Source organism: Dasypus novemcinctus, chromosome 11 (assembly GCF_030445035.2).
Source record: "Dasypus novemcinctus isolate mDasNov1 chromosome 11, mDasNov1.1.hap2, whole genome shotgun sequence".
Classification (NCBI taxonomy): domain Eukaryota; kingdom Metazoa; phylum Chordata; class Mammalia; order Cingulata; family Dasypodidae; genus Dasypus; species Dasypus novemcinctus.
The window spans coordinates 64,734,671-64,878,849 of record NC_080683.1 but is presented as its reverse complement, the minus strand read 5'-3'; positions in this window follow the sequence as shown (position 1 = coordinate 64,878,849).

The following is a 144,179-nucleotide window of genomic DNA, read 5'->3' as shown; positions in this document are numbered from 1 at the left end:
GTGAAACAACTCTGGGGTTCCAGAATTAGATGGAAATTTGAGCACATGTAATGGAGGAGGTGGGGAGGTTGTGGCAGAAGAGAATAGAACCTGTTCATGCTCAGACTGCAAAGAAGAGCGACTCTTGTGCTACAGGCAAGAGGGATCTAGTGGAGGTATGCCTACAGTAAGTAAATTAATTGTTTTCAGGTCTAAATTAATTCACAATCATACAGGTATGGGGTATGGTGCAAGGAAATGTAGCTTGCTTTATTTTTTTAATTATCCATTCTAGGCATGACAGAAAAAGGAGAATAAAAACTTGCCAGTTAAAGGTAATTTGTTTTTTTCTGGCTTAAAAAAAAAAAGCTGTACATTTGAATTGACTCAAAGTTTAAAGGTTAAACCCCCTATCAGGGCTAATCCCTCCTTTTAGGGAACTCTTCTCTGCATCCTTCTTTTTGAGTTTTTCTCTAGTTACAGAATATTATGCGTTTTCGAGGAGCCAAGAAGATAGGCCTCTAGGCAGCACGCTTTCTTCTGAGTCCTTGCCAGCCTTCCATGAGATGTCTGTATGGATGTTCATTAAACTGTGGCTTCTCCCTCTTGGTCTCTTGGGGTACCATGTTCATGGCCTTCTCATCTTAACCCCATACTGCATCTAATTTATTTGTGGCCTCAGAGTTCCCACACACACCCCGCTGGGACAGGTGGAAACTTCTTGGGCTCCTGCTGTCACACTCTGGCTGTGGGCAACTGGGAGGACTATTGTGGTCCATTTATCTAGACACCTTCCTCCACCATCACTGCTGATAATTTTGGACAGGCATTTTCTCCAAGACACTTTGCTGTCTCCCCTGGCCATAAATAGGCAAGCAAGCCACTAGTCCCAGCTTTCACTGATTCCTCAAAACCCATCTGGGTTGTTCTAAATTTCCTCCAGCCCAGGAGTTGCAACTATGATGTAGGAGCGTGGACACTCACACCTCAACCTTGCCCTTCTCTTTCCCTCTCCAGGTTGCTCCTTCCAGCACAGGCAGTGATATGAAAATGCCGTCAATCTGCCTGTGTCAGAAGTTGGCTTATCTTCTTCTTTTTCCCAGTGAAACAAAATGCATAACTAGTCATTTAAGTTAATTATGGGGCTTGATTAAGAGTAAAACAGCCATCTGTGCCTACAGTCGGGTAAAATTCTATGATGTCCTTGGGTCTCGCTGAACAAAATTAAGAAGGCAAAAGTCAAATATAAAAGGATATTTCTGTAATCTAGAAAAACCTTTCTACTCTCAAAAAAGGTACTCTTTCAAAACCAAAATTCACTTTATAGATGAAAAAGTGATGTAAGAGCTCATAATACTTTACTAATTACAGGAAGATACTAGGAAGTGGGCAGGCCAGAGAGGAAGTAGTAACATTAGAAGTGGGTTGCTAATAAAGCATGCAAGAGATACAGGCCCAAACTAAGAGGTGCACAGCAAAATTGAGGAAAGAGAAAAAATTAGAGCAATATTCAAAGGTACGATTGACAGGATTGGTGACCAACTGAATGAAGAAAGGTAGGGCAAAAGAAAGCATGAGGATCCGTTGAAGGTTTCTATCTTGGATAAGATCCCGTGTAGCAATACCATCAGTTTTGATAAGAGATAGAGAACCGAGGGATGGGTTTGGGAAACAGAAAACATTTAAATTCAGTTCGGGGCAGTTACAATTGGGGCTCTAATAGTTCATATATACACACACACACACACACACACACATATGTGAACAAATATATTATGGGAATGCAAAAATGCATAAACAGTCAATACAACAGTTTTGGAAGTTAGTTTCTCTTTCTTCTCAGAGTAAAACAGAATGCAAAACTATTCATTTAGTGAATTATGGGCCTAGCCTAATAGTGAAACAACAGTCTGTGTCTACAAAAGAAAAGCAATGGAAATGATGTGATGCTAATATTTCCAAAAGTTCAAACATGGACTATTAAATGCAAATTACATTGCCTTTTCTATCGAGTCCTAACATTTACTCAAGAAATGCTTCATAGAGAGTTAACAAAAATAAAACTAAATGATAGACTTTCTTTTCCTCTCTCCTTCATATTAACAATTCACCCAAAGGCATAAAAACCCAAATGATGATAATTTAAACCATTTCATTATAACCTTCCAGTGAACTTAAAATAAGAACCTGAACCTAAAAATGAAAGTGGGAATGAGTTAAAACTAAATAGGAAACCAAAATAAATTAACATTAGGTTTTTTATTTATTCCTTTGTTGAAAATACTGGGCCAATATGACAGGGACCTGAAGCAGGAGAGCTAAGATGAAAGTAGTACTACCACATAGGGGAAAAAGCCAGTTTAGTCCCATCATTCATTTCATATCCCCAGGACTCATTAGTAAATGAAATGGAGATACTCAAAGGATACAGTGAAATTCTTCAACAGAAATTAAATAGAGAAAATGACTAACAGGTTATAGAACACACAATCTTTCCAGTAGTACGTTAGGCTTCTTGGTGTTACACTGAGCAGCCAGCTTTGTAGTTTTTAAAAAATGCTTTAAGAAAGTCATTGGTTAAAAGTCAGTTTTTGGACTATATTTTTAATTCTTCTATACTTATCATTTACCAGAAATAAGTAAAGGTTACATGTAACTGTTTTATTTTCACAAAATTATGAATCAAAGAATCTATATTTGGTTTAGAATTTATCCAGATGTCCATCATAGCTTTAAAAAATGTGGCTCTTTTAAAAGATAGCTAGTTTGTAGTTTGTGTCTCAGACAACTTGGGAGAGGGACATTAGAATCACATGTCTCTGAGTAAGAACAAGGGTCCACCTGGCACAAGAAAAAGGGGTTACACAGGCTGCTGACCAATAAGCCAGAGAGAGGGATGTTTATCGGGGAGAAAAGGCAGAGCTGAGAGAAAAAAACTTGGAAGACCAAAGATCCACTGTGATGATTACAACTCAGAGTCAGCAAATTTTCGTCAAATTATCACCCTCCCATGTAAACACCAGAACTTCCATTTCAAACCCATTCTGGAAGCAAATAAGTACACATTAATTAGACCCTGAGACTTATGCTGCTTCGAGCCAGATGAAATGGTGCAGAGACCTAAAACACTGGGGGAAAGAGGTCATAGCCGTTTACATTGAATGGGTGCACAATTTTCCAGGCAGAGTTTGGATTTGATAAATTTCTCTGTTTGGTATAATTTGGTTAATTTCTTTATGCTAATAAATAAATTAACTGATTTTGGAATTATAATTGAATGTTCCATTATTATTAATAAACACATATACTACTTTCCCAGTAATTATTAGTTTTCATTTCTAAAGCTTTCAAATCTCCATTATTCTGTGTGGTGTCTTCTGGCTCTAAAAATCAATAGCTAAAAGTTCTTATACATAAAGGAGAATTTCAGAAAGGAAACATGCCAGATCCTGTTGCAAATCCTCAATCATGCTAGACTATCATATTGCGTATTTAACTTGAGATTTCTACCTACCTGAGTTTGATATTTCTTATAATCATAAAAGCTTATAGGAGATTTGATCATTCAACCAATATTTTTTGAGTACCTTTTTTCTGTTAAACCAAGTTCTAGGGACCAGGGATCTATCAGTGACCATGGCAAATAAAGTACCTGTGCTCAAAGTGTTTACTATCTAAACATAGAATAAATTTGCAAACAAGTGGATAAATAGCTAATTTTAGATGTTATAAAGGAAATATGACAGGGTAATGGAAAAGAGAATGTAATGTGAGGTGAAGTTTGGAGGCTTGTATTATATGAGCAGAGAAGTAATGGTGCAAAGATCTGGAGGAGTGCACTCCAGACAAAGAGCTTAAGTGCAGGGTCCTATATTGAGAGAGAGCTCATGGCTGTGTAGCATATTCCCACAGAGAAGGCTAAAGGGTGGCATCAAGGTCAAGGAGAACAATCTAGTCAGAAGTGAAAATGAAACTGGCCTCACAGAGGATCAAGGTTGGCAGCATGAACTCCAAGAGAAAGAAAGAGGCACACTGGTCCAGAGGCTCACCCAGCATAGAATAAATCAAACTGATTTTAAAAACTAAAATGACTCATGGCTGCAGGTCCAGCAAGTATTGATCATGTCATGTAACTCCCTGGGAGGAGCTGCTTCTAGGAGTCCAGCTAAGCTTCTATAACAAAGAGTCCCCACATAACAATGGACTAAATGGACTCTTTCTGATGTAACAGTCCAGAGGTGAACATTTCAGGATAAGTATGGGAATTCTACCATCCGTAGAACAGTCTTCCATCTTTGGATGAGAGGTGGAATCTCCAGTTGTCTCTATTTTCCAGATTACAAGAAGTAAAAAAAGAGAAAGGAAACAGTTTCTTTTCTAAGGGCATGACACAGGAGTAAGAACAAACTTCTCTCCTATCCTATTGTCCAAAAAGTAGTTGCATAATCACATCTAGATGTAAGAGCCTAAGTAATGTCATTTCTGGCTAGCTTTTTGTCCATGGAAGGATGGAAATTGGAGGGTGATTAGCAATCTTTGACACAAATTGGGACGCAAATTTGAAAAAGAGACTATAGACACGGCTAGGGGTAGAGACATAGGTGAGCTGTCTGAAAGGCACCATTGCAGTCCCAAGCAATAGCTGTTTCACCTAAGTGATGGAAATGGTGAGAATGAGAACACTGTTAAGCAATGACTGCTAAGTGCACTACAGTGGATCACTGTGATAACCCTGGGATAGTCAATTACTGACAGTGAAGTGGGAGCACTGGCCCATATAAGATTGGAAGGAAGGAGGAGCTGTAAGCCAGCCACCTATCCATGCCATTTCCAAGCCCCCCCATCCCTGAACTCAGGAGAGCTGTGATTCCAAGCATCTACCCCTGATGCTAAGCCAAAGACTATCTGTGGCTATTATTTGATTAACTACGCTACCCTTCAGACTGATATGTACTGGGGAACATCATTGATATTAATTAATTAAAATTGCTACAATGCATATTTAAAAATCTCTTTCTATATATGAATATATTAAGTTCCTAAATATAGATCACTAGAGTTTGGATTTGATTTCATACAGAGAGGGGTGCTGAATAAGCCAGATCTATTTGTTACTGAATTTTAGATAGGGAGAGATAAGATAGCAAGGAATACCTATAATTATTATAGAATGCCATATTATGAGTTCTAATGCTTCCCTATTTGATCATTTTTTCATAATGAAAATTTCTTTTTGTTTATATAATTTTTATTTTATTTCCCATTTTATATGTTTCTAGTAACTTTTTCTAGTTAACTTCCACTGCTCCATCCATCTACTGTGTTCATGCATTGCTCTAAATGGTCAAGAAAATACTCAATTATCTGCAATTTCATTGACTCATTCACAAGACATATAAACTAGTTAAGGATAATCTACACATCCATCTTTTTCTCTTTATAATTACACCAAGTATTTATAAAGCCCTGCTTTATGATGTTTGCATGCATTTTCTGAATGGTGGGACTTTACCTGAAAAATATATCACCCCCTAAACCACTTGATGATATTAGTAGAAAAGACTGAAAAAGGTACACAGTCAACCACTTTCCCGCACCCCTCCCCCCAGCACCTTAATGATTAGCCCCAGAAAGACATAAGGCAGGTGAGGTGAGAGAGCAGGGACCAGCTTATAACAAATTTTGTTCAGATCATAATTCTTACTAGGTTCTGAATTTACTGAGTGTACTAATATAAGACTTAGATGAGACTTTAATCTAAATTAATAGTAACATACTAAAGACTTGAAATTACACTCTAAATTAGTTCTCAAGGTTTCAAGGTGTAGAATGACCTTAATGTAGAGATGTAGAAGATGGTTGCGATGCAGAAGGAGGAGGCCTGTCCTTGGCTGCACCAACCTCTCTCTCTTCCCCCTCTCCTTCTCCAACTTCTCCTTGTACCTCTGGTTCCCCAACAGATAAAGCAGGATTTTGCCTAACCCTGAGTTAATCTTGACTTAAGTAAGCTATATTTACTTAAGTTGCTCTACCTAAATTATTTGTAGATGCATTTAGAATTCTGTATCCCATATTTATTTATTTTAATATTACACAGTGAGCATTCACCAAGCACGAGCCTATTTTCAAGGCACTTAAGCTTTCAGCAATTAAAAGGCAGGCAAGGTGTCTGCTACAATGGAATTTACATTTTAGTGGTTTAGCTCTTTCTACAGCCTTACCCTGGAGGACTGAACTTTGGATTCTCACATTCATTCCCAAATGATAGTTCATATTTTTCTCCTCCGTATCTGGAACTCATTTTGTTAACAGGACCTACAACTTTGAGTTCCCAAGTCAAGACTCATTGTTCATAAGACAATCCCTTAGTTTCTATCTCCATTCTGAGGTTCTAGTCTAATAAATTTATATTCTAGCCCTTTCTTAAGGCTGCAATCCCACTCAGTTCTTGTCTGTTTTCCAAATTAAAGCCCAAAGGCATTTTATAAGCTCTAAATAATCCAAAACTTGGGACTAGATTCCCACCAATGGTGGACTGACCTTGTATTTGAATAGCACATCTCTGGGCCTACACTTTTATACTGCAGTCACCAGTTGGGACCCATTGATAACCTTGTATAGAATGTGTGAATGCTGACTATTTTCCTGCTGTCACCAGAGATTTCTAAGCCATCATGGACTCTAAGACTTGCCTACTTGGAGGAACATCCTCTTTCCCCTCCCACATTTGCGACAAACATTTCTTTCCTCATTCTAGTGTCTATGGGTAATACATACACATCTATGCTATCAAAAAGAAAACTTTTGTCAAAACTATATTCTGTTGTCCCACCGACCTCCCCAAGGTGATAGACTTTGCGCTATTTGTAAACTTTCATCCCAGGTTTGTCACTGCACAATATGATACAAATCTTTTCAATTATGACTGATAAATGACATGGATTTTTCTGAAACTTGGCTCTGCTATAGCTGCAGTCCCCCCTGGAAATACCATACCCAAATGAATGTGCTGCTACATTGGTCCAAAAGTCATTAAAAGGAGCAGTTGGTCATGAGCTAGCATTTCATTCAAAGCCAACATGTTGGAAAACACTACACATCAAAAAAAATTTAACTTTAAAATAAAAATTTTAATTTAGATTATATTATTCCTTGCTCTCCATTTTCATCTGGAATTTCATTGCTAACTGATGCTATAACTTATTTCAGCTCTTGCCTTAAAGTGTAGCATATTCATCATGCTGAAACACTTAAGTTACAGGCAGTTTACTCACATTAGATTTCATTAGCAATTATACTAGTGTTCAGAATACATTACCTCATTTGTCTTATAGCCATACAGTTTTTTACATAATGAATTAGACCAATTAGTCTCACTTGACAAAAGGAAATCTTAAATAAAACTGTCTTTACTTTAAGACAAGCTTGACTGAAGTGCAATGAAAGAAACTATAAAGTTGATTTGTATTGTAAAATGGACAGCAAAAAGAGTTAAAAAGCCAAACTTCAAACTAAATATCTGTGGTTGGACATAGGAGAAAAGAAAAGTGGCAAAAGGAATGATGATACTTCACTCAGTTTGTTTGTTTGGGTATTTTTTTTTTTTTCTGACATAAATTCATTATTTGCATAGCTAAAGAGCCATGTTCAAATGGCCAAACTAACTTGCTTATAGACTTTTCAATTGAGACCATTATTGTCCTTTGGGAAAAACCTTGCTGATTATAATCAGTCAATAAATACACTGATCAATAGCTAGAGATTTTTGGAAGCACAAAGCCAGCCTTCTATCAACATGTTTATTTTGCCAAAACAAGTTGTTTCTTAGTGTGCCTTAAACTCCCTTCGATGACTCCAACACCGAATCCAATTTCCTGTCCACTGTCAGACTCTCTATCTTCAAACCTGAGATGGAATCATAAAACACACAAGGTTGATAGGTGTTACCTAACCAAGGTACAATTTAGCCTGAGGAGGCCTAGCCTAAAGGTACTCTCAGCACTCCATCTATGCACTTCATGACCCTATCAGTGCTCTGTGCCTTGTTACCCATCAGTACAGCAATTATCTGTCTCCTTTGTACATCATAGTTACTTTCCTCATTGTTCTATCAAGGACTGTTGTTGCAATGAAATGACTGTGGGCTGTTTAACTAACTCCAAATACACCCAATCTTCCAATTATTGACATAATAAATTGTCATCTAAGGAGTCAATAGAAGATACAAATCTGATAGCAAAATAGTTCCTAAAAAATATGCTCAAGGTTTGAGAGGCAAAATTTGACCCAATCATTCTTCTTTAATCAAGGTGACTCTTAATGTGTCTTTATGTCATAATAGTTAAAATTAATTTCACACTGAAGAGAGAAGTGAAATAAGGACTCTGGGTCAATAACAAAAGAGGTTTTCAGAAAACTCTCACATTAGGAGAATGAATTTTTTTTCTTTTCCTTCCAAACCAAGCATCTTTGTCAAAGAAAATGTACATTAGAGAAAATGAATCCCCAAGACAGTAAAATTAGCATTCTTTGAACATGCCTGAAAAGCTCGTTTTCCTCTTCCTACCATTTTCTTCTGCTTTTACGAAAATATTTCATATACAAAAGTTATCTACCAGACTTCACTAAAGCATGTGCCTTATGTTCAAATTGCATCTTTTAAACTGGCAGAGGTTTTGTTTTTTTTTAATCAGGGTTTTGAAAATGCTTATTGCTGGCAGTTTGGAAAATATTGACTCCAGTATTTGCTATTCAAATTTGAACTTAGTGAGTCAGGAACTTTCCACGTTAATTTTCTCTTTCTCAACTCCCACAGTTTCACATAAGTTCTCTTTACACCCTGTGGGCAACTCAAGGAATCTTTTGTCCTGGAGTTAAGACAAAAAATAAATGCAAATTCTGAATTTTTATCCTTAAGAGACTTCCAATGTTGCCTTAAAAGCTCAAAAATGACCCAATTTTATCAAATGAAAAATACAGTATGTCCTCTATACAGGTGGAAAGTAATTTCAATTAGTCTTTATTAATAAACTCATGGTATTTACCCCTTTGCTAGTCAAGTTTGGAGGTACATAGAATTAAATGAAATAGCCCCCATCAAAGATTTTGAAGTCTACTTAGGGGGCAGTTTATGCACTCAAAGCAAATTTTAAAAATTGAATCAGAGATTATAACCTAAGGTGACAGCTTACAAATTCGGGGGAGGAAAGATCAAATTGGGACACAGAAACAGGAGAGATAGCACTAAGTATCCTCAAATCTAGGAAGGATTTGGCAACTTGGATATAATTCAGGGATCCCATATGCTGAAAAACTCTCAGGAGAATTCTTAACTTGCCTAACTGATCTCCAAGTAGAACTCAGTCCTTCTCATGTTGAAGAGTTTCCCAATGTAAAGTGACCTGTGCTGCCATATGCCCTTAGTGTGGTCCAAAGTTACATGAGGGGGTTGCCTAGAAGAAGCAGAGGCTGCTTTCTGTCTGTCAAGACCCAATGGTCATTAGAAGCAGTAGATCTGAATAATGGCTCTCAAATTTTTCAAATATTCATCCTATTTTTAAAACTTATAAAGTCCCACTGAGTTCCTGCTTTCTTTAGTGGCCATCAAAAGGAAAGCAAAGCAGGGGAAAACCAGCAAGATGGCAGTGAGCAAGGAGCTCCTAGAGTCAGCTCCTCCTACAGGGCAGTTAGTAAACAACCAGAGCTACCTGGAGCTAGCTGAAGCACCTATTTAGGGGCTCCAGGAGACCAGAAGAGCAACCTGCAGCATACTTGAAGGAATGGAAGGAGGAGACTGCCCATCTGTAGAGAAGATTCATAAGTAGAATGTTCCACACCACAGAGGCTGGAGCCCATTCTCCACTGGAGGCACAAACCTCCTTGGGAGCTGTTCCACGGCTGGAATTGAAAGTTCCACTTCCCAAAAATGGGGGAGGAAGAAACGGTTGGGCCCCAACTTCAGCTATTGGTGAGTAAATTCAGTGGACTAAAGTATAATCCTGGGAACAACTAAAGTTTGAGCCTGTCCAAGTCAGAAAGAGTCCGGGAGCCACCATCTTAACTCCATGTCTGGCACTAGGGGAAGTAGGGGGACTGAAAATCACAGTGTTGATGGGGACCAGCTTCTTTCCATACAGGTCAGATTGCAGCTCTAGCATAAGCCCCAACCCACCTCCACCAAGGAGGAAGCTGGGGGACCTGCACCAGCCTCTCTGGGAAATTACCAGCCAAGCCATTGAGGCTGGTGATCATCCTACTTTGGCAGCACAAGCTGCCCCAGGAACTATTCTGTGGCTAGAATTGAAAGCTCCATTTCCCAAAAAGAGGGGAGAAGGAGATGGTTGGCCAATGATTTCAGCTACTGACTGTTGGATTTGGCTGGCTAGAGTAAACCCTATCTAAGTACAGCTAAAGTTTTAACTTGTCCAGGTCAGAAAGAGGCTGGTATCAGCCATTTTGACTCTGCCTCCAGCATGAGGGGAAGCGAGGCTGAATGAAAGTCACAGTGACAGTAGGAACCAGTTTCTTTCTTTCACCCAGATCCGGCTGCAGGCCCAGCCTAGGTGTCAGCCCCACCTCTGGCAGGGAAGAGGATGGTGGGCCCTGCATCGGCTTATCCAGGTAATTGCAAGTACATTTGGCTGGCACAGACTGAATAATTGGAAGTCTACTGGGGCAACTGGAGTCATCTTGGACCTACACCATATAGATTGCTGCCCAAACATGCAGGTCCATCCCCACCTCAGGCAGGAAAGAAAGGGGTGTGATGTTTCATCAGTCTCTCTGTGCAACTAGAATCTAGACCTGCATGACTTGAATTATTCCACACAGCTGTCACTCTGCCCCTACCCCTGGCAAAGGAGAAAGTTAGGAGAAGCTTCATCAGTCTCTGGGGTAATGAGGGCTGCTTGAGCCTCCACAGCTTACAGAACCAAGTACATCCTTGGTTCCTATTGCATAACCAGCAAGGAAGAAATGGCAGGAAGCCCTAAACTAAAGAGAAAAACTACACCCAGAATAAATTCTCTAGTAAGCCAGGTGCCAGTACACCAACAAAAAATTACAATCCACACCAAGAAACAGGAAGGTATGGTCCAGCTAAAGGAACAAGATAAGTCTCCAGATTACATAAAGGAATTGAGACAACTAATCATAGATGTTCAAACGAATCTCCTTAATAAATTCAATGAGATGGCTAAAGAAATTCAGGATATTAAGAAGACATTGGATGAGCACAAAGAAGAATTTGAAAGCAAACATAGAAAAATAGAAGATCTTATGGGAATGAAAAGTGCAATCAATGAAATTTAAAAAACATTCTAATAAAAAAATAGCAGATTTGAAGAGGCAGAAGAAAGGATTGGTGAACTTGAAGAAATGGCCTCTAAAAGTGAACATACAAAAGAACAGATGAAGAAAAGAAATGGAAAAAGTTGAACAAGTTCTCAGGGAACTAAATGACAGGAAAAGACATGCAAACATATGTGTCATAGGTGTCCCAGAAGGAGAAGAGAAGGGAAAAGGGGCAGAAGGAATATTTGAAGAAATAATGGTAGAAAATTTCCCAACCCTATTGAAGGATGTAGATATCCATGTCCAAGAAGCACAATATACTCCCATCCAAAAAAATCTGAATAGGCCAACTCCAAGACACATACTAACCAGAATGTCAAATGCCAAAGACAAAAAGAGAATTCTGGGACTAGCAAGAGAAAAGCAATGCATAACATATAAGGGATACCCAATAAAATTAAGTGCTGGTTTCTCACTAGAAACCATGAATGCAAGAAGACAGCGGTGTGATATATCTAAGATACTATAAGAGAAAAACTTTCAGCCAAGAATCTTATATCCAGCAAGATTGTCTTTCAAAAATGAGGGTGAGTTTAGGATATTCACAGAAAAACAGAAACTGAGAGAATTTCTAAGCAAGAGACCAGATTTTCAAGAAATTCTGAAGGGTGTGCTAGAGCATGAAAAGAAAAGAAAGGAGAAAGAGGTCTAGAAGAGAGTCTAGAAATGAAGAGTATATCAATAAAAGTAATTAAAAGTGTCAAAAGAGTGGTGAAAATAAAATATGACAGCTAAAATACAGATAGTCAGGAATAAACTTAAAGAACAATGTAAAACACTTGTATTCAGAAAACTGCAACTCAATGTTAAATTTTAAAAGGCCTAAATAACTGGAAGAACATTCCATGCTCATGGATTGGAAGACTAAATATCATTAAAATGTCAATTCCACTCAAATTGATAGAGAGATTCAATGCAATCCCAATAAAATATCAACCAGCACTCTTTTTTAATTGAAAACATGATTATCAAATTTATTTTGAAGGGTAAGTGGTCCTGAATAGCCAGAAACATCTTAAAAGTAAAAGTGAACTCTCCTCTCTAGACTTTAAATTATATTACCTAGCTACAGTGGTAAAAACAGCATGGTAATGGCATAAAGACAGACACATAGACCAATGGAACCAAACTGATGGTTCAGAAACAGACCCTCACACATCTGGTTAAGTGATTTTTGACTAACCTGTCAAACCTATCCAGCTCAGGCAGAACGGTCCATTCAACAAACAGTGCTGAAAGAACTGGGTATCCATAGCCAAGAGAAAGAAAGAAGACCCCTATCTCACACCTTTTCCAAAAATTAGCTCAAAATGGATCAAAAACCTGAAAATAAAAGCAAAAACCATAAAGCTTCTAGAAGAAATTGTAGGAAAATTTCTTCAAGACCTGGTGGTAGGTGGTGGATTCTTAAAGGAGATAAGAGTAGGATTGAGATGGACTATGGATGTTTAATGCATGTAGCAGTTTTAATTAGTTTTACTGTAAAAGTGTGGAAATGTATAGAGTGGATGGTAACACATATTAACAGCTATTTTTAACTGGGGATGTGGCTGAATGGTAGTCTGGGTATGTAAATGCCAATTGACAAAATGCTAGAGAATAATCTAGGAACTGAATAGCATGGTAAATCCAGAGGTGGATGAAAATCGTGGTTGATGGTACAGATGCAAGAGTGTCCTTTGTTAGCTAGAGCAAATGTACATCACTATTGCAGGGTGGTGGGAATGTGGAGAAGCATGGGAAAAATACAGCTGAAGTGACCTATTGACTGTGGTTAGCAGTAATAATATAATATTCTTGCATCTATGCCAAAGATGTACTGTGTTGACAATGGGGCAGTATGGAGAGTGTGTGCCAAATGTACACTATGGACGTGGTAACAATCAAATGATATCATCTTATCTGTAGCAAATGTTCCACCACAGCATGGTGTGTTAATAGAGAAGGGGATTGTTTGGGAATTCTGCACATGTGCATGATTGTTTTATAAGTTTACAAAAAAATATTTTAAAAATAATAATAGGGTGGGTTGGGGGGGGGAAATACACCAAATATAAGATAAGGACTATAGTTAGTAGTAAGATTTTGATAAAATTCTTTCATAATTTGTAACAAACATCTCACAACAATGCAAGGTGTTGGTGGAGGGTTGATGTTTGGGACCCCTGCATGATGTTATTCATGTTTGCTTTGTAAGTTCACAACTTTTACTATACACTTATTGTTTATGTATGTTCATATATAAATGATATAAAGATAATAATAATGGGGGATCAGGAGAAAATACTTAGATTAGTAGTAATATTTTGACAATGCTTTTAATCATTAGTTAAAAAGGTTTAACAACAATGTTATATATGTTTGTTTTGTAAGTTTGCAACTATTACTGTACACTTATTGTTTACGTATGCTTATGTATGAGTGATATACTTCAATAAATTTTTTAATTAAAAAAAAAAAGCAAAGCAGACAAATCTCTGCTGAACTTTGCTCACATATGTGGCCTCCCTGTGCAGTTTCTCAGCATCACCTTGTATGCTTGGACAGTACAGGTCAAAGAAATTCTTTTTTATTTCTCCCATGTATTAAGATTCTGACAGTGTAAAAACCTTCTCCTGTCATTTCCAAGCCCAGCGGATTTGCAATGATAGATCTATGCCATTTGGGTTTCATTCTCATGAGTCTAAGTATTCCACAAAGAAACCTTCCTCAATATTTCCCAGGCTTTAATCATTCAATTCTCTAGTCCCACATATGCATCCTGTACCCCGAGAGAGCCCGCAGCTCTAACCTAACCTAGGCAGGAATAACGGCAATAATAATAATGAACATTTATTGCACAATTATTATATGCCAGTCACTGCACCATGAAACTTACATATAATTACTTATTCAATTCTTGCAACCATGTTGCAAATTATTATATGTCTATTGTGTGGATAAGACTCTCAGAGTTTAAATGTTATCTACAAATAGGGAAAGGATAGTGGTGATGGTAGCACATTGCTAATGTCATTAACAGCACTGAAATATATATATATATATGAAGGGAGTTAAAAGGGGAAGTGTTAGGTTGCATATGTAGTAACAGAATACTTTTTTAAATCCACGATCTGCACTAACCTAAACAGTGTACCCAATGTTAATGGTACAATTATAAAAAATGTCCTTTCATCAATTGTAACAAATATACCACACACGTGCTGGGAGTTGATAATAGGGTGGTATTTGGAAATCCTGCATTTTGTGCATGGTTGTTCTATAAATTCTCCATTTATCTAATAAAAAAAAGTTTTAAAATAACCTACCCAAGGCCACTTAAAGTGGTTACATCAGAGGGTTCTAATCCAGTTCCATATCTGGGGTTTGCATCACTGTCGAATATCATCTGAGTAATGAAACCAAGTCCCTCTTGTTCATTCTTTCCCAGGAGAATGACTTCCTCATTTTTCACCTGCCATGAGAGCCCCATAAGAAACTTAGGGGAGAATTTGTCTCTGTTTCATATATTCTGGAGGCTGTGGGAAAGGCTCCTACAAAACCATAAAATCTTCAATATGAAAGTAACCTTAAAGAACAACCAGTCCATAACCCTTTGTTTTTTAAAATATCCTTAGCATCAAGTAGTTCTTCATCAGCAAAGCAGGAATCAGATGCTTTAATATAATCTCAAATCTAGATGGTTATTGTTTTCTTGTTACCTCCCACAGCTGCCACATGATTCGCATAGCTTTCTTCCTGAATTATGTAGAGTACAAAGGTTACATGAGTTTCTTTGGCAAATAAATTCCAAAAGTTCATGGGACCAACATATTCACCATTCATATATCAGTCCAATATGGGTACTTCTGGAAAGCAGGTGACTTTTCTCCACAGGGTGATTGAAGAGCTAAAGCAGTGTGTATCCCATAGTTTCATCTTCTGGACTCTCAGCATCTTCTGCTTCAAGCTGGTAGAGGGGGAAATTACATGGACAAAGCATTCCAGACTCTTCAAAACACCAACCTCAAAGTAACGCCCATTTCTGCTCACATTCCATTGGTAATACCTAGTCATATGGAGGTACCTGGATGCAAAAGGCATTGGGAAATGCATACCTTATCAAGGAACTGTTCCACATCAAAAACACCACACCCTGGAAGGGAGAGCATACATTTTTTGTGAACATCTAGCCATGTCTGCCATATAACTTCTAAATAACAAACCACAGTTTGTTAGTTGAAACCACAGTTTCAAATGTCCACTGGTTAATTAGAAGACTTCTGAACTGTCTTAAACTTCAAAACCTGAACATAGATGATCAGATTACTTTTCCTGACTTTTCATTCCTTTCCTTAACAGAATTGTGCATCCATGCCTTTTGCCATGAGGCTGTGAAGTGCCTACCTCTATGGGCAGAGAACACTTCCCCAACCCAATGATATGTTTGAACAGGTGAATTACTTTGATCAGCAAATGTGTGTGAAAGATTGTGCCAAAACTGAAATAAATCTTTAAAAGACATTATGTTTATCTGCTCATCCTCTTATTTCTCTGCCATCCACCATGAGAAAAACATGTCACAGATAGTTATTGATCTCAGAACAAGTAAGTAGACCTGAACCCAACCTACAGCCTGGTAACAAGCTCAGTTAATCTCAGTCAAGCAAAGCGAGAAAAATAATGCTTGTCACTAGAAACAATTAAGATTTGAGAACTTCTTTGTTTTGCAGAATTACATCAACAATAGTTGACTAACACAATGGAATCTGATCATTTAATGAGTCTATGTAACTAACAGTTGACTTTCTAGGAAAGAATATGTAGGCAAAATAACCAGCTGGGACTTCAAAAAGACAGAAAAAAAACCCCACTATGTTTCTGATTGATGTACCTAAGTTCCAGGAAAAAAAAATATTTACCCTCCTTTATTATTAGGGAGGGTAGTTCCTCCCTGACAGAAATAAGCCTAAGAATCCATGAAGATAAGGAAAGGACACCATTAGCAGAGTCCACTTTTTAGGCTATGGTGAAAAGGCAGACATTGCTTAAGTCAGTATAGGGGATTACTATAGGGAAATAAAATTTCTCAAGATTTTTTAATATGCCTATCAAAGCCCTGGCTTCTTAAGCCATAGAAATATATAAATGATAAAAAGAGAGACTGTTTGCTTTCACTACTAGAAATATTTTCATATATAATAAAGATTCCATGGGTAGTCATTTGTTTCCCTAATTGCTCTGAATCAAGAGGATAATAAAATTCTTATCTCACCCAAAGTCTAGCAGCTACATCCAAAATAGGCACCTCAGTGAGCCCTAAAGATAGGAAGCCTGAAGTACTTTCTTCCCAGATACTTACATGTCAAAAGAAATGAAGGCCAGAACTTGGAGACTATTCTAGACTTGAGGCTATCTGATTCCAGGAGAGATTTTATTTACATATCAACAGATATGTGAGTGAATTTGAGAGTGGCTCCTCCAGCTCCTGTCAAGCTTTCAGATGACTATAGCTGTGGTCTACAGCTTCTGCAGCAACCTTATGAGAGACTCAAGCTAGAACCACCCGGCTAGGTCACTCCTGAACTCCTAACACTCAGGGAAAAAAGTTCTAAAACATAGCTGTTTAAATGCGCATATTATGACACACAGTTTCTGATGGTATTCACATCACTGTGAAACTACAGAATAAATACCACCCTTCAATGTGGAATTACCTGACTGCTGATTTATTCTGTAGCAACAATGTAAGCCATAAGAGAGTAGATTTGTGTTTCTCTTATGTCCACCCAGAATTCTATGCCCATTGAAAATATCTTTCAGAAAAGGCGGCAAAGTTAAGGCATTTACAGACTTACAAAAAACTAAGAGAGTAAACTACCAGCTCATCTCAACTAAAGGAAATTCCAAATTTCTAGGTAAAAGGAAAATGAGCTCAGATGCAGTTCTGAGAAGCAAGAAGGAATGAAGTGGGGGGAAAAATGTAATATTTATGAAGCAAAGTAATTCCAAAAAAATAATGTCTTCAGTGGATAAAAGAGAATTAAAATGTTAAAATATATAACAACAGGAGTATATAAATCAGTAAGCGATAAATGAAATTAAAGTATTCTAGATTGCTTTGTTTTATCTACAATTAAATCTGTTTAGGAAGTTAAGAATCTATGCTTTCATTTCTAGAATAATCAATTAAAGAAAAGACTATTATTCTAAGACATGGAAACTAAAGAACAATTCAAAAGAATGCAAAAAAGAAGACAAAATAAAACATTCAACAAGTGAGGCAAAAGAACACAAAATAAGAAGTTGGATATACACTCCAATATATAAAGCATTAAACAAACTACAAATTAAATAAATATTCCAGTTTAAAGAGTTCTTTTCACACTAGGAAAACACACACAATCCAATTGTATGTTCTTTACAAGAGATATTAAAATATACATATATAAAAATCATTATAAAAACAAAGTTTGAAAGTTTGAAAGTAAAACAATGGAAAAAGTTATAGACTGTAAATACAACTCAAAAAGAAAGCCAATATAGCTACTTGATTATTTTTAAAATATACATTAAGATCAAGGGTTTTATTAAAGATAGAGAGGATCATTTCATATGACTAAAACAATTTATTCATCAGGAAGATACAATAATTTTTAATTTATGTGTACCTAATAACATATTTATCCAAATACATAAATAAATTTTTAAAAGATGGACTCAAAGAGAAACAAATTCACATTCATAGTAATGGATTGGTACTGATAGAATAGACAGAAAAATTTAACATAATGGACATATATAGAACATTGTACTCAACAACTGCATTGTGCACATCCTTTTGAAGAATACAGGGGTCATTTGCAAATATTGAGCATATATGGGATGATAGGGCAATTCCCAACAGCTTTCAAAATATGGAAATTGCAACATATTCTCTGATAAAACAGGAATTATGCTAGTATTTTTTTTAAAACTTACCCATATATGTGAAACTATGTTGACATAAATACATTTCTAAATATCCCATAGTGCAAAGATAAAATCATGAAGGAATTTAGAAAGTATTTTAAACTAAATGATAATATATTACATATCAAATCTGTGGTATGCCATTAAAGCAGTACTTAGAAGAAATAATGTCCTAAATTTGTTTATTTTTTAAAAGCTTCAAAATTAATGTACTAAACATTCATATAAAAAGTTATAAATTTAAAAAGAAATCTAACAAATGTAGAATGAAGGGGGATAAAGAAGAAAAGATGAGTAAAAATTATAAAATTGGTATATAAATATTCAACAGGTAGGCTCTACAAGCTTAAAAGTTGGTTTTTGAAAATCTTTTTTAAGAAATCAACAAATCCCTGTTTATGAAATTTATGAAGACACATATAACCTTTATCAAAAATTTAAAAAAAAGATACTACTTTGTATCTCAAATATTTTTAAAAGATGCTAATATGAAAAACTTTATTCCAATAAATTTGAAAAATGTAGGTGAAATGGACAGTTATCTAGAGAAAAATAAATATACTGAAATAGACTTTAAAAAAAAATTAAAACCTCAATAATGCTTTAACTATCAAAGAAATGGAATTACTATTTCAAAAATCTTTTTCAGAGAACTCTCCAGACCATGATGACTTCCCTGGCAATTTTTACCTAATATTCAAAAAGCAATAATTTCAATGCTACCCAAACTCATCCAGAATAGATGGGGTAGGGGAATGAAACACCTTCCAAGTTTGTTTAATGAGGCCAGAATAACCCTGATAATAAAATGGATATGGACAGTGCAAGAAAGAACTTTACAGGTCAGTCTCACACATGAACACCAATCAAAAAATCCTAAACACAGTAATAGCAAATTAAATCCAGCACTAGACACACTAGATAATACCTTGTGAGCATGTGGGATTTCTACAAGGCTAAACTAACATTTGAAAATCAATCAAAGTAATTCATCACTTTAACAGATTAAAGGAAAAAAATCATATAATATGATCATCTTATCAGATGTTGGAAAAGCATCTGATAAAATAAATTTTTTAAAAGATTTACAATTAGATAAAAATAGGAAGTGACTTGGAATCAATCTAACAGAGATGTGAGAATCACTGAGAAAAAAGATTGGACTTTATTGAAATGTATCAAGAAAGATATCATCATTGCAGGTTGGAAATAATATTATAAAATGTTCATTCTCATAAAATCAAATCCCAGCAAATTTCTTTGCAGAAAAGAAAATATGGCTATTAAAATTAATATGCCAAAAAGGCCCTAGAAAAGCCAAGATGACATTGAATAAGAAAAACAAATTTGGAAGACTTATCCAACCAGGTACCAAGATTTATTATAAAGTTTCAGTAATTAAAATAGTAAAATACATTGGTGCAAAGAACAAAACAGGTAAATGAAAAAAGATGGAAAATCCAGATACAGACCACATATGTATGGACACTTGCCTTATGACAGGAGGGTCAGTGTGGATACAAACTCTTAAACAAATTACACTGGGACAATTTGATACAACCAAATTGGGGGGGGGGTGGCGATAAATAAACTGGACCATGTTTTCAAGCCACACATACAAATCATTTCCAAGTGGACTAAAAATCTAAATGCTAAAGACAAGACTATAAAGGTTTTGTATGCTGATAGAGGAGAATATATGCACGACTTCAGGGTAGAGGAAGGTTACTTAACCAAGTCACAAAAAGCACTAACAGACAAGATTGATAAATTTAACTACATTAAACCAAGAATTTCTGTTCATGAGTGCGAAGAGAGTGAAAAAGAGTATTCATGGAGAATATACAACAAAGGGTTTATATTCCAAATACATACACAATACACAATTTAAAAATGAGTAAAAACTGGGAAGCGGACTTGGCCCAACAGATAGGGCGTCTGCCTACCACACGAGAGGTCCGAGGTTCAAACCCGGGGCCTCCTTGACCCTTGTGGAGCTGCCCCATGCTCAGTGCTGATGTGTGCAAGGAGTGCTGTGTCATGCCAGGGTGTCTCCCATGTAGGGGAGACCCACACGCAAGGAGTGCGCCCCGTAAGGAGAGCCGCCCAGCGCGAAAGAAAGTGCAGCCTGTCTAAGAATGGTACCACACACACACAGAGCTGATACAACAAGACGACACAACAAAAAGAAACAGATTCCTGGTGCCCTGATAAGGATAGAAGTGGTCACAGAAGAGTACACAGAGAGCAGACAAGGGAGAGGGAGGGAGATAAATAAATAAAAATAAATAAATAAATTTTGAAAATGGGCAAAAACACAAAAAGATTCTGAAAAGAAGAAATCCAAAATGGCTAATAAATATGTAAAAAGGTACTTGACCTCACTGGTAGCTTAGGGAATACAAATTAAAACAACCACAATAAGATGACATTATACACCCACAGATTCCTAGGTATCTACTCTAGAGAAACTCTAACACATATCCCAAAATGTTCATAGTAATATGTTCTTAGAAGTGCCAAATTGAAAATAACTAAATACACATGAGCAGTAGAGTGGATAAATAATTATAGTGCACTGGAATATGGTGCTAGCCAGTACTGCAAAGCAATGATCATGAATAAACTATGGCTACATACAACATAGCTCTCATAAATAGAACATTGAGTAATGGAGGAAGACCCAGAATAATTCATATTCTGAGGTTTAATTTAATAATGTTCAAAAATATACAGAAGCAAACTACATTGTACAGACGTGTAGGTAAGTTATAAAAATGTGAAGCAAAGTATAGAAATGGTTATCACACAAGTCACTACCTTTAAGGGAGAGTCCAAGTTATAATAATGTGGGAATGCACAGGGAATATTTCATGTCATGGCAATGTTATATTTCTTGACCTATGTCATGGAAACATGTATATTCAGCTTCTGTTATTTAATAGTTATGCATTTATTCTGGTTTATACACTTCTCTGTATATATGATTTATTTCACCAGAAAATGTTTTGAAAACTTGGATGAAAAATACCATCCTATGCTCATTTTTTATCTTCAGGGGTTCAATCCTAAAAGCCATGCTATTATTTTCTTTAAAATTTCTATATGTGATGGCTGTGTACATAACATATAACATGCCCATGAATTTCTTATAGAGATAAGGAAGGAGATTAAAGTAATGATTGTATCAACAGATTCACCCAGGCACTAAAAATGTATTTGTAAAACCCCATATACTCTTTGGATAAGTAATCATGATGTTGCAGCATTTTAAGTTTCCTCTGAGGTAGTTCAGGGATGTGGAACTGAGTCATTAGCTACTTCTTCAATGTGTAACTTCTCTTACCTGTGAAGAGAGGCAGAAAATGAAACGCTTGGAGTAGAACAGAAAATTCTCGTTAACTGAATGCTGAGAGAATGGCACAAGTGGCTATTTTTGAGATTCAAATATCTCCCAAAGATATCCCAAGGGATGTAGCAGTCCCTCTTTCTCACAAAGTTGATGACTATTACCTAGAGATATTTGTAAGCACAGCTGGTGGGCTAATGGGACATAGAAGTGTAAAGAGGCACATAGATAATTCCAAGAACAGATATACTTAAGGAAGTCCCTCTCTCTCCTGTTTGAAATCATCTTTCCCCATACTTACACCTACCTTATCTGTTCACAAGTACTGACACAAGATCACTGATCTTTCATTCATCTGTCCCTTTGGCAGTCAAAATGATGATGAACTGAGAAGTGATATCAGGAGGTTTCAGCCAACGATTTTTGATTCTGGCAAAGATGAAGTAACAAAGACATTTACCCTGCCACATTAAACAGCTAGAACACAGGGTAAAATATAGGAAGCAATGGTTTCACACACTGGAGTACAGGCAACACAAGATTGTGATCCCTGAGAGAAGGAAAACAAATAAGGTGAGTCCTTCAATGGAGAGTTTCCAGGCCACTGCGCAGAAAGGAGGAACCCAAGCAGAAAGCAGTTGTTCAACTGAATTGAAGAGATGGAGATTATAGTTTGCAAAGGCAAAGCTGCTGGAATGAGTAGGGCTAAATATCAGAGAAGAGGATGCTGTACAGAGAGAGGGTTCTGTGAACCTGCAGAAGGGTTACTTCAAGGCGTCAGCTGAACACTGCTCTCAGAAACTACCTGAAAGGTAGGAAAGAACCACCAGAATGAAGTAGTCAAAACAATACATAGAGCATGCACAGTATTGGCAATAGTTTGTGTTCCACCAGCCAGAGTGATGAGACCATAGGGTATTGGGTAGAATCCTTAGAAAGTATCACCTTACTAGTGGGCTAAAGTATCACTAGAGTAAACACTTCTTTGTACCTGTCCCATAAAAGCTTAAAAGGAAGTCTCAAAAGTATCCAAATGTTTCCACATAATTTATCTGCACCTCTGAACAAACTCTAGCTCTATTTAAAGAAATACAGTAAAATCCAGCAACCCCTAGGTAGCCCTTACCCCTTCCACCTTCTTTTATTGGTTTTGGGGGGAAAAGGTCACTCAAAGCCAATGTCCTCAAAATTGGGAAAGAAACCCGAGAGTACATGGGTGGAGCACTGTATCAGTCAGGGTTCTTCCAACCCAGCTGAAATGACACATGAAATTAGCCATCACAGTCACCAACTGTGTCTGCTACTGTGTTCTTTAAGCTAAACTGAGAAGGACAAAGATTTTTTAGAAAAACATGCCATTCACAAAAACTAATAGAAATAATCAATAAACCTAGCAAAATATTTTGAACCCTCACAAGTCACCCAAGAAATACAAGTTAAAACAATAAGGAAAAAGTACATTATGCTTAACCAATGGGCAAAATTTTAAGACCGATGATACTCTGGGGGGAGAGATCTTCTTGCATACTAGGAAGAAAATAGGTTGAGGTAAATTTAGAGCAGGGTAATCTGGATATAGGCACAAAAACACCTTAAATGATTTAGCCTTTTAAGCTGGTAATTACACTTCTGAGATCCTGTCCTAAAGAAATAATTAAATATGTGCACAAAGACATGTGTGGAGTATGCCAAGAAAAACATTATAATGGGTATGAATAGTAAAGAATCTAAGTATTTCCATTTAGTAACCTGTTTAAAAAATTATAGTAAACCTATACAATAAGCAATGTAATCACTAAAATGATGGCAAGGATTGTTAAAAAATGGCATTAACACACTGCATTAACATGCACAAAAAATGGCACTAACACAACTCACACTGAATTACTTCTGGAATGGGCTCAACTATATTGCATCTAGTGTAGGACTATAATCTTGGCAGTTCTCTAAGTAAATCTTTGAGGGAATGGGTCACTTTACTTAATTATGAGATAATTTGAAATTCAGAATTAGGTGATATAGGCGGTGGACTTGGCCCAGTGGTTAGGGCGTCCATCTACCACATGTGACGTCCATGGTTCAAACCCGGGGCCTACTTGACCCGTGTGGAGCTGACCCATGCGCGGTGCTGATGCACGCAAGGAGTGCCGTGCCACGCAGGGGTGTCCCCCAGCATAGGGGAGCCCCATGTGCAAGGAGTGCGCCCCATAAGGAGAGCCGCCCAGCGCAAAAGAAAGTGCAGCCTGCGCAGGAATGGTGCCGCACACATGGAGAGCTGACACAAGGTGATGCAACAAAAGGAAACACAGATTCCCATGCCACTGACAACAGAAGCAGACAAAGAAGATGCAGCAAACAGACACAGAGAACAGACAACTGGGGTTGGGGGAGAAGGTGAGAGAAATAAATAAATAAATCTTTTTTAAAAAAAGAATTAGGTGATATAAATTAAATTTTTACTAATGTAAGAAGTTCAGAACATCATTGAAATAAATAGTGTCTTAGTGAAATTATTTCTTGGTAACTCCAAAATTTTTCTTCCTGCTCCACTGGAAGTCAAGATTCTCCTGCAATTTTTTCATTTTTCTCCTGATTTTGATTGATTCTTTGAATCCAAGGCTGTCACACTGAGTAGAAAGCATATAATAGCAGAAAGCAAATGGACTATCCTAGGAGAGAAGTAGATTGCTTTCTGATCCAATCTGGAGACACTGTCCAATCTTGTGAACTGGGGCATAGTGGAAACAAACCAACAGAACGTATTACACTTGCTCTGCCCTAAATTAATCATCCATTTAGTCTCTTCAAGCACCATTCTTATGACCTACTAGCTACCAGCATATGAAATACCCAGGTTATCAAAGCCCCTTCTAAAATGAAACACAAGCTGCACTGAGCATGGCTGGGCACAGGTGGTACTTGAGTCTCCTTGGCCAGGAAATCCTACCTCTGTTAATACAGTCCAAAGTGTAAGAATTCTTAGAACAACAGTGTTCCTGTTGACTCATTTTGAATTCATTATTATGTAAAATTATGAGGTGTTTTTATACAACTAGTGTCAAGTCAAATCTAACCTAATACCTTACAGAACAGGATTTAAATGTTTATCACCTATTAAATTGCATTTGTTTTTTCCTTAACCTATTGTCCTACCCTATCAGTATAATTTTAATTCTTAATTCTATACTTCAACTTATGCACTATTAGGCTATTTGTAATCACAAATTTCATAAAGGAACATTCTTTATCTTTCTCTTAGTATGGTATGTAGTGTAGATTAATAAATGTTGGGACAAGGAATAACCAAGGACAGAGCACTTAGTCAAAAGGTACTAATAAGGAGAGGAGTTCCAGGAAGATAGTATCAGAGTAGACAAGCAGGGCTCGACTTTTTCACAAAAACAACAAAAAAATATCCAAAAGTGGCCTAAGGGGATAGCTTGGGGGTTCAGCAGACCAGAAAACTGCAGTGCAACTCTCAGGGGAATGAGGGACAGAGAGATGAAGTACCCAAATCAACAAATATGAGTCCTAAATCCCCCTGGTGGATGGGTAGGGCCCCATTCCCCATCCTCAAGGTATTAAACCTGGATAAAATCCCTAGCTCACTGCAGTCAACTCAGAGGGGAATAGACCTCTTCTTCCCTGTCAGCTTTTACAAGGGAAGAGGAAGGGGGCATCTGAAGACAGAGAGTGGTTTCTCTTCAGTAAATTTGGACAGCAGAGACTACTTTGAATATCACCTCTGGTCAGACCAGACAAAGGAAGGCAGAGTTGAAAGAAACACCTCCTTAGAATGTATTGCTGAATGAGCACCATCTGCTAGCTTGCCAGGAAATTGCAAAGAATAAAACTGCTTTTAAATCTCTCCTGAGCTGTAATTTCAGGGAGAAAATCTGTACCCCATTTTTTTTTTATCCCTGGAACAATTTTGAAAACTTAAGCTGGGCAATTTTAAAGATTCAGAACAAGTTGAACCAAAAATCAAAGAAGAGCTGTGAAAAAAACACTAGGCAAAAGAGAGAAATGGACCATCAGAGTAAATTCACCAACACTTTCAGATGCCTAGACATCAGCAAAATATTACAAGCCATACCAAGAAAGAGGAAGAGATGGCCAAGTCAAAGGAACACACCAAATATCCTGACAAGATACAGGATTTTAAAAAATGAATCAAAGTTAATCACACAAATCTCCAAAATCAATTCAAAGAATTGAAGGAAAATATAACTAAAGAGATATAGGATATTAAGAAGACACAGTGTGAGCATAAATAACAATTCAAAAGTTGCAAAGAAAAGTAATGGAGTTTATGGGAATGAAAGACACAATGGATGAGACTATGCTTGTGAGCCTGTGCACCTGAAATAAGAACTAGGTCTAGAGCTACAGGGTGCCTAAGAGTTACCTCCTGAGAGCCTCCATGTTGCTCAAATGTGGCCAGTCTCAAAGCCAAACTCAGCATGAAAATACATTACATTCCCCCCAGTGTGGGACATGACTCCTGGGGATGACCTCCCTGATGCTGAGAGATTACTACCAAGTAGAGCTGATGATGTAACTAGAAAACGACCTTGAATAAAAGGATCAACTCAGACCAGCAGAATATCTCAGCCAACACGTAATATCAGGTGTCAAAAATGCTTTTTGACCTTGAATAAAAAGGGGAAATGGAAAGGACAAATGAGTTTATATGACTATGAATACCAAAAAAGAGTCAGGAGGTCATCAGAGGGGTCGCTCTTATGCATGCCTCAGCAGGGTCCCATAGACAGCCAAAGTAGATACAAGCCCAGGTATTGGTTTTTCTGAGGGCTACAGAGACCCACAGGTTCTATGGTCACAACAGATGGACTTCAGTGCCATGTCAGTTGGCCCTACTTTGGAGTTTGTGTTCCTGAGTTTATGGAGTTGAACTCAGATGTGATCTTTGTTCATAAGACTCTCCTGTTACTTTTACTGGATATGTGGTTGGCGCTGGGGTTTGGTGTATGCTCAGGAGACCTGAATCTCTGGACTGTCCATGTGATAGCGAGGCCCTGAGCCTCCACAGACCTGCAACTCCTACCCGCTGGTTTAATGAAATTACTCCAGCCAGCTAACAGGGAGGTGAAGAAGGTCAATCACCACACCAGGGAGCCAAGAGTGCCTACTACTGCAAGCAGGAGAATTGCATCCATCATCCATGTGAAATCTAAGCCCCCTCTTGCTATAGAGGTGGAGTGGACATAACCATCCCAGGGTTCACAGGATGGAGAAATAGAGTGTGAATTAGAGTGGACTTACTGATATTCTATTCTGGAACTATTGTGATTATTAATGGAAGAAAATGTAGCATTAATGCGGAGAAAGTGACCATGGTAGCTGCTGAAGGTAGGGAGAGGGAAGAAGAGACATGATGTGGGGGCATTTCGGGACTTGGAGCTGTCCTGGGTGGTACTGCAGGGACAGTTACCAGACATATATGTCCTCCCATGGCCCACTGGGTGGACTGGGTGAGAGTGTAAACTACAATATAAACCACTATCCCTGTGGTGCAGGAGTGCTCCAAAATGTATTCACCAAATGCAATGAATGTGCCACAATGATGAAAGAGGTTGTTGATGTGGGAGGAATGGAGTGAGGGGGGTAGAGGCTATATGGGAACCTCATATTTTTTTAATGTAACATTAAAAATAAATAAATAAATAAATACATTAGAGGGAGCAGATATTGCTCAAGCACTTGAGCTCCTGCTACCCACAAGGGAGATCCCAGGTTCATTTCCTGGTGCCTCTTAAATAAAAGCAAACAACAAGCAAAACAAACAACAACAACAAAAAAAAAAAACAGGGGAGCAGATATGGATCAGTGATTGAGCACCAGCTTCCCACATACTTGGTCCTGGATTCAATTCCCAGCCCCTGGAACCCCCACTCCCAAAAAGAAAAGACATTAAAGGCACATAGTAACAGATTTAAATTGCTCAAAGGCAGAATTATTGATTTCAAGGACAGAACATTTGAACTGGAAAAGACAGAAGAACAGAAAGAGAAAAAAATGGAACAGTTTCTGGGAATCAAATGACAACGCAAAATACACACACATGTGTAAACGATGTCACAGAAGAAAAAGAAAATGGAAAAGGGGCAGAAAGAATATTTGAGGAAATAATGACTGAAACTTCTCAACCCTTATGAAAGACATAAATATCAATTCCAAGAAGGACAACTCACCCCAAAGAGAATAAATCCAAATAAACCTACCCCAAGACACCTACTATTCAGAATGACAAATATCAGAGATAAAGAGGGAATTCTGAAAGCAGCAAGAGAAAAGCAAGGTATCACATACAAGGGAACCTCAATAAGATAAAGTGTTGACCTCTCATCAGAAATCATGGTGGCAAAAAGAAAGATGTATGATGTATTGATGGCACTGAAAAAGAAAAACTGCCAGCCAAGAATTCTGTATCCAGGAAAACTGTTGTTCAAAAATGAGGGTGAGTTTAAAGTCTTTAAAGACAAACAAAAACTGATGGACTATCTTAAAAAAAGACCAGAATTATAAGAGATAATAAAGGGAGTGCTGCAACATGAAAGGAAAAAGCAATGATGAGGTACTTGGACAAGAGTATAGAAATGAAGGCTATTAGGAAGGGTAAATTAAAGGGTAAAAAGACAGGCAATAGTAAGATATGACATCAGAAAGCCAAAGGACAAAATATGATGAAAGTAATGCCTTTACAGTAGTAACATTAAATGTTATTGCTTGAACTCCCCAATCAAAAGACATAGGCTGATAGAATTGATTAAAAAAAAATACAAGGTATCTCTATGTTGTCTACAAGAGATTCACACCAGATATAAAGACACAACCAGGTTAAAAGTGATAGGTTGGAAAAAGATATTCCATGTGTGGCAGTTTGAGATTATGGATAAATTCTGACAAGAGAGATTATATTTGGAAACTGGCTTTTCCTCCAAGCATGTTATCCTTTGATTATACTAGATACAAAGGCTTTATGTTTACTTGAGTAACTCAAGATTAGGGCTTTGATTCAACCATGTCAGTAAGGTGTGACTCAGAGTAGAGTCACCACACCTTTGATGGGCTGATAAAAACAGACATTCACTCAAGAAGACCCACAGAAGAAGATATAGAAGAGGAGAGAACTTGGTCATTTTTGGTCCTGCCATGTGACAGAAAGGAAAAGGTTCAAACAACTAAAGCTCCAGGAAGAGAGACAAACCCTATGCCAGCCTACAGCTGAGATTGGAAGAAGCTGAGCCCATGGAGCCTTAAGAGGAGAAAGGAAGGAGAGACCAGACAAAGGTCACCAGCCATCTTGCTTCAACATGTGCCATATGACTTTGGTGATAAAGTACCTCTTATGTTGCCTTCAGTTGGACTTTTTAGGGCCTTGTAACTGTAAGCATTTACCTCAAATAAATTCTCTTTATAAAAACCAACAGATTCCTGGTACTTTGCATCAGTACCCCTTTGGATGACTAATACATTATGAAAATAGTAACCCAAAAAGAGCAGGCATAGTGATACTAATATCAAACAAAAGAGATTTAATGCAAAACTGTTATAAGGGATGAAGAAGGTCATTATTTATTAATAAAAGGCCCAATTCACCCAGAAGGAATAACTATAATTAATATTTATGCATCTAACTTGCATGCCCCAAGATCCTTGAGGTACACAATGGCAAAACTGACTTCAACACACCACTTTCAGTATTGAATTGAACATATGGACAGAGGATAAATAAAGAAAGAGAACTTGAATAATATGATAAATGACCTAGACCTAACATATTTATAGAGCATTAACACCCCAAAACAGCAGGAAATACATTCTTTCAAGCGCTCATGGATCCTCCTCCAGAATAGACCATATGTTGGGTCACAAATCAGGTCTCAATAAATATAAAAAGATTGGAATTATACAAAAACTTTCTCTGATCATAATGGAATGAAGATGGAAATCAATAAGGATGGAACAAGTGAAAATTCATAAATATATGGAGATTAAACAACACACAAATAATCTGTGGATCAAAGAAGAAACTGCAAAAGAATTCAGTAAATATCTTGAGACTAATGGAAATGAGAACACAACATATCAAAATCTAGGAGACACCACAAAGGCAGTGCTGACAGGGAAATTTATAACCCTTGATGCTTACATTAAAAAAGGAGGAAGAGAGAACTAGCAAGATGGTGGAGGAGTAAGGAACTCCTAGAGTCAGCTCCTGCTACAGTGCAGTTAGCAAACACCCAGAGCTCTCTGGAGCTAGCTGAAGCACCTGTTTGGGGGCTCCAGGAGACCAGAAGAGCATCCTGCAATATCCTTGAGGAATAGGAGGAGAAGACTGCCCATCTGCAGAGAAGACTCATAAGTAGAGCACTCCATGCCATGGAGGCTGGTGCCCATCCTCCACTGGAGGCATAAGCCACTTTGCCCATTCCACGGCTGGAATTTAAAGCTCCACTTTCCCCAAACGGGGGAGGAAGAGGTGGTTGGGCATCAATTTCAGCTATTGATGAGGAAATTCAGCAGACTACAGTATAATTCTGAGAAGAGTTAAAGTTTGAGCCTGTCCAAGTCAGAAAGAGCCTGGGAGCTGCCAGCTTAACTCCGTGCCTGGCACAAGGGGAAGCGGGGTGGGCTGAGAATCCCAGTGCTGGTGGGGACCGCGTCTTTCCATCCAGATCATATTGCAGGTCTAGTCTAGGCCCCAGTGCCACCTCCACCAGGGAGGAAGCTGCAGGGACCTGCTCCAGCCTCTCTGGGAAATTACCAGCCAAGCCACAGAGGCCAGTGATTATCCTACTCTGGTAGCACAAGCCACTGCAGGAGCTGTTCTGTGACAGAAATTGGAAACTCCATTTCCCAAAAACAAAGGAGGAGGAGACAGTTGACTGCCAGTTTCGGCTCCTGATGGGTAGAATTGGCTGGCTAAGAGATAACCATGGGAACAGCTGGAGTAAGAACCAGCCCAAGTCAAAAAGAGGCCAGCAGCCACCATTCTGCCCCCAGCCCAAAGGGAAGCTGGGCTGACTGAAACTCTCAGTGTCAGCAGGAACTAGTTTCTTTCACACAGATCAGCCTGCAGCCCGCCTAAGTTTCAGCCCCACCTCTGGCGAGGAGGAGGCTGAGGAGCCCTGCACCAGCCTATACAGGTAACTGCAGGTAACTTTGGCTGGCAAAGAATGAAAATCAGAAATCTACCAGGGCAACTGCAGTGATTTTGGACCCCCACTGCATAGATTGCTGCCCACACCTGCAGCTCCATCCCTTCCCTAGTCAGGGGAGAAAAGGATGTGAAGCTTCATCAGTTTCTCTGGGCAACTACAGACTAGGCCTGCACATGGATTATTCCACACAGCTGTGACTCTGTCCCTACCCATGGCAAAGAAGAAAGTTGGAAGAAGCTTCATTAGTCCCTGGTGCATTGAGGGCAGCTTGAGCCTCCACAGCTTACAGCACCAACTACATGCTTGGCTTTTACTGCACAACCAGCAAGGGAAAAACGATAGGAAGCTCTAAACTTAAGAGAAAAATTGTACCCAGAAAAAATACTCTAGTAAGCCAGATGCAAAGACACCAAAAAAAAAATTATAATCCACACCAAGAAACAGGAAGCTATGGCCCTGTTCAAGGAACAAGATAAACCTCCAGATGACATAAAGGAGTTGAGACAACTAGTTACAGATGTTCAAACGAATCTCCTTAATAAATTCAATGAGATGGCTAAAGAAATTCAGGATATTAAGAAGACATTGGGTGAGCACAAAGAAGAATTTGAAAGCATATATAGAAAAACAGAAGATCTAATGGGAATGAAAGGTGCAATCAATGAAATTTTAAAAACATTGGACTCATATAATAGCAGATTTGAGGAGGCAGAAGAAAGGATTGGTGAGCTTGAAGAAATGGTCTCTGAAAGTGAACATACAAAAGAACAAATGAAGAAAAGAATGGAAAAAATTGAACAAGGTCTCAGGGAACTAAATGACAGCAAAAGGCATGCAAACATATGTGTTGTGGGTGTCCCAGAAGGAAAAGAGAAGGGAAAGGGGCAGAAGGAATATTTGAAGAAATAACAGTAGAAAATTTCCCAGTCCTATTGAAGGACATAGATATCCCTGTCCAAGAAGCACAACAAACTCCCATCTGAAAAAATCCAAATAGACAAACTACAAGACACATGCTCATCAGAATGTCAAAAACCAAAGACAAAGAAAGAATTCTGAGAGCAGCAAGAGAAAAGCAATGCATAACATATAAGAGATAGCCAATAAGATTAAGTGCTGATTTCTCACCAGAAACCATGAAATCAAAAAGACAGTGGAATGATATAGTTAAGATACTACAAGAGAAAAACTTTCAGCCAAGAATTTTATATCCAGAAAGACTGTCTTTCAAAAATGAGGGTGAAATTAGAATATTCACATATAAACAGAAACTGAGAATTTCTAAGCAAGAGACCAGATTTTCAGGAAATACTAAAGGGTGTGCTAGAGCCTGAAAAGAAAAGACAGGAGAGAGGGAATTTGAAGAGGGTCTAGAAATGAAGATTATATCAACAAAAGTAACTAAAAGTGTCAAAAGAGTGGTGAAAATAAAATATGACAAATAAAACTCAAATAGTCAGGAATAAACTTAACCAATGATGTAAAGTACTTGTATTCAGAAAACTGTAACTCAATGTTAAAATAAATCAAAAAAGCCCTAAATAACTGGAAGAACATTCCTTGCTCATGGATTGGAAGATTAAATGTCATTAGGATGTCAATTCTACTCAAATTGATATACAGATTTAATGCAATCCCAATAAATATTCTACCAGTGTTAAAGAAAAAATTGAAAACATGATCATTAAATTTATTTGGAAGGGTAAGGCATCCTGAATAGCCAGAAACATCATAAAAAGGAAAAGTGAACCCTCATCTCCAGACTTGAAATCATAATACCTACCTATAGTGGTAAAAACAGCATGGTACTGGCCTAAAGACAGACACAATAGACCAATGGAACCAAATTTATGGTTCTGAAACAGACCCTCACAGGTATGGTCAAGTGATTTTTGATTAGCCTGTCAAACTCACATAGCTCGGGCAGAACAATCCATTCAACAAATGGTGCTGAAAGAATTGGACATCCATAGCTGAAAGAAGGAAAAAGGATGCCTATCTCACACCTTATCCAAAAATTAACTCAAAATGGACCAAAAAACTAAAAATGAAAGAACTATAAAACTTCTAGAAGAAATTATTGGAAAATATCTTTAAGACCTGGTGGGAGGTGGTGGATTCTTAAAGGAGATAAGAGAAGGACTGAGTGGACTACTGATGTTTAATGTATGTGGAAGTTTTAATAGCTTTACTGTAAAATTGTGGAAATGTATAGAGTGGATAGTAACACACAGTGAATAACAGCTAGTTTATAAATGGGGATGTGACTGAAAATGGTAGTCTAGTTATGTAAATGCCCATTAACAGAATTCTTGAGAATAATCTATCAAATAGATAGCACAGTAAATAAAGAGGTGGATGAGAATTGTCACTAATGGTACAAATGCCAGAGTGTCCTTTGTTAGCTAGAACAAATATATATCACTACTGCAGGGTATTGGGAATGTGGAGAAGCATGGGAAAAATACAGCTGAAGTGACCTATCGACTATGGTTAGTAGTAATAATATAATATTCTTGCATCTATGCAAAAGATGTATTGTGTTGATACTGAGGCAGTATGGAAAATGTGAGCCAAATGTACACTATGGACATGGTAATAATCAGATGATACTTTATCTGTAGCAAATGACTCACCACGTTGTGGTGTGTTGATGAAGGGGTGTTGTTTGGGAATTCTGTACATGTGCATGATTGTTTTATAAGTTTACAAATCCTGCCATAAAAAAATACATTTAAAAAATAATAATAGCATGGGTTTGGGAAAAACACACCAAATGTAGGATAAGGACTGTGATTATTAGTAACATTTTGACAGTGTTCTTTCATAGTTTGTAAAAAACATCTCATGACAACACAAGGTGTTGGTGGAGGGTTGATGTATGGGAACCCTATATGATGTTATGCATGTTTGCTTTGTAAGTTCACAACTTTTAGTATACACCTAATTTTTTATGTACACTCATATATAAATGATATAAAGATAGTAATAATCCTATTGGTTAGGGGAAAAACACTTTGTTTAGTAGTAATATTTTGACAATGCTCTTTAATCATTAGTTAAAAAGGTTTAAAAACAATGCAAGTTATTGGTGGTAGGGTGCAATGTTATATATGTTCGTTTGATGTTATATATGTTTGTTTTGTAAGTTCATAACTATTATCCACTTATTGTTTATGTATGTTTATGTATGAGAGATATATTTCAATAAATTTCTAAAAATATTGTTTATAAAGGAGGAAGAGCTAATATTGAGGGTTTAACTGTATGCCTGGAGGAATAAGAAAAAAAAAATAGCAAACTTATCTCAAGCCAAAGGAAAGAACTAGTAAAGATCAGAGTAGAAATGAAGGAAATCAAAAATAAGAAAACAATAAAAGCAACAAAATCAAAACTGGTTCTTTGAGAAGATCAACAAAATTGACAAACCCTTAACTAGACTAACAAAGGGAAAAAAAGAGAAGATTCAAATAAATAAACTCAGAAATGAGAGGGGGACATTACCATTGACCCCACAGAAATAAGAGATCATAAAAGGATACTATGAACAATGGTATGGAAAAAACTGAACAATGTAGATGAGATGTACAAATTCCTAGAACACAAAAAAACCTACAGTGACCCTAGAAGAAACAGAAACCTCAACAAACCAATCACAAGTAAAGAGACTGAAAAAGTCATTAAATACCTCCCAAAACTTGGAGTTATCCTGAATGAAATTGCAGGGACAGAGGCAGGACATTATATATCCTGCCATACCCTACTGAATGGACTGGGAGAGAGTATAAACTACAATGTAAACTATAATCCATCCTGTGTAGCAGTGCTCCAAAATGTATTCATCAATTATAATGAATGTACCACACTAATGAAAGAAGTTGTTGATGTGGGAAAAGTGGGGAATATGGGGATTAGGGCATATGGGAATATCCTATATTTTTTAATGTAACATTTTGTGCAATCTATGTATCTTTTAGAAATAAATAAAAAATATATTAAAAAGAAAAACAAAAAACTTCCCATAGATGAAAAGCCTAGGACCAGATGGTTTTACAGGTGAATTCCATCAATCATTCAAAGACTATCTAATACCAATCTTGCTCAAGCTTTTCCAAAAGCTTGAACAGGAAAGAACACTACCAAACTCATACTATGAATAAAAACATCACCCTAATACAATACCAGATAAATATACTATGAAAAAAGAAAATTACAGACCACTACCTCTAATGAATATAGAGGCAGAAATCCTCAAAAAATACTTGCAAACTGAACCCAAAAGCACATTAAAAGAATTACATACCATGATCAAGTGGGTCTTATCCCAGGTATGCAAGGGTGGTTCAGCACAAGAAAATCAATTAGTGTAAGAAACCACATTGATAAATTGAAGAAGAAAAATCACACGATTCTTTCCATTGATGCAGAAAAAGCATTTGACAAAATGCAGCATCATTTTTTGATAAAAACATTACAAAGTATAGCAATAGAAGGAAGCTTTCTCAATATGGTAATGTACATATATGAAAAATCTACAGCTAGCATCGTACTCTATGGTGAAAGACTGAAAGCTTTCCCTCTGAGATCAGGAACAAGTCAAGAATGCCCACTGCCACCATTGTTATTTAATATTGTGCTGGAAGTTCTAAAGGCTAAAGAAATAAAAGGAAAAGAAGAAGTAAAACTTTTTCTATTTACTAAAGATATGATCCCATATCTACAATCTCCTGAAAAATCCACAACAAAGACTTTAGAACAACTAGACAAGCTCAACAAAGTGGAAGGATTCAAATTTAATATGCAAAAATCAATAGCATTTCTACACACTCCTGATGAACAACCTGAGGAGGAAATCTGAAAAAAAAATCCATTTATAATGGCAACAAAAGCAATCAATATTTAGGAATGAACTTAACTAAGAATACAAAGGACCTGTGTTCAGAAAAAATTGAAAACATTGTTAAAAGAAACAGAAGACTTAAATAAATGGAAGGCCATTCTCTGCTCATGGATTGGTAGACTAAATATCATTAAACTGCCAATTCTACCCAAACTGATTTACACATTGAAAGCAGTCCCAATAAAAATCCCACTACCTTTTTTTGTTGAAACAGAAAAGCCAAATATCAAAAGTTGGAGGACTCTCACTTCCTGACTTTAAGGCATGCTACTTAGCTACAATGGTAAAAACGTCATGTACTGGCATAAAGACAGACAGAATGACCAATGGAACTGAATCAAGAACTCAGAATAGACCCCAACATCTATGGACAAGTGATTTTTGACAAGGCTATCAAGCCCTCCCAGTGGACCAGAACAGTGTATTCAACAAATGGTGCTGGGAGCACTGGATAGTCATATCCAAAAGAAAGAAAGAAGACCCCTGTCTCATACCCTATACAAAAATTAACTCAAAATGGAGTAAGGACCTAAATGTAAAGGCCACACCATAAAACTCCTAGAAGAAAATATAGGAAAACTCTAAGTTCTTGTGGTAGGCAGTCGTTTCTTAAACTTTACACCCAAAGCACGAGCAACATAAGAAAAAATAGATGAATAGGATCTTCTCAAAATTAAACACTTTAGCACCTCAAAGGACTTTGTAAAAATGGTGAAAAAGCAGCCAACTCAATGGGAGAAAGTACTTGGAAATCACACATGCAATAAGGGTTTAATATCCATGATATATAGAGAGATAGTACAACTCAACAATAAAAAGACAAATTATCAAATTTTAAAATGGGCAAAAGACTTGAATAGACATTTTTCCAAAGAAGAAATACAAATGGCAAAAAAAACACATGAAAAAATGCCTTACATCACTAGAATGATTAGGAAAACACAAATCAAAACTATAGTGAGATATCATTTCACACCAATTACAATGGCCACTGTTAAAAATCAGAAAACTACAAGTGTTGGAGAGGATGTGAAGAGATAGGAACACTTATTCAGTGTTGGCGGGAATGTGGAATGGTACAGCCACTGTGAAGACTGTTTGGTAGTTTCTAAGGAAGTTAATTATAGACTTGCCATGAGACCCAGCAATACCACTACTAAGTATATACCCAGAAGAACTGAGGGAAGTGATGCAAACAGACATCTGCACACCAATATTTATAGCGGCATTATTCAAGATTGCCGAAAGATGGAAACAACCCAGGTGACCACCACCTGATGAATGGATGACCAAATTGTGGTATACACACATGATGGAATATTATGTGCTGTAAGAAGAAAGGAAGTCATGAAGCACATGACAACATGGACGAACCTGGAGCACATTATGTTGACTGAAGCAAGCAAGACACAAAAAAACAACTGTTTGAATGCATTATTGTGAACTAAATATACTGTGTAAATTTATGTTGTTAATAATCAAAATATAGGTCACCAGAAAATAGAATGAGTGTAGAGATTGGAAAGCTGAGGTTTAATCTGTGCAGAACTGGTAAAAAAGTTGTTTGTAAATCTTTGGTAATGAAAAGAAATGGTGAAAGCATATCATAGTGTTTGTAACTAGCAGACCTCTTATACGAATTTGGCAGTGGTTGAAAGAAAAAGTTGAAGGACGTGCATATTACTAGAAGTAAAACTAAAAAATATAACATGCGACTGTATAACATAGTGAAACCTCATGTGAAATATAAATGTGGATAATATTGCATATATAAGACTGTTTTTACAAAATATAAATACAAGTAAATTAGAGACAAACAGAATAACAGCTATTAATATGTACGGCAGAGGAAGCATAGAGAAATTGAGAGGTGATGTGTTTTTTGTTTATTTGTTTATCTGTTTTTACTATTATTATTAGAATAATGAAAATACTCTAATAATGATTGAAGTGATGAATGCACGACCTGTAATTATACCAAATACCATTGATTGTACCCTTTGAATGGATTTATGCTTTATTAATATGTATCAATAAAATTGATTTGTTGGTTTTTTTTTAAGTACTGATAAGAGAGAGGCCAGACAGTGATGGAAAGGAAGACAAAGGCTTTAGAATTCTGCTAGAGAGCTGGGATTCCAAGTTACATATTTGGTTTTTGGAGCCCTTGTCAGGGGCTCTTAAATCCATAAGTATTGTTTAATGAATCTCTTAAAAGCAGCAACTCTTCTGCTCCCTGAAAAGAACAGAAATAGGCTGCCTGAAGTTATTTGTACTTACAACTACTGCTACTTCTCCCTAAAGCTAAATTTTAACCAGAATTTATCTTTGCATTTTCTTTACATTCAGAGAATAATTATGGGTGCCACCACCTGCACATGTACAAAATTAATAAATTTTAATAGAATTTGTTTGCCTACACCTTCTTCCATAAGCAATAGCATGGTTCCTTGCATGAATATCAGTTAAACATTGTCTGTTTGGTGTCAGACTTCTCAGGTTTATATTCCAGCTTTGTTATTTACTGTGTAACCTCAGGTAAGTTACTTAACCACCCTGCACCTCAGTGTTTCAATCTATTATGCATCTGTAAGAGTCAATCATCACAGCTGTATTTACAGTACATTATTTTATTACATATCTGGAACTGCTCTGAGAGTTTTAAATGTTTTAATTAATTTAATTGTCATAAAAGGTAGGTAGGCATTTTACAGATAAGGAATCTGAGACACTAGAAGTTTAAATAACTGGGGTCACGCATTTAGTAGTATAGAACCCAATTTAAACCCAGCCTGGGTCCAGGATATGCTTTCTTTCCTCTCTATACTATCTTTCCTCTCTCTAGGGTAAAAATAGAACCTACCTCTACTGGTTTGCTGTGAGAATTACAAGAGACATTATGAGGGAAATAACTGAAAAGTAAGAGTTCAATATACCTATATATCATTATTATTATTTTTAAACTAGGTGGGGTTTTTTTGCCTCTAGTAGCACATTCCCCATATAACTTTCAAGGGATTTTCAGTGTGGCACAGGACAGCTTATTATATTAAAATACTATATCAATTTGAAAAGCTTTAAAATACCAATTCATTCCAAATATATTTTAAATCTAGTTGTCCCTTGTAACTTTCAATAGGCACAGGTACTAATGCATATAACACATATCTCTGAGTATCTAAATAGAATTTTCACAAGTAGAATGAATTTGAAATGCATGGGGAAAGTGTAACATCTAAAGAAATCCCAAGATAAATGGTTTGTCAAGCAAATAGTTCTTTGGAAAGGAGAATAATTTACATCATCCAGTCATGTAAATATATGCGCAGTGGTCTGAGAGCAGAGAAAAACTAGAATATCAAAAGACAACTGTGGACACATCTGGAACTATTCACTACACAAGGCCACAGATGGAGTGTTTGTGTCACATGGTCATGATCTTGAGCAAGCAGCCAGCCTCCTATTCCAAAGAAGAACCTAAGAAGAAAACTACGCCATCCAACTAGCAAGCCACGTCTATGTACTTTAGCTAAATGGAGAGAGAGAGGATAAGGAGAGAATACACAATCCCCTGGCTTTTCCATTCTGTTGTCTGCTGGCAAGTGTGAAGATTCCTTTACTAAGGGATTATCTGAGTCTGTGAAATATTCAAAGGCATGAGAAGAGTAGCACTATATTAGGATAAGGAGAGAATACACAATCCCCTGGCTTTTCCATTCTGTTGTCTGCTGGCAAGTGTGAAGATTCCTTTACTAAGGGATTATCTGAGTCTGTGAAATATTCAAAAGCATGAGAAGAGTAGCACTATCTCCTACACAAAGGAGAAGGTTGCAACACTGACCAACATAATCATATACTTAGTGAGTCAAAGCACAGTGTGAACAAGGAGCCAGAGGAAAGGCACCAAGGAGGAGGATGAGGAGACCCTGAGCAAGGTCAATAAGTCCTTCCGCACATGGGTGTCAAGACCTCAGTCTGTGCGCTAGAAGCAGTCTGGTGGATGGTTTATCAGTTCCAAAAGGCAAATAGAGATTGCTCTACCCTTGGCCCCACACAGAGGTGAGACAGCTCTAGAGCTTTCCCCCATTTGGTCTCCTTCAAATGTATTGCATGCAACCCACACAGCATTTCCATTTCTTTGCCGCCAAGTTTTATCATTGAAAGAACAACCTAGATCCTTACTGTCTTTAGACTGCCAGGACATTCCACTCTGACAATAAATCAAGAGAAATACAAGATGTCCATCAATTCAATTTACTTAAAAGTGAGTAACATCCTTTCCCCTTGCCTCACAATAGTCAGTATTGAGTTAGCATATTTTGGGTCTTCTTCCAATGTTCTTCATAGTCAGTTTTAAAAGACAGCATTCACCAGTACAGGCCAATGCATTTTTATATTGTGACTCAGGCATACATCAAGTTTATCACTGTATATAGATCAGGCTGAATGTTTCCCAAGAGGCCCCAGAAGTGAATTGCTCACCTTTACTACAGAAGGCTACTCCACAGATGTATCTTTATGAACTAGAGAGAGAACTGAGTTTACTCCATTTGACATTAGCTGCCTCCAAAAAGCCAAAAGAGTAGTCACATGTATAATGTGAGTAGATAGAAGTAGGGTAGAAGATATAAGAAGATATGCAGAGAAGAAATTGCTTTGAGAAGCTCTAAGTTCCCAGCCTGGATAATTTTTTAGCAGAGATGTACTCGATGAGTAGTGTTGCCATGAAACCATGCTACTCAGCCACCTTCCAAATAGACTAAATATCCTGCTGACTCAAGACCTTTGCACTAGTTGGTTCCACTTGCTGAAATGTTCTCCTCTGAATGATTAATGTGTTTTTCTCCCTCTATTCATCCATAACCATATGCTATTTATCCCAGGAATATAAAAATAGTTCATACAAAAATAACCTATCAATAAAATATGTTATGTTGACAAATTAAAAGAGGAAAACTACATGATTAACTGAGCATTTGTGAAAAAGAATTTGACAAAACTCAGGACTCGTGATTCAAAACAAAATTACTGGAAAATATAGTGTTATTTTAGTGAAAGGAGATTTACCTGACTTGATCAAAGGCATCAGTCAAAAACCTACAGCACTCAGCAGAGCGTAAATACATTGAGGACAGACAATAGACAGCAAAGCCTTATATTACTATTTCTATTCAATATTGCACTGTATATTCTAGATGGTATAATAAGACAAGAAAAAGAAATAAAGAGTATACAAATTAGGGAGAAAGACATAAAACATGATTGCCCTCATAGATAATCCAAGGGAACCTACAAATAAACTCTTATAACTTTAAAAGAACAGAGCAGTCCTATGTACCAGTATAAGCAAATTAAAAAATATAAGAGTAAAAGCTTCCATTATAATAACCAAAACTTTTACCTACCTTATAATAAGCTGAAGAAATAAACTTTAAGTCCTTTCTGGAAAACAATTACACAATATTAGTTAAGTACATAAAGCTTTACCTGAATAAATAAAATATTGTGTCATGGTAATGGATTGGAAGATAGAAGACACAAAATTCTAAACATGTCAGTTCTCCCCAAATCAATTTATTAAATCAATGTATACAGTTTAAGATGCCAAAAGAGTTTTTCATGGAACTTGACACATAGAGGAGCAAAATGTCAAGAATAGTGAAGATCATTTTAAAAAGAACAAGGTGTGAAGCAATTTCTAACAGATACTAAAAAGTATTTTTAATATGGTATTATTTTTCAATATGGTATTGTTCCAGAGATACATACTTTGATGAATTAAATAGAATGAACTTTTACATATATGACTAATAGACACAGAATATCTATATGGCTTTTTACATTACACAATTGGTGCTACTCATCAATGAAAAGGAAATACACTGCTCGAAAAATTTTAAAATAGCTGGTTATCTTTATGGGGAAAAATAGAAACATATTTTATACCATACACAATAACAAATCTTACCTAGATTAAAGACCAATGTATAATAATCAAAACTTTGATAATTTTCAAAGAAAATGTGGACATTTGCTTGTAAAAGAGAGGTTAGGGCAGAATTTCCTATACAGAGTGCAAAAAAGCCCAACCCATTTAGGAAATAAGTGATACGTTTAACTAATTATAAAATTTAAAACTTTTTCACAAAAAGGCACCATAATCAAGATTAAAAGATGTCACAGACTTGGAACAGGCATTTGCAATCCATATATCATTAGATAATTATTACGCAAAAATATTTTAAAAACTCCTTCCAGTCAGTAAGGAAAATAAAACCCACCGGAAAAATGGGCAAAAGATAATGAATGGCCAATACACACATGAAAAAGACTCTCAGCCCAATTGCTAATGAAACATAAACAACTAGATGCCAATTACTCCCATTTCAAAATCCATCAGACTGGCAAAAATGTTAATGTTGGCAAGGATTGCGAAGCAAGAGAAATTCTCATGCACAGACAGTGGGAGTGTGAATTGGCCCCAATGTTTGGATAGAAATTTGGCAATGTCAAGTTAATTTGCTGGTGTTCATACCCTAAAAGCTAGGAATTCCTCTTCTGAGTACTTATCATGAGATAGTTTTGCATATTGTATTTAAGGTGCCACATGCAAAAACATTAATTTTCTTGTGTGCACCTCTCATAGGAAGATGTCTAAATACCCATCAACAGGAGAACGGACAGTAATATAATACTATGGCATATTTATACCATGGTATATGATACAGGAGCTAAAATGATTGAGTAGATACAAAGATCTTATCAAAAGGCATAAACTTCAGAAACATAATAATAAGAGCAAAGGCATAGTACATACCAACAATGCTTTACATACATTGTTTCACTTAACATTCACCACAAGCTTAAGAGATTGGTGCTTTATAATACCCCTGACTAGAAAAGGAAATCAAAACGTAGAGGTTATGTAACTTATGTGAGACTATATAGTCAGTTAGTGGCCGAGGAGTATTCCAACCCAGTCTAGCTCTTAATTTCACTAATATGCTACTTCTGAATCAAAAAAAAAAAAAAATTGCATAGCATGCCACCACTTACATTAATTTTAAAGGTTGCAAAACAATGCATATAATGTCAAAGACACAGAACTATGCTATCAAATTATAAAAGCATAAATCATAAAGTATATTTATAATATAACTTATTATAATGGTATTTTATAATAACTTACAACAATTTACAATATAAATATCATATTCTAAATGGTGTATGCCATCCTTTAGTTCTGATTCAAATCTCTACCATGTAAGAAAATATGAGGTCATTGGTTGGAATAGAAGACCTCACAGGTACTTCCTACTTCAGTGGAGTCCTAAGGCAGTGAACAGCTGTGGTCGGGTAAAGCAGTCACTTCCAGCCTTAGTGTCACTGCAGCCATAGTAGAGCGGCCTTTGATATGTCTGTGACTATAGCAGAAGTGTTTGAAGAGACTAAGAGTGGAGAGAGGTGTGGGTCAAGAAAGGGAAACTAACACCACCCTTTCTCATATAATGCTTCAATTCCACCTGTCCCAACTTTAAATGGGTTTGTGCAGTCGTAACCATCAGTTTGGGCCGCACTACAGCTTCAGCCTAAAATGTGGACACTTCAAAGACTTCAAAGGCAGGGAACACAATACCTTATCTGGAATGAAACCAAAAATGTGGGATTTAGCAAAGCTTTTGGGGGTGGTTCAAGGGCTTGAAGTGATTTCCACTTAAATACACTGTGAGTGAACAAAAAAGAATCAAAAAATAATAGGCCAGAGAAAGAAAAAAAAAATCTCGTTTTTCTCTTTTGTTAAGCTATAGAAGTACCAATCTGAGGGCTTGGTGAGATTTTACAAAGCCTGATCCATGAAGCTGAGCCTGACTTTCAGCAGCAAAATTCAGGAGGTTTTACTTTTATGCTTTTTTAGTCAATTCCATTTTAAAATAAGTGATAGGTAATAGGAAAGGAAAGGAAATTTTACAAGAAAGCCACTATATGCCAAGTTGTATGTTAGATGAGTTCATCAATGATCTATATCATATTCATATAACCCTATGTGGTAATATAGTTGCCTCCTATTTATAAATGAGTAAACTGAGGCTTAGAGTGGCTAAATTAACTTGTTCCACTAAACTCAGAATTGAATTCAGTCCAACTTTTCTGAAACTGTAAAGCTCAAGCCTTTCCACCATGTTATGAAGCTTTATGATAATTGAATACAAAAATGGCCTGATCTAAATCAGCCAAAATACCATAATTACTCCTAGTTAAAATACTCATTTTTTAAATTTGTGTACAAGCTAAAATATTTTTTGGATCTCCTGGAAAACTCACTGGGGGTAGATATTGTTTGATTTGGGTTTCTTGTGATATGTTTAGTGGTTTCATAAGGTTTTAACCAGTGCCCATCAGTAGTAATGGTAGGTATTGCAATGAGGGATTCGGGGCTCTAAGTCCATTCTCAGAAGGGTTTCTGGTTTCAAGTATTTGGGTTCTAAACAATTAGGAAAACTAGACATGGTTACAGCAAGAGCCCTTCTAATTGAAAAATGTAGGGTTTTTAAAACCAATTTCTCTCTGAACTGCCCTGGCAAAATGAATATTGTTTAATTTTCATTTTGAATTAAAGACTTAGAAACCTGAGTAATATAGAAGCTATGATGAACTGAGCTGAGAGGAGGCTCCTCTGAGAGCCATAGCGATGTATTAAAACAAGAATTATTTTGTACACTGAGCTGTACTTCAACATTGGATTCTCAGAAGACTGCAAAATCACTTCCTGGATAATGAAATTATAAAAGAAGTTTTAATTTCATGTTAGAACTTGTATTACAAATTATTAGGAAAAGAAACAGAGGAGAAAATAATTTTCAAACAAATTCCTCCTGTGGATCACCAAACCGGACAGACTTTCTGCCTAGCTAACTTGCGAAAAATTTTATCAGAGGCAGCAGAACCACTTTAATTTTTCAAAACACAAATTCTGTTGAAGGACACTACAAAGGCAGTTAAATGTCAAGGATAGAAATAATTTAGCATCATGATGGTGACTCAACACAGAGAAGGATCCCTTTTAAAAGTATGCTAGGCAAACATCACACAATTTTAGATATCATGGCTGCCTTATGAAAAGGGACCACTGGGGCTAAGGGCATGGAGCACTCCCCTGGGACAGAGCACAAGGCCTGATCCGCATTCAGATCACGTTCTTACACCTGCAGGGATCCCACACAACCACACTTCTGGGGAGTAATGAGCCATTCTGTACCACAGAGGCGCTTCCCAAACCACAGCTGATTCCTGTCAATACCTTGGATTTGCTCGATATGAAAAAAATAAATAAAACTGATACACAAAGCATGCTTCGTCTAATGACGCAAAAGGAATATTCTCAAAAGCCTACAGCTTTTAGAAAGACTGTTAGGCATTGCTTTCTAATGGTTGAAATCTTCCCCATCCTAAGGACCTGGGATTCCTTTTGCCCCCTCATTTCAATGACATCACCGAAGGAAGGAAGTGTTCCCCCAGTGATTCTGTCGCCCTCTGATTGAGACATGAAAGCCTCTTCTAGAAGGTGGTCGGAATTCTTACTAGCCCACATGTATGAAATGCCTGTCAAAAATCTCAAGTAGATCCCAGCCTGTCCCAGATGTCCTTTCCCACAACAGGATACAAGAACACTTTCAAAGTGCTCGATATATTTCATCAAAATGCCTTAACATTCATTAAAATAAAATAAAGGGGGTCAGAAATAGGCATAATTCAAAATAATATACTTGCAAAACATGTAATAATATCATGAATATATTGCAACATGCCAAATATTTCAACTGAGGCAAATACCTGTGTGTTTGTATATACATACACCCATTTATATAGGAGTGTATGTAAGCACACACACACATACTTTAGATGCATAAATATTAGATTCAGTGTAATTTAAAAGTACTGAAAACTCTTTGAGATGGCATAGCAGCAAGATAGTAAACTTACTTTTATGGATACAGACAGATTTAGGCTACAGCTTATTTTTTTCATTAATTAACCTGAAGAGAAATGTTCCACAAAATTATGCATGGCATTGTTATTTAGAAAACAAATTTACAAAAGAGTTGTATTCTCTAGGGAAACAGAGATTTTTATAAGAATTATCTCAAACGCCCATGGGGATGAGGCAAGCCCAAATTCCATAGGGCAGGCTACAAGCTGGAAACTCCCATGAAGGTTTTTGTTGAATTACCCAGGAAAAGCTGGATGGCTGCAATAGAGATGGAAATTCTCCCTTTAGACTGCTGAAATTATCACTTCTCCATTGAAGGCCTTCAATTGATTGGATGAGACTTCTCCCATTTTTGAAGGCAGTCTCCTCAATTGGTTGGAGCTGTAATCAGCCATAGATGCAATCAACTTACTGATGATTTAAATTCATGAAATATCCTCATAGTAACAATCAAGCCAGTGCTTGCTTGACCTGACAACTGGACACCATGACCTAGCCAAGCTGACACATGAACTTAACCATTACAGGAATCATCTTATTTTACACGGACTTTAAAGCCCTTTCACAAATCTGCACAAAGCTAAAGGCTTTCCTAGACTGGGGAAGCAAGCAAAAATAGGAAGATAAAAGCAAGATTGCTACTTTGGTTTCATTTTGGAAAACATCTACCTTAAAGCTTATGTTTAAATAACAGCATTGTAACCAGGTCTTTAATATCAGTTATTCTGTTCTAAATTCAATTTCAGATTTTGACTACCTTTAATGGACCGTCAAGTGACTTGTGGTTCACTGGAAATCTGTACCAAAGGAGACTTGCTAGTAAGGAAAAGAGAGGACATTCTCCTCAAGTTTTCTTCCCATTTCTTTGGAGCTGACCAAGAATAGTTTATCTCAGTGGTAAGCTTCACAACTTCCAAAGCATGGAAAGCAATTACTATGAAAAAGGCAGGAAGCTGAACACAGAGTGAAGAGCAGGGTCTAGAGCCAGTTCAATTCCAGACTCACCACGCAGGACTTGTGGGACCTGGGCAAGTCACAAACACCTGATCCTGGCAATCAGTTGTTTCTTCACCTACTCTGTGCTCCTCTCTTTTCCCTCAATCTCATTATCTCTACATCTGCCATCTGTGAAAATGGTTTTTATTTGTTTTTCAAAACACTCCACTTCCCCCTTTTCCCCAACCCCAGGTATCCTCTAATCCACTTTCTAACTCTGTGAACTTGCTATTTCTACCCATCTCTTAAAAGTGATAACATACAACATTTGTCCTTATGTGCCTTACTTATTTCACTGAGAATAATGTTTTCAAGATTCTCGTGTCTCATGATTTTATTATATCTTGTGACTGAATAACATGCCATTGTGTGGATATACCACATTTTGTTTATCCACTCATTTGTTGATGAGCACTTGGGCTGCTTCCCCCTTTTGGCTATTGTGTATAACGTTGCTAAGAGTACTGATTTACAAGTATCTATTTGAGACCCTATTTTCAATTTCTTTGGGATATACCTAAAAGTGGAATTGGGGGTTATACAGTAATTCTAACTTTTCAAGGAAATGCTGTGTTACTTTCTACAGTGGCTGTACCATTTTACATTCCCCACCAACCATGTACTAGAATGCACTTAACCTTTGTAAGCTACAATTTCCTTGCCTCTAAAACAGGGATAACAATAGAGCCCACATCATGGAGTTGTGAGGAGGAAATGAGACAATACATGCAAATCCTTCAGCTTCATATTGGCCTGGCACAAAGTAAACACTCAAATACTGGGCTGTTCTTCATTTTGCTACTGTTTTCATCGTTATATTGATGATTATTATATCCATCTCAGTTGCAACATTTATGAACTGATGGTTCAAAGATAGTTAACCAGAAGGAAAAAATAAGAATATTTATACAGCAGAACAATCTCAGATTTTTCCTTTCATTCTCACTGTATTTTTTCCTCTTTCCATCAAAAAATGCCTTTTTGTGTCCGGTGTTGTCAGGCTGACAGCAAAAGTTGGCTATAAGTCTCCTCTAACCAATCCCTAGCTTTTGGTTTCAAAGCTTAAACTCAGAGAGCTTTCTGCAAGATTTTCCATGATTAGGCAGGAAACCATAGTTCAGGGATCCCAAAGTAGCAGAGTCTATGTCCTTCTCTTCCACGTGCCCCAGGAAGATCTCAGGACTACAGAGAGCAATGGTTTTGTGGTGACCTGAGGAAGCTGACCTGCTCCACCAGCATTCCCAGGCTTAGCAGATTCCAGAAACCAAGGTTGACCTGGAACAGCAAGACCACCAAATTGACAACCATAAGGCTATCAGGGTGGCCAATGCGGGCTGAAAACCAAAGGGCTCTCCTTGAACATGCTATATATGAAATTCTGGGCAATCTTCTTAACCTGCTTGGGAGAGAGACCTAATAATGAATAAGGCTGAATTCCCTGCCAATTGGTGAAATGGGAGTTCAAGGTAATTAATGCTTTATTGGTTTTCACAAAAATAATATGACATTTCTTACATAACTGGGGATGTGTGTGTGCATTGTGTGTGGAGAGCCAGAGATAGAGACCTACCCTCACTTTGATCATTCTAGCAGAGGGAGGTATTCTTATTTTTGAGACTAAAGTAAAGAATTGACAATGATAATGGCATATCTACTCTCCACAATATCCATACAAACCAGAATTAAACTGATCTAACTTCCAATAAATTTCTCTCATTCACATTACTGCGTTTAAAAATATCATATCTCAGAGGGCTCAGTAAGTCGATTGCTTATTGACTTTTTAGCAAGTCCATATAGTGTAATGAGTCTTTATATCTCTATTTTTAAATTGCTTATTGGATTTTTAAGATTAAACAAAGCATATGAGAGAAATTACAGTGTTGGAAATTGGGAGAGTTGGTCAAATAAGTATGTTATTTTCCTATCATAACTATATTTAAACTATCCAGTATAAATATTAAAACACTAGAAAGGTTGCTTTTAAAAAGATTCTTACAATAAGGAGTTCTTTATAAATTGACTATCTTTTTACAATTTTAGTTTCAGTAATATGAACTTCTATCCCCATACAAAAGGCTAATGGCCTTCTCCAGATTAGTTAATAAAGTCAGTTCCCAACTTGAATGAATTTGTTGCCATTACATGAGGGTCATAATGATACTTTTTCCCAGGACCTTAAAAATAACAGGAAAAAGCCAAAACTTTTGACTATAATACAGCATCATCACATTATTATAGAGGCAAAACTGATAACGTCACTTCACTTAAAATACTTTTAGGGTTTCCAGTTATTCTCAGGATAGAGACCAATAGTTTTAATAGCACTTATCAGTTCCTCATTGCCTGGCCCCTATTTACTACTCCATCACCTTTCACATGATACTTTCCTTCTTGCTTCCTCTTTCCATCCACATGCTTGTTTTCTTAACCAAGAACACCTGCCTCCATCACCTGGCAAACCTCTGTTCCTTTTCCTATTTTCTAGATTCTGCTACAGAAACCTGCACACCTTCCTAACACTCACCATTCATGTCCTCACTTGATCAAAGATGGCCCTTCCCTAAGTTTTATTTATTCACTGTTGAATCTCTAGCATTGAGCATTGGCATCCTGGAATCATATCTGTTGAAGGATTGACTGGCTTTGGCATGACATCCCTACCCCAGCCACTGTTTCCACCACCATCATAAGGCCACCTTTCCACCACCTTAGAGACAGCGTGAAGAGAGTTTCCTTCTTGTTGTGAGGAGAGGGGACTCTCAGTGCTCACCATCATGTATAAGATAGTGACTGGTTCATATTTTACACAGTAAATATTCAATATTATGTTTGTTTTTGGAGGTTTTCCCCACACAACCAGCTTAGATAAGAAAAATCTCTATAAAGATTTGAATTTTCTTCTATTCCTTGCATTGTTTTTCTTGATAGAACTCCTCATACCCCCCTTGTAAAACAATAGTACTGATGTACCCATCAGTACACAGAGCAGGGAGCACATAGAGAATATGATGAAAAGCTGTATAGAGTCTCAGATATAAAGCCTTTTTTAAAAAACCAAATCACCTTTGTAGAAACTTTTGAATAAGAGACTGCACATTTTCCAGAACAAATGACCCAGAACAGAATATAATCGGTTTTCAATCTACCTGTTTAGTGCTTCTGATGAAATTTTCTTACCAAGTCCTTCTGAATTTGCCATTATCTGCCATACCTGAAAATAAATTATCAAAAAACATGCCTTAAATAATATCTGAAATGCATTTTAAATAGCGGCTTTATTTGGTTAGTGTGCTATATTCCATTTTAAGTACAATGATAGATTCTTATGTATTTATTTTCATAGCTTGCTTTGCTTATTTAGCAGAGTTTAGTTCAAATTGTACCTGTAAAACCTAAGATAGACAATCGTTTAGGCCACATTTATTCTGGTCTTTTAAACTGCTCCGTTGTAGCTATACAACAAACCTAAAAGAGATGTGGTTGGAGTATCTGTGAGGATTTCTATTCATTTGAGCGAAGTTCCACATTAAATTTTATCTACTTTCTACCACCCAAATACAGGTTCAATTCATTTAAAAAATAGTCTTTGTGCTACCCCTATGAGTCCATTCGTCTCTCTACATAAAATTAACTCCAAACTCCCTTTGTCTTTGTCTCAAAGTTTTTTTTTTCCTTCTCTCTTAGCTTTATTTCTTCTTTTCCTCAATGAATGCTGTAAAAAAAAAATAAATAAATAAGTAAGAATTCAATTAGTAAATCTTGAGTCTCAGGTCCTCAGGGAGCCTATCTCTGCTTCACGATTCTTAAACCAAGCAATAAAAATGCTCCATGAGGCAGATGTGTCTGGACAGTGGGAGGGCCTCTTTTCTTCTAGGTTTAAATTAGAGGATTATAATAGTCAAGTTAATTTTTATTCAACCTTATCTGCTTGGAGTGGAACATTTCAAATTTGTAATCATTTTCTCTTTTCATAAGCCTCAAAAAGCTTATATTTCAATGTGTTTGAACATGCAAGTTAAAAAAAGTAAAGTGGCAATTGTGTCAGCTAGCCAAAACATAGCAGAGATTTACCCACGCTGATTGAGATCCAGGATTAGGGTATGCAATACAATTACTCAACCTGTCTTGACAATCAGAGTAACTGCCGATTTCACAAACAAGGACCACCATGCCTGGGAGGGGCTGTGGGCCAGCCCTGTCTGGCATAGCGATTTTCCTAAGACAACACCCAGGACTGCTAGTGAAGGGGCTTCCCATTTCTGATTACTCAGTCATGTGAGTAAAGAAATATGCTATTACAGGGGAAAATTCAAAGGTGCAGTTTTTTCAAATGGAGCATAATCAGTCTTTTGGGGTTTTGTTTGTTTCTTTGTTGTCTTTTAGGAGGTGCCAGGGACTGAAACCAGGACTTTGTACATGGAAAGCAGGTGCTCAACTACTGAGCTACATCTGCTCCTCACAGGTTTTAAATTGTTCAGAATGAACACAGTCCTTTCCAAAGTGTCTGGGCATTAGCTGGACATCTCCTTTCATAAACAACCTGACCTTCTGCAGAAGAGGAGCAGGGGCTTCCTGGGTTCTTGTTGTCACTCAGCTTTCAGCCATCCAGAAAAGCTGCAGACTCCGTGCCAGGAAATGGAGGACCCCCAAAAAGCAAATGAGTTCAAGTAGCTCTTATTTCTTTCTGTGCTTTGGGTTCAAAAGAATTCACTACCAAAAAGAGCAAGAGAAGCAATCATCATTTTAGCAAACTCATTCTTCTTCAGTGGCTGTTGTTCTAAACAAGCAGGAAGTAGTCCGGGAAGAAGCTTCTGAGAGAACTGTTCTGAGGTATTGTATTTCGATCATGAGAAGGAAATATATTCTTAAAGAGTGTGCTTCTGCTAGACCTAATCCTTTCAATTTGTATATTTCTGGCATCTGGGCAGGCAGCCTAAAGTCTCACAGGTACTTCTGAGGACGGCCGTTCTGGAATCATAGGAGTTGAGTAACAGGTGAAGTGAGGAACAAGAAGCCAGTCTGAGGAGTCCAGACTTGCCAGTGAAGCTCCAATTGATATATAACTTACCTAATGTTAAAGTAGGATTTAAAAAAAGGACCTAGGGACAGCAGCAGATGATTAGACTAATTAAGACAAGAGTCAACATATTTAGAGACTAGCATGTCAAAAAGCATGCAGAGGTTATTTTTGGTGTCTTCGTGCTCCTTCTGTTATTTCCATGCTCAATTATGTTTGTTTCATGGATAGGGTTTCATTAATCACACACCATATATATTCAAATCTGAGAAAATGAGAAACCTTAATCTAGAATTTTGACTACATTTGCTCTAGACCTCTTAAAAATGCAGCACAACATCTCCATCTAGTGTCCAAAACCTAAAACTTAACTCAGAGGTCACTGACCTAAGAAATCACAGGCAAGAGCTATTGCCCTCTCAGGAAGGAAGAAACTCTTATTCAACAGACAGGGAAACAAAAAAAGTGATTTGCTTGTGCTCAAAGAGATATGAGAAAACATCTCTTGACAACCAGCCCAATCCTGGTTACCCACACCCATTTCAATAACAAGTGAACATAGCAGCCATTTAAATGTATTCATATGTTCTCAATAACATCTTGGGATCTGTTATAAGGAAAAAGTGACAAGAAGATCCTTTCATGACAAGAGGAGCCTTCACTCTAATCAACAACTCTTCCTTCAAGTAAGAATATTTAAACGATGGCTGGAATGGTGTCAAAGGTGGACAACTAGTTAAGAGAAATGTAAATAAATGAGATATAATCAAATAAGCATCCATCAAATCCTAGAAGAGTAAAACAATAAGAGCATTAGGTGAGGGCACGTGATTTCCCAAAGGGCTTTTGTTTCATTACCTGTAAGATTCAAAGCCTCAGTATCTAAGTAAATGTAGACCTTATCCAAATTTAATATTTGGCTTACAAGTCAAAAGAAAACTTTTGAGTTTTTGTGTATCTTCACAAACTACTCTATTTAGTCTAAAGGTAACCTTTAAAAGGTAAATCAGGGAAGCAGATTTGGCTCAATGGCAAGAGCATCTGCCTACCACATGGGAGGTCCAAGATTCAAACCCAGGGCCTCCTGGACTGTGTGGTGAAGCTGGCCCACGTGCAGGGGAAGCCCCACGCATAAGGAGAGCTGCCCCGCCCAAAAAAGTGCAGCCTGCCCAGGAGTGGTGCTGCACACACGGAGAGCTGATGCAGCAAGATGACACAACAAAAAAGAGAAGCAAATTCCCAGTGCCGCTGACAAGAATACAAGCGGACACAGAAGAACACACAGCAAATGGACAAGAGAGCAGACAACTGGGGGGGGGGGGGGGGGGGAAGGGAATGGGAGAGAAAGAAATTAAAAATAAATCTTAAAAAAAAAGGTAAATCATCATAAGAATTGAAACAGTAGGTGTGATGATTCCTTTTTTTTAAAAAGATACTTAGATTACATAAATGTTACATAAAAAATATAGGGGATACCCATATGCCCTGCTCCCCACACCTCCCACATTTTCCCACATTAACAACATCCTTCATTAGTGTGGTACATTCATTTCAATTGATGAATACATTTTGGAGCATTGACACTAAGCATGGATTATAGTTTAGATAGCTTCTATTATACCATATTTTAGCACCTCCTTAGTCTGGTTTGCAGACACCCCTCCTCTAAAATGTATGAACCCATTTTCTGGAGCATATTTCTTCATTAATAACCTCAGGAGATTGTGGTGAGATTGGAGAAAGTGCAGAAAAGCACTTGGGTGCAGATCTTTCTTCCATCTCATTCAGGGAATCCATGTCAAGGGGATTAAATGTAAAGTCCAGCCCCTGTTTACACCAAAGGCAGGTTTCGTCCTGAAGTCTTCAACCTCCTCTCTTCTCACTGCTCCTGGATTCTCAACACCCAGTGCTCAATACAAATGGAGACACCTAACTGTGGTAGTCATACTTACAGTGACTCCATAAGTCCAGCTGGCCAGTCTGCTATCTTTTTGATTTTCTTTGCCTTAGTTGACCTCTTATGACAAAAGCCCCTGGCAACAGAGCCCTAGCTTGACTGGAGTCCTGTAAATTCCTCACCTGCCCTTCCTATCCCTATTCCACTCATGCCTGAGGGTTAGAAGGTTTTAATCAAAGGCTTAAAGCCAGAATTCTCAAGAAGGGGCAGGAAGATTCTCAGAATCACCTGGAGATATTTTTCTAATTATAGCCCCCCACATACTTCATCTTTTCCTTACTGAGGGAGAGTTTCATGACCCTCAGGTATGTTGGGGAGGGAAAAAAGAAGTTGAAACCCTTTGGCTCCAAGCAATGAGAGTTGTGAGGTTAATCTTCTTTTGATTCAGATGAAAAATACCTCAAAAGAGGGAAATGAAACCTTGTCTCCTAAGGATGAAACTACAATAAAACCTTAATTAATTTGGACCCCATTAATTCAATCCGTGTGATAATTAGAAAAATGGTTAGGTTAAAGTTTACCTTTCCTCTAGCTAGGGGAGAAGTGTCTAGAAACTACTTTCCTATACCTAGGAAAATGAATTTGCTAAGCAAATTAATATTTCCAAAGAGAAAACATTTAACTGAAAAAGCAGTTTTCAAACAATTTACTTATGTTTATCAGATAAATAAGTGCTATTGCAATTGTGGATCTTCCCTTTCTAGTCATTAGAATAGACTCTCCTAAGGGCCTTTTCTAGACAGCACTCAAGGAATAAAAGTTATCTATTGGAGAAAATGGAAATTAATTTCTTTTCAAACTTTCCAAAATTCTGATTGATCTTTCCTCCCAGTTAGACCAAATTTCCATTGATTTACTCAATCTCGCCTACTGATAAACTTAGAAAGCAAACCAAACATATCTCGAAACTGATTTGAATCAGTGGTCAAATGTTACCCCGATGTGTTCAGGTTCTTACTTAGAACAAATAGGTAGTATTTACGAAAAGGAGGGAAACAGGGGGGAAGGGGATGGCGCTAGCAATATATATCATCACCTGGCCCAACATCAGTTCTGGTCTAGAAATATACATCAGTGTCTCCTCGAACTTTTTTTAGTTCCATAGTTTGTGAAAAGATGTTATTTGGAAGGGAAAAAAGGAGGTTCTGTGAGCAAATCACTTTGGGACATGGTGGTTTAAATGAAGTAAAGCAGGTTGATTTACTGCCGGACTCTGAGAGCCCTTCCTAGGTAAATGCGCAGTGTCAGTTTCCAAGAGAGTGGTGCAATAATTCCTAAAGATACTTTAAAAGGGACTCCTTTCTTTACTGAGCATCCTGTGACCATCATTCATAATATTCCATAGACATGATTTGGGAAATACTAAACCACTTGTGCAGCAATTAATGAATATCCTCACAATTCCAGGGGCTACCTGAAAAAATCAGTTACTATTTTTGTTGCCTAATTATTTCAACCCAGCAAGAAGAAATAATAACAAAAAGTTATACCCCATATTATTATATCCATCCACCCTATTCTATTTGAGTCTCTTTCAATTGCTGACTGTACCCTGAGGCTTTCTGAACTGACATTCCTGTGGTTTGATTTAAAATATTTTAATTAAGTGAAGCTTTCTGCCCCAAGGCTTCCTAAAGCAATTTTCAAAACCTCAGAAACAAATAAACATTATACCAATGGTGTTACCATTGACAAACCACAACCATTTCAAGGTAGTCATTTCTTGCTTTATTTTACTATGCATAGAAGTATTTTATTTCAAATGACAACAATAAATCACAGTTAGGCAAGGTAGTACCAAAGTTATATGCCGTAGGCAATGTGGAAAGTGCAAAGCTCACCACCAAATACCTTCAGTCACTGGAGAAGTCATCTAACGCAGGGTTTGTTGTGCTTGTATCTAATAGAGGACTAGGGTCTCATAGTTTTCCTGATGGAGAGGTACTTCTGATTGTCCCCCAAAATGCTATAATCTTATTTTAGAAGTGTACATATCCATTTTCACGTGTTTTTTGCAGGGGTTCAACTAGGGTTTGAGGAGGCATTACTACACAGTGAACTCAAGCAGTGGCTCCCCAAGGGTAGTTCTGGTACTAGCAGATTTAGTATCATGAGGGAATCTAAAAATGCAAATTCTCAAGTCCCACTCCAGACCTTCTAAAAGATAAATTCCGGGCGAGGGCCCCAACAATCTGTGATGTAGCAAGTCCCCTCTCCCGTCCCTGCTCTGTGAGTCTGATGTTTGCTGATGATTGAGAACCACTGAGTTAGAACACAAACATATATTAGTTTGGATCCCTCTACTGTACTTAACAAAACCATATTTTCAGAGGTTACTAAAACTTTTTAAGCCTTAGTTCCCTTATCTGTAACATGATTTAAAAAAAACAACAACAACAATACTGCTTCCCTCAAAGGGTTGCCTGGAAAAAAGAATAAGTGAGAAGATGTATGTAAAACACTTTCTACAATGCTTCACTTCATTCAGCTTGGAAAAAGAACAATTAAGTAATTTACCAACCCATTTTTCCTACAAAGATAGTTCTTGAATGGCTTCTCAGGGTTCACTGGGATACTGTGAACTCTTTTCAGATATGCCCCTAAATTTTGTCCAATGCCTGAAATTGATCTTTACCACTCAAATGCATATTCTTTTGCTACAGTGGTTGTCAGACAGGACATTTTGCTGAGCGGATCCTGTGGGTAAGATAAGAGAACACACGCCTTTGCCCAAAAAGCTCACACATTGACTGAGCCATCCAAGTACCTGATCCCCTGAGCACATGGGAGTGCTTTCAGAGCAGAGTAGGTGATGGGACCTGAGGACAAAGGAGTAGCACTCCCAAACGCAAATGTCAGAGACCGTGGCCTTTCTACACTTTGTTTCATTTAATCTTCCCTAAACTTTCTGACAGATATACTACTCATTTTCTCATTTTACAGATGCAGAATCTGATGAACAGGCTCATCAAGTAATGAGCTCAAGGTCACTGACTCTGAAAGGCTGAGCCAGTGTCCAGACCTAGAACCTTATGACTCTCAACCACATGCACTCAATTACTAGGGGTGCGATTATGGACCCTCTGGGACTATAGTTATAATGTAGCCATAATTGTGTTGAAATTATTGCTGAATTGCGTAGTTTTGTTTTGAGCTTTTCAATTCCTTCAAGTACACCACTAAATTTTCTTATATCCCAAAGTGTGCCTTGAACATAGAAAGGATGATAACAGCCCGGCTAGATTTAAATAAGTTTCTACTGTCATTCTGCCCCCATGCCTTGCCTTTAGAAACCTATGGCAAGTTTTCAGTCTCCTTTGATCCTCTCTGCTACTAAAATGAGTTTCTCTAGAGCAGGTTTAAATCTCACATTTGTATTCTACCTTGAATGCTTACAGTGACCGATAGTCTCATTTCCGGAATCCCCTTTGGAATTCTCCCTGTGGCTTAGGTTTCCCGCTCCTCAAGTCTGAATTCTTAATTGGCCTTATCTCTTCCTCATCACCTTTAGCCTTGCTGGTATCCAGTCCCCAGGGAAAAGCAGTCATTTGTAACCAAGCAGGGGAGTGCTTTCCTTCCATTAGCTGGAATAACCCAGGGAACTGCAAGCCTTGCACACAGGATTCAAGTGAACCCGTACAGCTTAGCACTTTCACAGCTTTTTGACCCCCCACCTGCTTTTCCAATATCATCCTATCAGTTCCCTTCTGATCTAATCCATTACATGAAACTGAAGTATACTTCATTTATTAGCTGCTCTTTTAAAATTCTGTTAAGACTTAGGGAACGGAAAAAGGCAGAAAGATAAATGCTCAAAAATGGAAATTTTGGTCATTTTGGGAAAGGGATGCTGAAGCCTGGGTACTTGAGGGGTTTCATTATATACTTCAAAGAAAAATTAACACTATTGCAAGATTTTATTCATTCCTTCTAAATACACATCCATGCTGGCAGTATCATACCTCTTACTCTTAGTAACCTAGTATTTAAGACTGATTGATCCTCTTATCCTTCACTAAGACTTCTTGGCCTTTGAAAAGCATTTCCTGTGTCATTAAGATTTTCATTTCCAGTTCTTGAAATAGACAACAAACACCACTTTTCCAGTTTTTATGGGACAGTTGGGCCCTTATCATTAGTAAACACTTGAGGTTTCTAAACTGACATTTTGTTCAAGAGGATGTCAGAAGAGCTCATTGCTCTGCATCCCTTTGCTTAGGCGCTACGGCCTTGGTAGAGCAATTAGGTTTTCAGAATTTTGCAAGTTGACTTGGGTTGTTCTAAGACCAAAGCAATCCCTCTAATACTGACCTGATCAGAACTGCCAAGGTCTGCAGGACACTGTGTCTTTACCAAAATTACCCAGACTTTGTTTGCATAACAAATGAGAGAGATAAAGACAAAGTAATGTGGGTATTTTTCTTTCCAATTATCTCCCCATCAACTCAAATAAAAGGTTTCAGAAGAAACGTTTTTTCTCTTGTGCACTTAATTCTTCCATTTCAAAAAGCACTCATAGCATGAGCAATATCAGTTCTCAGCACCCTGCACAATATCAGTTCTCAGCACCCTATCGGAAGCAACAGAACGGGAGCATTTTGTGTTAGGAGATTATTTGTCTTAATTTTGAAATCCATTTTGTTCATCATCACTGGGGATTTGGGGAATGCTAAGCCCCTCCGATTCTTGACCCCAAAGACATACAAGGATTTCTTTATGCTGTGGCTAATGTCATAACCTCTGTGTTGAAAAGCATTTCTGATACTTCTTCTAAAAGTCTAATCACAAAATCCTAGTTCCTCTAGCAAAGCATTAGCAGCAAACCTCAAACACTTGGCGATTAGGCAGCAGTGGCCTCGCTGATGTGCCCTCCTGCTGACCCTCCCCCAGATGTCTGAAAAAGAAGCCTCAGCATCTTAATCCTAACTTCATGTCACCATTCAAAAGATTACCATGGGCCAGATTTCCTTCATAATCTTCAGGCACAAAAGTGGGCATTTTCTACCTAAGCTGGACTTAGAGAAAGAAACACAAAGCACTCTCTCTGTCCACGGCTCAGGCTAATCAAGGTTTCAATCATCTTGAGGCAACTTCCTGGACAAAACCAGACCAGGCAAATCTTTCATTTCTTTATCTACCATGACCTCGAGATGGTACAAACCAGAGTGCCATGGACTGTTTCCCTTATGACTCATGGAATCTTTCTTCCGTATCTTATGTTCCCAGTATGTCCTCATTAACTGAATAGTTGCCTTACAAGATAAGTGGGTGACAGCCTTCCTAAGGAAGAAAGAATTAAAAAACACCTAAGGTCTAAAAAAAACAAAATCAATAGATATAGTTAATGTAAAATTCATGTGCTAAAATGAAATATACAAAACTCCCTCAAGTTATGATCCCTCTATTCCCAGAACATCTATTTCTGATAGGATTTTTTTTTTCAATTGTGATTATTATTTTTGTTTTCAGTAAATGTTATCTGACCTGGTCAGTGAAAGCTGAAACCCAGGACTGTCAGATGGGAGTTTATTACTGATTCACTTTTCATTATGTCTTTAAATTGATACCTGCTAGATATATTTATAGTGCTATTTCTGTAAAGACAGCAGCAATATAACTGGCCTAAGAATGTACAAGTAGAAAAAGTAATCTGTGATTGAATGCACATTCCACAGATTTCCAACCAGCCACAGGCTAAGAGAAAATGTGGCTTTCAGTTGTGGGGAGATGAGTCAAGGGACTAAAGCAGTGCCGAGGAGGGTACTTTTAGGTGCTTAAATCTGTGTCAGAATTTAACGATCAGCTATATGGCAGCTGCAACAGATGTATGAACAGCCCTTTTCGCCAAACTGCTTCAATTTATACCCACAATTGGCCATTTATCCTATATGTAGATGCTGTAATTTCCTTTACAGTTTTAAAAAGTGAGACCTGCTAAGAATTTTTAAGTTATTTTGAAAACTCATTACAACACCGGGCTCATTCAAGGGGCACTGGCTGGGGGTTTCCATTTCTATTGGTTTTCCTTCGCTGTCCAAGGAGAGCACAGTAAAGTTCACCTCTCAGCTAAAGTGGCATATTTTGGTTGGTTGCCTAAGAATTTACACCTATTTAATTATGATTCATATAAAACATCCTATATTCTGTTAATATCATCTTTCATGCTTTTGACAAAAAAAAAATCCAGAAATGAAACAAAGCATCTATAATTTTTGGCATTTTAAATGTTTGCTCTCATTGACAATTCTTTCCCAAGGCAAACGGCATTGTTTTAAAAGAAAGCTTTATATCTTTAGCATACATTCATTTGGCTTTTGCAGAAGAGGATACTGTTACCATTGAAGAACTGTTCTGGGACGAGAGTTATGATTTCATGGGCTCCAGGAAAAAAGATAACATTGTTTTCCTTTTCTCTTATTACTTCAAAATTTACATGGAAAATTTTACTTGAACATTTTTTCCCATAAGATTCCTCTCTCTGTTGTTCCTTCATTACTAAGCAACTCTCTGTCTTGCATATTGCAAAGAAATATTTGCCAGATTTTCAGTTAGCTTTCAGACATTCTGATTGCAAAACAGTACAGTTCGTACTATTTTATGTGAAACCATTTGGATTTGTATCTGGTAAGATTATTTCTATTCGTTATTTCATTTCTTTAATCCCTTGTGCACAGCATCCATTCAAAATCATTGACAAATTAATTAATAGATGAATGAATGCACACATGCCTGATGCGCCATCAAAAATTATTTTGACCTTTATCTAACATATGGACCTTTGGTGCCTTCACTATTTCTTTACAGAAAGCCTTTCACTTATTCAGAGATCTAGAGGAGCTCTTAAAAATGGTCACAAGGAGAATATGGACTTTGGGTTTAAATTCTAGATCATTCATTTATTGGCTGTTTGATTTTGATAGGTAAAGATGGAAATAATAATGCCTACATGGCACAACTGTTCTCAGAGCCAGAAATAATGAGTTTTAAATGTCTGTCACACAGTAGGCATTCTATTCATTGAGGTTAGTGTTGTTTTTGCACTAGTAAAAAGTTCAAGAAATCATGAGCCCCATCCATTCTCACCAACTCCTTCTGAATAAAGCACATAACATCCATAAGTAGTTCCTCAAGCATGCTTCTTGGTATTTGAGACCCCACCATCCTTCCTAGATGTGCAAATCAAAGGCGTGGGTTACGCACCAGCCTGAGACATCACCTAGCATGAGAAGACCATGCAATAGCGAGACTGTAATAGAGAGTGACAGTCAAGCACCCAATCAGATCCTCTCACAGGCAGTTGGAACATAAGACACCCAGAAGAGATAAGATGTGGAAGAGAACCGATATAAAGGGGGTTGTGGAGAGAAGGCAGCATGCGGACACCCTAAGAGAGTCAAAATTAGGGGAGGAGTTGGGAATGGGATAGAAGAAAGATTCAGCAGAAGCAGCAGGAAGAAGCTGACTCATGAGAATGAGGGAGCCAAGGACAAACCCGTTCCAAAGAGCTGACACCTAGATTTGCTATTGGTTCTCTAGAACAAGTCAGATCTCTTGGAGGTCCAGCTGTGACCATCCAGTTGCTCATGCTTCTTTATTTTCCTTTACTTTGATGCCTTGTATAAACTCCCCCTACAAGGTTTGTCTCTGTCCCTTTGATTGACCTGAGCATAACTTACATGGTAAAGGAGAATAGAAGGTAGGAGAAGCAAAGGAGGAAGACATTGGCCTGTGGTAGAGCATCTCACTCCTTTATTCTTTCCTCTTTTGTCTCTATTGTTTCACCTTCTACCCATCAGCCACACTAGTAATGAAAAGGGCCTTTAGGATCACTTAATCTAACTATCCGTAGGAGTATTTGATATTCAACACTTGCTGCTAATCTCCCTTCCTAATCATATTTCAGTTTTCTCCTTTGGAGATTTTACCTCCACTTCTTCGAGAAAGATAGAAAATCCAACTGCCCTGACCCTCCTCCCAAGATTAGGGGTTTCTAGAAAGTCTCTCAAGAATATAGAAAATTCTCCTACTAGCTTGTGCCTCTTTTCTGGAGCCAAGGAGTGAGCATGAGTTTTTTGGTTTTGTTTTTTTAAAGATTTGTTTTTTATTTATTTCTCTCTCCTTCCCCCCTGTTGTTTGCTCTGTGTCCATTCACTGTGTGTTCTTCTGTGTCTGCTTGCATTATCAGGTGGCACCAGGACACTGTGTCTCTTTTTATTGCATCATCTTGCTGTGTCAGCTACCCATGTGCACAGCACTACTCCTGGGTGTGCTGCACTTTTTTCATGTGGGGCAACTCTCCTTGCGGGGCGCACTCCTTGCATGTGGCAGCACTGTGCATGGGCCAGCTTACCACACGGGTCAGGAGACCCTAGAGATCGAACCCTGGACCCTCCATATGGTAGGCAGATGCTCTATCAGTTGAGCTACGTTCACTTCCCAGAGCATGAGTTTTAAGGTCAGCTAATATGGTTCTGTCTCCAAAGACTTTAAATCCAAAGGGGAGAGGCTGAGGTCTTTGCAGTTGCTTTTCCTTCTCTCTGCCCGGTTTCCCCAGAACATTACATGGTTCAATCTATCCAGGTCTCTAGCACTTCTCCATTCTCTATCTCCTTACTATGTTTTATTTTTCTCCTTTGCACTTATCACTACTCTATATGTTACGTATTTCCATGTCTATTAATTTAGTGTCTGTTTCTCCCACGAAAAATACAAGCTGTACAAGACCAGCACCTTTGTTCATTCTCTGCTGTACCCCAGTGCCTGGTGCTCAGTAGATACTCAATAAATATTAAGTAGGTAAAGCAAGAATGTCGGTAAAGCAATTCATTCCAGTGATCATATCTTCCCTGAAATATGGAATGACTTTTCCAACTAGATCAGGGGTTCTTATCCTTTTTTATTCTACAGATCCCTTTGCCAGTCAGAGGAAATGAATACTACTGTAATTTATTTATTGCATACATTCATAAGTGAAGGAAATGCTAGATTTCAGTTAAGAGGCCAGAGAAAATAAAGATAAGTTGATTTTTTTAAAAATTTAAGCTCACGGACCCCCTGAAATCTCCCTAATTAAGAACCCCTGAACTAGATCCTTTAGAGTTTCCTGGATTTTTCTCTATTCCAAAAGTACTACTCTAGCCTGTCAGTAATTCCAAACTCTCCACTCCTTTCAATAAATTCCCTTCTTGCATAAGTTAGCCAAAAATGTTTGCTTTTTCTTTTAACTAATGAACCCCAGGTGGCACACTCAATCAGTGTTTGAATTCCCCCAACACACTCCATGTTCAACCCTGGGTAGACACAAAGGAAACTGGAAAGTTGCCATCCCACAACTTCTCATCTTAGAAAATTCTTTCCTTCCACTATTAGATCCAAGTTTTGCCCTCTGAGACATAAGGAACCCAATTTAATGCTTCTTCCATTAATAAAAGAATCAGATTAAAGCAACTGACACCAAGATTACAAGAATAGTCTATATCTTTAGCCTATGGGTAGTTTTTTGCATCCCAAACAAGAAATTTATTAATCCAAAAGAAGTTATAGTTTCAGAATGAACATTAGATGTTGAGGCAGTCATTTATTTAGGTTAGGTTCCTCTTGTACTTTTTCCCTTCTCCAAGTTCTAATCTTTTCCCAACCTTTTAAACCCCTTCTTCTCTATCACAACACTAAAAAAAGAGAGAGGAGAAAGAATACTATTAATAAATATAAGAAACAAAAGAAGAAAAGAGGTGTGCTAGAGCAACACTTTATCAATTTATACCCACACATCTCTCTCCACTTACTCCTATATCATATTAATCCAACCATGTGATACTGTGATGGACTATATAGTGCACCTTGTATATAAGTTGGCTAATTGTGACCTTATTCATCCAACACACATTTATTGAGTAAAAAAAAAAAAATTTCACTCCCAAGAAAACACAATGTTTTGAAATTTGTAAATTAGAAAAGAATCAAGATCATTAGCTGAGAACAAGAAGACAGAGAAATATAAAAGTAAACCTGGTTTCAGGATTTAAAAAATGAGGCAGTAAACTGAGGATATTAGAATAGAGGAGCATTTCCTAGACGGATCAGTGAGAACAGTCTCCTAAGTGAAATAGGACTAGGCTTTGTATTCTAAAACTATATTTACCTGTTTCTTAGGTAGTTTTTATCTGAGATATCCTCACATCTGTAATTAAGTGGTTTTTAATTCTACTAAAGGAAGCCACCTTGAAAGTGTGTAGCTGCTGTGACGATATACTACTTGGCAGGGAAAGGGAAAAACAGGTACATGTTCCTAAAGCCATGGGAGAGAACCTCAGCCCTTTGCGTGAGCCATAAATCATGGTCAGAACTGAGTGTCGTCTCTCCTTTCAGAACCTGAGCTCCCATTGCCTGACATGCCCCTGGCCTCAATTGCCCTGGGCATCACACATTGGCTAGAACATGTAAGAAAACTTGCTTTCACATTAATACATTTCTCTCATATTAATACTCTTTTATCCTTCTCTTGTAGCTGTGATCTGGTTCAGCCTTCTAAATTAGACAGCTCTCTAATTAGACAACCGTCAATTTTAACTTAGCCTCCTAACTGTGCCTCAGTTATAACCTCAGTAACTTCAACGCATCCTTCACAATACTAAGTAACCCTTCCAAAATATAAATGGGGACTATAAATTCCAGTCCTTGAACACAAGTATGCAGATATGAAATGCTGCATTTTAAAACTTCTGAAAACTGCTGAACAAGAATTTTGATATATCAGGATTTAGAGAAAGGCACATCAAGGCAAGTAAATTTTTAAAAATCAATAAAAAACAGTTTAGCTATGGTTTATACTATACATAAAGAAACAAATAACACTGCCTCATGCTAATGCCTTTAAGCTATTATCAGATACTGCAGTTTCTTGCATTCTATAGTCCTCAATCCCAATGCTCATATCTTGTGCATTGCTATCCTGCTGGTAATGTTCACAGATAATACAGTGGATTCTTAAGATCTCAGGTCAAAAATTGCTTTTTCCCTCCAAACTCAACTCAGTAACTAGTTAAATTGGAATAAAACATTAACTTGGCTTTTAATAATTTTGGAGATTAATTTCTTTTGGAGCAGAAGTAGCTATACTTCCAGTATCTGCCAATCTTGTAAGCAAGATGTACTTCAGGATCTTGTGGTGGCTGTCTTTGCCACCACATGGTAGACACCTGAGCTTCAGTGAGAAAAGCAAACCCTACAAGAGGGATGGAAACAGATTATTGCTCATATTTTCAGAGTACCTAGATCTAGCTGGGCTTGAAACCAACACCTTCTCTAAATAATTCAGATAAAACAGAAGATTGCTAAAAGACCTTCTCTTTTAGCAATATGAGTTCAGCCATGAACTCATGAGAGTCATGACTAATATAATTATTTATTCTTTATATAATATTGCAATAAGAAAGGAAATACAGAAGAGAAATGAGTGGTTTTCACCTATGGAAAATATACTCATTAATATTAGGTATTTACCAAACTTTCTTTGTGGAAGCTGTTAGCAATTCTAGCCATTTCTTCATCTAATCATTTGCACCCTGCTCCAACACCTCTTCTTACAGCCAGAGTTGGCTTCTGCAGCCCTAATGATGAAACAGTGAGCTCAAGACCTCATCCCACATGGAGAAAGTGGCCAGGGTAGTTGCTGAGGGTAGGGAGAGGGAAGAAGAGATAAGATGTGGGGGCATATTCAAGACTTGGAGTTGTCCTGGGTGATATTGCAGGGACAGATGCTGGAAATTGTATGTCCTGCCATGGCCCGCTGGGTGGACTGGGGGAGAGTGTAAACTACAATGTAAACCATTATCCATATGGGCAGGAGTGTTCCAAAATGTATTCACCAAATGCAACAACGTCCCATGATGATGAAAGAGGTTGTTGATGTGGGAAGAGTGGGGTGAGGGGGGTGGGGGCTATACGGGGACCTCTTATATTTTTTTAATGTAACGTTTGAAAAAAAATAAAGAAAGGGAAAAAAAAAAAGACCACATCCCAGTCACAGCTCATTGGATCAGGAATGGCCACCATACTCAATATTGGCCATCTAATTCTCTCTCCTGAGAAACTGAAATTATCTAGCTTCTGATGATGCTTGAATTGAAAGGACATAATTTGGTGTGGCCATTTTGTACACACGTTCATTTTTTAAAAAATCAAATAGACAAGTTAGAAAAACTTGTTGCAGAGACAACAAAGAATGAAGCCAATATCCAATATGCAGAAGGAAGCAATGAGGAAAGAATATGCTGCCCTAAAGAGGCACAAAGAGACAGTAACCCCTTGGTCCCAGACAGCTTTCTAGATGCTGGTTATAGTCCTTTTAAGGTCTGGCTGCATCTCCTGGCCCTAGCACTCATTCAATATATTCCCCTTTGCAGCTTGAACTAGTATGAATGGGTTTCTGCTACTCACAAACAAGAAATTTCTGCCTGAAAAATAGCCCAATCTAGTGTATGGGAAATATTTTGATCTACTTCAAAAACAAGAAAAAGACAAAGCCAAATCAAATCAAAGTATGAATAAAGGTGGTCCCAACTTTTAGATTTGATTTGTGCTTTTGAGGGCTTCATCTTTCAGAGAAACTCCACAAAGGTGAATCGTTTTGCCTGTGCAGTGTTTTTCAGCAGTTTGTATTCATTATAGGTTCAGCTCTCTAGACATTGATGGAAACCATTAAAATACTCAATAGGGGTAAGGAAAATAGGTATAAGGACCATATTTTTAAAACATAAGCTCAGATGGACTTATGAATACCTTGTCACGAGAGTGATCCTTCCAAAACCCTAAACTGTTCATACCGTTCTCCTGATTCGAATCCTCATACGGTGCTCCATTTCCTCCAATATAAAATGCAAACTCTTACAGATGCTGCATAATCCAGGGCCTACCCACCTCTCCAGTATCACTGTCCCACTCAATTCTTCATGTCTACCTTATGAGGACTTCTCAGATTTTTCCACTCAGCACCCCTTACTCTAGAATAAGATGAACACATCCTGCTGTGGCCTACGGGCATGGCCAAAAACTGCTCTTACAAGCATAAAATTTATGTAATATTTTCATGTTTGATTGTATACATTTGTACAATTTTGTGTTCTTTTAAATAATATATCCATATTTGTTTGAGGTATAGTTCCTTCCCAAACTTGACAATCTACAATGAGTTTGAAGATTGTCTGTTTATTCTATATCTCTACTCTCTGTTAGAGTGGCTAACGCAGATTAGGTGTTCAATAAATATTTGTTGAGTGAATAAATGTTTGGATGAATAAAGCCATCTCCCTTCTGCAGCCCAGCACACAGCTCTTTATAGAAGCCTGAGAAGCAGGGCTCCAGTCATGCTGCCCTGTTTGTCATCTCCTGACTTTCTCCTATATACTCTTAAAGATGATTCAACAACCATCTCACTTGCCAGTCTTCCTCCACTTCCCAATAGAGGTGTACTCCTTCTGTGTTCTATAAGTACCTCTATTATAAAATTTAGTGTGCTGCATTGTAATTATTTGCTTCCCTACAAGATTGGAAACCCCTGGTGGATGGGTTCAGTGCCTTGTTCCTCTCAGTAGCCCTAGTGCCTGTCCCATCATAGGTTGTCAATAAATGAATGCACGATCCTGATCACCTGGAAAAGACACATGGCTGTCCCCCTTATAGGTCTTTACTGGTCATCCCTCAAATGCAGAAAGCAGCATGGTAAAGAGCTGTCAAACCTGGGACACATCTCTGGACGAAATATCAGCTGCTACCTCTCCACTAGAAAAACTGAGAGAATGAAGAAGAGTTAAGACCAGAAACTCTTATAACACAGAAACACCATTTTGTTTTGTTTTGCTTGTTTTTTTGTTTTTCAGCTGTGTTTGCACCTAGAGCTACTACTATATACTACTATTTCTTTCATCTCCATAGGGCTTACAACTAAGTAGTCATGAACTCAAAGAACACCGATAAACTAAAAATCAAAAGCACATCCTTCTTCCCGGATCTTTTCCTTCAGCCGTGTGCCCTGCCACTCAAAGAGGCCTTGTTATGCTGCCAGAACCTCCCCGCAATCATGGGCTATCATGAAGGGCTTTCAACGTCATTCTTAGCACAACTAAGCATGCAAATATACTAGAAAATTAAACACTAATGAATTAGTTTGACACTCCAAATATTTACCTTTTGCTTTAAAGTCACCAAAGGGAGAAAATCAGTTGTTTATGCAGTGGGAGTCACGGGTAGAATAAACAGCCAATCTCCAGTGCAGCTTGTACTCTACTTAACGTGAGGAAGCCCTTCCAGCATTTCTGTGTCCTTTATAATCTATGACACTTTGGGGAATCTGGAAATGGTTTTGCTGCCAAAGCATAGAGGGGAAAGGAGAGACAACAGTCCAACTCCTCTTAAAAGCAAGCACAAAAGTGCCATTCTCTCATTTGGCAAAACAATAAGATTAGCTCTTTTATCACTAATTTCACTCTCCTCGCCTACTTTGTAAACATAGCATGGATGACTTTGCTCCTTATCAACTGCAAACTGAATCTGCCTTTGTTGAAGCACTGTCAATCAGCCCTCTTTCTGCACGTACCCTCAGTGATATACTCAACTGAAAAAAGACAGACTTTCACCCTCCCCCCCCCCGACAATATCAGGGGGAAAAAAAACACAATGCCTTAAAAACAGTAAAGACTCTTCTGTACAGTATAACCTAGAGTTCATTTACTCTGCCAGACAGAATGAGATTAAAAACCAATGAAGGTCAAAGCTATTAACATTTGGACCAGAGAGCATTTTGCCTGCTAGGATCTAGTTAGACTAGGCCTTTGTAATTGCCCAGTTTGTTTCCAACATGTCATGTAAACATTAACATTAGCTAAAGTCTGGGTGGTCTCAGGCTCCACATAGACAGCTCAAAGGCCAGCTTTATCTTTGATTAGCAGCAAAAACACGCAATTCTTTATATGCCAATTTCGATCGTCAATGAACCTCTTCATTTTTGCTGGTACCACTTGACTGTGACATTTCCAAATGGACCCTAATTTTATTTCCCTCTAGAACCCTTCTGCTGTTCTGTTTTTTTAAAACACATGATTGACAGTTTCTTTGCACACGAGGCAACTTTGAGGGCCAACATACTAGACTTAACAAAGAATGCCCTTGATCATCAGCAGACTAAGGAAATTTGAGTGCTAATCCAAAGGATAACCTTTTTTTTTTATTAAATTACTGTCAACACACTATGAAATGGGTTTTTACTCAAGCTCTGACTGTAACATCTTTCCTTTGCTCTTATGTTTACCAAAGGTTGTGGCTAAACCCTGAAAGCGTTTTCCAGAATAAATTTACCATCCCCAACTCATATTGCCCACTCTCATTCGAAGCAAATGGTACACAGAAAAGCAGTATGTAACTTTGAATGCATGCCCAAGCCCTTCAACAATAACTGAGGAATATTTACATTCTTCTGATCATAGTTACAGTTAAAGAAAGTGTGTCCACCTTCCAGGCCTCCGTTTCCTCCTCTAACCACACAAATACTTTAGGCCTTAGATCCCAAATCCTCCCTGAAGCCTTCCCTGACTATAACAAACTTCAGGGATCTTTCAAAGTCATGAGTGTTCATAACATTTCCAGACTTTATGTATGGAGTGGTGTGATTTGCTATAGTACTTATATCAAAGCCTTACCTTATCATTATTTGTTCATTTCCATTTCCCCCACTAGATTTGAGCTCTCTACAGGGCCAGCTATGCCATCTATCTTTTTATCCTCAGCATCCAGTGCTTGGGACTGACTCAATGGATGAATAAATCTTCAGTAGGGCAAAGACCATTTCTAAAAGAATACTACTCTTTTACCCCAATGGCACTGACATTTACATAAAACAAAGCAGTGTGGCTGTATATATTAGCTATACTGATGCAAAAAAATATAAATAAATAAATAAATAAATAAGTAAATAAAGCTCAATATTCTTTCACAATAGAAAGTATCACTAAACCAGGATTAGAAAAATAATCTGATAAAAGTTATACAGATTATGATGACAGAAAAAAATCATAATTATTAAATATTAAAACATTTTCTTTAACAAATAGAAATACTATTTTCATTTTCATTCTTTCTATTAACATTGTCTTCTAGATCCTAGCCAGCATCATAAAAAAAGAAAGAAAAAGTATAAGAATGAGAAAGGAGAAAACAAAACTGTCACTAGTCACAGGTAATAAAATTGCCTTATCTATATAGATTTTAACATGTTTTAAAGTCTGTTTCTGATGACTGATATCTGGATCACCTCTTGTGTGTTTCTATTGCCTGTGTTTTGTCTTGGTCTTCACTCACGTGGTTCTATAAGCAATGATCATTTTTTACTGAATGCTGGACATTGTAAATGCAAAGTTGGAGAAATTCTGAGTGATGTTTTCATCTTTTAGGGAATATTCAAATTTCTTCTGGCTGGTGGTGAGGGTAGGGTAGACCACCTTGATCCAGTCACAGATTGTGACGTTTCAGGCTTTGTGATGTCTGGTCTAGTTCCAGTTTTCCCTTACTTCTATGGTATAACTTTCAGAAGACTTAACTGAAAGAGTGAAGTGTTTACCTGTGCCCTGGTAGAACCCACCTATATAACCATCTGGACACATTGCTTTCTCTGTGGAAAGCTGTTAAAATACTAATTCAAATTTTAATGATAGTAGAACCATTTAAAGTTTACTTCTTCATCTTATGTCCATTTTTAATATACAATTTGTATTTCCCAGGAATCCTTCATATTCTGCTTTCAAACTTATTGAAAATAATATAAAGTTATTTTTAGAATTCTAATATTCCCTTCTTATCTTGGCTATAGCTGTTCCTCTCTTTCATTCCATAAAGTTGTGCCCTCTCTTCTATTTCAACCAATCTTGCCAGAGATTTGTATACTTTAGAAGTCTTCTCAAAGGACCAATTTGACTTTGTTGTTTCACTCTACTGCACCTTTATTTTCCATTTCATTTTTTACCATTTACCTGCTTTTATGTTTGTTTTTCCTCATTCTTCTTCCCCTATGATTATTCTGAACTCTTTTTTCGAAAGTCTAACATTTTCTATAACTTCTAACAAACTTATTAAATTTTAGCTGTTTTTAAATAAACTAAAATAAGCATTTAAAGCTATAAATATTCCTTGAAACAGTTTCAAGCTGGATCCATGTTATAAAATAAAATGTTTTCATCAACATTCCAATGAAAGTATTGTTAATTTGCATGACTTATTCCTTGTTGGATCATAACATTTTTATTTTTTTAAAGATTTAGTTATTTATTTATTTCTCTCCCCTTCCCCCCCCACCGCCAGTTGTCTGTTCTCTGTGCCTTTTTGATGTGTCTTCTTTGTCCGCTTCTGTTGTTGTCAGTGGCATGGGAATCTGTGTCTTTTTGTTGTGTCATCTTGTTGTGTCAGCTCTCTGTGTGTGAGGCGCCATTCCTGGGCAGGCTGAACTTTCTTTCCCGCTGGGCAGCTCTCCTTACAGGGTGCACTCCTTGCGTGTGGGGCTCCCCTATGCAGGGGACACCCCTGCGTGGCACAGCACTCCTTGCGCGCATCAGCACTGCGCATGGGCCAGTTCCACACGGGTCAAGGAAGCCCAGGGCTTGAACTGCAGACCTCCCGTGTGATTGACGGATGCCTTAACCACTGGGCCAAGTCCACCGCCTCATAACTTTTTTAGAAGAGTAGTTTGTTTTCATATGTATGGAGATGTTTTAGGGTAACTCTTGTTACTGATTTCTAATTTAACTGCATTTCAAACAGAGACTATAGTCTTTGTGATACTGATTCTTTGAAATGAATTGAGATATGCAATTATTCCCTAGTGTATGATAATTTTCAATAAAATTTTCTCATTTGCTTGAGAAGAATACATATACTGAAATTTGGAGGTTCATTAAATTCAACTTGTTAATTGGGTTGTTCAAGTATTTTATAACCTTACTAAATTTTTTTTTTTGTTTTGACCAATTGGTTACAAAGAGATGTTTTTAAAACCCTCCTCTGTGAGAGTGGATTTGTTAAAATTTGCTTTAGGTGTTTGAAGACACTTTTATTAGGTGCATGTGATTTTAAAATTCTCATATCCTTTTATTGAATTAATCTTTTTGTCATTGTGCGATGACCCTCTTTATCCCTACATATAGTTTTGACCTTTTTGTCTTCTTTTACTAATAGTGGTATAGATACTTCAGCTTTCTTTTGGTTAACAATTGCCTAGTTATGTTTTTGTTTTTTTTTAAGGTTTTCCTATTTTTTTTCTAGTTTTATTTCTTGTATTTAGTCTTTTGATCTATTTTTTTCCCTCCTCCTTGTTTTTGTTTGCATTTATTATCTGATCTCTGTGTCCATTCACTGAGTATTCTTCCATGTTTGCTTGTCTTTTTTTCCTTCGCATCTTTCTCTTTAGGAGGCACCAAGAACTGATCCCAGGACCTATGGCGTGAGAGAGAGACACTCATTTAATTGCTCAAGCCACCTCATTTCCCTGGTCTGCTGCGTCTCTTACTGTCTCTCCTCTGTGTCCTCCTTTGTTACATCATCTCAATGCACCAGCTCTCCAAGGTGCAGGCCACCAGTTCTATGCAACACAGGCCATCAGCTCTCCACAGATGGGCTGCCAACTCTGCAGAGTGGGCCAGCTTGCCTTTACCAAGAGGCCCTGGGAATCAAACCTGGGGCCTCCCATATGGTAGACGGGAGCCCAACTGCTTGAGCCACATCTGTTTCCCTGCCTGGTTTTTATTGTTTCTCCATTTTGCCTTCCACTTCTCTGTAACCTTGTATTTTAGAAGTGCCTCTCAGAAATATTATATAGTTTGATTTTTAAAATGCTACCTGACAATCTCATTTGATAGGTGAGTTCAATTCAAAACATTCATATATTTGGATTTTTTTCTACTATCATATATTATACTCTTGGTTTGTTATGCTCTTTGCTGTTTCTTTTTTTCTTGCCTTCTTTAGATTATCCACTTTTTAAATTTTTCATATTCCATTTTCATTTTTGCTAATTTGTAAATTATACTATTTCTATTCTTTTATTGGTTATCCTTGAGCTTTTACCATGACATTTAGAATAACAAAGTCTGTAGTTCATAAATATCTCTCCACCTTTTTGAAAAATTAAGAACTTTAAAGCACTCTAACTTGATTCAAACACCACACCTAGATTATATACTATTATTGTTCAGTATTTTATATATTCTTTATTAGTGCTGTTATTTTTATTTTAATCCCACAAATAATTTGATTATTATTTATTACTGTTTATTGTTGTTTTAGCAAACTCTCCCAGCTTTGTTTATCTGAAAATGTCTTCATTTTATCTTTGTTCTTGAAAGATAATTTGTTGGATACAGAATTTTAAGTTGACAATCATTTTCTCAACACTTTTATGTATTACTCCATTTTCTTTTAATTTCCACTTTTGGCTATTAAGAAATCTGCTTTCATACTAATTGTCCTTGCTTTGTGTGGGACTTCTTCTTTCATTCCATCTGGTTTTAAGGACTTCTATTTATTATTCTGCAGTTGCACTGCAGTGATCCAAGTGTGAATTTCTTTTTATTTATCCTGGTTGGTATACATTGTGTTTCTCATATCAGTGAGTTCACGTCTCATTAGAATTATCTATTTTCTGGTTTTTCCATGTTATCTTATGGGTATTTTCTTCCCATATATCTTCTTGTTCTAATTCTTTCCTCAGCTTTACTTAAATATCAGTAAATGTAAATTTAACTTTAATTTTTATGATTATAATTTTTATTTTCAGAATATCTTTTTGGCATTTTCCTAAATTTACATGAACATTTTTGATACTCACTTACTTTGGCTCTTTTATTTCAATATCATCTTTTATTTCTTTAAAATATTTCATAAATAATTATTTTAGTATCTCTATCGGATCATTTAAATGTTAGTCATTGTAAAGCTAAATCTGTAGTTCATTTTTCCACTGAATTTACTTAGTGAATTGTTTCCTATGTATTTGATGATTTCTTTGTTTATATTTGGCTAAATTTTATCAATATGACTCCTGAAAGGAATGAACAAAGATTGATTTTCTACCAGGAAGATTCTCATTTGCTTCAGTTTAGTGCCTGGAGATGCTCCCAGACTGAAGCCACTCTATTGAACTTCTTTAACTGGATTTTTTTGCCTATGAAGTGTGAAAATTTAAATCCTCAATTTACATAAACCAGTATAGGAGCATAGATTTTCTCATTCAGTTTCCTTCAGAAGCTGGCAGACTCTCTGCTGCCTATCATTTCATAGATCTACCAGTTTTTATACATCTCAGCCTTATACATATGTCCCAAGTGGCTTCTGTTCCTCACCCCCACCACCCAGTTTGGCCCAAGCCCTAGTCTCCCTCACTCCAAATGGTTACTAACCTCCAAAATCCTGGTTTTTCAGTGCAGGCTTTTGCTCTTTAGAATAGCAACACCTTTGCCTAACTTCACAATTCCAACTTTCTTTCATTTCTGCTGGTTTTCAGGAATTTATGAACTTTCTAATGAGATTATTGATAACATTTTAAATTATATTTGTTAATTTATTCATAATCTGGGTAATTCATGCTTGTGCAAGGTTTTATAGACTACCTTGTCTACCATACTGCCAGTAGCAGTAGTATGACCTAGACTACTCTTTTTTCAATTTTTTTTATGCCCTCCCATGGCTTTTTTTGCGTGCTGTCTGTTCTCTGTGTCCATTTTGCTGTATGTTCTTCTGTGTCTGTATTTTATTTATTTTCTAATTTTCCTCCCTGCTTGTGGCTTGCTTGCTGTCTGCTCTCTGTATCCATTCGCTGCCCACTATTTTGTGTTTTTTTGTTTGTCTCCCTTTTTTGTTGTTGTTGTGTCACCTTGCTAAGCCAGCACTCCACGTTGCTTGTGGGCCATACAGCTCTCCACAGTGTGCGGGTGAGACTGCCTTCAAAAGGAGGCCTCAGAACGTGAACCCAGGGCCTCCCATATGGTAGAGAGGAGCCCAACTGATTGAGCCACAACTGCTTCCCAGGTAGACTACTTTTTAAAATTTATTGAGTGATCTAATATATTCAATTTTGTTGGTTACCTGGGCACTTTCAAAATGTCTTTTTTTTTTCTTTGCCCTTTTGAAGATTTAGGGTTTAATATCTGTTAATTAGACCTATCCTATTCATTTCATTCACATACTTTTTGTTTACCTGATGAGAACAGCAAAGTAACATCTTCTACTATGAATATGTTTCTAGAGAAGCAGACATGGCTCAACTGATAGAGCATCTGCCTATCATATGGAAGGTCCAGGGTTGAATACTCAGGGCCTCCTGGCCCATGTGGTGAGCTGGTCCATGCACAGAGCTGCCATGAGCAAGGAGCCATGCCATGCAAGGTGCCATGCCATGCAGGGGCACCCCGTGTAGGGGAGTCCCATGCATAAGGAGTGTGCCCCGCAAGGAGAGCCACCCCACATGAAAAAAGCATAGCCTCCCCAGGAGTGGGGCCGCACACATAGAGAGCTGATGCAGCAAGATGAAGCAACAAAAAAAGCTGCTGATTCCCAGTGCCACCGCAGGTGCAAGCAGACACAGAAGAACGCACAGCGAGTGGACACAGAGAGCAGACAATAGGGAGGGGGGGAGAGTGAAGACAAATAAATAAAATAAATCTTTTAAAAATACACGTTTCTGTATATTACTCCTTTTAAAAATTTTTTTATTATTATCTTTTTTTAAAAAAATACATGGATCACACAAAATGTTATATTAAAAAATATAAGGGTACCCCATATACCCCACTCCCCACACACCCACTCCTCTCACATTGACAACTTCTTTCAATAATGTGGTACATTCGATGCATTTGATGAGTACATTTTGGAGCATTACTACACAGCATAGAGTATAGCATTACTCCTTTGATTTATTCGAACCCTTTATAAAGTAGCCTTCTTCATGTTGTTTAATGCTGTTTGCCTTAAATTTAATGTAATGTCATATTAAGAGGGCAATCCTCCTCTCTTTTTTCTTTTAACATCCAGTCTTCCTTGGTTACATGGTCTTTTTCACACAGGATATAGTTGAACTTTAGCTAACTACTCTTAAAATTTTCTCTTTCTCCCCCCAAAAAGGTTAATCTCTGAGAATAATTTCTTTTTCTTTTAGGATTTTATGTGGGGAAAAAAATATATTCAGAATCTGGAAATAAATGGGTTTTAGTATTGATCTTTCTCTAACTAGCTTTCTGATTTTCATTCCTTCCATGTTTCATCTGCTTATATTTTCCCAGTTGTTCCATTAGGAAAAGAATACCTTTCCCACCTACCACTCAGGTTTTTTTTCAATATAAATACAGAGAGGCTGCCGTGTTTTAATGCTGTTCTTATGAGATGTCACCACTTTTAAAATACATTTTTCCTTTGCCTGTTAACATAATTGTGAAGAGCTAAATTTAATCTCTCATAAACTCATGGTCAACAAGGAAACAGCCCAGTAACTTCCCCATTTTATTACATCATAAATCATAGTAGGAAAGCTGAGACCACACTAGGAACCACCAGAAAGGAAGGCTGCTTTGAATACAAGAGGTATAGCCATGCAACACACTCATTACCCAGTAATTAGTGAGTTAATTCTGTGTTACTGATTAAATTGGAACAAATACATTTTGAGGCAATTCTTAATTCCAAATACTAATTCTGGGTTTCACCTTCGGAGTATTTTATTTGTATTATCTGAGGGCCTTTCATTTACAGATGTTACTTTGTCTTCTGAATGCTATAATGTCTCTTTTAAGCCTCTACTCTTTTTTACAATATTCTCATGATTCATGGCCTCCATCTTAAGTTTCTATTATTCTTTGTTTTACAAACTCTATTTTATCCATTCAAATACACTGAGCTTGCTTTATGTTTTTTCCCAGAGAATAGTATATGACCGAGTATAGCTTCTGGTATATGTCTCAGGTCATTTACCCAGAAATTCATTTTGGCCTTTTATTTCAATTCTATTCTCCACAGTCATTGTTTTACTCAATATGGGAGACAGAACTCTAGGAATTTACTGACCAAGAAGTAAATTTGAAAATACTGACCCAGGGAAAATCTATATCATTCTCTCCTTATTCCTTTCCCAGGGTGTCGGTGGGAGACACCTGTCCCAGAGAGGTATAAAGGGCTGTAAATTGCAATTTGGTCAACCAGAGTTATCCAATATAAGCACAGAAACAGTGGAAAGATGACTATATCTTGGAAAACCTCTAAGCCTATTATGAATTAAAGTTTTACAGTAGTGCTCAGTCTAATTTTAATTTACCTTCATATTCGGGGCAAAAGAAGAAAAGGAAAAATGCAGAAATAAGTCTGAGGTGTTTCTCGTCAACTTATTTTTTCCTTTAAAGGTAAGAATTTTCTTCTTTCAAATTCTAAACATTTTCTAACAGTTTTCTATCAACATTTAAACAGAGTTAAAGGTTAGCAGTCCAGGAAAATCTGTATGATCATAGAGTATTTGAGTCAGAAATATTAGACCTAAAAGGAAGTCATTTAGGCCAACCTTCTAGATGGTAAAATTAAGGTCAATAATACACCATGACACCATGATGATGTTAGAAATTACGTTTTTAAATAATGTTTTAAAGAGCATGCATTACAAGGCTGTGAGAAAGGATTTAGGCAGCCAGTTCTCTACTATGTCCCATACCTAGCTGAATTTGCCCTTTACATGAGAAATCCAAAGATAGCGGAGATTGAAAGAACAAGTAAAGTAACCATTATCCAAGAAATCCAATCATAACTTTAATCCTCCAAACCATTTAAGACAGATATTTTCAGTACTTCTAGGGAGGGTGTGCCTAACACATTTATCTAAAGCTGATAGTGGACTCACAGTTTAAAAGAAAACATCCTAAAATAAGTCATGTTATGGGTATTAAGGGCAAAAACAATACTCATTTATAATGAGGGAAATTCTGCTGTCCAATTCCTGAATCTCTTCTCCATTTGGATTCCCCACACCATTAATAAGGCATCATTCTTTAGGGTGACAAGAAAGCGCTCATATTGGTGGGCTCTTGGAGCTTTAGTTGCCATGTTTCTGTTAGAGTTTGGAGTTGCTGGATGAATTCCATAAGTTACATACAACAGTCCATATCTATAATATGACAGGAGAAACACGCAGTGGCAGTTATTCATGGTAACGTAGTAAAAGATGGTTTTTGCATTTTCTGCTGTCAACTTACTAAGTGGTTCCCTGCATTTTGTAGGTGCCCACAAGTCTACCCCTTTTGCCTTAAATCTTTTCCTTAGAAATCTTTTTTAAAGTTGCAAATAGAAGATCAGAGTAGAAGTTTCCTACTTTTATTTTTTAACACATTTTTTATTCTTTTTTTTAAAGATACATAGATCATATAAAATATTAATTAAAAAATATGAAAGGTTCCTATATGCCCCATTCTTCACCCCACCCCACTCCTCCCACATCAACTACCTCTTTCATGAGTGTGGCACATTCATTGCATTTGGGTGAATACCATTTGGAGCTCTGCTGCACTGCATGGATTATAGTTTACATTATAGTTTACACTCTCCCCCATGCCATTCAGTGGGTTATGGCAGGATTTATAATGCCCTGCATCTGTCCTGCAATATCATTCAGGGCAACTCCCCATTACTTTTAAAGGCTTAGGCAACCTCATGAAATGAAATGATTGACTTCTGCCTCAAACATCTGCAACCTGGTTTTTCTTTGTCTTACTTTCCTCTATTCTCCCTATGTTACTCTTTCTCTATTCTTAGTCATATCCAATATTCTCTCAAGAATTTCCTAGCTTCCCCAAAAAATGTGTCCTTGGAAAGGATCTGGTAAATCATTTACCTTGAAGTGAAAAGAACACATGACAGTTATTGTGCTAAGCTCCTTAAAGGTGTTTGTTAATTTATAAAAGAAAAAGCAGCTTTGTTAGGTATAATGTAAATGACTAAAAGCTCTAAATATGGAATTCCAGATATCAGGCAATTGCTGTATAGTTCTTGGAAAATGTACTCCAGAATATAACTGTTTTTGCTACTAGATCAGGAATGCTATTAATTATATAAAAGTTATATGTGAAAGGGATCTAATAAATGATTTTAAAAAGAAAGATTTTCTTCAGTTCTGAATCTGAAAAACAAAAGCCAAACAAAAAACCTAAAGGGATATTATTGCTTTCTGGAATTAAAGTTCAATCTCACCTTTTTTGATTCTAGAATGGACTATCTGAAGAAATGTCTATACTGGACTTTAAGATGAGATCAAGAATGAGGCCACATGCACTGTTCCCCAGTTCCGGCTGTGAATTGTGCTATATAGTTACAAGCACCTCTCCCCACAGAGGTCTGAGGTGAAGCTGGCTATATTTTGATACAGTACTTTGGGATATAAAACAAGTATAGAAAATAAAACCAAAGATACTTAGCTCAGTAAATCAGTTCTTCTTTGAATCCTCTCTTAAGAAGTATAAAAATATATATTCAATGTGTTTTACATTCTCAAAATCCTCAGTTTGCGGATTCTAAATAATAACTACACTCATTGTTCTTTATGGTACATTTATATGAGCACTTATAAATAATTTCCCCACACTAATTCATTACACCTTGAATACCTTGTGAAGGAGTTTGTGGGGAGGAGATTGATAAATGTGTTCTCTTGGAGTGGTCAAGTTTCCCAGCACTGGTTTCATTTTTATCCTGAGGCATAAAATAGGGCACGAATCCCGCATGAGCTAATAGTAAGAGCAAACCCTTATTTTTAGCTTTAAACAAGTCACTAATCCTTGTGCCTGAGCTACATACATCTCTGAAATAGAAGGGTTTTGTAAAATATGTACAAATTTCATCAACCTTTAATATGTTCAGATGAACTAGATTATTGAAAAGGCACTTGACCCCTGGAGGTGCTCTCAAATGGCTACCAAAATTTCACCTTAAAATTTGTAAGAAAATTACAAAATATCCATAAAATTATAAGTGGGAAGAGATAGTGAGTCCCATAGAAGGATATACATAAATTCTAGTGTTCTCATAACATCAGTACAAAGCTGACTGCCTAATTCACAGTCAGTGCAAAATGAAAATGCAGGGTTGCTTGTTCACAGAACAGGAAAAATGGTGTTTCCTTTCTTTGGAAGTCTCTGTCTGGGCCTGTCATGGTGCTTTGTATTTGTTATTTAATGTTGCACTCCCTCAAGCATGGAGATAAAGTGAAAGTGCAGATCCTCGTAGGCGCCCAGAACCCTGCTCCATGACCAGCTGCCCAGGATGCTAGTACCCTACCTCCACCCTCCCCATTCCCAGGCCCCACCTGGGGTGGAGGGCAACACCAGTTACTGAGCAGGACAAAGATGTGGGCAGTCAGGAACCTGTCCCAGAGAGGCAAAAAGTTGGCGAGAGAAATAACTACACATGACCTACCCACACTTCCACTTTATGCTCCATTTTCCTACTCGTTTTTACTTTAAAAACCTAAATTCAAAGATAAAATTATTAAGGAGTTCAAGAGGGCCACCACAGAGCAATAAACCCCTCCTGAGCATGAGACCCTGTACTACTGCACTAGTCCATGCCCACACTGTACTAGCAATAATCAATTGGAAAAAAAACTAAAAAAAAAAGATACTATTTACAACAAAAGTAACAACAACTTTGATTTATCTGGGGCTAAATTTAACAAAACGTAGACAAAAGACCTTTACAGAGAAAATTATAAAATGATATTGAAAGACATAAATTAGGACTTAAATAAATGGAGAGATGTATTTATTAAAGGATGGGAAAATGATCAGATATACATCGAGTCTTCCCCAAACCAGTTTATATATTCAATGCACTGCCAATAGGATTTGTTAAAGTAACTACCAAACTGATTTTTAAATTCATATGGAAAAGTCTTATGATATAAAGTTAATTCAGATAAAGAACAAAAGGAATGACATATCAGATTCTAAGATTTATTATAACATCTTGTTCATGCAAAGAAATGATAACAGATCAATGAAACCAAAGTCTGTATAGTAATTTTGTCATCATAAGGCAATCTTACAATTCCTAAGTGGGGATTGTGTAGTAAATGGTGATGGAGTGATGGGATTTTTTTCTACCTAAGTATAAATTTAAATCTTTATATCATACACTGAAATGAATTACAGGGATTCAATAGTTCTATGTCTTTAAACTATTGGGTTCAGAGCTGAAGTTGGCTATGTTCTCAGACTTATGTTCTTTTTGAGAAACACATTGGATAAGGGACTAGAAGTAGCAAAAGAGTATTGGACTAAGAGCCAAGTTTTTCAAAACATGAAAAGTAAAAAATTTTCATTACCTTAAGTAGATAAAGGAAAGTGATAATATTAGTATATGAAAGGAATTTTTAAAATCAATATTCAAAAGTGCTATTCATCAAGGAAAAATTGTTAAGACCAGTAACTTCAAAATTTAAAACCAGAAAATTAAGGCAAGCCACAGGCTGATGGTAGATATTAGTAGTGCATCTAATTGATAAAGGACCAGAATTTGGGATGTTATAAGAATACCTACATATAGATTCTAAGAAAGTTAAACAACCAGCAGAAAATTGGCCAAAGGATATGAAGAGACAATACAAAGAAGAGAAACCATATATAGCCAATAACCATATACAAATATGCCCAACCTCACTTCTAGTCTAAAAATGTAAATTAAAATGAGATGCCACTTCACATTTTTTTAAAAAGTGAACAAAATAAGCATTGACAAGAATATAGAGATTCGGGAATTCTTATATTTTTGGTGGTGAGAGTATAAATTCACATACAAACTTTAGACACAAACTGACAGTATATAACATATAAACTATGCTACCTTTAGTTACATTTTCTTTTAAAACTTTGATATGTTAACTAGGAATCATGCAGCTTCAATTAAAATAGCAAAAAGTGAAACCTAACCACATATCTCCTATTCTTTTGATGGAGTTATCTTTAATCCACTTTGCTTCTACCTCAGAAAATATGCTTTTGACTTGAATAAACATTTCTCCAAAGAAGATATACAAATGGCCAATAAGCATATGAAAAGATGCTCAACATCATTGGTAGTTAGGGAAATGCGAATCAAAACCACAATGAGAGAAGTGGCTGTGCCTCAATCAATTGGACTCCCGTCTACCATATGGGAGGCCCTGGATTCATGTCTTAGGCAAGCTGGCCCACGCCCTCAGAGAGCTGATGGCCCATGCCCGAGGAGAACTGGTGCATAAAGATGACACAATAAAGGGAGACAAGCAGTCACAGAAGAACACACAGCGAATGGACACAGAGCAGACAGCAAGCAAGCTGCAAGGGGTGGGGGGAAGGGGGAATAAATAAATTAATAATAAATGTTAGAAATAAAAATTTTTTAAAAACCACAATGAAATACCACTTTACACCCACTAGAATGGCTATTATTAAAAATAAAAACAGAAAATACTAAGTATTTGTGAGGTTGCAGAGAAATAGGAACACTTATACATTGCTGGTGGCATTGTAAAATATTGCATCCACTGTGGAATTCAGTTTGGCAATTCCTCAGAAATTTGAAAATAGAAATTCCATATGAACTGGCAATTCCACCTTTTGGTATATGCTCAAAAGATCTGAAAGCAGGGACTTAAACAGATATTTGTACAAGGTTTAAAGTTACATCATTCACTAGCCAAGAGTTGGAAGCTACACAAGTGTCCATCAACAGAAGAATAGACAGAAAAACCATGGGATATATACACAATAGAATATTGCTCAACCCTGAAAAACAATGATGCTCTGATGAATGCCACAATATGGATGAATTTTGAAGACATCATGGTGTGTGAAATAAACCAGACCCAAAAAAAAGAAAAATATTGTATGATCTCACTTATATGAAATACCTAAAAGAAGCAAATTTCTAGAGACAGATTTTAGGTTACCTGGAGGGAGAAATTATTAATGAATGGGTACAGAGTTTATATTTGAGGTGATGTGAAAGTTGGATAATAAACATTGGTGTGGTAGCATAATATTATGAATGCAACGAATAGAACTGAATTGTATACTTGAAAGTGGTTAAAATGGGAAATTTTGAATTGTACCTATGTTACTATAATAAAAGCTTTTCAAAAGTTGTTTTCTACTATTATTTTAATAGATTACAATTTTTAACATGCTGATTAACTTAGAAAAGTCTTTAGTAAATTCATGTTTCTATTCTATGCTTGAATATCTCAAGGACCTTAGAACTTTTATCTCTGATCATTTTGGCCCATCTTTCATGTTACTGTTACCTAGTATTTTAGGTTCACCCTGTTTTCAACTCCCTATCCAGTCTTCTAGTCCCCTTTCCTTTTTTATAATATGTTTTCCAATTTCTTTAATCTTTGTTGCTTCTTGTGGCAGTTTGATATTATTTATGAATTCCAAAAGTAGATATTGGATTATGTTTGTAAACTGGTCTGTTCCTCTGGGCATATTAGAGTGTATTAGATTCAGAGGTTTCAACTTTTCTTGATTAAATTAAGATTGGAGCTTTGATTTGGTCATTTCAGTAAGATATTGAGTTCCTGTCCCCTTGCTGGGCAGATACTCAGACAGAAAAAGGACATAGCAGAGAAGAGAACTGAGTTTTTGGATGCTGGGGACCCGGGGAGAGAGCCAAGTCATTTACCTAAGAGTTTGCAGCTGCAGAGACCAAAGCCCTGAGCAGCAGAGCCTGGGAAAGAGAGGAGTCCTTCAGCCTACAACTGAGATCAGAAGAAGTTGGGCCCATGGAGTCTTAAGAGGAAGGAGTAGGCTAAACCCTTGCAGACATCGCCCGCCATCTTGTTTCAATATGTGGCAAATGACCTTGGGTGAAAAGTACCTTTCATGATACCTTAAACTGGATTCTTTAGTGACTTGTGACTGTAAGAATCTTCCCCAAATAAATATACTTTGTAAAAGTCAACAGAATTCTGGCACTTTGCATCAGCACCCCTTTGGCTGACTAATACACTTGTTGAATCTCTTGTCTTCTTTCCTTGCCTTTATTTCTTACTTTCTGATATATAACTTATTCTCTGGCATTTATGGCATTTATGGCATTATGATTAGAATGGTCATTCTAATGGTCATTCCTTTGTAAGGAATCTTTGTTTTTTTTAATTAGAGAAGTTGTGGGTTTACAGAAAAATCATGAATAAAATTCAGGATTCCCATATACTACCTTATTAGTAATACCTTTCATTGGTGTGACTCATTACAATTAATGTCAGCACATTTTTATATTGTACTATTAACTATAGCCCATTGTCCCACAGATTTTTTTAAAAATTTTATTCTATTACCATATATACAACCTAACATTTCCCCTTTTAACCATATTCGTATATTACTTAAGTACTTGTACTTAAGTTCACAACATGGTGCTACCATCACCATTATCCACTACCAAAATATTTAATCATTCCAAATAGGAACCCTGTATGTTTTAAGCCTAACTCCCCATTCCCCATTCTACCCCATCCCCTGGTAACATATATTGTATATTCTACTCCATGAGTTTTTTTATTTTAATTCTTTCATATTAGTGAGATCATACACTATTTGTCCTTTTGTGTCTAACTTATTAGACATGATGTCTTCAAGGTTCATCCATGTTGTCACATGTATCAGAACTTCATTCTTTTTTTATGGCTTAATAATATTCCATTGTGTATATATGCCATATTTTATCTATCCATTTATCAGTTGATGGACACTTTGATTGCTTCCATCTTTTGGCAATTTTGAACAATGCCACTATGAACATTGGTGTGCAAATATCTTTTCAAGTCCTGCTTTCAATTCTTTTAGATATATACCTAGTAGTGAGATTACTGGGTCACATGGTAATTCTATACTTAACTTTCTGAGGAACCACCAAACTGTATTCCACAGCATCTGCACCATTTTACATTGCTATCAGCAATGAAAGAGTGATCCTTTTCTCCACATCCCCTCCAATATCTATAATTTCATGGTTTTTTCAAACCCATTCTAATGGGTTTGAAATGGTATCACATTGTGGTTTTGATTTGCATTTCCCTGATGACTAACAATGCTGAGCATCTTTTCATGTGCTTTTTGGCCATTTGTATATCTTCTTTGAAGACATGTCTAGTCTGGTCTTTTGCCCATTTTTTAATTGGGTTTTTGTTTCTTGGTTGTTGTTAAGTTGCAGTATTACTTTAAATATTTTGGATATTAAAGTTTTATCAGATATATGGTTTCCAAATATTTTCTCCCATTGTGTAGATTGTCATTTTTACTTTCAAGATAAAGTCCTTTCATGCACAAAAGGTTTTTATTTTGAAGAAGTCCCTTTTATCTATTCTTTTTCTCTTGTTGCTTGCACTTTGGGTGTAAAGTCTAAGAAACCATTGCCTAACAAAAAGTCCTTAAGCTGCTTTCCTATATTCTCTCCTAGGACTTTGATATTTCTGGCTCTTATATTTAGTTTTTGATGCATTTTGAGTTGTTTGTTTGTCATCGTTGTTTTTGTTTTTTTGCAACTGGAGATCCAGCTTTCCCAACATCACTTCTTGAAGTCTATTCTTCCCCAATAGAGTGGTCTTTTCCCCCTTGTCAAAAATCACTTGGCCATAAATATGATGATTAGTTTATGAGTTTTCAATTTCATTTATCTATATGTCTGTCCTTGTGCCAGTACCATGCTGTTATGATTACTGTGGTTTTATAGTAAGTTTTAAGATCAGAAATGTGAGTCCTCCAACTTCATTCTTTTTAAAATGACTTTGGCTCTTCAGAGCCCCTTATCCTTCCATACGACTTTGATGATTAGTTTTTCCATTTCTGAAAAGGTTATTGGAATTTTGATTGGAATTGCATTGAATATATAAATTGCGTTGGGAAGTGTTGACATCTTAATGATATTTAGTCTTCAAATCCATGAACCCAGAATGTCCTTACATTTATCTATGTGTTCTTTAATTTCTTTTAGCAATATTTTGTTTTATATATACAAGTTCTTTACATCCTTGGTTATATTTATTCCTATATATTTTATTCTTTTAGCTGCTATTATGAAAGGAAGTTTTTTCTTGATTTTTCTTCTGATTATTCATTATTTTTGTATAGAAACACTACTTATTTACGGGTGTTGATCTTGCTCTTACCACTTTGCTGAATTCATTTATTAGCTCTAGAAGCCTTTTTGCAGATTTTTCAGGGTTTTCTATATATAGAATCACATTATCTGCAAGTAGGGAAAGTTTTACTTCTTCCTTTCCAATTTGGGTGCCTTTTATTTCTATTTCATGCCTAACTACTTCTAGAACTTCCAGAACAATGTTAAATAAGAGTGGTGAAAGTGGGTATCCTTGGTTTTTTCCTACTTTTGGAGGGAAAGCTTTCAGTGTTCCACCATTAAGTAGAATATTAGTTGTGGGTTTTTCTTATATGCCCTTTATCAAGTTGTGGAAGTTTCCTTCTATTCCTAGTATTCTGTGTGATTTATCAAGGAAGGGTGGTGGATTTTGTCAAATACCTTTTCCATATCAATTGAGATGATCATATTTTTTTTCCTTCATTCTGTTATTGTGGTATATTATGTTAATTGATTTTCTTATGTTGAACCAACCTTTCATATCATGGAAAAATCCTACCTGAAGATGGTATATAATTCATTTAATGTGCTGTTGGATTAGATTTGCTACTATTTTGTTGAGAAAGGAGTCTCTGTCTTTTACCCTGATCGTGTTGTTTTTGTCCCATAAGACATTCTGAAATTTAATTATAATATATCTAAATGGATGTTTTCTTTTATGAATTTGGTCAGGATTTGATGTGCTTCATTCATTTTAGCAAAGACATGTCTTTATTCAACCCAAAAACTTTGCTCAGCCATTATGACTTCAACCACTTCCTCTCCCTCATTTCTCTAACCCCACCTTTCAGAAACCTGTCCAAGAGCTCCAACTAATCACAATGACACCATGATCAACTGGAAGAGTTGACAGCTATAAACCACCAGCACATCCATACTGATTTGAGGAACAGAATATCTCTCTTATATGGAATTGTGCTCCATTTCCCTCAATATAAATGTGTCAGATTGTTAGCTCCATCATTACAGAGTTCCAATATGGCCTGAGCTCTTTGAGTTTCAGATCTTGCCCATTGCTTTCTAACTCTGCATATCCCCTTTGTTTCTGGCACTTGTGGATATCTCACTGAATGGTTTCAAGCTTAATTAAGAAATCAAAATTATACTTTAAAAGAGTGTTTATAAGCTGGAAGACAGAAATAATGTTGTCCTTCTACTCACCTACTATATTAGAAAGAACTTACACCAAACTTCTAACATGGATGAATTTTAAGAATCTGATGAAAAAGCTGATTAGAATTCCATGCTATAAAGTATGAATTAACACCTTATACTAGTGTGGCAGAGCAGAAACCTTGCCCATCTAAATTACCCACTAAAGAATTAACTATATTACTTGTTTAATGAGAGAAAGAACCATGTGCCTTCCAATCAGCCCTGTTAGGGTGATTTACTGGCAAAGCATGGAAGATGTTTTCCGGCACTTGAGGTGTGTTTACCCTGGTGTTTCTAAGATCTGGATTCTCATTACTGCTGGTCATCAGGCCACCAGGCCTGTGCTGCAGTGGCCTAAAGGGAGTGGGGTAATTGCTTCCTTTGAAAGACCAGGTGGGTTAGGGCCAGGAGCTGGACCTCACAGGCAGGACCCTGCTGCATTGTGAATAAGGAGTGCAAGTAGAGGGGGCCACCGTGATGCCTCATATCAGACTAAACTCACTCTCTGAATTAGAAACTAAAAAGATTAGGATAATGAGAAAGATGTATATACCCATCAGGATGGCATCCCTTGCCCACATCACATGGGAAGCAAGTGGCTGAGGCTATACCAGAACCCAGAGCTTATTATTTTAGGCTATTTATATGCAAAGTAAATAAGATTTCCTGGCTTTTCTCTGAGTAAACACTATACAACGGAAGCTAAGTGCTGTCCCTCTTTTACAAATGAGGGATAAGGTTTTGTGAGAAAATCATTCATCCATTTAGCCATTCATTTTCCATACCTCTGTTTTCTTCTTGAATGTTCACTGCATTCTGAATGTTATTTTAATAAGGAAACATGTGGCAAGCTAAAAGGTGATTATGGAAAATTTTATATTTAAGTTTATCTGTTGTACATATAAGACAGCTATAATAACAAACAGTACCTTTATCATAAAAATTATTTCCCAACAATAAACACAGATACCTGATGATGACTTACCTTTGAAATACAGAAATCATGTCTTAAAAGGATAATACTATATATGACTGGAGAGAAGATGGCTCTTTGCACAGTGCGACTTAAGAAGCAAAAGTATTCACACTGATAGCTAAGCATGGAAGTACTATTTTCTCTCATGAGCTGGACCAGGCAAAAGGAAGGAGACTGGCTACATTAGGCTCTGTTAAAAAGGGCACCAGTGTTTGGTGAATCCCTGCTATGGGGTAGGCATACTCGTTGGTTCATTTATTCCTTACTGAACAGCCCTTCAGTTTTATAGATGGGGAAAGGGACACCTGGGATCTGAGAAGATAACTATCATGTCCAAAGACACACATAAGGTATATGGCAAAGTAAGAGCATAAACTAATGTGTGATTAAATCCAAAGCCCCTAATCTTTACATCCAGTCCTGCTGCTACCTCAGCAGCACAAAACACACACACACACACACACACATACTCATTTACCATGAAAGCAAAGAAGAGTTCTTGGGCTTTCACTTAATCTTTTCATGATATCCAATCATGCCAATGTGGTTTACCAGATAAGGGACAGTCAATCCTGCCTTGGAAGCCAGATTCTGACCTCAAGGAATGAGGTGGAGAACAAGTGAGTCTAAATGGAGAGGATGCAGGCAAGGCCAGGGCAACTTGAGGAGGCAAAAGTCCTAAACACAGACTACTTTCTTCAGGCTTGGCCTCCAATCTTATTTGTTTTGTGTGTGTGTGTGTTTTTTTTCCTCTCCTCTTCCCCCCTCACCCCCCACCCCGGTTGTCTTTTTTCTGTGTCTATTTGCTGCGTCTTCTTCTTTGTCCACTTCTGTTGTTGTCAGTGGCATGGGAATCTGTGTTTTTTTGTTGTTGTTGTGTCAGCTCTCCGTGTGGGCGGCGCCATTCCTAGGCAGGCTGCACTTTCTTTCGTGCTAGGCAGCTCTCCTTACGGGGTGCACTCCTTGCGCATGGGGACACCCCTGCCACGCGCATCAGCACTGCGCACGGGCCAGCTCCACATGGGCCAAGGAGGCCCGGGGTTTGAACCATGGACCTCCCATGTAGTAGATGGATGCCCTAACCACTGGGCCAAGTCTGCCGCTTCTGATCTTATTTGCACTTGACACTTCCACTCACTTTTTTTTTTTTTATCCACCTGCTCCAGCACTCCTAAATCCATTCTTATGCCCCACAGCTTAAACATCCAGATGCAAAAGTATTCTAGGGCTGACACCCACACTGTTTTTAAGAAGTTCAACAGCAACAAATTCTTAAAATGAAACCGAGTCTTTTTTTCTCCCTGTAGGCACTCTTTCTGTTTGGATCATTCAAAAATGAAAACAAAAACAAAATCAATTCTATTTCAAGCTTGGATTTCAGCAAAGTGTGAGAATTATTTGTGCCATTTCTTTGTCCTATATAGGGAAATATGTTTTCCATGTCATGGTTGGCTAGAACCACATAGGTAAAATAAAATCTTCAAACTACTTCCCTTCAGATCCAGGAATGATGAGCAATTTGACATCATGTATCCCCCTGACTGCAAACCAGCAACCTCTCTGTCAGAATCTATTCTTGCAGTATTATACTCTAATGTTGTAGGAAGTTGTTTGAGGCAAAAAGCAGCCATAATAATGGGATTGCGTTTTGAAAAAGAGCTGGCAGTAAGGCCATGCTGTAAATGAAAAGCTTCATAAAAGAAGCGTTACCACTCTTAAAAAACAGTAAGACTGCTCAAATAACTCATTGTAGGCTATTTCCATAGTCCTCTAATTCTGTTTTTAAAATCAAATACAACTCTAAAGGAATAGCTCATTCAGAGTTGGGAAGAAAACCAAACTAGTTCAGTGTATGGAAAATCTCACGTCTTAACTGACAAAAATCATTCATTTATTCAAAGAAGCTTTTTTTGAGCACCAACTATATGTCAAGCAATGAATTACATGGGTAGAAGTTTTGCATCCAGTATTTTATAATCAAGTAGGGCCAATAAGACCCGTACACATGTCACTGACTGAAAGTATAATAGGTTAAGGATCCTAAGAGAAAAACAAACAAAATGTTACGGAAGTGAGAAATTAGGAAAAAACAGTTCTGGCTGTGGAGGTTCTGGAAGACTTCATGAAAGAAGTAGCATTTAGGATGAGCCTTGAAGGAAGGGACAGAGAACAATCCAGACAGGAAAGGCAGCATGTAGAAAGGCAGAGCATCAGACCACGAGACAGACTAGTGCACGATCACAGAGAACCTCACATGCCAAGGGCAGCTCTGTGGCCGGCTGTAAAGCAAATTGATTCAGAAAGTAGTTTAGGAAGCTTTAGTTGGCCACTATGAGTCACTTGATTTTAAGGGGAAGACTGAAAAGGGGCTTATAAATCTTGCATATGGCCAAAGAATAACTATAATATGAAGTACTCTCTGTTTTGCCTTGCTTCTTCAGATACTCAGAGTTAACTTTGTGGCCTTCCTCTAGCAAAGAAAGAGGGCCCACTGGCATTTATTTTGTATGCCCCCTGCATTTCTGGTCTCATCTCAGTTTTCCTTTTGTTCCTATTTCCTTGCATTATATATGTGTATATATATATGAATATCTATATATATCTACATACACACATATATGTATTTCACATGACATATGTTTTGTTTATAAAGCAGATATCTAATAAACAGATACAAAAAAAAAAACAGATACAGAACAGAGATACAAATAAAGGAGAAAGAAGAGAATGGAAGGGCATGGTCCTAAATAGGTCCATTTTTCAGAAGTTTCATAAGTTATGCTTTCTAAATATATTATTCTACATGTAACTCCCTGGCAATCATTGACTAAAAAGTTATATCATTTCTAGAACTACAAGGTAATTTTATGCAGTTCTGCTTTATAAGCATACAGAACACTACTTAATATAGTAACATGCATTTTTAACGGGAAGATATGAAATCTCTTAATACAGAACTGATAAGGAGACAGGAAAAATGTTTTTACCCACTATCAAAGCCACAACCAGATCTGCTTCTGCAGGGCTCCCAGATTAATGCCTGCAACTATGTATGCAAGGACTCAGAGCAAAGCATGCCGAGTCAGAACAATCTGATATGCCCACAAATGACACAAGTGTGATAGTAATAATGATGCTAGGTCATGAAACATGCAGCAGAGGATGCGAAGCACATATGCATCTCTGCAGATACTTGTCATTCATATCCCCTCAAGGAGTGGCTATTTTGTTTTCATTAAGGTATAGCTCTAAAAATGCAATCCATTAATGTATACCCCTAATATTTTGTGGCCATCTCATTTTGCTCAAGTTGTAAACTAGCAAGCATTAGGGACCATATCTATTTAATTGTATACATGCTAGGGCATGTTCAAGATAAATATTAAACCAATGATCAAATGGTTTGCTTAATTCTAACTAAAACATTGTAGTATCATCAGAAGCAGTAAGAATGAAAATGAAAAGCAAGAAGAATCAGAGTTGAAATTCCTCTAGTTGTGTAAATATTTGCTGTGAGCATTGGGAAATTAGTTGGCTACACATGTGGCTGTTTCATTGGCTTACCTACAGCACAGCATCTTAGCAGCTCTTGACATAGAGAGTTGTAAGGTGCAAACCTGCATCCAGGGGACAGGGAGTGATGGGGGATGGGGGATGAGTTAGGTGTTACTGCCCTACAAGGATCCCAGAAAGCCAAAGCAAATCCCTGTTTTTAAATGTAAGTAAATTTCTTTAAGAGACTCTCTAGCAGTTAGCTTGATCCACACATATTCTCCAGGCAATATTCATACCCCCCAAAAAGTAACAGAAAAAAAAATAATAAAGGCAGGAAGCTTTCAAATTTCCACCTGCATTAACATGCCAGAGCATAATAGTTTTGAAACCGTTTCTGCTTAATGAACACCCACATTTGCATTTCAAGAGTACCTCAGGGTGCAATAAAGTCAATACAGCATAGATAATTCTGAAGTCAACCCTTCTCCCTCTCTAAAAGGTCCTTTAACTATAAAAACCAATTTTAATAAAAGGCATCTGTACTCAAGATCCTCCATTATACAAGTCACTTCATCATAACATAAAAATTTTGGCCTGAAGACCAACCATAAGGAATTCACAGTAGATTAATGTCATTATTAGTCGTGACTGTGTACATAAAATCATATTCTCCCAGCCCTTCCAACAAGGAGTCAAAACAAGAACTGAATTAAATTCTGCATGATAATTCCTTAGCTCTCCATCAACCCCAGTGACTACATGAAGGATGGACTTGAAAATGAAGGCCTTCTCTTGATGCACTGAAGAGATTGCCAAAGATGCGGAAGAGAAAGCCACATTGATCAGAAGCAATAAGATTAAGTTACACTTTAAATCAAACTTCAGAAATGTCTCTGATAGGTGTGGGAGTTGAGGAAAACTAGAATCATTCATCCCCACAGGTCCAAAACCTAGATTTTCAGCTCATCTGAAGGGATAAAGCTTGTAAAGGAGAGAAACTAAAAAATAAAAATAAAAATAAAAATAAATAAAAATTGCATCAGAAATTTAATTTGTTTATAATCAGAACTATTCTTCCACATTTTAAAAATAGAATTTCTTCAGAGAAGGCTTCTCTGACTACCCTATCCAAAAATAGCAATTTTCTTAAGTATTAATTCTTATAATCTGTTTCATTTTTCCTCATAGCACATACTTCTTACTGAGATTTTTATATTTTTTATATTTATTCTGTGTCCTCCAACTACTTTGTAAGTTCTACGGTGGTGAGAATTTTACTTCTCCTGGTACCTAGAAAAGTGCCTGGCATGTGAGAGGCACTTTTTAAATTATTTGTTAAATGAATGAATGAACAAATGACATTAAACAGGTATTTAGGTCAATAGGAATCTCTCCTCTGGGCTTTCCACTGTGAACTCCTCCATCTGCGAGCATCTTATGAGTGGGTAATGGAGTCCCCAGGTCCTAAGGAGCACTCAGTAACTAGTTGGTTCTAGTTGTTGGAGGGGGTGGCATCCTACTGCAACCATAACAAATTATCACAAACTCGGTAGCTTGAAACAACACAAATTCATTTTGGTATCCGTTTGTAGGTCAGCATTCTGGCATGGGCTAAACTTATAGTGTTGGCATGGCTGTGTCCCTTTCTGTAGGCTCTGGGATGGTCCATTTCCTTGCCTCTTCCTTGGCTGGCGTTCCCCTTTCTCCATCTCCAGCAATGGCAGATTGAGTCCTTCTCACATCACATCACTCTGACCCTGCTTCCTCCATCACGTCTTCTCTGATTTTTCTGCCTTCCTCCTCCACTTTTAAGGAGCCTTGTGATTACACTGGGCCTACATGGATAATCCACAATTATCTCTTTATTTTAAGGTCAGCTGATTAGCAACTTAATGCCATCTACAATCTTTTTTTTTTTTAATTATTTATTTATTTTTTTAAATTACATTATGAAAAATATGAGGTCCCATTCAACCCCACCGCCCCCGCCCCCCACTCCCCCCACAGCAACACTCTCTCCCATCATCATGACACATCCATTGCACCTGGTAAGTTCATCTCTGAGCATCACTGCACCCCATAGTCAATGGTCCACATCATAGCCCAGACTCTCTCACGTTCCATCCAGTGGGCCCTGGGGGGATCTATAATGTCCCATAATTGTCCGTGAAGCACTATCCAGGACAACTCCACGTCCTGAAAACGCCTCCACATCTCATCTCTTCCTCCCGTTCCCCACACCCAGCAGCCACCATGGCTACCGTTCCCACACCCATTCCACATTTTCTCTGTGGACATTGGATTGGTTGTGTCCATTGCACATCTATGTCAAGTGAGGGCTTAGATTCCATATGGGTACTGGATGCACTCCTCCCGCTTCCAGTTGTAGACACTCTAGGCTCCATGTTGTGGTGGTTGACCTTCTTCAACTCCATGTTAGCTGAGTGGAGTAAGTCCAATAAATCAAAGTGTAGGAGCTGAAGTCTGTTGAGGCTCTGGGCCTGGGTGTCATATTATCAGTCCAGAGATTCAAATCCCCTACATATATCTTAAACCCAGCACCGACTACAATTCCAATAAAGTAGCATACAAGTCTTGTGAAAAGAGATCCCCTCTGAGTCCAATTCCATCATGCAGAAACACCAGGTCCAAAGAAGGGCTATCTGTCATGGCAGTGAACCCCTTCTGCCATGACCACAGAACCCGTGGGTCTCTTTATCCCTCAAAAGAACCAATACCTGGGGTTGTATCTACCTTATCTGTCTCTTAGACTCTGTTCAGTTGTACATAGGGGTATTCCTTCTGACAACCTCCAGACTCTTTTTTAGAGACTCACAGCCTTATAATCTCATTTCTCCTTTCCATTTCCCCCTTACATTAGGTCAAACAGCTTCCCGAAGTCATGTTATTCTATGTAGACAGGTATATTCTGCTGTTCCGCATTGAATCTTTAATTCAAGGTCATTTTATAGTTGCTTCTTCAGCTGGTATGTGGTAGTGATCCCTCGGTGCCAGGGAGGCTCGTCCCCGGGTGTCATGTCCCACACTGGGGGGAATGCATCGCATCTACACGCTGAGTTTGGCTGTGAGGCCATCTACAATCTTAATCCCCCCTTGCCCTGTAACATGCATATTCACAAGTTCTGGGGATTAGGACATGGACATAGTTGGGGGCCATTATTCTGCCCACCACAATAAACAGTGGCCTGTGCACTGATCTCTGGTATTAAGACATGTCTTGGTATCTCCAGCCAAGCTCAGCTGAGAATTCAGTTTCCTAATTTCTATTCCTGGTATCTGACACTTGTCACAGATGGTCCTGGGCCTCTGTTAGAACTTCTGGTGTTTGAATACTTGCTCTTACTGACATGTGTTGAATGCCTGCTTCTTGACTTCTCTTTAAACATTTTGGACCTTCTGCCCATTCCTCTCTCTGGTACCTATCATTTGGAATCTAGGTTTTCCCACTATTCACCTGTCCCTTGACTCAATTAGCCTGCACCTACTATGATTGGAAAGTGAATGACAGGGCTCTTTAAAATGCATGTAACCAGGTTCCAGCCAATATGCACACGATATACTCAACTGGGTTACAGAGTGTCAAGTGGCCGACGTACCCTGTCTACTTTCCAGGAACCATCAGACTTGAGGGGCCTCATCTGGGAATGTCTCTGTGCCACACTGCTATTATCAACATCTTTGTCATAATGTGAGATAAAAAATTGGAAAGCATCTGTCTACCTGTCTTCTTATGGGAAGAGATGAAGAGAGAGCAGAAGGAACAGCCAGAGAGGAAAGAAAGAACTCAGTAAACATAGTATCCTGGAAGCCAAAGGAAAGGACATTTCAAGAAAGAGGGAGGCGGCAATGTCAACTGGAGCAGAGCGGTCAAGAAGAATGAGGACTGAGAAAGGCCACTGGCTCTATAATTGTACAAGTTCATTTTTCATGTCAAGCAAACATAGATTCACAAAGGAAGTGTTGGGCTAAAGGCAGCTAGAAAAAAGGTCAACTTGATGCCTGAAGAAGCAAAAGAATGTTAAAAGGTAATAGGAATGCTTTACTAGTAAGCCCTAAAAATATGCCAGAAAACTTAAGGCTATCTTCAACCAGCAATAACATAACTGACAGAAATCATTTACATAACTGAGGCAGCTTATTAAGCCAAGCATAACTGTCAACATTTGCTTAAGTATCTCAAAACAAAAAGGAATGAGAGGCAAGAGCTTAAGATAAATGGAAATTAATCCAATTCACAATCAAATGGAAATGCCATGGGCCCAGAGAACATTTATAAGTGGGATTTTGTTTCAAGACCCTAAATTTAACAAGCTGAAATTAACTACTATAGCATTCAACACTTTAAAATGAAGAATTTGCTTTTAATGGGATATTTTCATTTCATTAAAAAAAAAAACAAAAACAAAGCATCCTTAACTTACTTAGTCTCCAGAGAAGAAAATACGTCTTGTGCTAGTAAGATAAGCTTTATAATGAGGTAGAAGGGAATTGGAGTTGATCCTGCCCTCTCCATTTCCCATCTACAACCAAGCCTTCTAACACTGGCCATGTTTCTCTCTTACAAATGGAGCCCAACTCCTGCAACTTGTGAAAACAGGCAGGTGAGCACAAATGAGATCAAGGAGCTGAAAAAAAGATACCACCTTATATTTGCAAGCCCCATCCAAGTACAGAGGAGTTTTTTACTTATCCTCAACACCCACTCGTCTGTCACTAATGGGAGGCAGAATGATAAAGAGAAATGAGCAAGGCCTTTGCATTCAGATAGAATAGAGTTCAAATATTGGTTCCAATATTTTCTGTGTGACCTTGGGCGAGTTACTTAACCTCCCCAGGTCCAGGTTTGGTACTTTTAATATTTACCTTCGAGTGTTACCTTGAAGAGTAATGTAATGTAAATGCATGGGAATACAGTTATTTGTACTAGTTCCCCTCCCTCTCCCTCACCCTAATCCATTCTCAGTGCCCCCAAGATCTACTTTCCTGCCTCACCCACCTGCTGCTGCCCTGAGCCCTGTCTTTTTCAGCCTTACACTGGGCAGTATGTGGCTCTCCACTCAGCCACTTCGCTCACCCCATACTCCTTGGGGAAGCGAAGTATTAAGGGACACAAAATCGGGGAGCAGATATAGTTCAAGTGGTTGAGCTCCTGCTTCCCAAGTACAAAGTCCTGGGTTCAATCTCTGATATCTCCTAAAAATAAAAAATAAAATAAATAACCATGAGGAGAGGCTAAATGATATACATGCCAATGCCCATTCAATCATAAGTACTATAATGGGACCAACATCACACAATGATGAACAGAATAGTTTTCAATCACCTAACAGTCAAAAAGCCAGGCAACCCTATCTTTTATTATATGGAAAGCTCTTCTGGTTAACTTCTATCTTCCAAGCAATTGATATAAGCAATGCTACAAACCTAATAAAACCTCAAAAGTTCCCAATAAAGGTGGGGATGGGGGAAAGGAGTCTACAGACACATATAACATCCTTCTTGTTTTGTTTTGCTTTCCTCACCTGAATTCAGACTCTCAAAGAATTGGTCTAGGACCTGATAACCTAGAAGCAAAGAAAAAGAACGTAGAAAAATGTTAACTCACTTTCTCACCTTCCTGCATACTAAATTTATTACTACCAGTCCCCTAACTGAAATCATGAGAGGATGACAAGTAAAAAAAGAAGTTTGAGGAAAACATAATACAATTGGATCTATTCAAATATGGGGTACAGCAAAGTCCCTTTGCTTAGCACCATCAAGGAATGAAACTTCACTCCCTGTAAAGGGTAAGCTCCTGTTCATTTTAAAGAAATTTGACAATATATTCAAAAAACACCTTAAATTAGTAATAAGTAACTCAAATTGTAAAAATTGATGGAAGCGAACGTGCTTTGAATCCTATTCCCAAAACCCTGAACTCTTTTGAACCATTTCAGTAATTTAATTAAGAACTCTATTAGCAATAAACTAACGCGTTCTTGAGTCAGATTAATAGTGTTTAGGACATAACCATGATTGATGGCTGTTTAGTAGCACAAAGATCTTTCCTAAAGAGAACAAATTATTCTAAAGCAGTAGCCTCTGCGGTCACCCAGCCAAGGTTGTGCAGCCAGGTTCTAAAGATTTATAATTGTGCACATCTCACAAATAAATATAAAAGAAGTGGACTTATAGAAAAATAGAAAGTCAGAGCTAGTAGAAGTTTAAAGTCAAACTCGTAGTTTTCAGAAGAGGAAACTGAGGCCTGAAACTTGCCCAAGTTTTCCAGCCTGCTGCTGGAACAACCACAATTAGCAGGTGATCTTCTGGTGCCTAGGCCAGCCAAGGTGTTGCTACTGCACTGCTCAGGCAGCTGATGGTCTAGAGGTTCTGTGAATCTGTTGGTTCAACCAGCTCAATGTAGAATTGAAGTCATAACTCATTAGTCCCTTCAAAATCTGACTTGTCTTGTCCATTGGTCTGCTTAGGCCATCACTATGGCTAACACCCAGATACACCAACCAACCTGGGGCAGAAACAAATGTTTCTTGTAGGTTACAACTTCTAAAAGTATTATTTGTACATTATTAAAAGAATATTGTGGAAAAAGGAAAGTTGTCTGCTCCACTGCCCACTCAGCATTCCACTACCTTGGGAGTCACTGTTTAGATTCCCCTGGTGGTTCTAAAGAGGTTAAGCCTCTCTGTTAGAACCTTTCAATTTTACACATCAATTTTTGACTCAGTGATATGAAAGATAAAAAATTAGCTCAATTATACTTTCTCCCCTTTCCCCATCCTTCCCCCTGCCCCAGGTTTTATTAGTTATTTTCACTGCTACTACTTACCTTAATAACAATAAATAATATAGGCAACCCTCCATATCTTGCTCCATCAACTTTAAATTATTTCTTTTGATGACTACATGATGTTAGAAGAAGAAATTAGAACCCTACCCTACCTTCCACTTCTCCCTCACTCCTGATATCTGTCAGCTCTACCATCACTTTCACATTGTCAGTGTATATAATATTTACATTTTGCTCTGTAACTATAATTTCATGTTTGAAATTATGCTTTGTCTGTAGGATAAGCCTAAAAAAATGAAATCCAATAAAAAATAGCATTTACAATATTAGGATGATGACTATTTTTCACTACAGAACCACCTTAGGTCATTGGACCTGAAGAGAAGGAAATACATCCTTACATCACTAGATCGCAAGGAGAATGATACAAGTATAAGTGTACTGAAGAGTACTAAGCCATTCAAGTCTAGGAAGAGTATTAGCATCACAGGCCCCTAAAGGAACTCTCCCTCTTGGCTATTATCTGCTTGGGACAAAAAGAATGACTTTTTGCCACCAAATATGTTCTCATGTTCAGCAAATATGCAAAGCTCCACTAAAGTGCAGCCAACCCTAGCTGCAGATATTTAAGGCAATATCCTGACTTTTTCATCATCAAATTAATGTTTATAACAAAAGAATTCCTCTAACAATGAGAGGTAGCTCTGAATTACAGAAAGGGCATCAGATCCAAATTCTGGTCTTGTTGAATAAATTACTGTGAAACTTTAGTAATGGATTCTCTGAGCCTCAGTTTCCTCACCTAAAAAATGAGGGTAATGCCTCCCACTACATAGGCACACTGTGAGGATTAAGTTAGAAAATATATGTAAAAATATGTTGCAGATTCTAAACTGCTATGCAAATCCAAGGTGTTGTTATTAATAAGGAGCACAGGGTGCTACTTCCTATGAAATTGAAATGCAGTGCAGATACCTAACATCAAATTAAGGCCATTTGGAGATAAAAGAATCAAAATAGTATGCACACAAATTGGTGTTATATTCCAGGAAGGAATTTTAAACTGCTCAACCAGACATTAAGAAACCTGCTGCTTTAGATAACTTATTCAATACATCAATAATTTTATGCAGGACACAGACTCGGCAAGGAGCCTGGCTCCTTCCTGCCAATCGTCAAGGACAGTAGTTGCAAGAACTAGCAAATGGAGCATTTCATTGGTCAGGTGACAATAAAATAAAAATGGGTTTTAAAGTTTTGCCTCATGGACATACACCCAATCCCAGATCTATAATAAGGAATTAACTCAGGTATCATTTCATGTCTGTTCAAAGGGAATTTAAAAATGTCAAGGGGCCTAGATTAATTTAAATACTCTTTAGTGCTGCTTTTTGGGCAGTCCTCCCAAATGTTAATAACAACTCCTTTAATCAGTTTCGGCACATGCAACACACAGTCCTCTGAAGTTACTAGGGCATCATTCAAATTCAAAAGGCTGTGGAGACCAAAGAGTGAAATCAAACTACCTGAGGGATATAAAACAGAGTTAGAGGCCTAGCATTGGAATTACACATGGCATGGGTCACTTCATCATCATATTCCACCTAGAACTCCCAAGTACCATGCAAAGAGATACCCATGAATATTATTCCCCCAATCCAGAAAAAAAAATGTTTTAGCCTAATGCCTCCATGTAGTGTTAAGAGTCCCTTCTTCTCTATTTGCCTTTTCTTAAGGTTAATACAGACAACCCTGGAGATAGAAATCATTAAGCCAGCTCTGGGATCTGCTGAGACCAAAATATACCTGAGAAACATCTGCATACCAATAAGCCCGTCCCATCCAGTGCAGGACGATGGGACTCATTAGCGCAGCAAACCTGCTGAACTCAGGTCATCTCCACTCATATAAAGAGGATGTCTCTTTTACCCTTTATGGCAACTGGATTTTTCCTCAGCTGTTGATGAGAAGAATCTCTGTCTTTATTGAGTAGATATTTCCCTCAAGTGTTGCTCTCCTTAATGGCAATTTTACCCTATTATGTGTATTTCCCAGGGAGCCAAAGAATGTTAATGAATGTCAAGCCCACATTTCTCTCAGTGGCTGGATTTCCAAATGTGGTTAGAGCAGTGGACTGCTGCAAGCACACATGCTAATCAGGCTCCATCTGCACAGGAGGCTGCTTGCAGAAACAGACAATTATTTTGCTCCGTGCAGGGCTGCTTGGGGAGGGGGGAGCAGCTGCAGAGAAGTAAATTCCCAGGGCTTATGATGATTAGGGGCCCCCCAAAGTACACTTAAGTCTTTGAAATAAACACCAAAAAAAAAGCTTCCAAAAAGCATGAAAAGGAAATCTTACTCTTCGGGTACCTTCACCATTTATTTCAAAGCTTTTTCCATCAGAGGAAATATTTCTCTCCAACTGATTCAGGGACAAGAGCCCAGGCATGGGGACCTCTCCCACTGAGCACTCAGTAGTAGGTGGGTAGCGTTCCCTTTCAACTAAATGAAGAAGTCCTGGAACAGTAGGTCACAGACATGCTATGCCATTGACCCTTGAGAGGGGAGAATATTAAATATCTCACCCGTTGAGTAATGGTTTCTCTACTGCAGTGTGCCCAAGGGGAGAAGTCATAAATGAATTACTGATCATCATAGGAATGTTGAATTTACAAACTACCAGACATATACTCAGGTGGCCTCAGTTCCACGAATGGACAAATTTATGGCTCTTTAGGTACTAAGCAACTCTATTCCAAACAACCATTTGACATCTTTATTTTGAAGTTGCAAATATACTAGATGATCATGCTTGCAGTTATTCCTTCTCATGTTTTACCCCAAGCATACAAATATTTTTGGAGGGCTCATGTGAATGCCACCAAAAAGCAGGAAATATGAAGGCAAATAGATGATTGAAATGATTGGGTTACCTAAGGAACTGTCCATTGCTCCACATTAGTAGAAGTTTGGCCAAAAGAACAGAGTAATTGTCACTTCATCCCTTAACCCACAGGAACTAACAGAACTAATATATTACTTTGGGTAACTGAGAAAGGAGCAAGAGGTCGGCCAGGTTGGCAAAGTTCACATTTCAGCTTGCATAGTTCTAGAAGCTTGGAGTTGGCCTCATAGAGGAAACCCCTAGAATACCTGGGCCTTGGCCCTTCTTTGGTTAGGGAGGCATCTGACCAAAATGGCCAGAAAAGAGCTAGAGCAGAACAGATGCTTCCCTGGGTTCTAAAGCTTCCCTGAGGCTCCATGGGCTCCTGGAACCAGGCAAAATCCCCACAGAACATGGCCCAAGCTTTCAGTGCTACTCCAGAAAGGAGCAGCATCCCCATCTACTCCATTCTGAATTGCTTCTCTAGGAGGGGCCCAGGGCCATAGCAATAACTCCCTGGTTAAGGGAACAAGGAAAAGAATGGAAGGGTCTCATAACACAGCTAGATACTTGGCTCCACCAAATAGAGACTCAATTCTAAAATCCACACAGTGCCAATGAAGGCTTCCCTGTCAAAGAGCCTGCCAAGGCTTCTCCTGGATGACCATTTAGTAGACCAATGAAATTGGCAGGTTAACATCTCCTCTGGAAAAATTAACCTGATAGATGCTGACATGGAAAAGCAGATAAGGAGGGGGAGTGGGGGAGAAATCTGCCCATTAACTAGGGAGGAGGAGGAGGGGAGACTGGAGAGATGACAAACCACCTGTGCCCACCCCACCCCCCACCCCATCCTCCTTGGATAGGAACAGAAAGAAACTAAGATGTTAATTTGGAAAAAGAGTTAAATGGGACTTCAGCCTTCAAAAAATCAACAAATGAGGGAAAGGAACTCAACTTGCATATTCAAATAGAAATGATAGAAGCATATTGTTCAAATGTATGGTCCAGAGATGGATCCAAATGTTCTAAGATATGGAGAAAGGAACATAAGTGCCTAAAGCAAGCTCTTTACATGGCACACAGACCACCCTGCCAGGGAAACTTTGACAATCTGACAGCACAGATACTTATCTTAATCTTAATACCAAATATTCACCTGACTTTTTGTCAACTTCACTTCTCTGCTGCAACCTTAATCCTGACTATTGTGTGAAAAATCCCAGCCATAGAAACCAATTTTTTGTGGTGCTAGACTGGGGAGGAGACAAAAGTATGTGGCCCTGATGCAAAGTTCTGTAAGAGTACTTCCATTAGAACTACACTTTGATGTTAAACTCAAAGTTAACCATCTTCTCCTAAGTTTTTTCACTTAAACCCCACAATAACACTTGAAGATAGATGTGAAGTCTGAGGGGCATATATTAGGAGTCTCATTCATCATATCTGAAAAATGAGGCAAGGGAAACATGAGATACCCAATATTACACAGCTTCTTAGTGACAAAGATGACATCGGAATCCAAATCACCCAATACCCAGTCCCAGACATATGCTATCATATTATAAACCCAACTGAGACCCTGCAGCCAATGAGAACAAGAGACATGTTAAATATCAGCTTCCTATGGTTCTGGTTTTTTGTGTTGATTTGCTTTATTTTCTTTCACCCACAAAAATCAAAAAAGATAGATGTTTCAATATTATAAATGCCATTTAAAATGGGTCTTTACTGCAAATAGATTTGGAAGTCACAGCCAGCCAAGGAACAGTTCATGAAGCAGAGGTGAGACGCCATAGGCAAAAGCCCTAACATGGTAGCCTTTGTCTGATGTATGGAACTTGAACTATTAATGGTTACTTATTCGTTTGTCTGGTGATTCTCCTGTCCTGTTCTGTCCCACCACACGCATTCCACCCCTTCCTCCCTGGAGTAGCAACCCCAGTCTCAGTTGTCTTAGTGCACAGCAGAACGTTCCTTAGGCCTTCCTCCTTTCCCCATACATGCCTCTAGGCCCTTCTGTGGAGGATTGGGCAGGTAGCAAGCAAGTAGACTCCAAGTCTCTTCCTGGCCACTGATTGTGCAAAGTGTAAGCTCCCCAGAAATAGGGAGAAAGTCCCTTATCCCATCCCACTCTAGAAGATTCCCCAACACCTGTGTTGAGGTGATAGAAGAGGGTAGAAGGGAAGCTGTAAAAACTCAGCTTTGATGAACCCTGAAGTGAAGACCCTGCGTCCTCCTCCCAAGCAGGTTGGGAGGCCGGGCCATAGGGTAAAAGAGACCTATAGACAAGAGGCTTAGCCCTTCCCTGCTTCTGTTGCTTTGTCCATAAAATATGGATAATAATTAATACTTAACCCAGAGTGGTGGTGTGATATTTAAGATAATGAATAAAAAGACTCAATGATTGTTTACAAAAATTAATGAGAATGAAAACCAGATCCTCAACCATTTCGTGACTCCTGTGGTCACCTATATTCAGTAAATTCCCTAAACTGCAACATAATAAATGTTCCAAATGATCAGTTTAGACTCTACTTCCTATGATTTAACAATTTCAACAAAAGGAAAGCAAAACATAGTATCCATGAAAAATATTAGGTTCATATAGCCATCTGAAATACACATGCTTTGAATCACTGACTATTTAGCTGTTAAAAAGTTACCAATAAAATATTGGTCTCACACTAAGACAACTAGGAGTCACCCATTTAAAATAAATTCAAGTGGGTCATTAACAGTGTTCACGTATTGTTGTTTACCTACTGAGATATACTCAAAATATCATATAAAGTGGAGCACTTTTGGACCCAAAAATATCATTATTTTGCAAATGCTACAACTGGAGAGAGGAAAATAATAAAGAAGGGACTGCATTTTATTTTGCATTAATACTTGGCATTTTCTGCTTCAGGAATGTTCAGAGCGATGGTGCTCCCTTATTGTTGAGGTTTCCTTGTGTTGTCTGTGTGTGTGCCTGCATCTGTGTGCGTGTTACCTTTATTCTCCACATGCATTAGGGTTGGATGTAATGATTGTGAGTAAAGTTAATTCCTAGAAAGGCATAGCCTTACCTTATACATATTAATAAGAGCTTTCTTTGAGAGGCAATGACAGCCCTTGATACATTTGACAAAAATGAAAGGGGGAAAAACCGGCACGACTATTGAGAACACCCCTGAGGTGATGGAGAGCCCCATCTTTGATATATCAGCTCTCGGTCTCAATGCACACACTTATTAACTCACCTGTGCACCAAGAATTAGAATGAGCTCCTTCTTTAGACACATATTCTTAACAGCGGTCCCAACAGATATCCTGGAACCAAAAGCGGGGCTTTTGTGTGGGCTGTGGCGTAATTTTCTTACAGTCTCACAGTACAGTTTGTACTGACAGCATCTCTCAGCAGATTAGAGACAAGCAGCATGGAACTGATCGTTAAAAAGCTCGGCAAGGCCAAAAGGGTGGAAAAAATATCTCGGCTCCAAGCAAAACGCTGTCCTTTACAATGAGAAGGGCATGAGGTTGTGCCTTCCAAATTATTGCCTCAAAGATTCCAAACTATCTGAAACAGATCCACAGGAACAAATGAGTGCCAACTCCAGACATCCACATTTAGAGGACTGCCCTCCTACCTTTTCGTCTGTGAGAGTTGGAGTGCTTTGCAAACACTGCCTCACTGATCCCCCTCCAACTCCCTGAGAGGAATTTCAGGGATGGCAAGTATTAATAGGCCACCATAGTTAGAGAAGCAGCAGCACAAAGAAACCCAACCATGTGCTGAAGAAATTTCAAGGATGGAATGCCTCAACTGGCAGTCGAAAAGCATCCAAGCAACAGAAAGGGAATTTAGAAGAAATGTTGAAAAAGAAAGTGAATTCAAATGAACCTATAAGTATTTTTTCCCTTTCCTTTGCTGTTTTCATGAGTGCATTAGTCACAATTCTTGGAATGACCAAAAAAAAAAAAAAAGGCCCATAGTGATGAGAGTTGATTGCAAAGCACTGGGAACCAGGGGGCAGCCTGGGGATTGCCTGGTCAGCTGCAAGCGTATCAGGAGTCCCAGGACCTCTGGCCTCCAGAGAACTGGGCATGGTGACTCAGCAGCATTCAAAACAATCTGTTTTACTCTGTTCTACTAATAGCACTTGTGTGTTCTAAATGGAAGAGTAATAATAGCTGAGTCCACTGGTTAGCTACTGCCACATAACAGAGCCCCCAAATCTCCATGGCATTAAACAATGATCATTTATTATGACTCACACATCTGTGCATAGGCTGAATGAAGTATGGCGTGTCTAGGCTGAGTTCTCTGGGCAGCTCTGTTTGTGAGGCTGTGGGCAGTCAGGACAGCTGGAGCATCTCTGCTCTCCATGTCTCTTATCCTCTGTCCTGACCCAAAGCTGGGGCCAAGGCAGAGTGAGGATGCAGGGAGGGTTGAGGAATGGGGCCCAATAATTGCACCTGCCTTGCTAACATTATCAGTCATATACCATGAGCTAGTACTATGTTCAGGCTTATCCTGCACTAACTCATTCATTTAATCCTCACCACACGCCATGAGGCAGATTAATGTTGTGCCTATTTTAGAGATGTGGTGCTTGAGGCACAGAGATGTTTGGAAAGGTATAGATTGCCGTGAATATCTCTTTAGGGCATAGTTCATGCCAAAGTTCCTTAAAGGGAGGTATATGAGACAACCAGCCCCTATTTTGCCATCTTCAGTCATACTCAAACCACAGAGCAATAAGCTGTGACTAGCCTAGAGGGACCAAGTTTGCTAAATCTGTGCCACACAAGCCATAGCACTTTGCAGAAAAGAACCTCTGGGTCTGCTTTTTGCAGAAAAGGACTATACAATGGGAAGACGTCAGGGCCTGTCCAGGATAATGAAATTCTTTAATATTCATCAGTGCAGCAGTGAGAAGCTTCAGGCCAAATAAAATCAGCAAAGATATACTAAGCATCTACAGATACATTTGGTGGCTGGGACACAGTGTTGCCCTCAAGGAATCCATTGTGGGAGAGAGTCTTATACATAAGAAACAGAGGATAGGAACAAAATGATATGCAATTAAGTATTTAATAAGAATACCAAAGACTCTTTGAATTAAACCACCTAAAATGAGCACTGTGGTTGTGTGCCCTTCCAGACACTCATACAGATACATGCAACACACACAAGCTCTGCACAAAGTTGCACACACACTCCAAGAAGGAAGGATTCCAGTCCTTGGAAATTCTGCTCAGATAAAGGAAGAGAATCTGAGGTCTGAGCTCTGAAGAAGTGATGGGAAACAGTTATTGAAGGGCTCCTATGTACCAGGCAATTTATGTGCATTACTTTATTTAATCCTAGCAACTTTATGAGGTATTTGCATCCCCATTTTAGGAGAAGAGAAAACTGGGGAAGCGGACTTGGCCCAATGGATAGGGTGTCCACCTACCACATGGGAGGTCCGAGGTTCAAACCCTGGACCTCCTTGAACCATGTGGAGCTGGCCCATGCGCAGTGCTGATGTGTGCAGAGAGTGCTGTGCCATGCAGGGGTGTCCCCCGCATGGGGGAGCCCCACGTGCAAGTAGTGCACCCAATAAGGAGAGCCACCCAGTGCAAGAGAAACTGCAGCCTGCCCAAGAATGGTGCCGCACACATGGAGAGCTGACACAACAAGATGACGCAACAAAAAGAAACACAGATTCCCAGTGCCGCTGATAAGGATAGAAGCAATCACAGAAGAACACACAGCAAGGAAACAGAGAACAGACAACTGAGGCGGGGGGAGAAATAAATAAATCTTTAAAAAAAAAAAAAAAAGGAAAAGGAAACTGAACTTGAGAGTTATAACTCCCCCAGAGTCTTGCATCCAAGAAGAGGTGGAGCCAGGATTCATACCCTGGTCTGAAAGACTCCAAAGCGTATGTTCTTTCAGTAGATTGTTGTTTACTAATGATAAGCTATGTTTTTTGCTAAATAGTCTTCATGAATGTGGTGGTTTGAAGCTATGTATACCAGAAAAGCATGCCGTTAAGCTTAATCCATTCCTGTGGATGTGAACCCATTATAAATAGCACTTTTGATGAGGTTACATCAGTTAAGGTGTGGCCTAACTGAATCATGTTGTATCTTGATCCTATTACTAGAGTTCTTTATAAACCAAATGAAATTCAGACACAGAGAAAAAGTCATGGAAAAAAGAAAGCTTGAGAAGTCAAGAGAGGCCACCATGTATTAATACATTGCCATGAAACAGAGACCAAGGACAAGAATCACAGTAGCCAACCCCGGAATACCAGTCTTCTGGGCGGGAGAAAGCATCACCTGACTGATGCCTCAATTTGGGACTTCCCCTAGCTTCAAAATTGTGAGCCAATAAATTCCCATTGTTTATTCCAATTTATTGCATGGTATTTGTTTTAACAGCCAGAAAACCAAAACAATGAACTAATATGAGAATTTAACCAACATATATAGCACTGTTTCTGTGAGAAAATATACTCTCAGTTCCAAACAACTAGCTCACAATAGTCATACAATCGTGATCCATCCATTCTTTAATCAGGAACAGTTTTTGAAAGGGAATGTGTCCAACTCATGGGACAGAAGGAGTGTAACAAAGAGAAAATTCGTTTCATATAGCAAAGACACTATAGACACTAAAATGTTCTGTGTTTCCTTTGGGTGACCTGAAAAGGGACTGTGGACCTGAAGAAGGGAGGTAATGGAGAAAAAGAGAGAGAGAGGGGAGTCCATCATGAAGGCAGCAGAGAGAGAAAGAAGAAGAAGAAGAAGAAGAGGAGGAGGAGGAGGAGGAGGAGGAGGAGGAAGAGGAAGAGGAAGAGGAGGAGGACAAAGGCAGCAACAACAACAACAACAACAACAAGGAATGTGAAGGAATGACCAATGAACCTAAGGTACAATGATGTCTGAAATTCAATTCTAACTTTTTCCTCTTTGAGGTGGTAATTTCTTCCCTTTATTTCCAAGTCTTCAATAGAAGTCTCTTCAAACCACAACCCTGTATTATGCCTTGAGGAATGAGAAAATGTGGATATCACCCTTAAGTGGAGTTATGTGAAGAGTCGTCTACAGCTTTATAGCAGAAAATATAAGATGAGATAGGGCCAAGATTTGAGCCTGGATATGGAGTATGGGATGAGAAGTGGCCCTCACAAGAATGTAACTGCCATTTCTCACCCCTGGTCCCCAACCACAGCCTTACTCTGGAGTCCTCAGAATTTTTAAGAGTATTATACTTCCTGAAGCTGTATGTGGGATAAGGACTACAATTATATTACCTGGACACATAGTAAGACATTTGGACCCAATGATACCAGGTGACTTGATTACATTTGGGGACTCCTTGGAAACACCTTGAAATTCTTAAGTCCATAAAGCCTCTGCAATAATTAGAAAAGTCTAAGGAAATTTGACTGTAACATTTGACCACCCTGAGGGAACCAGGCTACTCCAAATCCAAATTCTGCACATATTTCCATTTGTTTCTCAGTCTATACTAGAGGTTCAAATGTAAACGACTTGGCCCAGTGGTTAGGGCGTCCGTCTACCATATGGGAGGTCCGCGGTTCAAACCCCGGGCCTCCTTGACCCGTGTGGAGCTGGCCATGCGCAGTGCTGATGCGCGCAAGGAGTGCCGTGCCACGCAAGGGTGTCCCCCGCGTGGGGGAGCCCCACGCGCAGAGTGCGCCCGTGAGGAAAGCCGCCCAGCGTGAAAAGAAAGTGCAGCCTGCCCAGGAATGGCGCCGCCCACACTTCCCGTGCCGCTGACGACAACAGAAGCGGACAAAGAAACAAGACGCAGCAAATAGACACCAAGAACAGACAACCAGGGGAGGGGGGGAAATTAAATAAATAAAAAAAAAAAAAAAAAAAAAAAAAAAAAAAAAATTAAAATGTCTTCTAATAACTGGAACCTCTTTCTCAGGGAAGTTTAAATACCATTAATTAAATGTGACATAACCAGTATGGACAAAGCAGTCAAACATCAGTCTTCAAAAATCTTGAGGTATATTGTAGGGTCCTTAATGGTCCATTGCAAGAAGGAGGACAGCAAAAGGAACACTGGAAGCAAGAACTAGCCCATTCATTCTGCACCTCTGTGTGGTGTCACATCAAGGTTTACATTTATAGAGCATCTTCTCAGAGTAAAAATTGGTTCCCACCCTAGAGAAGCTTAAAATAAGTAGGTTATTTTTGTAGCACAAGCCCGTTCACTCTCACAGTGTCAGATTTCCTTGGAAGTTTCTGCGGACAACAGCAAGAAGTTTCAAAGCCCCGGGCCTCTAAGAACATTCTCCCATTTATCTTCACATGGATTCATCACCTTCTAGATCTATAAGAAATTAAGAAAGGGCATTAAAACATGAAAATGAATGAAAACAACCCTTCAAAATAATGAGAAGTGCTGGGGAAGATGAACAGGGAGAAAGAAACTGAAACTAGAGAAAAATGAAGGAATTACATTTGCAGTTGTTAAAGCACACATTAGGAGAAGCCTGTGGCAGATAGAAACTTTAAACCTTGACATTTCCACTTCATTTTAAAAAACTTCCTTGCAAGTTCTAATACTTCTTAAGTTAAAAGTAGTCATAGGACATATTATTAAAATTCATAGATCTCTGTAAGGGGGATTGTCCACTTACGGTGATATGACCACCATGAAACGTGATTTGCGAAACCAAGCGCTCGGGCTGTGATGGAAGCTGTATCTCCTCTGGACAAGCTGTCATACCATTGCTAGCTTTTTATTTCACTGCCGTTGAACAGGGCCCTCTGCTTCATTTAATTAAAGTCCAAGGTACTAAATAGTCTATTTTTAAACTAATTCTGTAAGTAATTTTCTTTAAGAAGGTATTATTTATTGAAGAATTCAATCCTTACTTGTAGCAGTTCTTATTTTTCAGAAGAATGAACTTTAACAAATTGTGTGGTTCCAGAACCCATTACTTGACACTTGTAAGCAGATATCCAGATTTATGGGCCCTCTGAAAAGAACAATTCCTAGTCATTCTTTCCCAAGGAATTGAACAAAGCAAGTCTGTGTAGGCAGACACGTTTTCAAACCTGCTAAAGCCACCTAAAGCTATGAGTTATTATAACACCATTGGCAATTATTATCATTAATCATGTTCATTTTAGAGAAGAAGTGATGGTATTAGGTGAATAATTATATAGATTTAAAATGGGACTGGAAAGAAGACAAAGAGCATTTCCAAAGGTTTTACAGCTTCTGAGAGAAAGCACTCTTTGAAGATTCTGATTTTGAAACAGAAATAGTCCTTAGATCCAGTATATTAGAATCTTTATTTTATCTAAGATTTACTCTTCTATATTGTTGTGTATCCGACTAAAAGCAAAGTGCTTAGCACTATATCATGTTTATTGAATAAGCAACATAAATACATATGGAGATTACCTCATTTTTAAAAAATCATATGCTTAATAATTTTTAATGTCACTATTGGCTCAAAATATATATAATCTTACTTTCACAGCTATTATACTCTATTTCTCACCCCCTGCCATTAAAGTTCATTCTCTACTACAATCCTAAAATTTCCAGGTACAGAAAAATCCAAACAAAATTTGAAAAGAATCAACATCTCCGTGTCTAAGCCTATATAGTACAAAAATCCAGATAGCATCTTCCTTAGAAGGACGTGTGCTAAATCAGAGACAGAGTTGCAACATTGCACCCTCAGCATCACCTTCCCTAAGTGATTCAAACTAAGAAAACCGGCAGATATGGGGAAAATGAACTAGAGTTAAAGAACACAACTATAAAGTGGTTGGGCTCAGAGAAAGCCTTCAGGGAATAAGGAAATACAGCACGAAGCACAAGGTGTGGATGTTATATACTCATGGTACTGGGTTCTTTATAGGAAAATTTAAGACGACTAATCCTTTTTTTCACAGAGACGCAAACAAAGATAGCTAAAGCTCTGAGAAGACCTGAAGCTGGTAAGAAGCAGAGCAGTCTCCCAACTAGCCCAGAAGAAAATAAAATGATGAGCTCAACGAAATACTTCAAAGTGACAGGAATGGATTTGATCTAAACAAGGGAGCAAAAGCCACTGCAGAGGTGGGGGGAAGGGTGATTTCACACTGAAGGAGACCTAAATATTTGCATCTTTGCTTTCTGAAGTAAAACCACTACAAGGTTATGCACGGGATCTTTAAAAAATCAATACTACAGTATTGCAACATTCTGCATTCCCGGCAGGATCAGCAGAATTGTTTTTCACGCTATATCTACTTTCCAGGAGCAGGATGAAATATGGCTTGGAAAAAGTCAGTCTTAATAATTAAAATTATTAAAAGGTGCTTCATCCAAAACAATAACAATAATAATAATAATCTTATCTTCCCTTACTGAACACTTGTACTGCAATGAATGATGTACCTGCATTTCTCAATATGTTGTAGTGGCAACTGTGACTCTCTTCTGAATCATAGTCCTCATTACATTCTCATTCTGGCTTTGGGTAATCACCAGAATATTCTCTTCTAGAGAGAACTTTAAAAATTTTTTTTTCAATTTGTAAATTAAAAGGGAAGAACTTTTGTTTTAGATAGCTACTTTTTTAGAATTGTTTTATTATGTCACAATATTTTTTTTTTTTTTTGATGTACGAATGGTGAGGAATTGAACCTGGGACCTCGTATGTGGGAAGCTGGCTCTCAACCACTAAACCACACTGGCTTCCCTGAGTTGGTTTTATCATTTGATTTGCTCGTTGTTTGTTTTTGTTTTTTCAGGAGGCACCAGAAACCGAATCCAGACCTCCCATGTGGGAGGTGGGTTCTCAACTGTTTGAGCTGCATCCGCTCCCCATCCTTTTTTTAAACTACATTTTTTAAAGAGCAACTAAAGTGTGTAAATGGTATAGTTCTAAAGCAACTGCTTGGCTTCATGAGAAAAATGACCTTAAATCTATGGTATATTTAATTCTTCTAAGGGAAAGAGTCTTGAACACTCAATGGGAACGAATTTGGGAATGCTGTTGTTAAGGATAACATGGATTCATGTTTCCCCAGGACATGAGATATAATACTGTCCATTGGAGCAACCAGGACAATTCAAGTGACCCTCAAGGGCTGCATCTGAATAGTCAAAATAAAGGGGAAAAGAAATGCACACACTACTTGACCCTGTCAGGCAAAAGAAGATTCATAAGCCTATTACGTTATAAATACAACAAAGTGCATAAGAACATAACTCGTCTTCCAAATCCCATTTATTAAAGTTAAGTGAAATTTTTTCTTGATAGATCTTTTGCTCAAAAAAATATTTTCCTTTCAATTTTTATGAATAGTCATTAGTTTTCATATTTTAACATATTGAGATGTATTTGGTGGTAGTTTACTAAACAGCATGATTTATTTCACAGGTGGAGAACTCACATTTGTTAAATGTATTCATGGATTTTTCTCTTCTAAGAAACAATATCTTTCCCCTCTGCAGAATATATATCGAAAATCTCATCACAGAGAAAATCTCTCTCTTACTCAACACACATTTCTCAGACACATACATCTCTGGGATTCAAATGCCTGGCTTCTTCAGGTCTGTTTTGGTCTACCAATTAAAATGGCCTTAGAAATTGTAAGAGAAATTTAATGCTTTACAGAAGGGAATGTTGAAGACTGTAAGCACATCTTTGCCTTTGCATTGCCTCCCCATAAAGTCCAAATGGAGTAGGGTAGAATCATATAATGTACACAAATCAGGCTCCTTGCTTATATTTAAGGAAACACATAGGTATCTCTCAGTAAAATAAAGACAGGTGCATATCTTCCAAAATAAACTTTAGGCTCAAACTATTTAGACTGGATCCTACAATATTACACACAGAGATACTGAAATATTCTGGGGTACATTTTTATCAGGATTCTCTTCTAAATTATGTATGATGGGATAATATTTTGGGATATTAAAAGATTTTCTCTCCCACTGCCTTGCCCATTCCAACAGCCATTCAACTCTGTGTCTCTTGCCTAGGGGAGGGGTACAAAGTAAAAAATTCTTTATGGTTTTAGTTTCCAGAAGCCTAAAGTCAGGTGCCTATACTAGAAGAATATAAGAATATTCCTACTGGGCTGGAGGGGAAAAGGGAAAAAAGAAAGAGAAGTGTGTGTCTCTCTCGGGATAAGGGCAGGACCTGAGGAGCTCTGCAGGCAAAAACAAGGGAACAGGCCTCAGAGGGCTTTGTTTGAGAGCCCATGAGTGGAACAGTCATCCCTAGACTCCTCACCCTTCACTGGCGAGAGCACCATTCCTCCCTAGGCCAGGGCTAAGGGGTATGCCAGGTCCTACCTTCAGTTTCTGCTAAGGATGTCGTTTTATTAGCAGCCAGGTCCTGGCTCACTCACTCAGCAAAGAACCACTGTCTCATCCCACAGACCTAAGAAAAGGGGTGGGGTGGCACTGTGAGAGAGGTTCTCCCTGCACATATTCTGGGACCCCATGAGCAGAAAGAGGGATGATCCACACCACTTTGATGGCTGTTTTATTTAGGCTGTGTTAAAATTAGTTTGTGGCAAGTATACCAAATTTTGGGGACCACATCTTGCCCACTTTTCCACAGCAGGCTGTGTTAAGGAAGAAAACTACAGATTCAGGATTGAATTTTCCGCACATAATTCCTAAGGCACAAAATGCCATGTGAGTCATGGAGTTCACAGTTCCACCTGGTGGAATATCCTCCTAAACCAACCAACCACCATTACCTGTCCCTGCGGGACCCACGCTGAATTGAAAGGGAAGAAAAAGGGGCCAGGCTATACACTGCAAGCCCTTTGTCTTAATGCACTTTCCTCCTCGTGGATGAGCTCACCTTCTCCCTCTCTCCTTGCCTCCACCATTCCTCAGTTTCCCTGGTGTTTTCCTGCTCTGTGGCACAAGCATCTCTGTAGTTAAAGATGCTTAAGCTCACTGAGTAGTTTTAAGGGAAGAAAAAATAAATGACTAGGGGATATATTTTTCACATGAAATTAAAAAAAAAAAAAAAAACAGTACTTTTGACTTTATCTTCGAAGCCCTGGTCTTCAGAGCTTTTAGAGACTATTCATGAACACAAATACTTAATTACCAAGATAGATCACATCCACACCACCAAACATATTGCACAGAGCCCATTTGTCTTCTGGCGAGCTCTCTCCACATTGAATTATTTTGTTTTCATCATTTTTGATTTTGTAAAGGTTAGATGTTAGATGCTCATAGTGATATTAGGGAGGATGAAGAAATCAATCTTAAAATCATTCTGAAGCAGAATGAGAAAAGCAGTTTGTCAGAGTTAGGTAGTAAGTGCTATGCTTCCTCCAACCCTTAAAGCATTTAACTCAAAACTTACAAATTTATCATAATATTTACCCAGGCAGCACTGTACTTAGGAATTCATGGAACATTTTCGAAGAGGGAGATAACAGGCAAACCATTCATTCATTTACTCACATTCATTTGTTTGCTCATGCACTTTTTCACTCAACAAAGAGTTATCAAGCAACCACATGTGCCTAGAATGTGCATGAAGAAAGAAATGCCTGCGCTGTGGCTTTAAGATCAAGTAGGCACTTGCCAGGTAGCTAACAGGAAAGAGGGGAAGGATTCCAGGCAGAGAGACAAACATTTGCAAAGGTACGAGACCCATCACGACATGTTGGGAAAACTCCAAGTACTTTGGGATTGATGGACAATGGCGTGCCAGGGTTAAGGACCTGGGGGAGGTGTGGCTGGAAGTGACAGCGGGAGCTAGATCATGTACAGTCTTTTATGTTATGCAAAGAAATGAGTACGATCACTCTGGCAGCAGTGGGGCAAATTTTGAGACAGAAGTGGCAGTGGCAGAAGGAATATTTAGAGTTTGACTCCCTGCAATATTCCAATAAACAGAAAAATTGCTAATTCTTCATTTCAAACCACATGACCATAATTTCAGGTCTTGTTGTGGCTCCCATCTGTACAGGGTATGACTACCTGATACAAAACAGACATTTTTAACTTGACTGTCAATGTGGGGTCCAAGTGGTGCAAACACCTCTTCTTAACAGCAGACTGTTAACTTGCAGACCTTTATAGGCAGCCAGGAAAATTATTGAGGAAACTCTGGAGCTAATCATATAGAATTTACTAAAGAAATAACCCAGGCAAAAACAAACCGCAAACATCTTGCACGTCTCACTATAAGGTAACTTTGGGACCATCTCCATTCCTTCTTGAGCAGGGTAGTGGTGAATTTCCTAGTCAAGCAAACAATCGTAGATGGGGAAAATATTCGCCACTTTCCAGCAGGCTTTCAGTCCCAGATAAGAGATGTCTACAGGCTCTTCTGTACCCTGCATCCTGTGGCACTCCTGGCTCTCCATCACTGCCTCAGGTCCTTCTGCATGACAGAACCAGGTGGCAGGTCCCTTCCTCAAATTGGTGCTGATGATAGAAGAGAACTCTAGGTCTCTCTCTGGACAATTGCTCCAACATGTGACATTAAGGTACAAGTTTAAATCAACTACATTTATAAAACATGAGCTACTTGTGTTTTGTTAATGAGTTGAGTCGTGCAAATGCTAGGTCATCAGGCCTCAGGATTCTTGCTCTTCTCCCCAAAGATTAATGTGAAATATGCCTGCAACAAAATACTGGCTCCTTTCTTGTGTCTATGTAGTAGGAGGGGATCTTAAATGAGCCTTTGTGGCTTTTGAAAGGGGGAAAGCAACTTCTGTTCTGAGCACCACCTAGAAGTGTTTTACTTCCATTACCTTGAAGTACTACATTACATTTTCTTCCTTTGGCATGTCATCAACATTCACCACTAACTACCAGTGCTACTGAACCACTTCATATCCTCTCACATTTGTGATCCAGTAATATACCCTCTGTGTAAAATGGAGAAGGTAGTAGTTACATCTAGGCCCTGGTACTAAGATTTCTACCTCATAGTAAATAACACTAGAAGCCAAAATTTCCTTTTCCACCTAACTTAACAAGAAGTCTTGTAAGCAGCAGTAACCCTAAGAGTCTTCTCTATCAAACTCCAAGCTCTAAGTCTGTCCTCTAATTATTTCATTAGGCTAAAAGCAGAATGAAAGGATGAATAAAATTAGGACATTGTCCAACCAATAGGTATGCTATAAACTACTCACAACAAGCACCCACTTTTGCACTAGCTGAGCAAAACACAACTTTTGGCAAGTCCTTTGAACCTCCTGGGGGAGGGAGGCAGGGTAGGCAGAGAGTCTTAATCTCAGATGCCAACCCTGGAGATGCATTTGATAGAAAAGACTTTCTCCTTCATGCATGCATTACTGTGGCAGCCAGAAAAGAAGCAGATTTTTTCTGTGGGTGGAAACCATATGCTTATGTGTAACAGTAGAGATAAAATTCAACTCCTCTGTCACAGCCTGCTTCGTTCACTCTCTTTCCAGCAGCCTCATTTCAGAGAATTTCCTAGGTATGAGCTGACTGCAGACCCTTCTTTATCCTGCTCTTTATCCAAGAGCTTGGTTTTGAAACAGAGAAAGGTTGCTCAGGCAGGTCTCGACTCAGTTTGATGGATCCAGAGAGTGGTTATTTAAATGGGCTGTTGTTCCGGGCTTGTCTGGAATGTCTATAAAGCATATGACAGAATTCACCATCTCTCCTGAACCCCCTTTACTTTTTTCGGTCAGTTATGAAGAGACAAGCTTTTTTTTTTTTTTTTTAAATAAATCACACAGCAAAAGCTTTTGTGAGACCTGTCTATAAACTAAGAGTCTTATGAAAGCCAGGTAGGGAAGGCTGTCTCCCTGACAAGCAGTCATTATTTGGAGGTGCATTCATGTCACCAGACATGAGTTATAAGTTGATAACTGGGGAGCAATGTTCTTGATACAGTTAACTTTTCCTAAAATAAGTGTGCTAATGAACTCAGGGGAAAAATTATTTCATATCTTGGATTCACAATTCATTCCTCTCCCAATTCATTTCGCTTCAGATTAATTTGCCGAAGGACAGACTACTTAATAAACTACCCTAGCAGGTTTGAAACAGGTAAAAAGGAATTGGGTATTTACAGGCAATGCTTCTCTATTAGATGTCAGCCCTGATTACTTCCTCTTCCTGAAGTAACCAGTGACTCCTTCCAGAGGCTTCACAAAGACTCTGTAGACGTTTCTTCAAATGATTAGGATAGGGACCAAGAAATGCTTTAACTTATTTTTTTCAGGCAAAGCATCCTGTCTGAGCAGTAGCCATGCAAGAAGACACTTTGAATAGTGCATCATTATTATGCATTCCTCCACCTCTATGGTACACCAATTGTCCTACATTCTGGACCTTAATTTATATCTATCTTTAAGGACAATGCTTAAAAAGTTGTTTTTTCATAACTTGACTCTCAGTCATTCGTATTGATTTCCTAACTTTAAAACCCACAAAATATAAGCATAGTTAAGGCTTGTTTTTTCTTTAGTTTATTAGAAGGATAAGTACCGATTTTTAGCCATTTGGGTAATTCATGCACTATACCTTCTGCCTAAATTAGCTAAAGAATGGAATATAAATGGATAATTTTCCTCTCTCCAACTCTCTATATCCTAAATAATGTACAGTTTGTAAAAGAACAGCAGTGCCCCAAAACGTATAGTGCACACAGCTGTCAGTGAGGGACTCAGCATGTAAGAACTAGGTACATTTTCTCACGGCATATACTAAAACGAAATAGTTAAAAGCAAAGTGTTCTCACATGGATCGAGCTTAAGATTCTAAGGAACAATTAATATACAGAACTCTGGAGTAGCTAATAGGAGTGTTGGGAACCTGCTCCCTCCTCATGCCTCAAACTAACTCCCTTGAACTTCATCAAATACCACCACTAAACACACATGACTTTAAGTTAACAAGCCCTTCTAAGGGAAAGTATTTCTGCAGTGATACTTAGCTATTCAGGATCCTAAACTTTTTTGAGAACCAAATGGAAAAGCTGTGGATCCTCTTTATAGAATAAGGCATATAAGCCCCCAACCAGAATATCACGTACAATTTTAGGAGGTTGACAGATGCCAGGGTTTCCTAAACCCTAGTCTAGCATCAGCTGATTTCATCAGATATTTTTTCTCAATGTATATAACCCAGATAAGCACAGTGACAGAAAAGATGGATGAAAGGATATATAGGGGGGCCGTGAGCCCATGGGGGTAAAAGACGCGTGCTAAGAAGTGCAGGGCCAGGGGTAGGGAGAGACTTCTATTTCATGTGTCATGTGTATGCCTAGAATCAATTGGGCACACAAATAATGGACTTTAAAAAAAAATTCTATTGTTTTCCATGATAGTTATAATATTATTTTTATACTTATTTTTCAGATAGTGATATTAACCCTAAGAGAGTGTTTTTGTCCAGTTACAATGTGAATCCTTGGCAGGGATGGCATTTATATTCCCCCGTAGTTGAGCTAACTCACAGACAGTCAGGACATGATTCTATAATCATCGCTGGACAAGAAATCTGTGCAAAGTAATTGCTGCACATGCTAACAGCCCATGAATCTAAACAGGGACTGATTAATTTGAAAGAGAAGATGGTGGACATCTTCTTCACACTTCATTTTTCTAACTGGTTTGTCAGACTAGAAGGGCAGGGGTAATAGTAGCAGGGTATGAGGTTGAGTTTTATCTCCGAAGACAGGCTTCTGGGAGTACAACAAAACATCATGTTTGTATGTTTTAGGATGAATTATTGAAAGAGTCATAAATCCTATTCCTTCTATTTTTTATTTTTTTCAGACACAAAAAGATTACCTCAAAAGACATTCAAAATCAGAGGGCTTTGGCGAAGCTAAAGGTCCCCGGGAAGTTATGCCTGAGAACTGACATCACAGCATTAACCCTTATCTTTAAACTCGGTCATTCCTGTTCCTGCATTGTCTAAATGTACCAGAAGCTTCTTTTCCTGACTTTAAAGATTTAGACTTTTTAAAAGAATTTTACAAGTTCAAAGCACAGTGCACTGCCACTCTGCCAACTTGTGATATGTTCCACCTTCCCCCGGCCAGTGGAGACTGAGACGCTTTCAAGACAGAATGAGTTCGATATGTGAAGAGAGAATGAAAGAAAACTCCAAAGAGGCACATGGCAGCTGCTGCCCTCACTGAAAACTGTTGATGGAAATGCAGAGGAGAGGGAAATGTATATGCCACAAATAGAAATTCAGCTGAGGAGAAAAACCAAGACTCCATCTGCCTGGTGAAATTTCAACCCATGTTGGTTGGAAGAAAGGCCCACAGTGAGTCCTTGGCCCTAGGAGAAAAACAGCAGAGCAGAAAATTAAGAGAAAACTAAGCAAAATGGGGAGCAATTTTCATGCAATGACAAGTCCTATTTGACATAGAGAAGCCATCGAGAAATGGAGATAGTCAAAAGGAATGGCTGTGTTGGGAGAGAGAGCGATCAAGACACACATGTCAGAGAGGTGTCACATTGATTTAGACAGACTGTAATCTTTCTCCCTTTTTTAAAAAACATTGATAGAGTGGATAGTTTGATATCCACTCTGAAACTATCAATTTAACAGCCACTGAAGCACGGAGTAACGAGATGTCAGAGTTTTCCAGGCAGCCTTCAGGCTTGTTGAAAGTTCTACCCATGAAAGAACTGGAAATTGGAGGGAGGGAGGGACAGATAGCTGTTTTTTAAAAGGAACAAAACGAAGACATATGATATTGAGCTTTTGCAAGGGAGGAAATGCTAAGATAAAAAATAGAGAGTCTAGCGTATTCTCAACCATAATTAAAGGAGATGCTAATCAAATTGCCTTTAGAGGAGCAAAAACTCTTATTTATTCCCCTCTGAGTTGAAACTGTTTTTGTCTATGTATAGCTGTACTTCTTAGAGTTTATTTGGGAATTAGAATGCTAAAATGCTATAGAATTTTGTTCTTCAGACCAAAAAGCCTTAGACAATTGGTACAAAGTAGGTTAAATAGCCCTTGAAAATTCTACAAAAGGTTCTGAAGTAAACTTTGCTATTTCGGCAGACAGGTTATCCCTCATCATCAGAAGGCCCATCTCAAGCAGGGATGATAGCTGCAGTCTAGCTCTGCAGACACTGCCCGGTGATAGAGTCCTCTGCCCGCCTAATTGTATAATTATAATCACAAAGGGATGCTCACAAAGAGAAAGTCAGAAAGAGAGAGAGAAATCAATTTCACAGAGAAATATATCCTGGACACACTGATCATGAAATGCCCAGAGGGAAAATCTCCACTGCCTGGGATCACAACAGTCTGAACAGGTCAATGTGTGGCTGGGGCACCAGTACAGAACTAGGGTCTTTGTCAATAATTCTCTCTCTTAATCAACTCATAATTCTTTCACTCTTCTTTAGTTTGCAAATAAGGCTACCATAAAGCAGTTCAATAAATGCCTTTTCCTATTTCTCTCTTTCAATAACTATAGATCACAGCAAAGAGACAAGCGAATTAGACTGCTAGTGTGGGTCATGGTCATAGGCAGCAACAGTGTAAGGAAGGGTCCAGGTGCTCAGCTCACTGCCGCCTCCAGGGGACAAGCCCTACTGGTTAATGAGTCCGTCTGCATTATCTGCGGGTTGGACCTCAAAAGGAAGACATTATTTTAAATCCCTCTCCCTCAAGATCTTTTCCTATCTATAAGTAGCTAGAAGCCAATCCACAAACTCCTCAGAAAGGACCAGAAAAATGTTCTCTTCATTGCATTATCCCCCTCTCAGGTCACCATTGTTGACTTGTCCCAAGACTGAGATCCATACCTTGATATTTACTGATCTGACTTCTTCCTCCTCAGGGTGTAGGAGGAATGATGGTGGGGGAGAGGGCAGAAAGATGGGGAGAGTGGAAGAGTGAATTGAGTATTAGACTAGAAAGGAAGGAAGAGAAGGAGGGAGGGAGGGAGGGAGAAAACAAGAGAAAGCAAGCAAGCAAAAGCAAAAGGAAGGGGAAGCGGATTTGGCTCAATGGATAGAGCATTGCCTACCACATGGGACGTCCAGGGTTCAAACCCAGAGCCTCCTGTCCTGTGTGGTGAGCTGACACTGGTGCAGTGCTGATGTGCACAAGGAGTGTCCTACCATGCAGGGGTGTCCCCTGTGTAGGGGAGCCCCATGCACAAGGAGTGTGGCCTGCCCAGGAGTGGTGACACACACACAGAGCAGATGCAGCAAGATGACGCAACAAAAAAGAGACACAGATTCCCAGTGCCGCTGACAAGAATACAAGCAGACACAGAAGAACACACAGTGAATGGACACAGAGAGTAGACAACTGGGGGTAGGGGGAGGGGAAGGGGAGAGAAATAAATAAAGATTAAATAAATAAAAATTTAAAAATAAAAGGAAAGGGAAGGAAGGAAGGGACAGAGGGAGGGAGGGTGGAGGGGAGGGGGAGAAAATCTTCTGGTCCTCTGAGGCCTATACCATTTGGCTTTACCAAACTTTCCTCTGTCATGGCTATTTCATCAGGCATTAGGTACCAAGAGATCTTTTCTGTTTTCCCAGAATTGGCAAGTATAGCCTACTGCTAAGAAGAAAAAGCACTAAATAACCCAACTCATCCTCCACCCCCACTTCCTCATACTCTCAGCTGCAGCATCCCCCAATGCCACCCATTCTAAGTTAGGAATAACCCTTCTCCTTTCACTTCTTCAAGGCTGGTGGATAGGAGTCTGTGTCAGATCTGTCACTAAAACAACAGCTCCCTGCATTGATATAAATGAGGGCTAAAGAGGTGCAAAAGGTTTTTGCAGGTCACAGAGAGGAGCAGGATTGTGAAGAAGCAACCACTTTATCTTCCTCTCCACACCAAGTTGTAGAAGACTATTCCAAATGTGTCCTTCTCCTCTTATGACCAAGATATCCCTAATCTGTCCTCCCTATCCACTGAGGCAGGAACTGGTGATTAGCTCCTCCTTGAATATATGCAAAGCCTCTAAATCCCAAACAAGCTGAAAGGCTAATGCCACAGTCCTCTTGCTGGAATTTGGAAACAGGAGAATAAAGATGGCAGAACTAAGAGGGGAAGTAGTGGGTGGGATTAGGGGATTATGTGGACTACATTCCCACCATTTCAGAAGGCAAAGATAAATGAGTTTCCATGGGTATGGACACTACAGAAGGTGGGGGTCTTAGCAGTCCTATTGTTAGCTATCAGGATAAGAGCTTAGTTTAATTACCATCTATCTTAGTTTCCTAAGTACCACAAACTCGGTGGCTTAGAACAACAGACACTTTTTATCTCATGGTTCTGGAAGCTAGAAACCCAAATCAAGGTGGCAGCAGAGCCATATTTCCTCTGAAGTCTGTAGAATTCTGGTGGTGGTTTGCCAGCAATCCATGGCATAATTCAATCTCTGCTTCCATCACATGGCTGTCCTCTCCTTCTCCCTCTGTGTGTGCAATGTTCTTCTCCTTTTAGGGTAGCAGGCATATTGGACTAGGGTCCAATTCGGCCTCATTTTAACAAACAACATCTCCAAAGACCCTATTTCCAAATAGGGTCACATGCACACCACCAGGGTTAGGATTTGAATACAGCTTTTGGGGGGACACAATTCAATCCATAATACCATCTACACAGATGACTCCCTGAGATATATCTCCAGACCTGACCTTTCCCCTGAGCTGCAGATGTGCATGTCTATTTACTTATTTAATCTTTTCCCTCATCTTTTTTTTCTATTTTTTTTTTTATTTCTCTCCTCTTCCCCCTGCCTCCCCTCTTCCCCCCCCCCCCAACAGTTGTCTGTCCTCTGTGTCTATTTGCTGTGTGTTCTTTGACCACTTCTGTTGTTGTCAGCGGCACGGGAATCTGTGTTTCTTTTTGTTGCGTCATCTTGCTGTGTCAGCTCTCCATGTGTGCGGCGCCATTCCTGGGCAGGCTGAACTTTCTTTCGTGCTGGGCTGCTCTACTTAGTGGGCGCACTCCTTGTGCATGGGGCTCCCCTATGCGGGAACACCCCTGGGTGGCACAGCACTACTTGCACACATCAGCACTGCGTGTGGGCCAGCTTCACACGGGTCAAGGAGGCCCGGGGTTTGAACTGTGGACCTCCCATGTGGTAGACGGGCACCCTAACCACTGGGCCAAGTCCGCTTCCCTTCACTCATCTTTTCTCAAAGGTGCCTCCTCACATATTACACATCCACCATTGAACTTATGACTTCTCCCAAACCCCATCCTTTATCAGTGTAAATGCAATGAATGGTACTATCATCCATCTAGGACATGAGCGAGGCTTGCCATCTCCTGATTTGCTTCATTATCCCCCACAAAGTTGTCCACTACTATATCCTGGAGGGTCCAAATACATCTAGAATCCATCCACCACTTTCTTCCATACAACATCTTCCCAGTCCAAGCCACCATTGACTCCTACTTTGGTCCCCTGCAGTTGAAATTTGAGTGGTCAACCTTCTTCGGCTAGTGATTATTCTGCAAAATGAAATTCTCACTTTGTCACTTCCACCACTTAACATAATTAAATAGCTTCTCATTTTCCCTGTACCCAGATCTTTGACCTGGTCTATGAGACCCTAGCTAGTTGAGGCCTTGACATCCCTTTCCAGTCTCATCCCTTCTGTGCTACTTTCTATTCCTATCATACTTAACTTTGGTTTTCATTCTTTATGTGCCGGGCTTCCTAACCCACACAGTCTTTGCACAAGTTCTTCTGAACACTCTATCCTTCTCCCTTTCTCCACTACCCTCATCTAGTTAATTCTTACTTTTCATTCAGTCAGTCAATGAAAAAAATTGAGTGACTGCTATATTAAGAAGTACAGGTTTAATCATTTGGGGTATATCAGTGAGCAATATATTCATCCCTGCCCTGTCACAGTCTAGCGGGGAGAGACAGACAATAAACAACAAAGTAAATAGCTGGACTAAGGAGTATGTTAAAAAGTGATAGGAGGGAAGCGGACTTGGCCCAGTGGATAGGGCGTCGATCTACCACATGGGAGGTCCAGAGTTCAAACCCCGGGGCCTCCTTGACCAGTGTGGAGCTGGCGCACACGCAGTGCTGATGCGCGCAAGGAGTGCCCTGCCATGCAGGTGTGTTCCCTGCGTAGGGGAGCCTCACGCGCAAGGAGCGCACCCCATAAGGAGAGCCGCCCAGTGTGAAAGAAAGTGCAGCCTGCCCAGGAATAGTGCCGCACACACAGAGAGTTGACACAACAAGATGACGCAACAAAAAGAAACACAGATTCCCATGCCACTGACAATGACAGAAGCAGACAAAGAACAGCAGCAAATAGACACAGAGAACAGACAACTGGGGTGGGGGGAAGGGGAGAGAAATAAATAAATAAATCTTTTTTTAAAAAAGTGATAGGACGTATGAAAATAAAAGGAGAAGTAAAGTAAGGCAGGAATTAGTGGAGAAGGGGGTACAGAGGGGCAAGCATTACCATTTTAAATCAAGTGGTCAAGATGAGGCTTATTGAGCAGATGGTATTTTGGCAAGGACTCAAGGGAGGTAAGAGAATTATCCATGTGGGTATCTTGGGAAAGAACATTCCAGGCCAAGGACAAAGCCAGTGTAAAAGCCCTAATGAGGTACCTGTCTGGCATATTTGAGGCACAGGAAAGAGGACATGTGACTGGAGAAGAATGGGCAAAACATAGCATCATAGGAAGTGAAATCAGAAAAGAAAGAAGGCTGGGGAGGGCACAAGTCATGTAAGGCCCTGCAAATCTTGCTGAACTTTGGCTTTTACTCTGGTGAAATGGGAGCTATCTCAGGGTTTTATACAGAAGAGAAATGTAAACTGATTTAGTTTAAACAGAATTTTCTGACTGGTCTATTGAAAATAGAGCTTAGAGGATATGGGTAGATGCAGGAAGTTCAAATAGGAGGCTTTTATTTTTATTTATTTTTTTTAGGAGGCTTTTAAGTAATCCAGGTGAAGGATGATGGTGGCTCAGACCAGGGTGGTTGTATCTCCAAGTCCTAGGACAGGACTTGGCAAAGGGGCAAAATCAATTTTCAATGCCATGGAGGAAAAATACCATGTAAGATTTGCCTTGTGCATTATAGCTCTCTTTTGTGCCTCTTTGGATATCACCTTAATGTCTGGAGTCCTTCATTCCAAGTCACCAAGTATCTGACTTGCTTGACTGTACCAGATGACAAGAGGGGTCCTCATTTGCCATCAGACTCTTGCCTCTGCTTACCTCTGCCCCAGCATGCTTATCTGCACAGTTTATTTCAAACTACCATTCCACCTTCTGAATTTCTTTCTTTCCTCACCACAGAATTGCTCACAGTGTTTCCTGTTGATTCACCTTTCACTTTCTCTTTGCCTTCCCAGATCTGGGTTTAGCAGGAACTGCATCTTAATCACACTGTGCTTCTCTCCATGGACTTCCCTGGAGCTGGATCTTATTTTCTGTGTCTTTGCTCAGTGATCAGTCTTAGCCAGGGGACGCTTTTCCAGACCTACTGATCCTACTGCAGTGGAAGGTCAGTCTGCCAGTATTCATTAATTCCCTTTCTACTTCCTCCCCTAAAAGTTCCTTTGTCTGCTTGCTTTCTCCTCTCTTGTCTGAAAATGGTCCTGAATTCTTTTCTTTCCCTTTCTTTCTCTTTCAATCTCTGACAGTTTTGGCTTATTCATGTCTTCAACCTCAAAATCATATTTGTTAGCCTTCTTTTTGACCTATCTTTTCAAGGATTTAACTTGCCTACTCATCCACAAGCAATTGTCAAGGAGGCTAGATAAGTCAGTGTCTGCATGGGGCTTATCTGAATGCCTCTAATCAACACCAGAAGCCCTTAAAAATGAGGCAGGTACCCAGTGAATCAGTAATATTGTCCCCTTATTCCCAGAAGAGGATTAAGAACAATACAACAATGTTTCATCTAGAACTCTCCAACAAGCCATGTCACCTTTCCAGAACACAGCTAAGAACTAGGAAGAAGTAAAAAGATCTTTCTTCTAAGCAGCCAAGATACGTCACAGGTGCCAAGCACTAAAGCTGAGGCACTTGGCTCAGAGGGAAAAAACACCTAGGAGCTCATCATCACCCATTTATCTTATTTTCCATGAAATTCTGAAAGGCAGGGATCTGATTTCCAATCTCATAGTTAACTGGAAATAGAAAAAAGGAAGAAGTAACATAGACTACCACAAGCTAGAAAACTTTAGCTAGGAGAGATAGTACAGTCTGGAAGGAAGGAAAAAGAGCTATAAAACTTCGAACTCAAACTGTACAGAGTGTGGAGTTTATAGGGACAGACAGTTCTATCACAGCAAAGTGTGGCTCAGATATGAGGTATGACGGTTTGGCAACAGGGATCTAACAGGAAGAGAACTATGTTGAGATCCTGAGATAGTGGCACAGTGGTGGGTCAGAGTTTTTACATGAGGAGTTTTAATGGTAAGAAATGATGCAAAGATCCACAAACCCCTGGTGCTTCACTTGCCTTGAGGCCACACAATCAGATCCACCTTCTCTGCCCCCCATTTCGGGGCTTACCAATTTTCACCCCTGAACCCAGTCATCAGATGTAACAAAGGATTAAAATAGCCTTCCCTTGTGGCGAGCTTAGACCTGCCAGGCATGCCTGCAACAAAGCTGACCACCAGCCTCGCCTTTTCCAACTATCTACACCTACTTCTACACCTGCCTCTTCAAACTCAGCTAACATGGATCAGGAGTCTGCTACAGGCCAGGCACTGTCCCAAGAGTGCTCACAAAATAATGCTATTTGATATTCTCTGTCACCCTGTGGGGGAGATGTTGCTCTCCCCATTTTATAGAAGTAGGTTCACAGAGGTCACAGTGGGTGAGCATAAGAGGTAGGACTTGAACTCGGTTATACTGACTAAAATCTTGTGGTTGTCACACTACACTGTGCTACCCTGGTGTGCAGACACAATCCCAATACATTTCTAGAGTGCCTGTTCACGCCTCAAATCACTTGATTGTCCAAAATTAGAACGTAGAATGCATTTTCTCTGTCTTTTATGAGGAGCCAAAAATGTGTATTTTTGAAAGTTTCCTGGTATTCAGTTGATTATAAAAATGATCCAAATCCTAATACTATAATTCAAATGTTCAGGGTTAGATTACAAAGATTTAGGAAAAGTTCCTCAATAGTACTGAACTCCAAATTATTTACCTCTAAGTTATTTATATTTAGCAAAGCAAATATTAAGCAAACTTACTTTTTTGGTAAAGAACCATTTTCATATGATTTCCAAATGGCATAGCCTACGTGAGACCCAGAAGCATATATTGTGGCTAATCTCCCTTGATCGGTTTAACCATGTTTACTTTATTCACTGTAACACTGGCTTTTGTTTGTTTTTGTTTTTGTTTTTGTACCTGGGGCTGGGGATTGAACCCTGGACGTCTTAAATGGAAGCTGGGCTCAGCCACTGAGCCACATTGGCTTCCCTGAGTTGGTGTTATTGTTTGTTTTGCTAGTTGTTTGTTGTCTGTTTTTTTTCAGGAGGCACCAGAATGAACCTGGGGCCTCCCATATGGAAGGCAGGAGCTTAACTGCAGGAGCCAAGTCCACTCCAGTACTCACTTTATTAGTATGCTAATGATGGGGAACTATTCCTTGAAACACTCCTTGAAAACTTGCACATCACTGCCTATCGAGTTACCAGATATAGAGGTGGCCAATTAAGCCAGCAGGCCAAACTGACAGTAGTAATCAAGCCTTTATTCCTTTACTGTGACAGTGTAAGCAAGACGCCCAACAGAGAGACACTGACTTCCCAATATTTCATTTTCTCCATGGAACAGCATCAGGTGAGGGTCAGATGACACTCAGAACAGACAGAGGGGACCATCTCAGCACTGAGACGCCCCGGACAAAAGCTTTCTGCTGCATGAGTGTGTGAGGGAGCTAGGAGGTGCAAAGTAGTACGAGTGAGAAAGTACCTCAGTCAAGGTCTCCCAATAAGCAGGTTTGGGGGAGGCGCCTGGAAAGTGCCAGGGTTAGGAACACAGATGTGATAAAAGAACAGCTGGCTCCAGACATGACCTGAGCCCCTGACTGCAACCCCCTCCAGAAAATGGTAATGCACTGCCTATGCACCAGGTCTGGTGTGGGGCTGGCAGCTTCCCCCACTGAGGCCTGCCCAGTGAAGCCTTGTAATTGCCTGGGCTCAGGCCTGAATATCACACCTAGGACTTTGGCCTGGAGCTGGACTCCTCACTACCATTGCGATAACTGCCAGTTTCCCACCTGTATTCAAGGCGTTTTCTCAAAGACACTATAGTGATAACAGTTGTTTAAGTCAATTTAAACACTGTGAGGGAGGGAGGGATCTAGGCATATATATAGTTTAATAGGCTTATCTGTGTGAACCACAGACAATTTATTCAAACTTGAGCATTTCTTCTATTCCAGTCTAGAAATCACACCCTTGGTGATTACCCAGTTGGTCAGATTCTACATTCCCCTCAGCATTCTTTTTATCTTCTATTGTGATGGATAATGCCTTCAGCCTTCCGCAAAGTTTAGTCTGGTTAAAACAGCAATTATTCACATGCTTGGGGAGCAGCTGTTTTCTCCACAACCCAACCTTAAATCATATCTTCAAAAATATCCTTACCAATCTTCAGTCGGGAGCAAGCGTGGCTAGCAGATTCACCTTTCTTATGTGCACATCATAAATCATGTCTGTTTTTGTTACCGGTCCACATGAGGAAAGTAGCCTCTTTCTCAGTCTGGAAAACTTCCCTGAAGTCTGTAGCAGAAGAGTGGTCAACAAAAAGGGGAATTGCATAATGCATATGCTGTTTTCTGCTGCTTGTAAAGTATGGTGACAAGTCATGCATTTTAAGGTATCCCATAAATCCTAAGGAAATGGTTCCTGACCCACTAAAATTGCCCATGAATGATAACTGAGGCCTCCTACTTGAAAATAGTAATTGTGAAAATGGAGGGGAAAAGATGGAATGATCAAATATAGCAGGATCTTTTATCTTAATAAATATTCATTCATGCATTCAGCAAGTATTTTTTAAGCAACTACTGCATGCAAACCACACTGTTAGGAACTGGGTGGAAGGACTGGGCAAAGGAAGAAACAAAGATGAATCAGCATTGTGTAGCAGTCAGTGTCCAGCTGGGAACACAGAAACCACACAGGATATTTCAACTGAGTACTTACAATATAGAATTGGTTAAACAGTGGTTGGAAGGCTGAATAGGCATTTTAGAGGGAAGATAGGGTATATTAGTTAGCCAAAGGGGTGCTGATGCAAAATATCAGAAATTGGTTGGTTTTTATAAAGGGTATTTATTTGGGGTAGTAATATAGCCTGCGCATATATTCTAACTTATTCTATATCCAAGAATGCCTAGTTCCCAGAAAGCCAATTAAGTGATATAGGTTCTATAGGTTTTGGATATTCAGGGAGGATGCAGACTATTTGTGTTAATTCAAGTTTACCAGGAATGTGGGGAATGTGTTAGTTCAAGCTTACCTGGAATGTGGGGTGTATGTGTTAAGTCAAGACCTATCTGATAAACACTTAAAACTCAAAAAACTAACAAAGAAAGTCCTTTTGCATAAAGCACCATTTGACTCCCCACTCCTGTATAAAAGGGACCCAAAAACCTATTCGGGGCTTGGTTATTTTGGACAGAAGTCTGCCGAGCCCAGCCAGCTGTTAATAAATCTTCTTTCTAAGATTCTCGCATCCTGGACTTCAATATCATGAACAACCAACTTCTCTCTGCTACAACATCTCTGGGGGCTCATCCAGGATACACTGAGAAGGCCAGAGGCAGCAACAGTTGATCGCCACTCTTGGACACCTCCAAGAAGGTCAGGAGGGCTCGGGCGAACCCCAGCCTTGGGCACCCCTATACTCCCTTTAGTCCAGAAAGAGGTTGTGGACTCTGCCAGAGCCCTCCCAGAGAAACTGGAGGCACCAGAGGGTTTGAAAGAGACCCTGAGAATGAAGCAAGGAGCTCCACACTCCAGCCACGTAAGACACCAGGGGGCATAGCACAGGAAAAGCCTAATTCTGAAAAATAAGAAGGAGAGCCTGATCAACTCAAAAAAAACCTGGTACTCCTGAGGAGAAGGGAGGATGCCATCTTCTCTAGGTCCGAGAAAGGCAAGGAAAACAGGGTGGCTGTGTGCATGTGATTGTGGAGACTGAGTGAGATGCAGAAACACACTTCTGCAGGGCGAGTGCAGAGTCCTGATCTGCAGTTCCGTGGCAACCTCATCTGGTCAAGGGCAGTCTGGAGGGCCTCCCTGCAAAGGGACCCTCTTCTGAGTCGGGGTTTATACTGACCCACTAAGGCTAAGAGGCGCCGTAAGTTCCCATGAGGAATGCGGCCAGAAATGGACAAAGCAAAAGGCTGAGTGAGTGTTGTGCAGTGTCAACACAGGGTGGAAACATGGGAAACACACCAAGTAGAGCCCCATTAGGTTGTAAGCTGAGAAATTTTTCCTAAGCATTGCATGGAGATGTATATAGCATAAAGTTCCAACCAGGAAAGCTTAGAATTCTTTGTGAATTAGAATGGCTGACTTTCAGTGTGGACTGGCTCCAGGAGGACAATTTTGACCCCTGGATCATCTGTAAAGTCCACGACATGGTAACCAGAAAACCAGGGCACCCTGACCAGTTTCCCTATATCAATGCCTGGCAGGATGCTGTGAGTCAAAGTCCACCCTGGTTAAGGAAATGTACGACTAAAGAAGCCAGGATTTGCCTGATACAAGAGTCCAGAGGTGCTGTCCCAGGAAGCAGGTGCCATGCAAAGGGTCCAGAGGGAGTGAGCCCCAAATCCAGTGCTGTCCCACCCATTCTAGAAGGGCCAGACAAAAATGATCTCCTACCACCTTACACAATTGCTCCTACTATGCCAGTGCTGACAAGTGGGGATGAGCCAATTTTCCTGAGCAGTGCTCCCCCACAGCCATCTCCGCCACCATCCTCCCTGAGCAGCATTCTACAACCATCTCCATTGCCATCTTCCCTGGGCAGCATGTCCTCACCACCTCCATAACCACTGTCTCTGCCAATCTTGGCCCCTGGCAGCGTAGGAGGCCAGGTCAGGAAGGAATCCCGGAAAGATGACAACTCAGACCACAGGGAGCCCCTGGGACAGGTGGAGCAGGGAGAAGGGCTGTTCTTTAGCTACCTCTCTGTGAAGCCTGAGCTCCAATTTATTATGATGCAGATGGCCAGATTCAAGGTGGAAACTGAACATTTGTGTACCAGCCCTTCACTACCACCAACCTCTTTAACTGTAAAAGTCACACCCCACCAAAGTTGGAGAAGTGTCAGGCCATGACAGACCTCTTCCAGTCCCACACAGAGACCCACTAACCCACCTGGACTGATTGTAAACAACTCCTCATGACCTTGTTCAACTTCAAGGAGAGAACATGAGTCACACAAGGATCTCTAACCTGGCTCAAAGAACACCCACCTGAGGGAACCCTGGACAGTGACCTAGATGCCCACACACAGCTCCCAGACGAGGACCCCCAATGGGATCCCAATGCATTTGACCAGGCTCAACCAACTAGAAACTTTCCACAGGGCCTTAGCTGAAAGGTTCAGAACTGGGAGTCAAAAAGCTGTAAACATGGCAAAGACCACCCAAGTCTTACAGACTCTCAATGAAAGTTTAGCTCAATTCTGTAAGAGACAGTGCAAGGCATTTCATGTATATACACCCTTTAACCCAGATGCTCCCAAAAGCCAAACAATGGTCAATGCAGCAATTGTTGCCCAATCACAGGCTGACATCTGAAGAAAACTACAGAAGTTAGAAGGGTCACTGGTATGAATATTTCCCAGCTCATGGAGGTAGCCACCAAGGTTTACATCAACCATGATGTAGAAACCAAGAGAGAGGAAAACCAGAAAATGAAAAAGAAATCAGACCTTTATGCAGCAGCAATAGTTGAAAGAAGCAATTCTGTGTTAAGGAAAGTAAACTCAGAAGCCCCTGCCCCAAGGAGGGGGGCCCACCCCTAGGGCAAAAACAGTGCACATACTGCAAGGAGGAAGGGCACTGGAAGCAGGAGTGTCCCAACAGGCCACTCGACCCCATTTCTCCCAAGAAAAGCGCCAAAGCATTCGCCAGGAGAGCAAGCAGAGCATCACAAATTAAATACTGGAGTCACAAAAATTCAGAAGGAAAACCTGCCAATCAGCCCTTGGACCTATGGGAATAGAGGGCTCTGATGAAAATTATTAGGACAGACCAGGCTCCTATTCTCTCGGCCCCACGGAGCCTATGGTCGGAGTTCAAATTGTGGGCCGCACCATACGTATGATGGTTGACACTGGGGCTCAGCACTCTATAATGACCAGGCCAGTCAGGCCATTACCAAAAAGACAAGCCACTATCGTAGAGACAACTGGTAAAAGCACCCAGCGGCCCTTCCTCCAAGCCAGAACCTGTAACATTGGGGGTAAAGAAGTCACTCAAGAGTCCCTGTTTCTCCCAGCATGCCCAGTCTCCCTCCTGGATCAGGACCTGCTGTCTAAACTACAGGCTCAAATTACCTTTAATGCCATAGGGTAAAAATAGTGCTAACCCTCTCTCTGCAAGAAGAATGGAGACTGTTTCACCTCAGCGAAGCTGATCAATCTATGGCCACACAGCTCCCCTTTGAAGATGTGCCTGAAATATGGGCAGAGGGCTACCCAATGGGGACGGCACATGACATTCCTCCAATTATTGTTGAAATAAAGCCCAAGTCAGCCCAGTGAGCATAAAACAATATCCAATTCCACGTGAAGCGCAAGAAAAAGTCCAGCTACATATTCAGAGATTGCTGAATGAAGGCATACTAAGGACATGCCAGTCTCCATGGAATACCCCGCTCTTCCCAGTTAAAAAGGCCAATGGGGATTACCGCCCGGTCCAGGACTTTTTAGCAGTCAACTCAGCAGTAGTAACCCTACACCTGGTGGTCCCCAACCTTTACATTCTCCTTAGCTTAATACCCTCATTGGCAGTCTACTTTTCATGCCTGGATCTTAAAGATGCCTTCTTCTGCATTTGGATAGCACCCTGGAGTCATCCAAGTTTCACCGTTACATGGGACAATCCGAGCTCCAGCGAAAAGCAACAGCTGACCTGGACACGGCTCCCTCAGGTTTTCAAAAATGCACCCACTATTTCTGGGTAAGCCCTGGCCAGTGTTCTCAAATCTTTTAAAGCAGAAAACCATAACTGTTTTCTCCTCCAATATGTAGATGACCTCATCCTAGGAAGTCCCAACTACCAAGACTGTGCTAGCAGAACCCATGCCCTCTTAAAACACCTGCAACAAAAGAGTTATTAGGGGTCCAAAAGAGAAGCCCAAATCTGCCTACCTCAGGTCAAATATCTAGGTTATAAAATAGCACAGAGGCTCCGTGAATTAGGACTTGGAAGAAAGGAAGCAATCTGTAGCCTCCCTGAACCTAGCACTCACCAAAAGTTGTGAGAATTCCTCAGAACGGCTGGATTCTGCCACATTTGGATCCCCAATTTTGGGGTCCTCGCATGCCCTTTGTATGAAGACACAAAGCGGGGAGATTGTGATCCCTGGCTCTGGGAAAGCCCACAGAAAGATGCTTTCACCACTCTCAAGCAGATTCTGATGGAAGCACCAAGCCTCAGCTTCCCAGATCTCAGTAAACCATTCTACCTCTATGTTCACAATCACCAAGGCATCACAGTAGGAGCACTCACTCAATACCTGGGTTCTTGGCAAAGACCTGTAGCCTATCTATCCAAACAACTGGACACTGTAGCCCAGGGATGGCCCTTAAGCCTGCAAGCTGTAGTAGCTGCAGCAATGCTAACACTAGAAGCCATAAAATTAATTCTTGGGCAGCTTATAATTTTTTAAGTTCCTCATACAATAATCACAATCTTAGAAGCCAAAGGAACACACTGGCTTACTAACAGCCACCTGGTTAAATATCAAGTCCTATTATGTGAAAACCCATCCATCCAACTGGAACTCATTTAAAAAAAAAAAAAAACCCTGAATTCTGCTACCCTGCTACCCGTAGAGCTGGGTCCAACCATAACTGCCTGGAGACATTATAAGAAGTGTATTCCAGCCAGCCAGACCTCCAAAACCAGACACTACCAAATCCCAACATGGAGTTCTTTATGGATGGGAGTAGCTTTGTTCAGGGCAGTGACTGGTGAGTGGGATATGCCATAGTAACCTCCAAAACCACACTGGAAGCCCAGTGCCTCCCAGATAACACATCAGTACTAAAAGTCGAACTCATTGCCCTCACCCAAGCCCTGCAACTTGTGGCTGGGGTCAAATTTAACATCTACACAGACTCCAAATATGCCTTCCTTACCCTGCACGTGCATAGAAATTTATACAAACAAAAAGGACTCATTAACTCAGGAGGAAAGGACATTAAATATGGCACACAGATTCTGGAACTACTAGAAGCAGTTTAGGAGCCCATCAAAGTGACTATGAGGCACTGCAAGGGATACCAGATGAGCCATAGCCCCATTGCTCAAAGAAATCAGAGGGCAGATGCTGAAGCAAAAAGGGCGGCACGGGAAGGATTCCTTTCTGAAAACCTGGCCACAGCCCTCATTCCCCAACCTCTCAGTTTTCAGAAACTCCAGTATACACTGCCTGCCCTCATCCTGCAGCCTCTAAATCACCAGGAACCACAAAATACTCAAGCCGAGAGAGAGTGGATACTCTCTGAGAGAAGGACAAAAGGAGCAAATGGGTGGTGGACATTGCCCGATCGCAGAATAGTCAGGCCTCAAATATTAGCCACAACCATAGTTCAGGACTACCACAAAAACACACACTTGGGGAAAACCCATCTTAACTGTTAGAAAGATTCTTCTACATCCCAAGTCTAGCCGCTATCACCCATGCCGTATGCCAGCAGTGCATGACATGTGCAAAGAATTACCCTCACCCAGGACCCATGGGAGCCCCAGGAGTCCAAAGAATCGGCAATATGCCCCTCAAAGATCTAGTAGTTGATTTCACTGAAATGCCATGATCCAGAAACTTCAAATATCTCCCAGTCCTCGTCTGCACCTTTTCTGGCTGGGTGGAAGCTTTCCCCACTAGGACCAAAAAGGCTAAAGAAGTGGCCAAGTTCTCCACAGGGAAATCAATCCTTGATATGGGCTGCCCCTCTCAATTGGCTTTGGCAATGGACCTGCCTTCATCTCCAAAATCACTCAAAAGATTGCCATAGCACTGCACATCCAATGGAAACTGCACACCACTCACCATCCGTAAAGCACAGGAAAGTAGTGAATGAATCATACAATGAAAACTTATATTGCCAAGATTTGCCAAGAAACTGGGTTAATATGGGTACAAGTACTCCATAGTGCCCTCCTCCAATTTCAGGCCAGCCCAAGCCAAAAACTAAGCCTAACCTCTTATGAAATCCTCTTTAGGAGGCAACCCCCTTAATCCAAAATATAGAAGGGGATCTCAGAGAAAGAGGAAACTTATCAATAGCTCAACAAATGTCAAAACCTGCATCACTGGGTCCAAGAAAGGGCCCCCATTAGCTTAAGCAGCTCCAAATACCCATACAAGCCAGGAGAGGCAGTCTGGGTCAAAAACTGGAAATCAGCTCCACTAACCCCTTGACGGTGTTATCTTGTCATTTCATCCACCCCCAGTGCAGTTACAGTAGCTGAAATCACTCTGTGGATACACCAAAGCCGGGTCAAGCGAGCTGCCCCAGAGTCCTGGACCTGTATTCCAGATACCCACAACTCAACCAAACTTATCTTGCAAAAGAACAAAAGGCCGAGCCCTCCTCCAGTCACACCCCAGAAGCTGACAGGTCCACTCACAACCAAAGATTGAGGACAGAACACCAAGCCCTGCTCCCGTCACACCCTGGAAGCTGATTGGTCTACACATAGCCAAAGAATAGGAATCCAGTTTAATCCCAGTTACAATGCCCCTTTGGTTATTTTCCCTACTCCTAACCCTGACCTCCCCTGGCCCAGGTCAGCACCACAGAGTGTAAGCCATGTATCCAAGAAGAGTGAAGAGGGGCTCATGTCAAAACCACATTAATATATCATAGCCATTACACCTGCAAGGGCCACATAACCACCTGCCAGTTCAGGGAATCTCCTATAATGTCTGTAGCATATCGAGCCAAATAACCTGCTATGACCCCAAGTCCCCAACAGTCTCCCGTAAGTGGGAAATAAGAGCATTTAATCAAGATGGGAAGCTACTTAACTCCACCTCAGTCACTAGCTGCAACCAATGAGTGTCCCTTCTATTTGACGCATGTCAAGTTATAGACTCCAGGACACCATGGAAAACCAACTGTGGAGGGCTCAGCTGGGACCAGGAATATACTCATAACAATAAGAATTTGTGCGCTCCAGAAATGAAAAGTGCAGCCCAAGGAAGGGGCTTCTCGTACAAGTACATAGGTGCATACTACTGCCACTACTGGTCCTGTGTCACCTGGGCCACCTGGAACACAGACACAACTAAACAAACAGCCGTTCTCACCAAAGGAACGGCCCTGATCAACTGCCCATGCGGTCAACCTTACCATCCTTGACCCTGAATCCTGGCAGACTCAGGGAGTCCAAACGGGCCTCCACATTGATGGTAGAGGAATAGAACCAGGAGCCTACATCTGGGTTGGGTATCAGGATCATCCACTCACAAGTAAAGTCAACTCTGTGTTCCACTCCTTCTATGAAGAAATGGAAAAGCCCTTTTCCATTCTACAAGTAGCAAAAAACCTCTTTATAAACTTAGCTGAGGTAGTAGGGGCAGACTCAAATGTCTCCTCATGCTATGTTTGTGGAGGTACTAATATGGGAGACCAATGGCGCTGGGAAACTAAAGAATACAATTACAGCCAACCATGTAATGAAACTGGCCTCCCAGCCATCTCCCGAGAGAGTATGTGGCCCTTGCAAAATTCTGTCATATGAAAATATTGTGCTTCAAGGGTCTGCCTAAATTCCTCTATATCTGTTAGAAACCTAACATGTATGGGGGCGGGGGGGGTGGAATTTCAAAATTACATCACCAATACAATGAAGCCTTGAGGAACATGGAATGAATTCGACCTCATTCTCATAAATCGTACTTTCCCCAAATTAATCATAGTGTGGAACTCCACCACAAAGGACCCTTTTACTGCCCCAAATGGTCTGTACTGGATTTGTAGAAAAGTCACATTCCAAGAACTTCGCCAAAACTGGTGTGGTACTTGTATGCTTGGTACAATAAAACCCTCCTTCTTCCTTATTCCCTTAGCAGAAGGGAAAGAGCTAAGCATAAGAGAATATCAAAACATAAGAGAAAAAAGAGCTGGGGAGCTGTGTATAATCCAGTACTATGGGCCAGCAACTTGGGCAGAGGATGGCATGTGGGGTTATCAAACCCCTATCTATATGCTAAACTGAATCATCCACTTACAAGCTGTGGTAGAATAATAACTAATGAAACTGCTCATGCTCTAAACTTACTAGCCAACAGAAAACTAAATTCAGAAACACTATCTATCAAAACCATCTCAGTCTAGAGTATCTCCTGGCAGCTGAAGGGGGAGTTTGCAGAAAATTCAATCTCACTAATTGCTGCCTTGAACTAGACAGCACTGGAAATGTTATAGATGAAATTACAAACAAAATGGTAAAAATTGCTCATGTTCCCAGTGCAAACTTGGAATGGCTGGAATTTAAGCAATCTCTTTGGAAACCGGCAGTCAGTAGCAAACAATTTCAAGCTTCTGGTGGGAAAAACTGCCTTCCTCATAGGACAATGCACCATACTTCTTTGCCTCCTCCCTTTCATCATAAGCAGGATACATGCCCTAATAAATGGTATAGTAAAAACACAGACAACTGCCCATCTCATGGCTCTATATACATACCAGTCAGTCCAGAGATACTCTGATGATAGTGGTGCCGAAGCTTAACAACCTTAAGCAGGCATCAAAGGGGGAAAGTAATAAGGCCTGTGCATGAATTCCAACTTATTCTATATCTAAGTATGCCTAGTTCCTGAAAATCCAATTAAGTGATATAGGCTCTATAGGCTTTGGCTATTCAGGGAGGATGCAGACTACATATGTTAGTTCAAGCTTACCTGGAATGTGGGAGATAAGAGTTAATTCAAGACCTATTTGATAAACACTTAAAACTCAAAAAACTAACAAATAAAGTCCTTTTGCATAAAGGCACTGTTTGACTCACCACTCCTACATCCTCTGTATAAAAAGGGACCAAAAATTCTATTTGGGGTTCAGTTTTATTGGACAGAAGTCCACCGAGCCCAGCCAGCTTTTAATAAATCTTCTTTCTCAGATTCACACGTTCTGGCCTTCAATACCATGAATACCTGACTTCTCTCTGCTACAATGGTAGGAGCTTACAGATACCAAGCCATAAAGCATAAGTTACTTCCCTTACCAAAGTCTATTTCCACGTGTTGGAGAAAGATGGCTGCTGACGCCTGCGAGGATTCAGGTTCCCTGGGTTCCTCCCTTCCTCAGGCTTTTTTTCCTGGGCTCAGTGTTCCTCTCTTTCTGGGGCTTGCTTCTGTTTCCTCTATGAGCTTACTTCCCAGGGCTCCAGCTTAAGGCTTCAGCATTAAACTCCAACATCAAAAACCCTCAACTCTGTCCTTTGCCATGCCTTTTATCTGTGAGTCCCCACTCTCCAAGGGGCAGGTACTCAATGCCCTACTGACACAAGAGGTTACTTAAACAAGTAAACCTTTGAATCCAATATAATCTCATATGCCCAGAGGAAAAGACAAGCTTACAAACATAATCCAATATTTCTTTTTGGAATTCATCAATAATATCAAATTGCTACACTGGTGTATCACAGAATTAATAATTGTAGGAAGCAGTGCTCCCTAGGGCTGTGAACACAGGGAAGACTCTAGAAGTTCAGAAGAGGAGCATATAAAAAGAATATAAATTGGAGCTAGGAGCCCAGGCATATTTTCAAGAAACCAATAAGGTAAAATCATTTAGCAGTTTTCTCATGGAATGTAAAGGGTGTGAGTGCTGGTGAGTTATTAATGATAAGATGCAAAGAAGCTTAGAGGAGATACCTCAAAGTGCTAGGGTCCAGGCCCTGGAGAAGAGGGCACTGTGCAGCTGCTGCTGGTGCCTCTGACATACACAATGAGATGGGTTCTGGAGTTTGAAAAAAACTGGAGGCTGGAACCACTTGCCACTGACAGAGTGACATCATTAGGGCAATGCTATCAGGATCATCATGCAAACAACAGAGCAAGTCCCTTCTCCCTCTCCCTTCCATTCTCTCCTCCTGGGGCTCAATGATAGAACTCTGGTAAAATGAATTATGTGCCCCAACAAAGACTTGTTCTTAATCTTAATCCGTACACTTGTGGATTTGAACCAACTGTAAATATGACCTTTTGAAGATGTTATTTTTAGTCAACATGAGACCCAATTAAATTAGGTGGGTCTTAATCCATTTTACTGGGATCCTTTATAAGCTGAAGGAATTTGAACACAGTGAGTTAGAGAAGACCACACAGAAAGAAGCCAGAAGGCAGAAGAAACCATAAAACAGACATGAGGAAGAGAAAGTTTGCCATAAGGCAGCAAGCCGAGGAACTCCAAGGATTCCAGCAAGTGAGTGTCAGAATGCTACAGACTTTGAGAAGAAAGTATTGCCTTACCAATGCCATGAGTTTGAACTTCTAGCCTCCAAAACCATGAGTGAATAAATGCTTATTGTTTAAGCCACCATTGTGTGGTATTTGTCATAGCAGCCTGGCACACTGACAGAACCTAACAGAGAATACCTGGCAAAGCAGACCTGTGTTTGCGAAGTCTCAGCCCCACCAACACAGAGCAGAGTGCAAGGGTGAATTTGGAGCTGAGAGTCAATAGCTTAATAACTAGCCTGGTTTCTGCTTTCAAATCTAATAAGAAAGATAAATACATTTGCAAATATAAAATAGAAAGTCAAAATTAGTAAATAACAGTTATAATGGGGAGATCAGGAAAACCTTTATGGAGGGGATGGATGTTTGTGTAAAACAAGAGAGAATGAAGAACACTCCTTACAGAAGTGTGAAAAAAAGGCAGGATGACCAGACATCACAGAGAACAGCAGACTGGGAAGTAGATTGGCAAGATGTTGTAGGGGGGCTTTGAATTCCGGGTTGAAGTAAGTTCTTAATTTTTATGGATTTTTAAACATTGAATTTTTTACCCTGCCAATTGCTTGAATTCCAAATGACAATACTCAAACTTAGTGCAGAAAGTTGAAGCATTAATCTTCCAAGGGACAAAAAGTCTCAAGATAAAGCATAAGATTTTGAAGGTCCTTCAAAAATCAAATTTGAATGGGACCTCACATATATATTTTTAATGTAATATTATTACAAAGTCAATTAAAAAAAAAATCAAATTTGTGTCTTTGTGATTCTCTGTGTTGCTCTATAATGCCATGCTCTTCAGCAATATCCAGAAAATTTCAGAAGTACTAGGCATTTCAATAAACTGAAATGTGGCATTTCAACAATTTGGAGTTCATTTTCGGCCCGCTCATTTTTTGGCCTGGAGATTCTTTTCACTGAAACCTCTGCTCAGCTACTGAGTGCACAATGGTTTCAATGACACCAGCTGTGTAACACAGTCATCTGTCATTCCTAAACATGGACAAGAATACCATTAGTTCTGTGAAGAATTATTTATTACCCAACTATGTGGGGTTAACACACTGAAGAGAAACTTCATGCCATTAACTACAAAATTCTGGGTGGAGGGAGATAATAGAACCATCTTGGAGTTGGACTTACCCATCTAAATCTATGATATTAAGCAGTGGTATGCAGGTAAACTACTCTAGGGGGTGGGGGAGGGCAGAGCCATGATTTGCAATGTTTGCCAAATTCTGTAGGATAAATACATGCTTCCTCTCTCCCCCCGCCGCCCCAGCCGTGGTCAATTTCAGACTATTAACCTGACATCACTGAATGCAGAATTGGGAAAAAATGTGCAAAATCGACTCTCCCAAGTCTGTGAGGGCTAGCTCCAAGCCAGGGCTGGGAGGTGTTAGGTGGTGGCAGAAATGATGAGATGCAGCCAACCCTAAGGAGAAGAGAGATAAGGAGTATAATCTAAAGGATGGGAGAAGAGATACAGAGGCAGGAACCAACAGGACCTGCTGAAAGCATTGAGAATCAGAGGAAAATAGTGGTCCTAGGGAGGAAAAGAAGAAGAAAGAGGTGACTAAGGATGAGTAGTCTAGTCAGCTATCCACCCAGTGGTCAAGCATGGTAAATGACCTGACCTACTTCATGGAGTATGAACTTTTTACCCTCCCATCATCCATGCTACTATTTTCAGCATAGAACTTGGGATAATAAATTATATCAGTTAAAACTTCTGAGGCTAAGACACATGAGAAATGAGGCATATGCATAGTTTCCATTTTTTATTCCAGAGATCAAATGTTTTCCCCATGACATTGAGAGATGCCCCACTTCTTTGTGCTGAATAGGTTAATAGTACAAATAAATTTGTTCTGTAGTATTTCTGATGCATAGCGTGACAGCCCTATGTAGTCCTTTGCTAATGGCCATATTCACCAGCCTGAGTCTGGTAAAATATTTAATTCAGCTATAAAAATGACTACATTAAGAATTGAGTTAATAATGATGAAATTTAAGTATTAACCATTCGATTAAATTTAAAAATAAATCCAGGGACTTTTAATTCTTCTTATGGAGAAAAATAAACAGTGTTAATAAGCTTAACAAATATTTAATAAATATTTAACTTTATATTCACATTCTATATGGAGAAGAAGAAAGTAAAAGTCGATATCATATGTTATAAAACTGTCTTGCGGCTGAGCTTTTACAATGCCCTTGAGTTGAACTAGAATGCTGATAGAGAATAAGCTTGTGTTTTCAATCAAAGGAAATGCATATAAATCGCAGCTTGGAGCCTGTGCATATTTTCAAGAAACCAGTGAGGTCTAATCATTTAAAACAGTTTCCCACGGAAAGCAAAGGATTTGGTGCTGATGAGGTATTAAACTGTGTGGCATAGTCTCTACTCAAACACAAACCTGTGAGCCCACACAGAGAGAAGCAGCAGCAGCTGCGGCTGCAAGAGTAGGGTCTAGTGACCGGTTCCTGCCTTGCAAACAATGCAGCATCACAACCTTGAGGCTGGCGGATCATCTTATGCTTATTCTGCCACCTTGTGTGATGCACACATATATTACAAGATAAAACACCTTCAGACACTTGTCCTACTAACCTGTAATATGCTGTTTTTCTTCGTAAAAAAAAATATTAATGGTCCTGCCTATGGCAAGTGTTACCTCTATAAAATCATTTGTCCAGCTGAAGGGAAGTGATCTGACTCCTAAGTTGTTTTTATCCCTGGAGTATTAGCTTGTGATGCCAGGGCACAGAGACTGGTCTATATAAATAGACAAAAAAAGGAAGGGCTCAAAAGGATGTGGGGGGCTGGGCTGAGATGATCCTTAGTTCAGGGCACCCCCAGGCAGAGGTGAGATGGAGAGTGGGGGAGCATGACCTGATTTCAAGTCGCCAGGAAGGGGATCCATGAGCAGCTCTGCTTGGCAGCATCCCACTGCCTCCTCTACCACTCAGGGTTGGCTTACCTTACGCGAGCATCGAGGCCAGTTCCCACAGGGCTTCCCTGTTTTTGCATTTACGCTTAGCAGAGATTTGGAACAAAATTATATTATTCTTCTCTGACCCCTCTGACTCGATCTAGGAGAATGAACCTACCAGCCAAAAACTGTGCTGTATTTGGAGGTTAAAGACTCATGGAACAGTTTGAGTGGCCAAGCAGGGGCAGGGTTGGCTCTCTCAGACCTCAGGACCCATTTACATCTTTCATAGCAGCAGGTCAACTATCTTTAGACCAGATGTGAAAACTTGTAATTCTGGTCTGTGTGGATAAGGGAACAGAAGTGTATGTATTCTAGGTCCAAAGTAGATGTCAAGTTTAATTCTTGGCACCACTGAATTCCTGCTAACACTATCCTAAATGCTCCCATGCAGGAGTAATGGTTATTTAAATCACAACACTTGGAAAATATTATCTTTTTTAATAATATCACTTCCACTTCAAGTGCTGTGTCTGCAGAAATAATTACTCTTTGATTCATATAAGCATATATGAAATCTTATTATAGTTGTCAAAGAAGCTTACAATGACCCTGATTAGATGTGTTGTAAACACTGAAGCCTTCTGTGCAGGAGGCATCTTTCAGAGGAAGCTGTGAGCTGCAGGAAGGAAAGCCCAGGCTCTGGCACCCACTGGGCCTGGGTTTGAATCCCAGCTTTGTTCCTGGGACAAATGCCGCTCAGCCTCGGTTTTCAATGTGTAAAATAGGAATAGTAGTACCTGCTTTGGCAGGGTTTCTCTGAGTATTAGCAATAATATATGTGAAATGCCCTGCACTTACAAGGCATATGGTAGGTAGGTGGCTACTCCTAATATTATAAATGGCATGCAGTAGAGTGTAGTCAAAAAAGGAATTACAGAAAGAAGAGGAGAGAGGAACCCAAAGTGTATTATGTTTGCGATTAAATGATGTTTACTATGCTTAAATCTTATACTTTGGTATCACTGGGAAAATAAAGTGGTTTTTTTTTTCTTTTAATTTTCTTATCATCATTCCTTGACAATGATTTAACAGGGATATGTCCCATTGTTTTGTGTGTTATCTTATGTTGTATGTTATGTTATATTACTTTATGTTGTAGATAGTGCAAAGAAGATCAATTTATAGAATTCCTACTCAACGTTTAACCACATCATCATTAAAAATCATCACAGCAATTTACTGAATAGTTTACATGACCTTATTCCCAGAGTTGCCTGTGTCATAAGAACTGAAGTTGCTATATTTGAGAGAGAATGAGACTGCCAAATACGTCTTTCAGAATAGTGCTCGCCACTATTTAA